General features: G+C 45.9%; 2 protein-coding genes across 2 annotated transcripts; both read left to right on the forward strand.

The window, feature by feature from the left end:
* Positions 1-28,616: 28,616 nt before the first annotated feature.
* On the forward strand, positions 28,617-57,419 carry LOC127588121 (disks large homolog 4). Its single transcript, XM_052046696.1, has 22 exons — positions 28,617-28,770; positions 36,085-36,246; positions 41,326-41,382; positions 47,780-47,833; positions 48,526-48,576; positions 48,884-49,008; positions 49,601-49,770; positions 49,911-50,047; positions 50,502-50,646; positions 51,304-51,439; positions 51,512-51,668; positions 51,753-51,855; positions 51,936-52,050; positions 53,683-53,859; positions 53,970-54,012; positions 54,094-54,124; positions 54,463-54,510; positions 54,599-54,700; positions 54,790-54,962; positions 55,413-55,525; positions 55,616-55,707; positions 56,435-57,419. The coding sequence occupies exons 1-22, from the start codon at positions 28,666-28,668 to the stop codon at positions 56,539-56,541; spliced, it is 2,403 nt and encodes an 800-aa protein (XP_051902656.1). The 5' UTR covers positions 28,617-28,665; the 3' UTR covers positions 56,542-57,419.
* Positions 57,420-64,455: 7,036 nt separating this feature from the next.
* Positions 64,456-95,627, forward strand: ephb4a (eph receptor B4a). The gene is made up of 17 exons (XM_052046694.1): positions 64,456-65,269; positions 80,794-80,864; positions 82,255-82,536; positions 83,226-83,616; positions 84,726-84,878; positions 87,292-87,627; positions 87,701-87,825; positions 88,950-89,115; positions 89,608-89,707; positions 90,746-90,810; positions 90,950-91,063; positions 91,408-91,655; positions 91,749-91,964; positions 92,075-92,224; positions 92,686-92,879; positions 93,294-93,452; positions 93,560-95,627. Exons 1-17 carry the CDS (start codon positions 65,191-65,193, stop codon positions 93,666-93,668), a joined length of 2,958 nt encoding a protein of 985 aa, XP_051902654.1. The 5' UTR covers positions 64,456-65,190; the 3' UTR covers positions 93,669-95,627.
* The last annotated feature ends 11,156 nt before the right edge of the window (positions 95,628-106,783 follow it).

Below are 106,783 nucleotides of genomic sequence, written 5' to 3' on the forward strand. Positions count from 1 at the left end.
TAACTTCATGGACGGGGACACACACACACACACACACACACACACACACACACACACACACACACACCCACAGAGTATCTGTGGTAACACTTGAGCCGAACAGTTTTTAGTAGTGTGTAGGTCAAGCCTATTCTCACATCTCTAAACAGAGCCAACGAAGGACAGCGGCAAGACTTTTCTTCTTCGGCGTTTGTGCATGCATGCATCCAAAGGACCTTTGGCATCTGTGTGGAAAGATAAAAAAGGCTTTTCACTCGCCAGCAATTTGGCTGTAATATATATATTTTTTAAAAATTAAGGGAAATGATTGAATTCCCATCAACTCTGAAATGTGCTGTGTGTCACAGTGTTATTGTGCGATCCAGGCCACGGATTGTATCCCTTCTGATTTAAAACATTAATATGTGCACGGCCGCGGGCTTTTAATTTTACAGGGTCGTCGAGGCAGCTCATTACGAGCCGGATGCCAAACCTGCACTGCTCAAACTTGTTTGTTACCAATGAGATTAGTTGTGATTCAATTAGCGGTGGAATTAGAAATTTTATTTTAGAGTCTAACCTCTACTGTGTCATTTATTTCATTTTTGGAATCCAACGTGTGGAAATTGAATAGACGCACAAAGAAAGATGCGCGCCTTTCCCCAGAGGAATGCAACAAGCGGTTTTATCCAAACATTTTGCCAAGGTCCAAGTCTATTGCATTAGAATATAATGCATATTAAATGCCATAACACACACACACACACACACACACACAAAAGCTCTTCTACTTCAATAGTCGCACGTGGGAAAAGTGATGCGCACTCTTCTGATCTGGTACAATAACGTCTTTTGCGCCTGTGGTGTCTGCAGGGTGGGCCGTACTGTAACATTGACACAAAATGTTTCCTTTTGACCGAAAGGTCAGACAAACCACATGCAAGCAAGCCAACAAGAAGCAAGAACGGAAAGTATGCTCCAAAGTCAGCTGTTTCGCACTCATGTGAAAAGACTCACCTCCCAGACACTAGGGAAAAAAAAAAATGTTCATCATGTGCTATCGAAAAGCAAAAATACTTTTTTTCCCCTTACTTTCAGGCTAAATGAAGAAACAATATTGGACACTTGTCACTGTGAAGAAAGGTAAAATATGACTCTACGAGCGCAGTTTTTAGTGGCTTTAAATTGTTTTGAAGTAGCGATTGTGCTCAAAGGTTTCACAGTAATCAACTGATTAGCCCTGCACCACTTCTATATGTCTAACTTTCACCTTGAGATGTGACATATTTTCCAAATGGATGACTCTGGAATTCGTGTCACAGGAAAAAGGCAGAATCCGAAAATTGCAGGATTCCTCAGAATTCAATGAGTCATCCTTCTTTGGCGGCTGCACGCCAATTGCCAAATTTGGTGGGTGTGTCGGAAGCCGAGATTGGAGAATCGCTGCAGCTTGAAATTTTACGAGGAACTTCCTGTCGCGGACACTCTCGCACTTGTGCTTGAATTTCATTTTGACATGTTTTTTCTTCTTTGCTGATCTAATCCAAAAAGAGAAATTTTGTGCAACGGCCTGGAAACCGGTTAGTTGCAATGCTGACCAGAAACAATGTCCTCTATTTCAATCTGGTTATAGGCAATTTACATTCCTACAAAACATTTTTTTTCAGGGTCTGTAAAAATAACATTTTAATGGCCTGTGATGTCAGGAAATGTCCAACGTTCCATCTGCTTGATCGCCATGCAGCTTCTGATCCCACTGACCAGCATATCCTGCTGAGAAAATGTATCTGCATTTTTGGAGACCCCCCCACCCCCACACTCAGCTGGTTCATCGCCAATTTAGTTAATAGATGTTTTCGTTGTAGTTGCTTGGCCCCCATAAATTACTGTATGTCCACCTTTGCTGCTGTGGTGTTCCTCAGGGGTCAGTCTTTGAGCCCATCCTTTTTTTTTTTCCGGTTGTATTTATTTATTTAGTTTATTAAAACAATTTTGTTCAATATCATGAAAACTGAAGTATTGATAGTAACAGTAGAAATTAACAGCCTGGCTCCTCAAGCTTTATCGGGTCACTTTCGAAAAGTGTCCACCCAAGCTTTAGAAAATTTGATCAGGCCGGGCTTTTTGAAAAACATATTAAAACTGTAACCGACGGTGCTTTTTCTTCCTCAAAAATTTATGTTCTGAACTGGAAATGTGTGCCTTTTTCTGAATTCTTGACTCTTTCCCAAGAAAACATCATTAGGGCATCTCCATTTAGCTGAAAATGGCGTTCTGTCGTCCTTGCAATGCGGGCTCCTTGTCAATTTCAGGATTTAGGACCAAATATTAACAGTCACTTACCGGGTCCTCAATGGTCAGGCTCCTCCCTACTTGGTTAATACGCTGCAATTACTTTGTCAGGCAAGGTCACGGCGGTCTTTTGACCGCTTTTTACTTGATGTCCCGTGTACATGATTAAAATCTAAAGGTGATACAGCCTTGCAGTCTCTTCACCTCTAATTGGGAAATTCACTTCCATTTGAACTAATACATACTTCTTTTTGGGGACATTAACACACACACACACACTCGCACACACACTTGTTTAGGCAGGCATTATTGACAGGATTGTTGTTTCCCCCCGCCCCCTTTGTATTCATCATAAAATGTCATACTTTTGTATTTTATTGATGTGAAGCTCTTTGTGAGTCTTCTCTGACAAAGGGCGTACAAATAAAATATTCTTATTTACCTATTTAACTGAACAACTAAAAAAAAAAAGAAAAAATAAATCACCAGAGTGGCTTTGAAGTTGCATTCATCTTAGTTTCTCGGCTGTCATCGCTGCTGATTGACAGCCGTAGTTAACATTGAGGGTGTGTGTGACATTCTGGAACAAAATTCTGCTACAGTCTATGCGTCGTCTGTTACAACCACGAAAAAAAAAAAAAAGCAACCCTTAATGTGAGGAGGACAACAACATGTATTATTTGTATTTTTGTTGTTGAGATACGTTCAAGTTAAAACAAGAAGTAAAGCAAAGCCGGCAACATTTTGCAAAAGGCCTCTCATCTTCTGAACACACCCCACAGAAGACAAGTGCACAAAATAACACGACTTTGCTCTCCTTGCTCTCTTCTTTTTTTGGGGGGGTGGCTGGTATTTTGGTTTTAATTTGTCAATTACTGGGCCCAAAATAACTTGGGTGGCAGTGCACAGTGACAACATTGGTAGTACATGTTCCACTGAATCTAACAAGAAGTGATCACAGACGTGGTAGATGTGACAGAGTAAAAGGCCTCCTCACATTACTGCCAAATGTTTTTTTTTTCTTTTTTTGGGGGGGGAGCAGGGGCACCGCTTTGTTGTTGCTTCTCCCAAAATGATGAAACCATATTTTATTTTGTGCTATGTTTCATGTGCTTGTTTTTCTTCAACATTTGTGGATTTTAGACAATGATCAAACCAAGCAAAAAGTCAATATTGTTTTATCCCCCCCTTTTTTTTAATGTTGTGCTCAGACATGAGGACGCCACTGTCAACATTTTTGACAGTTTCTGTACCGCTAGTGATCGATGTCAAAATCCTGCATGTGTTCTGGCTTTGTCTATTTTCTTTTTATTTATTTATTTTTTAATTTTGGGAAGGACATTTTCCACCCCATCCAAGAGAACCAATGAGAAACTCAACCAAATATCGTCTTTGTTTCCCGACTTGGAATTCTTCCCCCAGGCTCACTCATATTAAATATAATATATTAAAAAAAAAAAGTGCAATCACCTCGCCACCCCATTAGCAAAGAGAATGATACTCATTAATGGAAATTACCTATTGTTCACTTCTCTCACACACTATTTAGATTAGAGACCTCTTCTTTCCACTTAAAAAAAAAAAAAAACACTTTCACACATTGTCGCACATTGGGGAAATTATGGAAAACTTAATTTTCCTTGATAATTTGAGTGGATAAAATGACCCTTTGTCCAAAACGTTTTTGTCCATAATCTTTCTCCTTGTCTTTACCTTGGGTATCAATATTAAGACAGTTTAAAAAAAAAAATTCTCTTTATTATTATTGGGGCGTGGGGGGGGGAGGGGTCATCTAATTGTGCTATCAAATATGGGCAATTGCACATCATGTAGGCTTACCTTCATCTTGAAATAAAAATGAACCGGACAGAGCCTATAACCGCCCAAATATAATGAAAACTCCAAATGTTGTGCTCGAACACCATTTTCAGACTCTGACGATCGTTATTGCTACACGTCAGTGCGGCTCAGGCAAGGTCCAGGGCTGCAATAATCTTAAAAATGATCAAAGATGACAAGTGCGACCCCCCCCACCCCCACTCCCCCCTCAAAAAAAAAAAAAAAAACATGTTCAGTCTAGTTGAAATGAGCTGGCACAGTGCTGTCTTTTGTGTCCAAGTAGTATAAATGATTAATGGGCTTCTTCTACTTCGAGTTCTTTTCAGTGCCCGAGCTTCCCTGTCTGTGTCAGCCGTCTAGCTGAGATAAGAATAATGTGGGCTCCTGTATACCTCATGATTCATACTTCATTTCATTTCGCTTTGACGCAAAATGATGTTTTGGAAAATTTGAGCAGATGAAAATGTTTTATGTTGACCCCGCAACAAACCGGCTTAATTCTTATAGACCTGACACACCGCGACCTCAAGATTCAGACGTCAAAAGACACCGGGAGAGTTCTTCCTTGCATCAATATATTGTCAAACTAATGAAAGGCTGGATTCATTTCCTGTATCCTTCGCCAATTAGAAGCCTGGGTGACACGAGAGCGGTAACAGGTTGGCGTGCTGAGGAGAGGGCTAAACGCTCGTCGGCCCGAATGATTGGTTTGCATCGCGATTGAGGGTTGCCCTCAACAGGTGAACAAGTTACGCAGCTGGTCTACGTGGGCGAATGAGGATACACAAAAACTGAGTTGCCATCGTAAATGACTAAGATGAACGACGCGCTGAAAGACTCATGAAACCATTTGATAGGCTGAACGACCATTAAGGAATTTTTTGGGGGAAAAAAGGCATTTTGTAACTAATGCATTTAATGCATTATTTTTTTCTCTTTTTTAACAAGTGCCCATGCTGTGATTTGCATGAACATGTTTTACCTGAATAATGCTGAGTAAACAAGACTAAATGATGTTTTACACTTAGAAAGGTTTTTAACCTCTTTTGGTGCTGGTGCGTTATCTGGCCCTTTGTTTATTTTGTGGGGATAAAAAAAAATGGAGAAATTCAATTGCAAGCTTTTAATTTATTTTTATTTTTTTTAATCAGTCAGAGACAAATTACATTCTGGCCCTATCTTGAATGCTGCAACCTTGTGGAAGTATCATTTTAATTTTGTGTGTGTGTGTGAGTTTAATTTGAAGGCAAAGGTGCCACAGCAGTTTTGCTTCTTGAAGGCCACGGGGAAATTGAATGTTTTTGTTTTATGTTTGTTTTTTTTTTGGGGGGGGGGGGGGTTATAAAGCTTTACATTTTTATTTTTATTTTTTACAGTGGGTTCAAACAAAACAATCTGATATATAAATAATATAATAAGGGGCGGCCCGGTAGTCCAGTGTAACCACTACGTCGGCTTCACAGTGCAGAGGTACCGGGTTCGATTCCAGCTCCGGCCTCCCTGTGTGGAGTTACATGTTCTCCCCGGGCCTGCGTGGGTTTTCTCCGGGTGCTCCGGTTTCCTCCCACATTCCAAAAACATGCGTGGCAGGCTGATTGGACGCTCTAAAATTGTCCCCAGGTGGGAGTGTGAGTGCGAATGGTTGTTCGTTTCTGTGTGCCCTGCGATTGGCTGGCAACCGATTCAGGGTGTCCACCGCCTACTGCCCGAAGACAGCTGGGATAGGCTACAGCACCCCCCGCGACCCTAGTGAGGATCAAGCGACTCGGAAGATGAATGAATGAATGAATGAATAATATAATAAATAATAATATTATAATAATAGAATATAATATATAATAATAAAACTCTCAAACAAATCTGATATATTTGGCTCACTTTGCCTGCCTTGGTATTCCTGCAACATGTGCATACAGAATGGCTTTTTTGTGTGTGTTCATTTTCTTTTGTGAATAAAGTACAAAAAAAATCAATAATCGCCAAGGTTAACTGAATGAGCGCAGAGGTAACGCGTTGACATGCAGAATGACCAGAGAAATAGCTTCACCAAGGTCAATGACTGGATAATGTGAACTGGCCTGTACATTTTTTTCTGTTATTCACACTGCTGGGCACACATTGACCCTTTAAAAAGCAGGAAAATGACTGATAGGATTTTAGGCATAGTTTGAGCTGCTTTTCATTCTTGTAAATGCACTCATGGTGCACAAAGACTGAATTAATTCAATACGGGTGCAGGGAGAAAAAATGACGTGTTTATTGGAAATGGGAAGGACCAAAAAAAAAAAAAACACTTGTGGCTTTGCTTATACTGAGTGAAGGATGGACTTACCAAAATAATGGTTTCTATCTCCATCCTTGAGTGCAGGAGAAACCTTTTTCCAAACAAAGTGAAGCAATTCCACCCAACTGCTGCATCGTCCATAAAGTATTCACAATGAGCTGCTCAATTCAATGTTTGCAATTTGATATTTTTTTTATAAAATGAATGATTTATTAGCTCGATAGGCCCTCCCTCCCTCAAAGGAAACGAAAAAGTACTCCACTGTGAGGCTTGGCACATCCTGTTTGGAATATGTTACATACTAGTATTATTTGTCCTTCACTTTGTATGCTGCTTTTTTTCAGTTGGCTTCTGCATAAGCTGCAGCCTATCCCAGATGCATGGGTGCGATCCAAACGCTATGCACATAAACCACTGCGGTTAGATTGAATAGCCCCGCAAACAAAGTGCCTTTCCACGGCATTTTAATTTTATTTAACAGTAATTTTAAAAAAATAAGCTGCGTCATTTTCACCCAAACAAAGTATCTTGTCTCATATGTGCTGATATCATTTGAATGTGGCCTCAAGCGACAACCGTGCTTTCAGGTCACACCCAAAATGCAGAGTTGGATATTTTCATATAGCACAAACATGGCCCGCAGCCTCTTTATACTGGCATGATTATAATGTACAGGTTGAACAAGTCAAATGTCAAGTCTGTCTTGCTCGGCGCGCCTCTTCTTTCCCTTTCACGGGTGGATTTTAATTTGTTGAACACAAATTGCAACAATCCAGACAAAGACGAGTTGCATTCATAAACAAGCACGACCAAACACGTAAGACCATGTTACAAGTTTGGTGCATGTCCTCCAACCGCTATGCACAGGCCCATGTGCTGGGCTTAGGAATGCAATGAACCCAGTGACCCTCATACTTTGCCAGGAACAACTGTAGGACAAATCTAAACCGGGAGGTGGCGTTTAACTCCGCCTCATCTTTCCAGAATGCCAAAAACAACTCGGATTTCATCTTTATGGCGCAAATAAATAAATAATAAATAAAAATAAAAAAACAGGACAAGTGTTCACCAGAAGATGGCGTTCAACTCCATATAAATGTCCCATAACTTCAACCACAACTCAGTCAGATATCATTTTAATGGCGCTCCTCCCACCCAAAAACACACAAAAAATACAGGGAACGCCATTAACGGACGACATAATTATAAGGGAATGACATAATTATAAGCCACAATTGCGTGTTGACAAAAATTGCAATTCCACTTCCTTTCTTGTTGGCACTCAGTGTCAAATCGCTGTCGTGCCGTCACGACTCAGTCAGGCAGAAAAAAAAACGGCGCTCGTGGTCCCTCCCATTGACTTGTCACTAATGCGCCAAGTTTGCAGTGCTGTACAGTATTTTCTTTGTTACCATGGCACTTAGTAACTGACATCCTCCTCGCAGGGTTTGAAATTGATTTTTCCAACTTCCCACAATTGCGATGTACACATTAATTGTTGGACTCAACATAAGCAAACACTGAAGATGTTGAAAGTGACTTTATGTACTTCAAGGTTAGTTATTTAGGACAACACGGGAGGAGATGGGGAGCAACATTGAGCTAGTCTGCACCACATTTCAAAAGCGGGCCTCAGCGCCGACTCGAAATTGTCAATATGCCCAGCCAATTAATCACAAAATGGCCAGATGATTGTGTGTGCTCGGAATAATCAGCAATGGGAGATTAAGTGGATGCACGTGAGACTAAATATGCAGTGAGTGACCTAAAAAAAAATAAACCTAAGTAGCTGAAACAGCTCTCACTTTTCTGGGAGGCTTATTTCAGAGATGTTGAATGAATTAGTCTGTTCGAATTGTTGTCCATTAATCCGCCCCCCCCCCCCCCCAAGAGGTCACTGATGTTGGATCGGAGGTACAATGCCCTCCTACTACAGTAAATTGTATAGTACATCATGGGAAATTTGAGGAAAAGGGGAGGCTGCCCTCTAGTGGTCACCTGCCGGATTTTTTTAAAATTTATTTTTTACATCTTAACATCAGGCACAGGACTTTTTTTTGGGGGGGGGGGGTATTATTTTGTTTCCATTATATAGTTACACGTGAGATGCCAAATATTAGAAACACCTCGCGGTTTGATCTGGTGCACTTGGACATCACAATAAATGACACCCACAATAATCTGTAGAATTTGAATTGATATAAAAAAAAAAGAAAAATTCACACAATACAATATAAGATCAATATGACTGAATAAAAATAAACACTTAAAAATTGTTCAGGTGTCATAAGAAAACCAAAAATTGATCTCAATTCATGATAGATTCGCGAGGGGGGTTGGGGGGGGTTATCAGCATTAGGGCAGCAACTGATGATCCATATTTATCTCACACAGTGTCATAGCTGAGCATTTGTTATCATTGCAAATCATCCCCCCACCCACCCCCGCGCATATGTCATTATATTGCTCAGTTGCACCATGGTGTGGCCTTTTATTTTGTATAATAATGAAAGTAAAATAAAATCAAGTTTCCATTCAAGGCAAGAACATGAGCAAGCAGTCAGGTGACAGACGAAAAGAAAGCCTGCATCAGCTGAATAGAACATGTCTTTTGGGACACATTTCAAAACTAGAATCCAGCCTCAGGAAGACGCACCTGATGCACGCAACACATGGCAACACCTGAACTATACAACTCGTGACGTCCATGCAGCAAATCTGCGGGCAAACTTAAGCCTCCTCCACCACCTCCTCAAATCAAGGCCCCAAACAACACCAAAAAAGTCACTCCGCCATGCTGTGCGTAGAAACCCGTGGGTGTCTTTCGTCCTTGATGACTCAGAATCGCTTCTGGCTTTTTTTTCTTTTTTTTTTTTAAATGTCATTGAAAAGCAGATTTTATTCATTTTTTATTTTTTTTGCTTGCGAGAAAAATCCAAAAGGCTCCAAGGCACAATAATCGTTTGGAACAAAGTGTGTCAAATGAGTTGTTAAATGAGTCCAACTGCCGTCAGACATGACATCATCGCGCACAACACACTCCTGGCACAGTCCCGAAGCCTTGCAAAAAAATAAATAAATAAAATAAAACGATAATCAAACGGGGCGGCCCGGTAGTCCAGTGGTTAGCACGTCGGCTTCACAGTGCAGAGGTACCGGGTTCGATTGCAGCTCCGGCCTCCCTGTGTGGAGTTTGCATGTTCTCCCCGGGCCTGCGTGGGTTTTCTCCGGGTGCTCCGGTTTCCTCCCACATTCCAAAGATATGCATGGCAGGCTGATTGAACACTCTAAATTGTCCCTAGGTGTGAGCGTGGATGGTTGTTCGTCTATGTGTGCCCTGCGATTGGCTGGCGACCGATTCAGGGTGTCCCCCGCCTACTGCCCGGAGACGGCTGGGATGGGCTCCAGCACCCCCCGCGACCCTAGTGAGGATCAAGCGGTACGGAAGATGAATGATAATCAAACGTCCGATACTGTAAACCCACGATGAGCGAGCCCTGCGAGCGGCTGACAAATGACTGACATCTCTTAAGTACCGCCTTCTACTAACTCGGTGTTGTTTTTCATCAGGCGCTGTGTTTTTTATTTATTGTTTTTTTTTTGTACATTCAATTTGAGGCACAAGAAGGGGCTAGAGATCATATTTATTATGAACTACTGTCTTGTCATAATGACTTGTACACTTGTATGGGACTGACGTGTATTAAAGTGTGATTCTGAAAGGGCCCAATGTAAACAGGTTGCCAGTTTGAAAGTCGTTTCTATTTCCATTATTTCCTGTGGGGGATAAAAAAAAGTGGTTGCAATGAATAAATCAGAGGCTGAGCATCATCTCGGAACGGATAGAGGTCGAGCATTAAGATCCAACCGTTGAGGTAAGGCTCCATTGTCCTTTACTAAATATACAACCTGCCCACCTTTCATTGAGCAGCCCCATGACGTGCACGTCCTGCTCAGGTTTAGCCCATTTAGTTGACCAGCGCCCGTCCTTGGCCTACTTTTGAACGAGAAGCGCCCCGTGGAGCCAAAAAGACGATCATCATTCAGCACAGCAGTACCGGAGGATGGAGACCGCGCGTTTGTGGGTGAGTCCCTTCTTTTTAACGTCCGAATCTACCCACAGTCAAATATGATCTGATTATCCTCTTATTTTACTGTCGTGTGTGTATATTTGTGGATGTTACCTGTACTTTTTCTTCATGCCTTGTCCATATTAACTCGCATTCTGCATGCATACACGTCTGAGAGATTCCCACACATTTAAATGTTCCTGACTCTATTTTGAAAAAAAAAACAACACACATATCACACCTCTTTTCACTTTCAACTATGGCAGACTGGTTTATATTTAGCTTCATTTGCGTGTGGGATATATTTCACCAGGAAGTGTCAAAGAGAGTGAGGTGTAATGGAGGAAAAAATAAATGAAACATCGCGGACTTGATCTTTTGTGAGGTTTGACTCTTAGTCACTTACTACTTTAAGTTAATTTCCTCGAACCGTCACGTTGCCATGAGATAGCTAATGATGTGTCGACTATATATTTCTTTTAAAATTGATTTTTTTGGGGGGGGGGCGGGGGTACAATTGAATACATCCATCCATCCCTTTGTTCTAATCCGCTTATCCTCACAAGGGTCACTGGGGATGCTGGAGCCTATCCCAGCTTTCTTTGGGCAGTAGGCGGGGGGTGGGGGGGGGGGGACACCCTGAACCGGTTGACAGCCAATCGCACAGAAGAGACGAACACGCATCCACACTCACACCGAGGGACAATTTCGAGTGTTCCATCAACCTGCCACGCATGTTTTTGGAATGTGGGAGTACCCGAAGAAAACCCACGCAGGCACGGGGTCAACAAGCCCACGTGCTCTATATTTGTGGTTCATTTTTTATTTGGGTGCTATCCACAGTCATGATGGTCCCCTGAGGGAAACGCTAACTACAAGGGAAACCATAATTACAGTGCGGCCCGCAATGAAAATGAGTTTGACACCCCTCATTTGGTGGCTTTAATTAAACTAACACGCGTGTTTTTTGCGCCCATATTTTCCGAATCGCGTGTCCTGGAGGGTGCTTGTCATTAGTGGTGTCATAAAAATTTTTTTAAAAAGCAATTTGACGGTCAAATCTTTGGCAAGGGCTTGGAATGCGAAATATTTTCAGTTCATCTGCAGCTCCAACGAGGTGCGCAAATGCATGACATGCTTATCTGATGAATTAATTAGTTCAATGATTAATTAGAATTAATCAATGATTAATTCTAATATTTAATTAATCATTGAAAGAACGCCACTTGCAGATTTCCGAGATTGTGGCCCATTTATTGCCCTTTTTTAAAAAATTGAGCGGAACCTCAGTCTTCTCAGAAAGAGTGTAAATAAAAATCCATAAACGGAGGTGTCGGATGGCATTAAACGTTAGAGGGACTAATTAAACATTATGTTGCCGTAAAATCTCACTGTAATGACCTCGGTGGCAATCGCTCATGCCATTCTGACCGCGTTAAGGCGCGACAAAAAACATTTTGGTTTGAATCGCTCAAGCACCAAGTCGAAAAGGCGCCGCCGACGTGTCACGCGCCGGGTTTGAACTTTGAGGGAGGACGTCGTCGGATGCCTTCGCGCTCTTGGCATTCGTGGACGTTTCTTGATGCGTGAGCGTATTTCTAACAGCGGCCATCTGTAGAATGTGGCCATCTGCAGTTGGAGGAATCGCTCACTCTTATGGTTTTTTTTTTTCAATACAATGCCCCGTGCGACGCTTCACCCCCCCCCCCCCCCCCCCCGGAATAAAATGCGCGCTCGTCACCCAGAATCGCTTGATTGTTGTAGCACTGCGGGGGGGGGGGGGGGGGGGGCGTGTGGTGGATTTGTGCTTAATTATAGAAGCGATGATGCAAACGACAGTGAAGCAAATATTCCCCTTTCGCATGGCCACGAGTGGTACGGTCCAACTTCTTAAAGGCACAGTGCACAAACAGCCGAGTGCACGTCCGCGTACAGCTTGAGCAGTCTTTCCGATTTTTTTATTTTAAAGTACTTATTCAAACATGTATTTCTGCTTCTTCGAGTATTTCCAATGCGGCGGCAATGGCATCTTAAATGACACCCTGCATATTCAGACTTTCTCACTCAACGCAAAAAAAAAAAAAAATGGAGCACCTGCTACTGTCTCGATGACAACACCAAGCCTCCCGATTGCCATGGCAACAATTGCACCATCGCTCAGGCAACAGCTGCCGAGTGTTGAAACAAGCGGAAGAAAAACAAAAGCCTTGAAAAAGCCATTTCGCTCTCTCTCACTCTCTCTCTCGTGTGTCCATTTTTCAGTCTGGTTCTCGAGGTCGCTCTGCTTCATGTTTGCTTTTCTTCGCCGATGCATATGTAATTCACACTCTCCTCCTCAACACATTTTCTCGCGGTCTAATTCCTTCTGTCTTCAAACACACACACACACGCTATATATATATAATATATATATATATGACACATGCGCACGCGCGCACACACACCCTCGCCAGCTTTCCCTCATCAGCTGTCCCCTCCCTGGCTTCTTCCTCCTCCATCCTGCTCCGTTGTCTTATTCCGCTTCACTTTCCCCTCTTCCTTTTACCACAACGTGGCTCCCCGTCTCATTTTTGTAATCCCCCCCCCATCACCATCATCACTCCAGCTTCCCCCCCCCCATTTTCACACTGACGCCCCCCCACCCCCGACCCCCACGCACCTCCTTATCTCTCAACGAGCGCGGATGTGCCCTCACCTTGCCGCCTCTCTCCTCCACTTTCTCTCTCATACAAAATTCCGAGACCACCCTCTCTCTCCCCTCCGTCTTCCTCCGCTCACTCTCTCCGTTTCCCTGTGGCCCTCCCCCTCCCTTTCCACGCTCCCCCCCTCCTCCCTCCATCCTCTCTTTCCCTCGCTGGTTCCGTTAGTCAAAGAAGAGATCCACAGAAGGAGAGAAAAGGGGGGGAACGGCAGGACGAGAGGCGAGAGTGCAGGAGTGGCTGGGGAGCGGGGTGTGGGGGTCTCAGCCCTCTGTCGCGGGGGGGTTGGGGGGGTTGAAACACACCCCGATATTTCGTACTAAATACCATGGACTGCCTCTGCATTGTGACTACAAAGGTAAGCTTCTTCGTGGTATTCCGGCCCAGTGTGTGTATGCATGTGTGTGAAAGCCACAGCTGTATTTGTATTGTACACACAAGAGAGCCAAGTGTTCATTTGTCCACGGTCCCTCAATGAAACAACACGCTTCCTTTTTTGTCTTCTTCTTTTTTTTTTTTTTATAAATATAAAAGGGAGCGCTGCGTTACATTTCTCTCACTCTGGATGACCCTCACTCACGTCTCCCACGCTCTGTGTCATGCTTTGTGAGCTGCCAATTTGCGCCGATATAGTAAAAGTGTTGGTGGAAAGGGGGACGGTGGGGGGTTTGGGGGGGGGGCATGCTTTGTGCCACACTGGAACTGCAGCAAGTCTACGAGAGTCCACACATTGGAGGCTACTCTGCCCTGCATGCTAATATCAAGCTTCCCGCTGCTTCATTTCTTACCTGGCCGCCACACATCTTCTGTTATGTCACACACACACACACACACACACACACACACATACACACACACGCGCACGATCGTTGTCTTGTCATCATGAGAGGCAGACCCCAAAATATCCTGACGTGACAAAAAAGGAAGCAGGTGTATGTGTGTGTGTGTGTGTGTGTGTGTGTGTGTGTGTGTGTGTGTGTGTGTGTGTGTGTCAGTGCGAGTTGGCTCCAAGTGAGAGGTGGACATACAAGGGGGCACCTGGATGCACTTTGTAACCGGAAGTGACGACACATACGCACGCGCGACTGAAGCTTTCGGATGGATTACATAAATTTGTGCTTAAATTCATTTGACTCACAGTTTCCCTGGCAACGGGGATTGTTGCTCACCTAAACATAGATAAGTAGGTGCAGTCACGCAGCGAGGCTTGTATTTGACAAAGTGGAACTCTTATGTAAAAGGATATTATCCACGTTTTTTTCCGCTAATTGTGCGGAATGGAAAGCATACAAGCTAAGGTAACGACAGATCAAAAAAAAAAATGTGGCTTGATCTCCGCAAAGCGTGAACTGGCTCGGTGAGTGACTCACTGGTAAGCAAAACACCTTATTAAGCGAAAGAACCACAGTTGGTAAGCGAAGATATTTCTCCAGACGTGCGATCAAAGTGAGAAAAGACTTAGTGTAAAGCTGGCAAGAGAAGGCCCTCACACTCTGCGAGAGATCGTGAGACAGATGGTCACTTTAGAAAAGGGGAAAGTTTGCAAATGAAAAGCTCTGCTGTGCACCGAGCGATTCAGGTCGCTTCACAGGCAGGATGGCGGCCAGTTTGCGACTGGTCCGTTGGAAATGGGCGCAAAATAGCCAAGCCCGACATCCACCACTTCACCATTTTTTGGGCCATACCACTCACAATTGTCACTTCCAAGAAGAAAAAGTAAGAGTGAAAGGGCGACAAAACAGAAAACCGCATAAAAAAAAAAACTGAAATACATTGCTCGTCAACAACTCTAATGAACCCTGCTGGGCATATTTATGATACACGACACGGATATGGAACCAGAGAAGTCAAATCAAGTTCTAGTAACTGGGTCAAGTGAAACCTGTGAACAACTGGTTAGCATGTCGGCGTCTCAATGCAAAAGTGGGGGGTTCAATTCCGGCTGCGGTTTGCACGTTTTCTCCGTGCCTGCGTGGGTTTTCTCTGGGTATTCCGGGTTCCTCCCACATTCCAAAAACATGCACGGCACATTCATGGGATACTCTAAATTGTCACAATTCAAAAGTGCAGGGTTCAATTCCGGCTGGGGTTTGCATGTTCTCTCCGTGCCTGCGTGGGTTTTCTCTGGGTATTCCGGGTTCCTCCCACATTCCAAAAACATGCACGGCACATTCATGGGATACTCTAAATTGTCACAATTCATAAGTGCGGGGTTCAATTCCGGCTGGGGTTTGCATGTTCTCTCCGTGCCTGCGTGGGTTTTCTCTGGGTATTCCGGTTTCCTCCCACATTCCAAAAACATGCACGGCACATTCATGGGATACTCTAAATTGTCACAATTCAAAAGTGCGGGGTTCAATTCCAGCCGGGGTTTGCATGTTCTCTCCGTGCCTGCGTGGATTTTCTCTGGGTATTCCGGGTTCCTCCCACATTCCAAAAAACATGCACGGCACATTCATGGGATACTCTAAATTGTCATAATTCAAAAGTTGGGGGTTCAATTCCGGCTGGGGTTTGCATGTTCTCTCCGTGCCTGCGTGGGTTTTCTCTGGGTATTCCGGTTTGCTCCCACATTCCAAAAACATGCAGGGCACATTCATGGGATACTCTAAATTGTCGCTGGGTGCGATTGTGAGCGCGAGTGGTTGTTTGTCTATCTGTGCCCTGCGATTGGCTGGCAACCAGTTCAGGGTGTGCTCCGCCCGCTGCCCGATGACGGCTGGGATAGGCTCCTCTTGCCTTTGAGCCTTCGAAACTCAAAAGTTACTTTGATATGCTGTGAGAAAACTTGGACATGGACAGAACCCCACCCCCTGCAAAATCCCACGTCTGTTTGGTGGAAACACAGCTACTCAATCGGAGATCCGGTAACCCGTGACAAATCGGTGCCAGAAAAACCCAAAGATCCCTTCAAATGCGGGTTGTTTAAACTTTAATGGGCCCCGGGTGCATTGCAGGTGAGCCGTGCCATCGTGAACCAGACGACGGGTGAGCTGCATCATAACACCCACGTGTTTGCCAACACATCATGCGCACAAGGTCTGCATGCCGGTTTCTGCCATGCGGGGGCAACATCGGAGCCACTCGAGGGCCCGGCGGCTTCTGAAAACGCTTCTGGCGACGGCTTTTTAATCGGAGAACGGTGGCATGAGGGGTACGGCGTTGATGTCATTTTTATCTGTCGGCGTGCGTGCGTATTTCCAAGAAGTGTCTTGTCACTCTGAAATTTACGAATTTTTGAAAAGAAACCGATGGCGGAATGCAGTCAGTTTGCTTTTTGCCGGGTGAATAATGAAGAGCGGTCACTGCTTTTATTCGGGATCAATCATGTACACCCTCGAAAAGACACGCAAGATGATCATGAATATAAATGACTTTTTATTTTGATTTTTTTTAAATACGGTTGCCGATATTAAAAATGCCGATGCAACTTGAGTCCGACCTGGTTTCATGGGGGGTGGGGTGGGGGCTCACCTTCAATTTGAACCCATTACTCATTTTTTTCCTTTTCACTCCCCGAGTGCCGCATTGGACTTTTAAAAGAGCTTATGTAATTGTTTTTTTTTTTTTTTCCTGCCGCTTCCTACACGAGAATCTTAAGCGAAAATAAATAATGAATTGGAAATCAATGCATCGCACGGCCTCGTCATTACGTAACCGCTTCCCCCAGCTGGCATATTAGAACGTATCGGTGGGAGGAGACGCCACCGGATTTTTTTTTCTTCTTTGGTTTTGGAGCCCCGACAATACCTTTTTTGAGTCTCCCTCATCGCGAGGCGCTCGGTCAGAAAATCGGGCCAATGTTTTTGCGAAAGATGTCAGGGAAAAGATGCTATGACGGTGTCGGATGGCAACGCAGGCACCAAAAGTGTTTCACTGAGCGCAGCGGGCACGTCACCGCGTTTCCGCCACTTTAAATGAGCACACTTTCATTTGCGCCACTGTCCTGCTTGTCAACCCGTAAGTCTACCTCACCAGTTCGCGCTTGCAACTATCTTGCCTTCTTCATCGCCACCCCCCCATCTTTTTCATTTGCACTCCGGACTCCCCCTCTGGCCTACTTGAGAGCACTTTTGAGGCCTTTCTTGTTAGTGCCTCTTCATATCAATTATATATTTGATAGGATGTAGTCGATGTCAGCGGCTACATGCGCACAGGCTTGGCTTCGTGCCCGCTCAGGGCCTTCCGTCTCCTGCTGTACACGTGCGAGCTGGAGTTCATAAAACAGGCCGCAATGACGGCGTGTGACAAGCGCGTCTGGATTAGCGAGCGCGGAGAGAGCTAGCGTGACCTCCGCTCAAGGGCACGAGCAACCTTGCGTCCAAGGGATGGGGGGGCTTTGCATGCACGGCTCGGAAGGTCTTCTTTTTAATTCGAAATAGGAGGCCCGCCGCTTTTGTGGACGGATGCTGCTGCGTGTGACGGCAATTTTATTACGGTTAAACCTCCGAGGTTTTTTGTCACTGGTCGGACTTCAAAATAAGTTCCGAAAGTCATCTTCAGCGGCCGCCATCTCTCAACCATCGCGCCGCTCACCGATCTGTGCATACTCTTGATCCGCTCAGGTTTTTGCATGGCGTTACGCACGCCGACAGTTTGTAACGCCGAGACGTGAGCAATTTAGGTTTTGTTATTAGCAGGAGTTTTGAAAATGGCGCACAGTGACACCCAGCGGTAGGTTTGTAAAATGCAGGCAGCCACAGGACAACGTAGATCAGGGAAAGTGACACATTTATGCCGCCTTTGCCATTTCATGCATGCGGTATTTTGCTACAGGACAGACAACTTGCTGTTCAAATGATGGACCGTGTCAGCATATTAGAGACAGAAAAAAAAAGGACTCATTTCAAGGCATGGATAAAAACGGCAAGCGACTTCTTGACTCACCACATACTGTATGCATGATATGTGACCGGGCATAAAATAACAACAACAAAAAAAAAACAATTGGCTCATCTACGGAGAGCCCTGACGAACACAAACTCACAAAGAACGTGCAAGTGCACATATTTGGTGGGTTTTGTTTGTCTCTGGCTTTGCATCTCCAATGCTCCTCTTGTAGGTGATGTCAGTTGCCTAGCAACCACGCAATCATGGCCCGATTGTTGCCATAACAACGTGGCGAGGTATCATCATGGACAGAATAGAGATGATCGAAGGAAGGGAGGGGGCGGGGTCAGGCCTGCCATTAAAGGGTGTTGATAATACGAAGCCCACGGCGCGCAGGTAGGAGTCTGACCTCTGCGGAGGAGGCGGCGGCCGAGAAGGCTCGTGAAATGCGGAGACGAGAAAAATTCCCATTTTGGCCGCGAGGAAGCCGCATCCGCGGGTCACTGGCGGTTAAGACTCTCCTCAAAAGGAGAGCGGCGGCTTCCTTCCGGATGGAAATGTCACCGTGTGCTCCTCCGCTCGTCTTTCGTCACTGACGCAAAAGCAGAAGTGGCGCAGGTCACGGAGGGCTTTGGGGGGGGGGGGGGGGGGGCCTGAGCTGTGCAGGTGTCGTAACCCATCCATCACCCCTAATTGGCGTTGCATGAAGCCATCCAAGAGGCTATGATACATTTATTCTGTTTATTCTCCCCCTCAAAAAAAAAGGTCAGCCTTACAAAAAAAAAATTGATACATTTTGCGTATACACACACCCACACACACACTTTGTCAGTCAAGCTCCTTTATAGTAATCGCTAAATATCTGATCCCAGGACAAGTTTCCGTCATTTATAACTAGCAAACGTTCCCGTTGAAAGTATAAGACTGAAAGCATTTTCCAAATTGGATGGCAACGTCACCGCCGGGCTCACGGTTGCTTGGCGTAGCTTCTATTGGGACGGGGCAAAACTGCACAGTCAAGTACGTGATTGGTGAGTTTAACCCCGTCGCTCTTTGCGGAAGAAAACGGTGTTACATTTTTTTTAAACCAGTGTGAAAACTGTTTAAAAGAGCGCATTTACTCTATAGTGGTATTGTCACCGTTTTAGTATTCAAATCAATTGTCAGGAGAACAACGGCTTGTCATTGAGCTGGTCCAGGGTCGTAAAAAAATTAGTCCTACGGGTCACAACTTTTTTTTTTTTTAACCAACTGATATTCATTCATTAATTCATTCATCTTCCGAGCCGCTTGATCCTCACTAGGGTCACGGGGGGTGCTGGAGCCTATCCCAGCTGTCTTCGGGCAGTAGGCGGGGGACACCCTGAATCGGTTGCCAGCCAATCACAGGGCACACAGAGACGAACAACCATTCGCACTCACACTCACACCTAGGGACAATTTAGAGTGTCCAATCAGCCTGCCATGCATGTTTTTGGAATGTGGGAGGAAACCGGAGCACCCGGAGAAAACCCACGCAGGCCCGGGGAGAACATGCAAACTCCACACAGGGAGGCCGGAGCTGGAATCGAACCCGGTACCTCTGCACTGTGAAGCCAACGTGCTAACCACTGGACTACCAGGCCGCCCACCAACCGATATAGTTTGATACATTTTTATAGGCCCCATCACTCCATAATTATTATAAAATAAACCATTTCGAATGTACTTTTGGTCTTCAGTGCAACGGGACCTAAACGCCGATGTTGACCTTCACCTCACCTCATAAAACAAAGCAAAAATGATTCGCCAATTTTGAAAAAAAAAAGGAGCCTTGTGAGCTCACAGATCAATCGGCCAAAGTGATCCGCCTTTCGCGGAGTCCAATCTTTTATTGGCAGTGACACTCGGGTGAGGCTGAGGGGCCCCTTTTACACGAGACAGTTTGGAATTAAATATGGCCGAAAACTCCGCTTATGGGCATCGGTTAACATTCCAATGGCGGCTTGGGACTTGGAAACATCTGAAAGGGGGGTGGGGGGGTGTGGTCTCAAAGTGGATGTTGATGAAAATGGCTCCTTTTGCACTTTTTGCACTTTCACGCCATCACCAATTGTGTTGATGTGCACTTTTACCTTCTCCATAACGGCCACTCGGACGACACGTATCAAGATGCCGATTACGCGGCGCCATTTGCCGTGTTATATACGTTATACTTTCATTATTTTTGCTCTCTGTAAAGTCCGCCGCCCGTTTTAAGAAAATGAACAAAAATAAATAAATAAATAAATAAATAACATGTACCGTTATCGGCGAGCGTGTGAAGAAAGTCCTAGCCTAGCGTGGACGCGCACAGAGAAGATAAAATGAAATCATAGATGGGCTTTAGTGTGTGTGTGTGTGTGTGTGTGTGTCTCCATGTCTGATTGGTTCCCCTCCCTCACCGTGCGGCAGTGACAAACGTTATAATATGAGTCACGGCTGGAGCAGGCGGCCATTCCTGTATATTCACACCCATATGTCCAACACCAACAACTCGGGCTTCCAGGAAAACTCTCTCTTACCGTCTACTACGACACCCCCCCACCCCCTTCCCTCTCTCCCCCTTCCTTCTGGTCTCCCCCCCCCCCTTAGCCTTTCCCAGTTTCTGTAGCTGTCTCCCCATCCATCTCCTCGTCCTCCTCCCCTCCTCCTCCGCTGCGGGTGTCTGGGAGGCTGTTTTTCGTCTGTCTCTCGCTCATGAAGGGCCGCACTAAGCTGCCTTCTCTCTGCCCATGTGTGGTAGGTAAATTCACCTCCGCGTTTGTGTCGTCCTCTGCCTCCATCTCACTGCTGACGTCCTTCTTCCGTTTTGCATGTTAGCTCAATGCCAGCTCGTCGCTCTGGCGGGCTGAGATTGAGGGAGGTGTAGGGAGGTGGGGGTGTTGTTGTGGGTGGGCGGGGGTTCCTCCGTTTGTGCACATTGCGTTCGAATGCCATTCCAGAGTCATCGATGAATCAGGGGGGGGGGGGGGGGAGTACACGTATGAGAGGCGAGCCATCGACGTGTGTTGCCGGGCTATGTTTATATTCATGCGCTGGGGTAATGTTCGGTACGAGCGTGGCCCGACAACGTGTGGGTGGGCATGAGCCAGCGAGCACGCCGAGACATGCGGAGGGAGTACAACTCCAGCAGACTTGTTGATCGAAGCGTTCGGCATTTCATCAACGCAGATATTTTGTGCGGTTCCTGTATGGGATCGTGACGAGGACACGCGCGCATGATTGGTTGAGGCGGTGATGACAAAATGGGGCAATATGGGGTGAGGGTTGAGGGTGCCTTATAATTTGATGGTTTGGCTGGGTTATAGGTGAGCTGCCTCATTAAAAAAAAAAAAAAATATATATATATATATATATATATGGCGGCCCGGTAGTCGAGTGGTTAGCACGTCGGCTTCACAGTGCAGAGGTACCGGGTTCGATTCCAGCTCCGGCCTCCCTGTGTGGAGTTTGCATGATCTCCCCGGGTCTGCGTGGGTTTTCTCCGGGTGCTCCGGTTTCCTCCCACATTCCAAAAACATGCGTGGCAGGCTGATTGAACACTCTAAATTGTCCCTAGGTGTGAGTGTGAGCGTGAATGGTTGTTCGTCTCTGTGTGCCCTGCGATTGGCTGGCAACCGATTCAGGGTGTCCTCCGCCTACTGCCCGGAGACAGCTGGGATAGGCTCCAGCACCCCCCGCGACCCTAGTGAGGATCAAGCGGTTCGGAAGATGAATGAATGAATGAATATATATATACACGCCCACCCTTCCCTGATTGGCCGACTTCTTTCCCGCATGCCTGGCCACAGTCACTTCCGCCTTTTCTCTATATAAACAGTGTGTCGGCTGTCAGTCATATTTTGGAACTCAGCGCATACAAAGGACGCTCCGCACCATAAGGCGTCCTGTCCATTTTGGAGAAAATTTAAGCCTTTTAATGGCGCCTTATAGTCGTGAAAATACGGTAGATGCCTATAAGCGGGGCATTAATTCAATCCTGGTTTCTTGAGCCATATTCTATTAAATATTGCTGTTATCTGTTTATTTTGTTGCTTCACATGATTGAATTTTGTTCGTTTACCACAAAAATATTTTTTTCATACACAAAATTGAATTATTTATTTTAGACACCGCTCTTCTTTTTTTAGGGTCAAAAGTATTGCATGTCAATTAAGATATTGATTTAACCCTTGATCCACTTAAAGACAGAAATGTAAATTTTTGTATAGAATTCCATACAAGCAAGCGTGATCTCGTGAAGTGAACTTATTACATGAACGTAAACAAAGGCTTTCAAAACTAGTTCTCTCCCAATTTGTTGCGCACGGCACATGGACTATGCGGAGGTGAGCAGACATTGATACGGTTTCACAAAATTCATAATGGCCCGCTGAGGGAAATCGTAACTATAATGTGGCCAAGTACAAAAAATGAGTTTGACACGCCTGACGTAAATCGCCGTGCAACATTTTGCCAGAAATACGTGGCCATGGATGACTGGTAACACGCTGTGCTTGCTTGCTTGCTGCCAAGCTCAAGCTAGCATATCAGTGGGGGGCGGGGGGGCTGGGTTTCTTTGTTGCATTTCATCAGTGATGCCCACTCCCCCTAAATAAATAACAAGTAAGAAAACAACTTTCCACGGACTGCTTAAATTAGAATGAAAAAATAAAAACATTTCTAATGAAAGATGCAGCAAGGTGCAGGCTCACCACATCATTCTTCACTCAGACATTCTTCCAACCAAACGTTACTAATCGTTTCCTTTTTTTTTTCCCCTCCACCCCCGCCGTCCCTATAACTTCTCCTGTAAGTTTTTACTTATGTGGCAAATTTGTAAGGCCGCCGCGCACTGGCGCTTTTAAGCCACCCCGCTTGATCATTTGCGTCCTCGTGGAAAAGTTAAAGCCAGAGGGAGTAGGTGGGTGTGGGCTGTTGTTATGTCATGATTAGCAATGTGCTGCCCACAAAAGGGGGCATGAGCAGTCACGGTCATGCTAGCAAACTTACACAATAGCACAATGCCAATATCATATCCGAATGTGTATCCGGAGCTGTCGTGATGGATGACGTGAATATGCCGTCACGGCGTCCACACAGAATGTAGCGACGTGACGTCCCGGTAGCAACGGAGGAACTTCCAAAGTCGAATACAGTCCGTGACACCTTATATAGCAGTAAAGATGGCCCAAATCTTTACTGGTATAGTATGCAGAACAAAACAAGGGAATTTGTCTCCAGTAGGATGTAAATATCAGCTCGTTGTGCTGCAGCTGCACCTTTGAACGCATTCGAAGCGTAAATAAGCATCTCCCTTGTCTATTTATTGTATTTAATTGATGTTGTTTGGTTGTTCAATTTTATTTTCGCAAATACGAACGGGGACTAACCTGGGTCAATCGTATTTCGTGCCAAATCAGGGGGGGGGGGTGTATTGTCATGACTTATATCATGGCTCTAAAAAATAAAAATAAAAAGTTGGCCATGACAATGTAGTTGCGGAGAATTCTGGAAGAAAATTTTCAGGAGTGCGTTAGGGAGTAGCCCCCCCCAAAAAAACTAATAATGCCTTTGAGTCTCGGAGGATGACTACGAAATGCGAAAACTCTGATTCAAAATGGACATCTTTTCTTCAACCATTCCTGGAAATTTTCTTTCACACCTCAAACTTCCTTGCCACCAATTACTAGTTTGCTCTTTTCCCGGGGCTTTGGCTCCATCTTGTGGCAACTGACGGCATTACAAATTGCTGAAGATAATGTAAGTTCCGCGGGCACTAATAGGTTAACTCACAAATGGTGAAGAGGAAATAGAAGGGAATCAATTTAGCTTCTTTTGGAACTCATTCGGTTGTGCGTGACCCGAGAAGGTCAAGTATATCGTGCGGGGGGTGCGGGAGGTGATTTAAAAACCTCGACACGAGTCAGAACGAAGGCCGCGTTAACGCACAGAGCGACTGACAAGACGCTCGTCAGCCGATGGCTGTTCAACAACGGGCAGCGATGGCAACGGGACGAAGCGTGAACTGACAGTCTGGAGCCATCTTTCATCCCCCCCCACCCCCCACCAACTATTTTCCCTCATCATTTAAAACCTTCAAGACAGGAAGCAGCCGCCACAGGACGGTTCTCGTACATGGACAGCGCGCGGGTGTCTACTTTAGCCAAGGAAGGAGGGGCAACGGAGGCTGGCGCGGCGCTAGAGAAAGTCAGGTGACGGCTTTGTCAAACGAGAGTGGCAGTTGCACTTCGGGGAAGATCGTGGATTAGCCCCCCCCCCCCCCCACCCCTTTCGTGATTACAGTCCGAGCATTAGTTAAAGTTGATGCTCAGATTTAAACATCTCATCCCCCGCGGCAACTCAAAAATGGAGAAGTTGACGAAACGGCGATGAAGCGCGGTTGCAGTTTGCAAGCGGGGCGGCTTTTAAAAGTATTTTGGGAATATAGCATGCTCGCCGTATCTCATGCATAATGCAGTTCTCCGGGTCATCACGATTGGCGATGACTCCATTCTGGCATGTCAAATTTACACAGCTGGGTGGTTTCCGCATGCAAGACACACAAGCGGGAATATGCGATGCGGGCTCGCGTCGTATGCTTGCTGTGTGTGAGAGCGTGCGGCCGAGTGAGCTTTGAGGGCTCTCGCTGCTTACGTGGAGGCTGGGCCAAAGCAACGGCATGCAAGATGGCCGTTTGTTTTGTTTTTTGTTTTTTTTCCTTCCCTCATTTAACTGCAACGTTTGTGGTGGTTGACTGAAGAGTTGGTGGTCATTTTTGGATAGTTTTGTTGGATATTGAAGTCCAAGTATACAGGGGCAAAGTTGCTTGTTGCTCTTCGGACATGTTGATAATACAATTTCTATTCATCTTAAGCACAGTTATGTTGATAAACTGATGGCGGATTTCATGGGAGCTCTTACTTATCGGTGTTGGGTCGTTTATTCTCCGTTGTGGGATCAACATCTTGACCCAACGTGTTGGGTGAACTTCTCAACCCATGTGCTGGGTTGGCTCGGTCGCGTTTGGACCCGGCGCTGGGTTCGCTATTTCACCCAATTTGGGTTACTTTTGCCCCAGCAGGTTTAAGAGTGTCAAGTCAAGTCAAGAGTATTTCTCGAGCACTTTCAAACAGCCATCGCTGCATACAAAGTGCTGTACATGGAGCGATTTAACATACACAATAAACAGTACGACGAATTGGTAATAAAGGCGGTAGAAAGCACCAAGCAGTAAAATCAAGAACAAAAGGTTTAAGAGTGTAGCCGAGTTGTATCCGTCACCTTTGCATTTGAACTCATTGGACTCTGAGGGTCTAACTGCACATACCGAATTCTAAAACAGAACGACAAATTGACCCTGGGGCGGCCCGGTAGTCCAGTGGTTAGCACGTTGGTTTCACAGTGCGGACGTACCGGGTTCGATTCCAGCTCCGGCCTCCCTGTGTGGAGTTTGCATGTTCTCCCCAGGCCTGCGTGGGTTTTCTCCGGGTGCTCCGGTTTCCTCCCACATTCCAAAAACATGCGTGGCAGGCTGATTGAACACTCTAAATTGTCCCCAGGTGTGAGTGTGAGTGCGAATGGTTGTTCGTTTCTGTGTGCCCTGCGATTGGCTGGCAACCGATTCAGGGTGTCCCCCCGCCTACTGCCCGGAGACAGCTGGGATAGGCTCCAGCACCCCCCGTGACCCTAGTGAGGATCAAGCGGCTCGGAAGATGAATGAATGAATGAAATTGACCCTGACCAAGTATTGTTTTGCGACGTCGACCCGAAACCCGAACGTCAGGTGTCAAAACCAAGCAAAAGTCAAGTACGCTACACCCGGATCAAAAAAGTAGCCTGCGTGCATGAGTGAGCTGATATTCGGGTGAATCGTGCCGGCCTAACTGCTTGCCGCATATCTCATTGGTGTCACGCGGAGCTTTTGAGGGGGGGGGTTCCATTCAGTGCGCAACCAGTTTTGACGTAAGCAGTCATTCCATAAATACGGTGATCTGAACACCGTTGGCAAGCGGACCGTTTGTTAGACGTCCGCCGCCCCCGTTCGTGCACACGTTGTCATGGAAACACTCCAGCTCTTTTGAGGCTTCTCTCTCACTCTCTTTCACACAATGCAGTATTACGACGCAAAAAAACCTACACGGCGGAATACCACGGCTCAACTGTGACCGTCATGCCTTACATGACGATGAGATGGAGTGGGTCGACTTCACTTAACGGAGCACTCTATACAGACACAACTATGTCTAAACCTGTCAGGAATGTGCCTTTATGGAAACAACGTAAGACGACAGACGACATGATGCAAACATTCATTCATTCATTCATCTTCCGCTTGATCCTCACTAGGGTCGCGGGTGGTGCTGGAGCCCATCCCAGCTGTCTTCGGGCAGTAGGCGGGGGACACCCTGAATCGGTTGCCAGCCAATCGCAGGGCACACAGAGACGAACAACCATCCACGCTCACATTCACACCTAGGGACAATTTAGATTGTTCAATCAGCCTGCCACGCATGTTTTTTGGAATGTGGGAGGAAACCGGAGCACCCGGAGTAAACCCACGCAGGCCCGGGGAGAACATGCAAACTCCAGACAGGGAGGCCGGAGCTGGAATCGAACCCGGTACCTCTGCACTGTGACGCCAACGTGCTAACCACTGGACTACCGGGTGATGCAAACATTTTAGTGTAATACAGAGCGCTATGGGTACTCCGGTTTCCATGTATATCCCCAAAACATGCATGCTAATTCAATGCCAGCCATTTTCAGCTCCTTCTTTAATATAGGAGAAGCACCAGGGATTGAATTCCTGAATTCTTGAAAAAAAAAAAAACATCCTTGCCATCGAATGAGTTCAATTCATTGAAGACTAAATTGTCCGTAGGTGCGAACGTGAATGGTTGTTTGTCGCTAGGTGCCTTCCGGGTGTGCGCTGCCTTTCACCCAAACGCTCCATAGTTTGAAAACGTCAGTACACGCAATCTCTTGTTCAATGACGAGAGTTTTTGATTGACGGGGATATGAAAATAGTGTCGATCTCACATAAAGGGGACCAGCGGGAAATAAGCGGCATCGCCGGTGTGAGATTGAGACGAAAAATGGCCCATCGCTGGCATATTACTCGTCAGGGCCAACTCGCTGTGAACACTTCAAGCCGGAGCATTAGAATGCATTAAGTGCCGCAATCAAGGACGTCTGTGTCTCGTCTTGAACAAAGCAATATCCATGGAAACCAGTTGAAAAAGTCATGGCGGGGGCGTGCTTATGTCATCTGAGAAAAGCGCGGAATGACAATGAGCAAATACGTCACACAGACACGGCCCCACGTTCATTCAGCTTTCACTTACACGCTTGAGAATTCCAGCGCCGGTTTAAACTGTATATGTGCAAAGAGAGTTTGCTAGTTAGTTCAAGAAAGATCACTAAAGCACATTTGAGAAGAACTCTTTTGGGCCTTGACCTGCATTGCTACCATTCTTAGAATCACACGCTTCCCGGGATATCCCTCTATTGGATTTTTCTGTGTGTGTGTGTGTGTGTTTTTTTTTAAACCACTGACGTCACCTGGGAGCATGGAGCCCAGCGCCGCAGTCGGTCCTGAGATGAATGCACAATATTTAAATGTAACCGAGCCGGTTCTCTCACTCCACCCTGTGGGCTTTTCATGTCAACACAGTCCTGCACAAGAGACTCACTGTACTCTAACGCAAATGGAATTCCTATATGGATGGATTGGGGGGTTTGATTTTTTTTTTTTTTGGGTGGGAAATATCTAAAACAACCAAAATTACAGAGCGGCATCCATGAGAGCAAAAGGAATTATTCGATTTGGGCTCTGTTGAGTCTCTGCAATACATTTGCAGGCCTTTCAATAACATCACAGCCTTGCATTGACCTGAGGCGTCACTGCAGTGAGGGCAAACATGAAAGTAGCTTAATGCATCATCACGGTGTGTGTGTGCGTGTGTGTGTGTTCCGGACACTTTTGGACTCATTTATTAAAGGCGAGGTGGAAGCCACCTTGAGCGAGCACGCTAATGAATGGCAGCGGGGTTCACCTCAATCACTAAAGTAGACACGCCACACGAAGGCACTTTTTGTCTTTCAGCACCACGGAGAGCTCCGAGTCTGCTGGCTTTTCTGAGCCGACAGGGGGCGCAATCGTGCCATTCCAGACGGCCACTGAAACATACCGTCCAACTTAAAGCGGCGTCATTTAAAGAAAAATAAATCAATGACAGAAATAACTAACACCAGCTTGCTGCGCGTGTTATTTGCCGTTAACCGGCTCTCGATATCCTTTTCGTTTGATTCGAGTTGCGCGTAAGCTTTCAGTACATTATTAGAAAGCGCGAGCGAGACAGCGGAAGAGGGAGAAGGGGGAGAGAGGGGGAGGGGTGCATATCATTTAATGCACCCCCCCCCCCCCCCCGTCAAACCACAGTCGGTATAGTATAGAACGCCTTAAAGGTGAGCATCATGCAAAAAAGTTGCTTTCAAAGGCGATTAGTCATTCGAAGCCGGGTTTGTTTCCATTTCCGACGGTGATTAGCCAGAAGGGAGCATCCCACTCTCCAACCCACTTCCGCGGCTCTCCGGCGATCGCGTCGCGGCGACGGTGGCGGTTGGCGAGCGGATAGAGTAGCGGTGGTGGATGTGAGGCTTCGGACTGATGTCTCTGCCTAATATCAGGAATCTAAAGTGTCTCTCGCCCGTCATGTGCCAGTGTAAGGTCATCTGCAGCAACCGGACCCTGTCGCTCATGTTCGGGTGTAAGGTAAGCCGAGCCCCGGAGGGGGGTGCATGCGGTGCCGGACGCTGGTTGCACCAACGCCCGTCGCCAGGTCGTTTTTTTTTTTTCGTACAATGCGGCCGTTTAGGGAACGCGATCGGCATCTCTCATTTTCTGGATCTGTTGCGAGCGAATTTAAACGGCCGACCGGGATTGCGTCTTGCACGTAGCAGTTGCGGCTTCACGAGTTTCCTGCCGATGAATGAAATCACTCTCTCCACAGTAGGCCAAGCGGAGCTATATTCATGCTGACTGCTCCACGTTTAGGTTTGCAGAACTGCACGGCATGATTTTTGACCTTGGGGGGGGGGGGGGGGGGGCACTTTGTCGAGCCCGGAGCCCATTCAATATCCTTCCTCACCAGGGAGAGCCAATGAGAAGAGTGGACCCAAAAAAAAAGGGTGTGTTGAATTTACTCGGTTTGATTTCGTCACGTGGTTGCACAAAATTCAAATTGGCCGGATCCGGATATCTTTTGAAGTAGATTGTATAGTCGACTTTTAAAAAAAAATCATTTTATTTTGTCTCACCACTTGGCGAAGCAAAATTGAGTACATTCAGAAAAAAAAAAAAAATCAATGAAGTCGTATGCCTCCTTTGAATCACATGACCGGATGTGATTCCTCCAATTTTGGGAGAAATCCATTCAAGCAGTTGAGCTCCATATACAATATAACATTTGAACCTGACTCCGCAAATATTGCATGGCGAATTTTCTATCTATTTAATTCAATACAAAAAGGTTTGCATTTTTTTGTACACTAAAACGACCGTGCGTTTTATGAGTAAGTCCTGAGAGAATTTGCTTTTCACGGATCCCAACATATGCACTGGTGTATCTAGTAATTGAACCCTGCACATTCACCGCATACGTTCTAATTACATTTTCAGCCTCTTAAAATGGAATATGAACCTTTGGCAAAGGCGTGCCTGAGTGTGCAGCTCAATATATGGAATTACTATTTACCGCGCGGCTAATCGACATTTTAAGCAGAGAGTGCCCCCCGCACCCCACCACCCCTCCTTGCTTCTTAACCTCCCCTGCGAGATGCCACGCCTCCCTTCTGGCAACCATTAACCTCCCGCAAGCTGAAGTCGCGCGACATCAAAATTTCAACCAAACATTTGATTTGTTGCATGAGCAACATGGCAATTAACGCCTCCGGCAGCAATTAAATTACGGTCGCCTTGAGCAGTGTCGAGATTGTATACAGCCATGGACGAGAAAAAAAAATGTATAGATCAAGATCGATTTTGGGGGTTCCCAGAATGCATTGCACGGTGCAATACATTTCATTCATGAAGTTCTAAGGAGATATCTCCATGTCATGTGTGTGTTTGTGTTACCAGGAGTTGAACGTGTGTCATATGTGTGTCATAACACATCTACGATTGATTTATGTTGTACCCCTTTTTGGAATAAGTGCCGCCAAAGGAAACCGATTCACCCCGAACCGACATTGTGAGTGACATCACGCATGACCGCGCGGTTCAGATTCCGAGAAAACGTTAGTGGAATTGCGACTCGCCTGACGTCAGCGGCGTTCGTATTTTCGATGTTCCACTTTACTCGTTGCGCATCCAGCAGCCCGAGTTGCCTTTCTTACAGATCGCATCCGGCCTGTTGTGGTCCCCTGGCGGCTTGTTATCTTATTTAACCGGGTCTTTTGGGACCTGGCGTATCTACAATATTTGCACGGCTAACCGCGTAGCGTTCACATATTTTCTCTTCTTCGATATGTTCGGTATGGCTCTGCGCTCGACAACCCTGAGAAGGATCATCTTCTCCAAGGTGAGCAAAAGCTGCTTACATAACTGTTGTTGGATGGAGCCACTCCGTCATATTTTATGCAGGATCTTAACTCATTCGGTACCAGCCGATTCTGGACCAAGTCTGAAAAGACGTTTAAAAACGTCTTTGGGAGTGAATGGGTGAATTAATTAAAAGGGTCCTTTCATGTGTCTGGAAGCATTCAGGAGTGTTTGGCTGCTTTTGGATGCCATACTGGGTAGCGTGAAGACGGCGATTGAATGCGTTTCACGATTTTAGGGCTCAGATGGCTGCGCCGTCATCTCGAGTTCCGGATCGATGATGGCCTCGCGCGCAGGATCGATTCAGGGTCGAGCGTTACTGGAAAACGGGCGAGGCGGCGTGACCTGCCGTCAGACCAACGATGAGACGAGCAAGAGTCATGAGGAATTAAAACGTCACGCGCTGGTTGTAACGCGCATATGAATCACCGGAATCACATGGGTACTTTCTCGCTTCGCATGGATCCGAGCTATCTCGGCCTTGCTCGCTCCTGAAGTAGAGGAGTTCTGTCTTGCTTCAACTGCGACAGCCCGAGGAATGAGAGGCAGCGCGTATTTACTGATGCGGTTCAAGTCGGAGCTGCGCGGGGGTCACCTCCACCTCCTTAACTTGTTCTTTCCACTTCATCTGCTATCAAACACCACAGCTGTTCCGTGCAGCTCGGAGGAGCAAGCAACTTACGGGGGGTTGGTAAGAGCCCCTGGGAAGAAATGGCGCTTTATTTTTAAAAATAGAAACCGTGGAAAGTTGTAACCCGCAATCAGGAGCTCCCGTTTTGAAAAAAGGGAACAATGTCTCGCATTGGCCGTGGAAAGGAGAATGAAATGATGTTCTTCTTGGGCAGGAACCGTCAGATGTCACCATGACAACGCATTGAGTTGCCCTGCCACAACTCTAGTTCCTTAAAGAGCTAAACTCTTTTTTCGCAACAAGTGACCGTACGCAGAAAAAAAAATTAATCATCTGAAGAATTTGTGATTTATACCCGCTAGCTGGTTAAAATGTCCTAATTTGAACTTCGTCCATGACATCGAGACAGGGCCGACACATCCCCCCCCCCCCCCCCCCGACTATAAAAATGTGTTATCCAACTCTTTCCAAAAAAAAAAACCTTTTGACAGAAACTCCAACGCACCACCACTAAAACCAATTATGCATCCCTTAGCTCGCCGCTTCCATCCGCGCGCACTCATTGGGCATTTGACTGCGCAGAGCGATTATCTATCGAAGCCGCGTTCTCACCGACGCTTGAAGTCAACTTCTGACTTCCCTCGAGTTTGCGCGTCGGGCAGCCAATAAGGGACGCGCATCTTATTAAAGTGCGGCGCGCTGACGGCGAATAATCGGCTGGCTGCATCCAAGGGCTCGTTCTTATCATGCAACCGGAGGCCGATGGACTTGCACGGAAGTGCGTGCTCGTTCCCAGTGTAGCCATTAACCCGCCAAAAAGGGGGGTGGGGGGCGGGGGTCCCATTCTCTCAGGGTTGAGTATGCAACATTGATGACATCAGTAAATTGCCTATTCAGCATCACGCCGGAACGCGCTAAATGTTGAACAATAAAGTGGCCAACATATTTGAATCGGCTATTCCACAGCTGTCAAAGTCAAGGCTCGGGGGCCAGATCTGGCCCGCTACATCATTTTATGTGGCCCGCGAAAGCAATTCAATCATGACAGTTTCCATGATGCTTACTGAAGTCTGAACCAAAATGTCAAATTGCGGTATATAATGTGATAAATACAATGTTTGAACAATCCATTATCATACCATTTTCTCTGTCTCCTTTCTTCTTTCTACATACATTCTTGCTGCTGGAGGCTGTAAATTTCCCCAGTGTGGGACGAATAAAGGATATCTTATCTTATACCTGTCAACTTGTCGGCGCGCCAACCTGTATAAACTACCCAAAAAAAAAATCATTATAAATAGCAAAAAATCCTTATAACATACCAAAGCATTTTATATGTCAAAATAACGGCACAGAAAAAAACCCACAAAATTTTCAATGATATTTATTGTGAATCTCCACAATACAATGCCTGGTTAATAATAATAATAATAATAATAATAATACATTTTATTTATAAGCGCCTTTCAAAACACCCAAGGACACTTTACAATAACAAAAAACATGTCTAATCATCATTCTACTTAGTAGCATTACTGTATTCCGGAAATGAAAGCTTTCGAGTAGACGAGCACCGTTCTGGGCAAAAGCAAACGGAACTACCGTTAGGGGGGGGTCGGGGGGGGGGACAAAAAACACCACAAAATCCGTATGAACGATGGCTAAACCGAGTTGACGGGTATGCATTATTCTTGACTTCTTATGTCAAAACTAGTGATCCATCTATTTGTTGTTCATTGTGAATATAATATGTGGAGGTGCTTAAACATTTTTATAGTTTTACAGAAGTCATAACGGCCCTCCGAGGGAAACCGTAACTAACAATGTGGCCCGCGACAAAAATGAGTTTCATAAATATAATATCGCCATCAAAAATAATCATCCTGATTATGTACCGGATTGGCATTTCTGTCTCTGGTACTTTTTTATTGATTTTTTTTAAACAATACAATTGTGCTCTATTTATCCGGTAGGTGTACCTTCCAGGTAACGTAACCTCATCTTTACCTGCCTTGCTTTCTGCCGGCCCTCCATTTCCTATTTCGGAGATAAGGATGCCAATGTTGGTAAATGTCATATCCGATTTTCAAATATGACGACGCATCTGCGGGCGCATGCCGTCAATGTCGCAGACGAGAAAAAATAAATAATAACAACAACAACAAGCCGCAGAGTCTCATTAATGCAAGAAAACAAATTACGCGGAATTTACTAGGGCGAGGAACAGGAACAGGAACAGAGAAAATGCCAAACAGGGAGGAGGTAGAAGAAAAGTTGTTTTCTTGATGTATTTTTTATGCTTCTCTTTCTCGCTCTCCGCTTCCCCCGTTGTAAAGCAGACCCTCAGCATCCGAGTAGGCTGCACTGGGAATACATATTTTTAGGCTTACGTTGTATCACAGAGAGTATATTTCGCAGGTCATGTGGAAGTTTGAGTTGCAGAATCCAAATAGCGTTCTTCTTCCTGCACGAGAGTAAATAGAACTAAAGACGTATCGTATCGTCGTATCGTCTAAACTCTTTCATCTCGAGAGAGAATTTGGCACTTTGCCTCGTAAAATTCATTTTATCCGCAAGTGGTTTCGGTCGACTTTTTCCGTACGCATTCGCGCATCTTCTTGAATTCGGCTGGTCGTCTCTGCGAACAGATGACGGTTGAGTGTCATCTCTCCCCCTTGCCTTTTGTGTTTGTAGCCGACTTCACCATAAAGGTCATTCATCACCATCTGTTGGCTTACTCAAGCGAGAACGCGTGATGCCGATTGCGGAAACTCCCCCGAACCGTAGCGGTGGGGGAGGAAAAAAAAAACTAAAATGTACTAATACCTGCGCTCAGCATTGCTTTTTTTGATGTCGCCGTTGTTCACACGGTGGCGTTTCATTCATTTTTTTAATATATATATTTTTTTGCTCTCAAGCTCTATTATCTCACCGCGCCGTACGCGTCATGCTAATAGAGCCGTCGCCGCACGGAAATTGAACACCCGCCATCAAACGGCCGTCTTGGCGGCAGCCGTTTCAATTCACAACGGCTATTTTGAGAAGCATCGGTGCGGATTTGATCCAAAGTCACGCATCCGGGGGCGAATGACTCGCCTGAGCAGGGGGGGGCAAGGTTGACAATCCTTCCTTTCAACCTGACGCGCCGTTCATCTAAAAGTTCAAGCTCGCTCCTTGAAATTATAAATTGGGAGATGATGGAAGAGAGCATATTTGACATTTGCTCTACATGATGTAGAGCAAATTTTTGGGGGGGTTAATTTGGGGCTTTAGTAGAGATATTTTTTCGGGGCAAACTGTAATTGACAAACCGTTTCTGCATAGGAAGTCCATATATGGTCATTAAATCTGATTCGACCTTTTTGACCGCTCATATTGGTCCACGCTCGATTCACGGGAGTGAGTGAGTGAGTGAGTGAGTGAGTGAGTGAGTGAGTGAGTGAGTGAGTGAGTGAGTGTCTGGCATATTATGACATCACAAGTTTTGCATTCGCAATCCAGTTTGCCGTCGAGAGACTTTGCCGATTGAACTTTCGAAATGGCGCTGCGGTCAGAATTTAGCGCAGTGTTTTACAAGCGCTTGACATGTTATGCCTTTGCCAATGGAGCGCTGGCTCCGATACACACCTCAAGCCCCGGTCCAAGATACACTATATGAAGAACGTCAGCTGCCACCCCCCCCCCCCCCCCGCAACGAGTGGGACAGAAGGAAACAGGAAACAGGGGGGTAGGGGGGGGGCACTTCAGGCGATTGTGTGTCGTGGCTATACACGTGTAATTAAAATGCTTTGTTTACATTTTGACTCAAACTAATCAATGTAGCGATGTTGGGCAGGCTTGTTCTCAATTAGGAGACACGGGGAAAGGAGATTTTTTTTTTTTAAATACAAAAACAGTATTTGTAGTAAATGAGAAGAAGAAAAAAATAAATCAGCGCCAACAACAAATTATTTTCTTCCCGGTTGCTGTGCTGTTGTTTTCTGCTTCACTTTGTCAATTGTCATTTACAACCACCCCAGACCAGCCCCCCCCCTCCCTTCTTTTTCCCTCCGTCTCTTACTTGCTGTCTCAGTGAAATGCGATCCAAGCCCCGCTTGCTTGCTTGCTTGCTGGCACCCCCCCCCCACCCCCCCACCCCGACTGTGGCACTGCAATCTCGGTTCTGCTCTGGTTGCTAGGCAGCCGGTCTGAGACGGGACTCGGCCATGTAGCCCTCTCTACATCTGCCACCTGCCCCCCCCCCTCCCAAAAAAAGAAGAGAGACCAAGTAGGCTCAGCATCAGACAATATTCGGATGACGCCCGCCAATTATTATTATTCTTTTTTTTTTTGTAACGGGCACTCGTTTGCAGATCGTGTGCAGAAGGTGAGGCGCTTGCGGCAACGCAAAGGACAAGTATGGCCGCTCTCCACTGTGACACTGTCCAGCTTTGGACAACGCACGTGATGAAAAATTTTCTGTCATCACACCTCCAACAAAACCCGCTGGGCCGCCTGCCCATGTGTGGGCTAACGGCGGGGAGTGGTGGGGGTGGGGGGGGGGGGGGGGGGGGGCTAAGGTTACGGCGAACACGCGTGATCTCCACCGAAGTGCCGTATGAGTCATGGCGCCGCCTGACTCACGCAACCATGAGGTTGCGAAGGACGCCGCCACCGCCGCCTTGCCGGATCGAAATCACTTTGTTTGGTACTCGGCGACATCGCGTTGTTTCTCGAAATCTCTGCGAGTGCTGACGCGCTCAAAAAGATTGTGATCTTCGTCTTTTGTTACGATACGTTAAGGCCGATTCAGTCGGTCCCGTCAGGTGTTGTCAATTTTTTTAACGCAGCATCACTTCCTGTCCTCGTTTCCGCAGAAGTACAGGTACCAGGATGAGGAGACGCCCCCCTTGGAGCACAGCCCGGCACATCTGGCTCCGGGGAAAAGTGCCGAAATGCTGCACATGAGCGACAAGAACCTCGCCGCCATGGAGGCCATCCACGGCTACACGCCGCACACGCATATCTCTCCCGTTAAGGTGAGGACAACTCGCCCCGGCCGATGGCTGTTGTTGATCAATATGGAACGCCGTGAGGGCCCCAAAATGCAATTTGCCGGTCGGAAAGAAGCACTTGAGGCGACTTGATATGGCATCTTAGGCGCTTATAAATAAAATGTAATTATTATTATTATTATTATATTCGTCAAAGGTGGAAGGCCTGGAAGGCCGTCACAACAAAGGCTTTCATCGCCGCTTGTTTGGAGCCTCCGAAAAGGTTGCCGATTGATGACTAAGAACCGAAAATAAAAGGACTTGCGCAGAAGTTTACCTGATCAAATTTCAAAACGCAGCAGGGATAAGGTTGATCTGGCCTGGGGGGGGGGGTCAAATCACGTATTTATTTTATTTTTTTATTCATTCATCTTCCGAGCCGCTTGATCCTCACTAGGGTCGCGGGTGGTGCTGGAGCCTATCCCAGCTGTCTCCGGGCAGTAGGCAGGGGACACCCTGAATCGGTTGCCAGCCAATCGCAGGGCACACAAAAAAGAACAACCATTCGCACTCACACTCACACCTGGGGACAATTTTAGAGCGTCCAATCAGCCTGCCACGCATGTTTTTGGAATGTGGGAGGAAACCTGAGCACCCGGAGAAAACCCACTCAAGCCCGGGAGAACATGCAAACTCCACACAGGGAGGCCGGAGCTGGAATCGAACCCGGTACCTCTGCACTGTGAAGCCGGCTAAATAATTCTAGAATTTTACATCGCACAGACGACAGGCACAATTTGGATACGAGTCCCTTCGGCTCCCTCCACAGGCACCAAACTGTAGTGCGATATTAAGTCGACACACCGACACGTCTTTGCAACGCAAACGCGGCGAGACGCCAGAGCAAAGTCGCATCAAAGATACATGACGGCCGTCACTTTGGAACAGCACGGCGGGGATACAGCATGTGCAAACGGTAGATGCCCACTTAACTCATTCACTCCCAAAGACGTTTTAAAACGTCTTTTCAGACTCTATCTAGAATCGGCTGCTACTGAATTAATAACGATCCGCTTCATAAGCCCGTTCGTGTTGGAACACCTTGAGCGGCTTTGATGTGTTAGTTACTCGGTGTACAGGAAGTGAGTCACGTGGGCCTGCCCTATCGCAAAGGAGCACAAGTGTCCATGATTGTTTTGTTTTGTTTTTTAACGAGGAGCGAGAAGACTGAGAAACTGAGCTCTGCCCCGGCAAATTTAAATCAGGTCGCACTCAGGTTGAGCTGCGGTGCTCGTGGAGCTTTGTCCCGCGGCGTGCTGGAGGGGGGGGGGTATTTGAGGGAAAAACTGCCAAAGCGGGCAGCGAGGTGAATCAACGGGCATCGGGAAGTGAGCGAACGCGAGAATCACGGAGCGGCTCATTAGTGGACACGGGGCATCGGGCTACCGTCTCTTTTTAATGTTATTTTAATGAGCGGCGCATCTGCGTGCTCGCATAGATTAGCGGCAGGCAGTAAAAAAAAAAAATAACAGAAACAGTTCACCCTGTAAAAAACGTTGTTTTAACCCGTACTACCGTGTGATCAGGTCATTATTTGGGGGACTACTTTTTAATTTTACTCAAGTTATATCATTCAACATTAGCAGGACTCTTTTTTTTGGGTGGGGGGGTATTCTATACACCTTTGCTACAACTACACTAAGCTCACACGGCACTGTGGCAAAAAATAAAAAAAATAGAAGAAAGGAATCAAACCAAAAGATCTTTCTACCCGATTTCACTCGCTTTAAAAAGGTGGGAAATAGAATGTCCCATGTTTCTTAGAGGCTTGATTAATTCCCTTAATCTTAGGGGAGGTTGTCATCCAGCGCCAAGCTGTGGATTCAGTAATTATTCAGAGACGAGCGGTGCACCATTTATAGTGGAAACGTGGGGAGGGAAGGGGGGTGGGGGTGGTGCAGAGGCGTGCTTCTCTCTCTAAAATCTACCATTACCAGATAATCAAAGTCTATTTAATTTAATTTTTTTTCACTCTGTGGTGTGTGCCACAGAGTATTTCGAATCCATTACATGAGTCATTCATTCCTCTCAAAGGGGGCGGGTGGTACCCGAAAAATGGATTTCTTCTCTCTGTGCATGTGCTGGGTCCGCTTAGGAAAACAGCAGCATTGTTTTTTCACGCTAGATGTGAGCGAGAGAAAACTTTGCGGTTCCTTCTCCAACACCGTGGTAGCGGTGCCGCAGCGGATGTGGAAAGAGGATGCATGACAAAAAGAGTCAACTGAAGTAGAACAAAAGTTCCGTTCATAATTGAGGTATTTGCGCGCTTGTCAGCAGGAAGCAAAAACTGCATGGCGAAGAGCCAAAGGGGGGAAAAAAACAAAATTTGAGGGACCAGCAAAAAAAAAAAAGTTGATTTTGGCGTTTTAATGGAAACTATAAATAAATAATATCGTAGTCTGCTAAACCCGACATGTCTCCTGCCCTCTCAGCTTTGACGATAAAATTCAGATGAAGACGACTTTGTTTGATGATGAGGAGACATGCAACGCATCCAACAAAATCATCCATCCGCAGGCTATCGGCAATTCATTCGCTCCGTTATCGCAATGGGACAGTCAAACAGGCCAAAACATTTTTTTCCCCGCGCAACATGCGTCCTCCGATGCTTAAATCAATGCTCCATTAAAAGTGTCTTCGCTGCAGCGTAATAATGAGGCATTTTACGGCGCAAAACAATGCGCTGACGCAAAAGTGATTAACTATAGGCTGTGGATGCATATTATGCGCGGCATGCTGCTGACCGGTTATCTCAGTAGCCGTAACGGCTGATTTTGGCTAATAGAGCGTCGATTGTTTGTGTGCGAGCTTTTCTCCTTTTAAAGATAGAATGAATCTCAAAAACAATGATCATTGATCCTGTGATCTGGTAACATGATAAGCTGTCCACTGGAGTAACTGCTAAAAGGGTTTAAAAAAAAAAAACATTCATGTGGCAACTGAGACTTTTCCTTCCACACAGGCATTTGTTTGCATGTTGCGTGCACTTTTTTTAATCGCTGCGTTGTGGTGAGATGTTTGTGACCAGTTTTCCCTCCCCTGCATGCGGCCTATCCCCTTGTATTGTAGTTTCTCAAAAGCAATGCGCGGCAATGATGGCAAACGGTGCATATCTGTGACTAAGGGATGACTTCCTGTTAAAATTCATGAGATCATAGGTCGCCAAAACACAACCAAAAAAAAAAAAAAAACAATAAATATGAAAATTGCAATCCAGTTCGAACCCTACAAATTGAACACCTTGTTAACATGTGTAGTAAAACATCGTAGATGCCATTAAAATTCAATAAATCAGCTTTGTGGAGTCTGTCCAGACTATTAGGCTTTCATATTGAAAAGTGGAGTGGAGTTTAATTACCGGTAGGTGTTGATGACACCTCGGAAACGGTAAGGGCAAAGACATAAATACGCAAGGTCTGGGAAAAATGGTGTCCCTCACATTTGGCAGAAGAAGAGAAGTCATAGTGAGAAGCCAAATGAGAAAATAGAAGGCAAGGGGGAAAAGGAGGCTTCGGGCTCTGGGGGTTAAAGTAAATGCTTCATCTTTCTGCTATTTTAACAACTAGGGGTTGTTAAATGTTGTTTGTTTGAATTTTGAAACAAATTCCCACATAGAAAATGGAAGCTAGTAGTTTTTCAGGCTCGTTTTAAGCCACATTTTAACATCCATGTAATACATGACTGGGAAAACAAGTTAATCTGCGACTATTTACACGTAAAACCAATACAAACACTCAACTCAAGTCTTGACTTGAATGTCAAAGGCCTAATGCAAATGTTACTCACTTCGCAGATGTCCCTCAGGTGCGATGTGGTCTTGCACGACATCTTGGCGGTCCCGATGATGGATTGCTTACTGTATGTGTTGGCTAGAAAGCCCATAGGGAAAAAAAAAAGAGTAAATCATTTGCACAGAGTTGATCCTTGTGCAGATCCAGTGCAACAGTCGACAGAGTTCAAATTACAGTAAGTGTAGTGCAGAAACCAGCTTTTAAAGTTAGATGCACACTGATTAAATAAACCTACGACGTATCTTTGCCAAGTTGCCAACTTTGAAAGTGGATTTGTGGCTTGAATTCCTGTTGGGAAGTAGTAAACTTGATAGACTGGCTTGCCCCTCACATTGCAGAAGGGCACTGCGTACATTTGTTTAATGTGCTGTATAGTTTTTTTTTCCATACACGAACCAAAAAGGAAAGCATTTCTTACCTAACATCGCGTTTCGTCGTGTTTTAATGACAAAATCACTGAAGCCATTCGAACCAAAATTCAAACACGCAAACGAGGGGTGACGTCATCCGGTGGCTGTTTTCATTGGCCAATGCTAAATGATGGCTGCGATACACTAAATGGACTACAACTCCCAAGTAACATTTCGCGCTTCTCTCTCCGTCGAACCGGACTACAGTACAATACTGAATTAAATACATTTAAAATCAATCTCAAATGCTCAAATAATTGCCAAACGCGCTAACGGGACACATTCGCTGTAATTATAGTTAGTTTTGGAAACGTGAAATGTTCTTAAAACACTTTTTTTAAATGTCGTGTTTTCCATTTTAGTTAAGGTGATTTCTTCAACTTCCGCTAATTAAAATAACCTTGCAGTTCCAGAGCCCTGTTTTACTGAAAATGTTGGTCGAATTTGTACAATTAGTACACTAACTATAAAGGTTCCGTTTTTCAGCCTACCAATAACTATTTCGTGGCAATCAGTTCAAGGGCTTGATTGAAACACAGCGTGTTATGAAAATGAACGTGCAGAGTTGGGAATGCGCTTAGATTGAAGTGGGCGTGGTCCTAATTCACCAGGGAGCAATATACAGTAATATGTCAGGGATTTTAATTATAGCCTTCATCAATATTTATAGTAGCTGATCTCGGTTCTTCTATCAGCTCTGGTGACCTGCTTTCTAACATTTTCTGCCGAGAGCTCACTGCGACATGAAGCTGTCAGCAATCCGCTCTGATAAATTAAAACATAAAATAAGACTTTGTTCTACCCTCCCTTGAGCCCACCCGCACGTCCAGCACAATTACCCTCTCCCTTTTGTTGTTTTGCAGCCTGTATTGATGTCGACAGGACACACTCCAATGTACACTTCTGCTGTTTCCACACTGGTAAGAGTACTAACCTGCGCCTGTAGGGAAAGCCCGAACGTTGTCATCATCTGTCATCACTGTCCAGACTTGCATGTGTGCTCGTTTCCTGTCATTTGCCTCAATCTGGTTTTGGCCCGGGTCTTTTACAGATTAATTATGATTATAGATTATAGTTGTGTGATGTTCCGGTGTCCTAACTCAGTGTCTCGGTGTGAATATCTTTTCTGCAGTGGAAATAAATGTGTGTGACACAGAATGTGGATTACACGATTGTTCCAATAACGCGCACGCGTACTATGCTGCCTTCAAATTTTCGCCTTGTACTTTAGCACATGCAGAGACATCCTAAAACATGTGGATGGGCACGTCAGTGGTAAGAGCAACGACGGAATAAATCCCCGCGGTGTCAACCTTTCAAACGTCCGTGGCCCACCGTTGAAAGCGAAAACATCAATAATCCTGATTGCAGATCACTCATTGACCTATAGGTGTCAGTGTTTGACCGTGCAACGTGGCGTTCCTGACCTCGAACAGATCATTATTACTATTTCTGAATAAACCTGTCCTAATCAGTCAGGTGGCGTTGATCTCATGCCCCGCGAATTCTCAAGTTACTTTTTGAAAACCTAAAAGTCAGCTGCCGGGAGCCCGCGACACACAACAGCGAGCACGACAACGTATCAAACGATTATTTTGAATCTCCCACAGGCTTGTCCTTCTATTTTTCTCACAATGGTTTGGCGGAGAAGGCGCTGCCTCTGTGATGCATTGCAGTATGCGCGTGGGCACCATCGCAGCCGGTGTAGTACTCGCGTGGTCGTGTTCGTGTGTAGGCGGTGTCGTCAGTCTGTCGCTTTTCTTGCATTAATGGCGCAGGGCTCGGCACCAGCACTCCAGGCCTCACTGATTTACAGGTAGGAGGCTCTCAGCGAACATGGCAATACTTGGGCAAAGTAGGTAAGAGGAGAATTCTGGGTGATACACAGATTCCGGCAAACATCTGCTTTCGCTTCGGTAACAATAAGTGCACATTATGGGACTGCATGAACCAATCAGGAGCCAATGCGGATATGGGCGCCGCCATTTTCCATTTCTGCTGACTGTCAATCACAAATGCGGCGCTGTCGCTATTAAGTTCGTGATTGGATGAGCGCGTCGGGTGCGTCCGATGCACAGGTTGGATTTTGGGGGGGGCAAATTTATAGTTGACCGTAAACATTCATTGTTTCAATTAGCAAAGCATCGACAATAAATATCACACAGTGCAGAAAATATTTTGCCATTCCAAAAAACAACAAAAAAATCGGACTCTTTTTTTTTGTTGCCATTAACAGAATAAGTTAATGGCAAGTCCCCCCCCCCCCGAAAATAACAGGGAGAGTCCCCAAAATAGGTTAATTTGCAAATTTCCAAAGTACTAATACCTTTCTGACAGCGCCAGTCAAAACATTTTCAAACAATGTGTACACAGATATTGTATCTGATTAGATTGTAAAGGTAAACCTAAAGCTGAGAGGGGGTTGGGGGTGGGGGGCATTGAGTGTGTGTTTGAGATCACAAATAAAGACGACAGTACACACATCATGCCAAGAGTCCCACACCTACAGAGCTGGAGAGAACCAGCAGGCAGCTCTTCTTATCATTCCACTTTGTCTTTTCTCATCTAAAAAGGATGCAAATCACTGTCGCGCGCAAAAAAAAAAAACAACTCTTGTTTTTCACACAAATCATCCTCAAAGACTGTCACCCCCTCGTTGATGTGTCTGACATCCATCCGAAATTGCAGGCTTCTATAGCATTCCCCCAAGAGATCTCGATGATACCATCCCCTCTCTGCTCTGCACTTTTGTCATCCTGTATCTGCTTGTCTATCTTCATTTTCCTCGCCCTCCTTACTTTTCTTTAATAAATGTTTGAAGATGTCCCTACAGCTTCAGTGTAATTACCGTGCGCCAGCAGTCCAGGTCCGCTGGGAAGGGAAGGGCATAACTATGCATGAAAGAGGAGGGGGTTGGAGGGGGGGGATGAGAGCTGCGCACACTCTGTATGAATGACAGACGACAGCAAGAGAGAGCCCGCACTTAGAAAGGTGACATAATTGGAAAGGTAAGGTGGAGGCGTTTTCGCTAACAAAATGAGAACGTCAAGTTGACGGCTTGTCCTTCCGCATGTCCTTACATCAGTCTGATCAATGGGTACCGTACGTCTCCTGCGCGGATGCATGGGCAACCGGCGGCTATGCGGCCCGCGACCACGCTGAGTGGCGAAATAAAATAAAATAAAATTCGCGTGGAGTTTCAGCGATTATCGCTGACTCGCAATCTATCCGTCTTCTAAACCTGCTTGTGATGTGGGGCCAGTATGAGTTGCTCGTCCTTCAAAGTTCCACCGCAGCATAATTCCCCTCTCGCATCACCAGCGCGGCCATTATATTGAAAGACAGCCGAGTAATTGCCAACAAAATTCCCCGCTCGTTCCTCTTTGCCTCGGCGCCACGGGAGGGGAGGAGTAAAGTACAGTATAGCAGCAGAAAACATGAACTGCATTTTTCAACTGAGCGCAGACCGGCAGCCGAGCGACGTCGCTATCCCTGCCCGCTGATATGGATGATGGAGGACGTCAGGGATTAGTCCTGGGTTTTTTTTGTTTTTTTTTTGGAATGGGTTACTTCTTAAGACAGGACGACAAGGACTCGGATAATAGCCGTGAGTCATATCGGGGATGAGGAATTTGCAAAGCTCAAGCTGTTGTTTTCAGGGTTGCAGATGAGGTCTATACAGTTCTGAGACAGCAGGGAGGACGAGGACACTAATTGGGTCATGCACGTTCTGCCCAAAGCCCAGTACAATCGACCAGATTGGTTCGTCTATGCCGTGAACAAGCAGGTGTTAAGTGGGAATACCGCGGATGATTCCGTTTCATCAAAGTGACGTGGAAGCTACGTGGACTTTTGGAACCAATGTTTTGAAATCGTTTTGCATGAACGCAGTGTTTTGGGCAGCAGGCGCTTCTTGCGTGCAACCGGAACTCTTCACGACACACATTACTGAGTGCGCGTGTCTTTTTTGGAGAATGTGTGAAGGGTTTACGCTCTAACTAAAGCATCATTTACACCAGGGGTGTCCAAACTTTTTGCCAAGGGGGCCAGATTTTATGTGGTAAAATGTCGGGGGGCCGACCTTGGCTGACATTCTTTACATTGAACAACAATATTGTTCAACAAATTTTAGTAAGCCAGTCTGTTTCACATTTCCATTTTTATTTTAATTTCAACAATCTGAAGAATTTCTTTTGGTTCATTTGAAACAGGAATTTGAAATATGACATATCAGTCAATATAAACACGGAGTGATGTCTTGTTAACTCGTGAGTGATGCCCCCTAGTGTCTAAATGCTATTACCCATTTAGTGAATGCTATTACTCATTTAGCCACTAGAGGGAAGCAGTACTCTATGAAACATCACTCACCAGTCTACGAGACCTCAGTCAATGCAACACGTGTTCCATTGCGCCCAATCTGCGGGCCAGACGGCACTGATTTTATGACGGGGGCCGAGGGCCGGATGAAAGTCTACCGCGGGCCGGATTTGGCCCGCGGGCCGGACTTTGGACATGCCTGATTTAGACCATTTAGAGGTAAAAATGTTTATCAGCACGGGGCGTGCGAAAAACATGGGCTGCCGGCTCCTCAACAATGTACGGAACCCCAAGAAACGACCGCATCATACATGGGTAGGTTTGCGTTTCCTCTTGCGGTCGTTATTATTTGTCCATTGATGGTAGTGAGAGTCGTGGATTGGATTGTACATTTTTCAGACTCATCAATATGTACTCATATACAGTATCGTACTTTAAAAAAAAAAAAAAAAGCCCCATATTTCTTCGTATCGTGGTTGAGGGCATTCACACAGTTGACCCAGTAACAGAAGGTGCCAGATGTCTATAGGAGTGCAAAATTTTATTTTTGGATTTTCAGTGTAACCTCAAATAATATTGTACATTGATAAATATCACCTAATTAATATATATATATATATATACATATACTGTACGTGTTGATTTAATTACCTCATTTTCGAACTGATTCTTGTTTGGAATTCCAACCTGGCAAACAAAGCAAACACAAATATATCAACAACATATTCGACAAACTGTACAATGATATCATAATATATGAAAATAATATATTACAATATAACTTATTTTTTGGAACAGGCCCTCGGGGCTCCTCAGGTGGTCCTTGGTGGCTTACTTGGCGCGCGCGTGTCGCACGTTGGCGACCCCCAGTGTTAAATCAGATTTACTGCACGTTTGTGACTCAACTTCTATTCATGTGAAACATTCGGCCTCTGTGTTCGTCATATTCCCGCAAACGTGGAGGTGGCGGGCCATCTGCGTGCACGTTAATGCACAATGCCACCTTTTCTAACAACCCCACGCGCAGGACTTAATAGTGAGCCAACAAACGGGAAATCTGCTTCATCCGACATCTAAATTAACTTCTGCGCCGCCATGACCTCAACCGGCACTAAAATCATCACCCTTCGCTTTATCATATTGCCGACATTAATAAAACGGCTCACCAAATACACTAAGCTTCTCATTACGCCGTCGTAAAGCAAGACTCACTCTACGGAACGATCATCTAACTTGTTCTGGCTCGAAAGGAAAAACATTGTTTCTTACGTACATTTGATGCTTCCCACGATGCTTGTATTGCTTAATTGTTGCAGTAATTTATTGGCCATTTCAAAGGAAAACATTAAACTTGTCGACTGTTTAATGGGCCTTCCAACTGCGGGGCGTGGAACCTCTCTGATGCATCATTTGCATTTTACAAATTGAGGCGGGGACGTTCAACACCCGTTAGGTGATTGATTGATGTTAAATATTTATATATTTTAGGCTCGCAAAAAAAAAAATCTAACAGGTTATTTAAATATCCTGCTTCACTCTGATGAGGATAATCAGACAAAGCAAGCAAATACAGATGCCAATCGGAAAATTCCCAACGTTCCGTACGGTGAAAATTTGTGCAGGACAGCTGGCTCTACATTATCTTTCCTCATTATTTCTGTCTGGGGAATAGATGAGGATGAATGTGACGTCATGTTCAACGGCACGGCCCGCTGGCAACGGCTACACGTTGATGCATTGCACAGGCACGGTTTTAATGGTAGAGTGAGCATTATGAGGAGGCGGCAGGAGACTTGTATTTATCGTTTCCAGGCTGCTAGATTGGAACCGTTATCATGAACGCGAGGGTAACGGCAACCCTCACGGTAACGATTTCCGATTGTGTTTCATCGGCTTTTTACGGCTCTTCCCCTGACGTGTAAATGCTGCAAATACGCGGTGGTGAAAAATCACCTTAATTAGAACTCGCGCTCGGCCCCAGCGAGCTCATTGTACAAATAGTTAAAGCTCTTTCACGTGAACATTTTTCAGCATCACGATCGTCAATCAATGGCAGATATGGTGCTGGGAACGCGCAACGCCTTCACAAAATCCAAATGAATGTCTATGAGAACGTCCGAAGGGGGCCTGCTACGAAATTACGCGTGAGTCGGGTCAGAATTCAATTTGTCATAGTCCGTGACTGCAGTACGGTATCACGCCACACGGTGGCGCCTCGTTCACTTACTTTAGTGTGTGAGTTGACTCAAGTTCCATCGTACTTTTTTCTTTTCTTTTTCTTTTTTGGTCATGGAATCGGCTCTTAAATCGCTCATGGTGAATTATTTCATTTATAACATTTAAACGAGTTTTTGCTCCTTCGACTGTCCAACAACATTATGTCCATAGTCGGCCGGTTATCTCGTCAGCTCACACCACCACGTTACAAGCTCAACTTACAGCACTTGTATAAAAACAGGACCGTGTCGTTATTTCCTGAAACAATTCCAATATGTCTTGAAGTGCAGGATGATGCGTCACAATCTTGTGCACAACCGTGTCCGATCAATGGTGCTATACGGTGAGTGCTTTCTATCCTTAACATATCAAAGTGTGAAATAAGGAAGGTGATTAAAAGCAATTGGTCCACACATTCAGTCTGTTTAGCGTACTTACAGCATTGATAACACATGCGGGACAGTCCTTTAAAACAGCCATGCCAAAATAAGGCAACGGCTTCCAGTTGAGGTAATAGTGGCGAGCATAAATTATTCATCTGACCCTCATGAAAACATAATAGCAACCGGCATGAGCTCTTGACTCGTTATCCCGTATCCTTGAACGTAACAACCACGGCAAAGTGGGGAAAGCCGTACGCCCAGAGCCAAAATGGCCATTTGTCATTTCTGCGACGGGAAGGTTTCACGGTTATTCTGACGAGAGCTGCCATGTCTTTGACTCTTTGACATGATTCTATTATATAATGCACATGTCTTCTCTCGTTCTCTCTCGCTCCAGGGAAATAGTCCTCCTGTGGTGGTGAACACGGACACGCTCGATGGATCGCCATATGTAAGGACCGACGTCTAGTCTCGAACGCGACTTGACAAAATGACGTTGAGAGGAATTCCTTTGCGTGGGTCTTAACCGACGCTCCCCATGTTGATGATTAATTCGGTAGAATGATAACAGTGCTGGATGGCTTTGTTTCCTCATATCATTGATTGATTGATTGTATATTTTGTGCCCTGCGACTGACGTGGGCCAGCGGCCACATGTTTTTAGCGGGTGGTTGGATTTAATGAAAAGCAATTTGAGGATCAACAAAATGGGGCATCAACTATTTTTTGTTACAGTTCGAATGCTGGTTAAAAAAAAAAAAAGTTGTTTCTAGGTCAGACAACAGTTCCTTCAATTTTGTTTTTCCACAGGGGACGCCCTGAATTGCCAAGGTACTACTGATGACTTTTTTATGCTCTTCAGCCAGAAGGCAAATTAGAGCAAAAGAACAATGTGGCTATTCATCAATCGGGTACCTTACTGGCATAATCATAATAATGCTTCCAAAAAAAAAACGGGCGGGGGGGGGGGGGGGGGTTAGGGTTAAATATAGCAAATAGAAGTGCGTCCATGTCCTTGACGACCGAAATCGTAACTGTTTTTCTTTTTTCTTTTTTTTTTTTTAATTAAGATGACTAATTTTAGAAATGATTTTGGATCTTATTCTCTTTCGACAGTCAACTAACTCATTTCTATTCTGGCAGGTGAATGGCACCGAAGGGGAAATCGAATATGAGGAAATCACACTGGAGAGAGTAAGTGCCAACAACAAATTCATCATCTCGCCCGGCCGGATCTTGACTCTGCATGATTACTTTGATCGTTTTGCACAATTCGTTTGGAATCTAAAAAACTGAAGCCTTTGTCGTGTCCTTATCAGTAGTTAAAAGTCACAAAGTGCAAAACAAAATACAAGATTAAAATAGACGGAACTAAAAGCAGTTAGTACTGGATAGTCAATAGATCAATTAAATTGATTTTCATTGATGGACAATGCACATAATGAAGAATTATTTACCGTGTTGGTTTTTTTTTTCTCCTTACTTGTAATTGCTGCCGTAGGGGAACTCAGGCCTGGGATTCAGCATAGCAGGGGGAACCGACAATCCTCACGTGGGTGACGACCCGAGCATCTTCATCACAAAAATCATACCTGGAGGAGCAGCGGCTCAGGACGGACGCCTAAGGTAACACACTTGGGGGGCTTTACAAAATAAAACACAAATTACAGGGGCGTGAATACATCCAGGGACAGATGAGTTAGCCGGCTTAGCGTTGAGCTTTCAAATTGCAATAAATTCAAATCGTTAAATTAAAAAAAAAAGACTCAGTTTCCATCGATTTGCCACAACTGGAGTTCCAAAGCACTTTTCTCAGTCAAAGACGAAAACGTTCCGTTTCCTGGAATGCAGCGTTTAACAACCCTCGAGAGCCATGCCCGAAACTTTCTGCGGCGCTCACTCAGCACAGAATCTTACAAAATTGAGCCCGCTATAATTGAAATGGCCATGAAATCAATTTCAAGCACATTGCAAATGGAAGTAGTGATAAGCCAAGTATTTAGTCTCTTTGGAAAAGTACTGTGAACATTCTAAAATAGAGAATGAATTAAAAACATGACGGGCCTGGTGCAGATAGGAAGACCCACGATAACGCTCATCATTCCCAAAAGTTTTTGGGCTGCTATTTATTTTTCGACATGATGTTTTTTGAAAGATGGATGAATACCTGTTTGGACCGCCGCAATGTTTTTGCTCCCTTCTCGCTTCCCTTCGGTAGTGTGAACGACTGCATCCTCTTTGTGAATGACGTTGACGTAAGAGAGGTGACACACAGCCAAGCTGTGGAGGCTCTGAAGGAAGCAGGTGCTATCGTCCGCCTCTACGTTCTCCGTCGGAAACCTGCGGCGGAGAAGATCACTGAGCTCAAACTTATCAAAGGGCCAAAAGGTACGTCAAAAGTGCGGATCCGAGATCAATTTTCCTGGCTCGAAGGATGACGTCATCACGGCTAAAATGTACTACTCTGGCTTGAGAACATTTTTCGAGGTATTGAGCCGTTCCTCTTTGGTTGGATGTGGACTTTTAAGGGCTAGGTTTCAGTATTGCCGGAGGAGTTGGAAACCAGCACATACCAGGAGATAACAGCATCTATGTCACCAAAATCATCGAAGGTGGAGCAGCACACAAAGATGGACGCCTGCAGATCGGGGATAAGATCTTGGCGGTCAGTCACTCTTTTATGATATTGCCACCCGCCACGATTCCACAATAGCAAAATAGCATTTTCAACTGCTCCTGTCAGTCACGGGCCCTTGATTCACCTTCACCCCCCCCCCACGCCCCTTAAGCCCCCCCGCCCCCCTGTCTCCCATTTAACCGAGCACGACATAGCCACACACATAGTGTATATTCATAACTATCAATAAATGAGTGGGATGTAATGTCAGAGCGTTACTGCCACCTGCTGGACACTAGACACAATAGCAGCTGACTTCTATGATGTTGTTTTAGCAATGAAAAATGAACTTGGTCTTGTTCCCTCTGCTTTCCGGGTGGATCTGACGATGCCAAAGTGTTGCCTTGATTATTTTGTGCTCAGAGGCCTCGTCTCGTTCACGCGATCCCTCGCGGCGTGATTGAATGCCTTCGCCTGTTTCTTTATGATCAACCGTTAATAGGTCAATAACGTCTGTCTGGAAGACGTCATGCATGAAGATGCGGTGGGGGCACTGAAGAACACAGCCGAGGTGGTGTACCTCAGGGTGGCCAAGCCCAACAACCTGTTTCTGAGCAACTCCTATAACCCTCCCGATCTCACCAACAGTAAGTCGACCTCAGAAAGGAATGCGGGGAATGCAAAGAAGACGGGATGGGAGGTCAGCGTGGTTGACATAAGGCAGCTAAAAACTGTTTGCCATCATGTCCAAGCTTTTGGTGAAAGCGCGTCCAATATTCTACACCCACGGAAAGAAGCAAATTTAGAAGAACAGTTAAAAATAGAGGCGCAAGGACATAGCATCTTTCTGAAATGACTGCAGATGAATGTGGGCGCCGTGCGAGAATTCAAAGATGGGGTCGAAAGGCTATCGGGCTTTGTATTAGGGATGCACCAATGCCCCCCCCCCACCCCTTCCCTCGCACCCCACCGCCAGAGCATGAGTAAAAATACTTGGGTGGCCAAAGTTTCATGCAAGCCGAAGCCGAACACTTTTGTTGCGACTGACATTTTAACATCGGACCACATGGTTTTTTTGGGGGGGGGGGGGCAGTCTCGCCAAACATTTCACTTCAATGTCGCCTGCAACACTTGAGGATCTTAGCTCGAGCATAAAACTGGCAGGACAACTGAAGTGATGTGTCACACCATCGCTTACTTCTCCTTCTTCTCTACTGTTTATTTTTTTTAACGGCTATTCTAGTTAAGGCGAAGTCGGTTATCGATGCCCGATGAACTATCACTTTCTAATTTCTATTTCCTAGCATATTCCCACATGGATACCGAACTCAGCCACCCCAACTACCTTGGCTCGGATTACCCGCAAGCCCTCACTCCCACCTCACCGAGTCGCTTTTCGCCTGTTCTACACGGCCTGATGGGCGACGACGACATCCCCAGGTGAGAAAATGTCACTTGAGCCCCATTGACAGGTTTGGAGCATTCCCCTCGGGTTTTCCTCTCCTTTTCCAGAGAACCTCGCCGGGTTCTCATTCACCGAGGCTCCACGGGTCTCGGATTCAATATCGTTGGGGGAGAAGACGGAGAGGGGATTTTTATCTCTTTCATCCTGGCAGGAGGGCCGGCCGACCTCAGCGGAGAGCTTCACAAGGGCGATCAGATCCTCAGTGTAAAGACGCGCTCGGCGGCTCGCCGACAATTAATTTTTGAGCGCGTGGCCGCTTAACGTTCCATCCGTGTTGACGTTTGTCAGGTGAACGGCGTGGACCTGCGAATGGCCACGCACGAGCAGGCGGCGGCGGCTCTGAAGAACGCCGGCCAGACGGTGACCATCATCGCTCAGTATAGACCGGACGGTAAAGCCCGGAAACCGCAGCACGTCAACAAGGTTTCTTTCAAGAATCTAAAATAGGATATTCGCGCTCCCCACAATCAGAGTACAGTCGTTTTGAGGCCAAGATCCACGACTTGAGGGAGCAGTTGATGAACAGCAGCATGGGCTCCGGGACCACCACGCTACGAAGCAATCCGAAGAGGGGCTTCTACATCAGGTACGTGTGTGAATATCTTCCGTTTTGAGACTAAATCCAGACTAAACGGAGATCTACAAAAGTGTGTGGGCATTCTAACCATATACTGATTCGGATCATTTGATTGCCTTTGGGAAGAACCGTTTTATCAGTGGAGTGCGGGTCATTATCATCAGCCTTAAAAACCCCACAGGATGGGATTGTGATTAACTCATTCACTCCCAAAGACGTTTTTAAACGTCTTTTCAGACTTGGTCTAGAATTGGCTGGTACTGAATGCGTTAAGGGCTGTAATGTGCTAGGGAAAAAAAAAACACAGCGGTCAGGGCAAGTGACTCATAATTGCGGCGCCGAGTTTGCATGTTCTCCCCGTGCCTGCGTGGGTTTTCTCCGGGTGCTAGGGGAAAAAAACAGCAGTCAGGACATGATTGTCTTGAAAAAAAAAAAATTAAAAAGGGTGTTGCTTCAGTGAAAAATGTCAATTTCGACTTGTAAGTGACTCATAATTGCGGCGCGGAGTTTGCATGTTCTCCCCGTGCAGGCGTGGGTTTTCTCCGGGTACTAGGGGAAAAAAACAGCGGTTTGTCTTGAAAAAAAAATTAAAAGGGTGTTGCTTCAGTGAAAATTTTCATTTTCGACTTCTAAGTGACTCATAATTGCGGCGCGGAGTTTGCATGTTCTCCCCGTGCCTGCCTGGGTTTTCTCCGGGTACTAGGGGAAAAAAAACAGCGGTCAGGGCGTGATTGTCTTGGGAAAAAAAATTAAAAGGGTGTTGCTTCAGTGAAAATTTTCATTTTCGACTTCTAAGTGACTCATAATTGCGGCGCGCAGTTTGCATGTTCTCCCCGTGCCTGCGTGGGTTTTCTCTGGGTGCTAGGGGGAAAAAAAACAGCGGTCAGGGCATGATTGTCTTGGAAAAAAAAATGAAAAGGGTGTTGCTTCAGTGAAAAATGTCAATTTCGACTTCTAAGTGACTCATAATTGCGGCGCAGAGTTTGCATGTTCTCCCCGTGCCTGCGTGGGTTTTCTCCGGGTGCTAGGGAAAAAAAACAGCGGTCAGGACATGATTGTCTTGAAAAAAAAATGAAAAGGGTGTTGCTTCAGTGAAAAATTTCAATTTCGACTTCTAAGTGACTCATAATTGCGGCGCCGAGTTTGCATGTTGTCCCGTGCCTGCGTGGGTTTTCTCCAGGTGCTAGGGGAAAAAAAACAGCGGTCAGGGCATGATTGTCTTGAAAAAAAAAAATTAAAATGGTGTTGCTTCAGTGAAAAATTTCAATTTCGACTTCTAAGTGACTCATAATTGCGGCGCGGAGTTTGCATGTTCACCCTGTGCCTGCGTGGGTTTTCTCCGGGTGCTCAGGTTTCCTCCCACATTCCGAAAACATGCGTGGCGGATTAATGCAACGCCTTAAATTGTCCCGAGGTGTTATTCCGAGCGCGAATGGTCGTTCGTCTTATGTATGCCCTTCGATCGGCCTGCGTGTCCCCCCCGCCGGGCAGTAAGCTCCAGCACGCCCGTCACCCTCGTGAGGATAAGCAGATGAGAAAATGGATGGAAGTGACTCATAAAAGGTTTAATAGTGTCCGGTAATGCAATTGCGACGGCCAATGTCGCGATGTGGAATCGATACGACGATTGTATTTTCCAAGGGCTCTGTTTGACTACGACAAGACGGCGGACTGCGGCTTCCTCAGCCAGGCGCTCGGCTTCAGGTTTGGGGACGTTCTCCACGTGTTGGACTGTGGGGACGAGGAATGGTGGCAGGCGCGCAAGGTCAGCCCCCAGAATGAGGCTGAGGAGGTTGGCTTCATTCCCAGCAAACACAGGTCAGACACACACGCCGTCCGTCACAATGCACAGCCCCGCCCCCCCCCACCCCCTGCCCCCTCCTCAATTCCTGCCTTTCATTTTGCTTTTCTTATGCTTCCGTGACCAGGGTGGAAAGAAAAGAGTGGTCACGCGTCAACACCAAAGAGAGGGTAGGTTCACAAAGCTCAGTGTTCCAGACTATCCCGCTTGGATTGTTTTTCATTTTAGCGTGTCAATCTTTATCCTCGTAGGATCACGGTCGGGACACGATGGGAACGCAAGGTAATTAGCAAGCTTCCTCGTCGCTACATTTGCAACACGAGAGCGGGATTTGGCACGTCATATATTGCCGAGACACAAAACGCTGTACTGCTCGCTAATATCATCGCTCTGAAGCAAGCTCTGTTCACGTACCATTTAATTCTCGGAAGAAAACCTGCGCGATCCTAATCGCCTCCTCCGTCTTTCCCGTGCTGGTTCATCATAAAGAAATCCGATTCTTTTCTCCTCCGTCACACACCTCGACACTCAACAAGCTCACAAATGCCAACACAAAGCTGAATGTGGTCCGACCGAGGCCAAAAGAAATCTGGCTGATTGCTTCCCTGATCTATCACCAGGGAGAGATAAAACATCGCACAGTTATGAGACCGTCACCCAAGTGGAAGGTAAGGCGGTCAAATCCGTCGACTTTTTCAATCGTTGTCATTTCCTACGCGTGCTAAATGTCCACGCTCTCTCTTCTCACTTCATTAGTTCACTACGCGAGGCCCATCATCATCCTGGGACCTGTGAAGGACAGAATAAACGATGACCTATTGTCCGAGTTCCCTGACAAGTTTGGCTCGTGTGTCCCGCGTAAGTAATGGCGCTGTCAATCAAATGGCCGACACGCGGCTGCAACGCCACTCGCGGCCTTTTTTTTTTCGTTTTTGTCGTATGAACAGACACGACGCGTCCCAAACGGGAGTACGAAGTGGATGGGCGGGACTACCACTTTGTGTCGTCAAGGGAACAGATGGAGAAAGACATCCAGAGCCATCGCTTCATCGAAGCGGGCCAGTATAACAGTCATCTGTACGGCACCAGTGTCCAGAGTGTCCGCGAGGTGGCTGAACAGGTGCGTACAAAAAAAAATAAAAAAAAAAAATAGCAAGAATATCGACCAGGATACCGAAACTTCATTTTCATACACTCCTACAAAATCTTGACGTTTGGTCATCCGGTAAATGTGAAAAACGTGCTTTTAATTGCCCGAGAAATATAATGTCTAGAGCGCAGGTGTTAAACCCAAGGCCCCGGGGCCAGATCTGGCCCGCCAGGTCATTTCACGTGGCCCGCGAAAGCAAATCAAACTTGTCAACTTCCATGATGCTAGCTGAAATCGCTATCACAACGTAAAATTCTTACACGTAATAAAGGGAAACAGTAACAGAAATGTGGCTCGAGACATAAATGAGTTTGACCCCCCCTGGTCTCGAGCAATGGTTGATATTTTTAGCTTTAGAAAAAAATCACATGCAGTTGAAAACGGTGTTGAAGTTACAACGCGGCTCGTTTGCGCACGCAGCAAGGGAAACACTGCATCCTGGACGTGTCGGCCAACGCTGTCCGACGACTACAAGCCGCTCAGCTTCATCCTATTGCCATCTTCGTCCGGCCTAAGTCGCTGGAGAATGTTCTGTACGTACACTTCAACTTGGCTCAAAATCAATTCATGCGTGTTGAAATGAAATACTGCAACAGATCCTTTTTTTTTTCTTGTGCGGACAGAGAGATTAACACTCGCCTGACCGAGGAGCAGGCCAGGAAAGGAATGGACCGAGCCCTCAAACTAGAACAAGATTTCCTCGAGTGTTTCTCCGGTAAGAGCAGAATACTGCGGAAGACTAAAATACACAACTTATATTGACTGCCAACAGGAACAGGTGGTTGCACGCTTGAATCCTAGCTGACGAGAACATATAGAGCGCTAACAGTTTTGCTGGCTAATTATATAGGAGGCACATGTAGCATGGAGTGGTAACTTTGCGTTTTTCACAATATTTTTTTTTTTTAATGTGGCAAAATAACACCTTTCAAAATAAAAAAAGGAAGGTGCAAAGTTGTACGCCTGCACGTGACTTTCATGCTAACCAGTGAATTTGGGTTCTGGCAACACCAGATGGTGAACGTCAGCTCAAGCATCTGCATTTGCACCCCGCTGCACTTTTAGTCGCAAAATTGCTCCATTTAATGCAAGAGAGACTTTCGATACAGATTTGTGTACATAGTTCCAGTTCATTGCACACGCCTATTTGATCACTCCAGATGGCGGTAATTTGTTGGGGTTGTTGTTGTTGTTGTTTTTTTTTAACTCTACCAACCAATGTTAAGCCGTGCACCTTTTGCAAGAATGCGCGGCACATTTACATTTTCGGCGCTTGACTTTTGAGAGGCCTCGGTATGTTTTGACATTTCGGAGACATTTTCGGGGCAAATACCAGCAGTCGGAGGAATATAAATGAGGTTGCACACCTACCAGAATTCAATCGCGTGCGGTTTCAGGTCTTGAACATCTTTTGGTTTCCCTTCTCTTTCCTTGTCCTGCAGCTGTCGTCGAAGGAGATAGCTTTGAAGAGGTCTATCACAAAGTAAAGACAGTGATCGAGGAGCAATCAGGGCCTTATATTTGGATTCCCACCCGGGAGAGGCTGTGATGCCCTCCCTGCCCCGCATATCATCGACCGTTTCACGCCACCCTTCACCGCCGAGCCGGCCGCGCCTCCTGGGCCGTCCTCCAGCGAGGCTTCACTGAAGAAGACAGATAACAAAAAACAGGAAGTGATGACGTGAGAAAAAAAAACAGACGGACACACAGTGATGTGTAATTAGACTGAAACAGACGTAATTAGTATTCCACTTCCATGAGGCTGACGCCACGTTCACACCTGGCACTAAAAAGCCATTTCACACCCCCAAACCGGGGACACAAGATATCTGGGAGACAGTTGGTGTCAGAATGAATGTGTGGCGATGACGAGGAACACACCTCAGCTTTTGTTCCTCGGCATTTAGCAGAGCGAAAATGTCCTCACATCCAAAGGAGTCGAATCAATGGGATGAGTTCCGGCATATCCCGGATGCATTTTGGTGTCAAGTGTGAACTGTTGCATATCTCATCTGTGGCGAAAACAGTCTGGAGGTAAACAAGACATCAGGTTTGAGCAGAGATGTAAAAAAAAAAAAAGGTAGTACAGGGTGACATGGGTGGACCCCAAGGTACTTTGAAGCCTCCAACTGACATGAAGGTGCCCTAAAAGACTTTGGTTACCCTATTTTCTTGTTTCCCGTCCGCTGACTATCTGTCCACCAGTCAACTCTGCCTTGTTTCAGGACAGAAAATGAGTAGTGGGGTGCTGCTGAGACCCCCATGGCCAAAAAACGTCTTCTATGGGCTATAATCAGTGTTTGTTTTTTTTCTCGGTTCTGAAGTGAACTCGAAAAATCCAACCCCAGTGACCAAGACTGATCACTCGTCAAATATCAAAAGGCACTATTATTGAAAGGCTGTGGAAACTATTATAATGAGAGAAGGGGGTGGGGGGTGGCTGGAAAAAAATCCTTTAAAAAAGCAAGTTAAGGAGAGTGTGAGTGAGTTTTTGAAGCATGTCTCGCGATAAAAGAATAGAGATACGGTCACTTGTGAGCAGAGCAGAAAGTATTGACACACACGTTAGCCTCCTTCTGCGCACGCCACGCCCACGCACGTCCGCTAACACGAATTGTAACCTCAGCTGTAAGCTAGCAGAGCCCTCGGCAAGAGGCGTCGTCTGTTCTGACCTTCGTGTGGTCACAAACCTGGATGAATGTTATCACTCTCTGAGCACCAACAGCGGAGATTGAACGCAGCCATCACTCTTCCGAACCGAACCCCCTTTTCAGCCACAGACATCCACACTGTTTCCCAGTGGCTGTCCTAAAAGCCATGACGTCACGGCGTTTGCGTGTGGGAGGCACAGGTCTTCTTTTACTCTCTTTACGCTTCCGATTCTACTCTGCTTTCTCCCCTTTTGTGACCGTAAATATTAAAGCTAAGTCACAAATAAATGGTCTATATATATATATATACAAATATAAATATATACACATATATCTTTTTTATGACAATTTCTATCAGGACTATAGTCTGTACAAAAAAAAAACTATATATATCTCCAAACACGTTCCATTGGTTCCTTTGTTTGAATTTGGAGTTTGATTTGTGGAATTTAATCACTCAGCGAAAAGCTACACAGAAACGTTGAATGTGAAGGAGACCTCACGAGTACACGTGACGTGTGAGTCGTCAGTTGAAAACCAACGGACACGTGACGTCGATGCAATGCAGATGTGTGTGAGTGTGCGCAAGGGTACTTAAACTATGAAATGTAGATGATACTATTTGAGAAAATCTCTCCTTTGTAAACACCCACGATCGGTTGCGATGTGTAATGGGTGGTGTGCGTACGGGTGCAAGAGAGAGTGTAAGACGCGCACGCGGTGTAAGTGCAATACGGCGATGATGTTATGCAAAGAGGGTTAGACAGTATGTGTCCAGATTTTAAATTATTAATTGCACTGAAAGCATTTTACTCCACAGGTAAAAAAAAAAAAAGGCGAAAAAGCAAAAGGATTTTTCCAAGGTTTTATGAAGCATGTGTTTGTGTTGAGTTCTTTTTTCATTTTACTGAATTCTTAAGAGTGCAGGTAAAGTTTTGATTGCTCAGTCATATTTATTGTTGATTTTTTTTTCTTTTGTTCACTGACTTCCTTCAGATCCCGACGGGAGAGCCGAAGCTCGCTGATGACAAATATCAATTTATGTTTTGTTTATTTATTTGAAATTGTCTGTATATTTTTATATTATTTTCCACATACGAGAGAGGGTTTTTTTATTTGTTTGTTTTTTTGCGGTCTTGCTGTACATAAGACGCCGTCTGACTTTAGAGTTAGCCGTGGACACTGCAGAATTGATGCAATTGATGCAAACTACTGAATCCTACGGCCCAATTTAACACACACACACATTCACACACACACGCACATATATGAAGCAAGTATTCAGCCACATCCATGAATCGAATGTTTCAGTTTGTTCTTTTGAGGGTTACGTGTATTTCTTAATTTCTCAATATCTCTCTCAGCCATCCATATCATAGTGTGATATTCTTCATTAAAAGAAAGTATCTTAATTTTTACAGAAGAGACTGATGACAAACAGTCAACTGATGCAGAAAATTACATTTAACAAATGACAATATCAAGCAAATGAAAATGTTCCAGTTCAGTGAAGCGCTTGTTGTAAATTAGCTATGACATAATAAAATTGATTTAAAATGCTTTTGAGAATGGACTCCGAAGGCTTGTTTATTTGGATTTACGTTGGACATACAGTAAATGTGTTGCGCAATCTGGGTTGATGGTTTGCGGTGCCACCAGGGGAGGGCACTCCTTCTCCGTTTATAAACTCTCATGCTGCCTCCGAACTTCCTCATCTTTGCAACCATTTCTTCCCGACGAAAGCACACAGGGGAGGATCTTTGTGAATATGGCAAACAATAGTCTGTGCGTGTGCGCATGCAAATGAATGCAAAACATGAAAAGTGCCATTTCATGCCAAGCCTTAAGAAGAATATATTGGGCTTATTTTCTTCAAACAGGCACAGAAATAATGATGATAAGATTCTCCTAACCTATTTAGCCCTGTTATGCCGGGCGTACACAAAACCAAGACTTCCATAATTACTGTAAGCGACTCATTAGGCGCAGTCATTTTACAGCAGAGGATAAAGAATATACGCCGGTGTGTATCGTCATGTTGTCAAGCGACATGCGCCGTTTGTGTTGAACTATCTGTTGCTTGAAGCCCCAACATTGTTGATGTTATTCCATCTATGCCTTTTCCCATTCTGTGCTAGCATTAAGCTAACAGAGCTAAATGCTTTTGTGGTTGCTTTAAACGCAACGTATAATTCTTTGAGTCATTATAAGTCTTGACAGAAGCAGTTTAACCTGTCAGCAGCAAATTTCTTCTTTTTTTTTCCTGTTTTATATTCTCATCAGTAGGCCCACTCATATATTCCCAGTGTGATTAAACGACTCGGAAGCGTCATAAAAACAAAAAAGTCATAAAAACATTTATTTCGCCCCAAAAAATGTTCAGAAACTTAATCCTAACAACCGCTTTCAAAAATTCATTTTTTTTTTTTATTAGACCGATTCCCAGTTCCCATACGAACAAAAGGCCGCGACTGTTTTTAATATAATGTATGTCTTTCAAGATACCAGCGGTCGTGTGGTCATAGCCTCATGTGTTTTCTCTTTAATTTGGAAAATTTCAAGATGTTCCAAGTCAGAAATGCGCCACTAATTTTCTGCAAGCATCCTGTTATTGCTGCCAGCAGGCCAAATAAATCTCACAGAAGAAACTGAAGGAATGCTTTCAAATTGCATCATTAAATCAAGCCGGTGATTAGGGTACCATTTCAGTTCCTATGTAAGTGAGCGTAGAAGCTTGCAGAGCGAAATTAGCGTGATGATTTGCTTCACAATGCGGGATCAAGGTGAAATTCTTTTCATGTCATCCCTATTAAATTACCAGGATAAATTATTGCCTTTTTTTTGTTCAGAAAGAAGCTAATTTCCTCTCTGTAAGTCTGCGGTGCGTCATTGAAACGAAAAAAAAAAAATAGCAGCTGATATATAAGCAGCCTGATGTGGAGTGGAAACCCGAGCTGAAGAACTGGAAAAAGAAAAAAAAAAAGGATTTCCGAGGCGACTTAAAAGTGGTTGACTTCTGTCTGAAACCATTGAAGCAGTGCAGCCTTACACAAACGATCAAAGACGGTATCATCATCATCAGCGGAGCAAAAAGCAAAACACTTGTCATTTGGAGCTTTCGCAGTCTCCTTCCTCGAGTGCCGCAAAGCATTCAGTCCAAAAATGGCGCTTAATTAATGACATGTAGCATGAAGGTTTCCATTGCGCGACAGATTTGACGCGGGAGTTTTTAATACCGAGCAGATTTCAAAACCGGGTTGATTGCATGGTTAAATTTTAGATTTCGGAAAAAAATTCAGCTGCGAGTCATCAGTCTCCGCAACATGGCGGCTATCGGCGTCATTTGTTACCTCCATTGCAAACGTGACAGCTCCAGTCGCGAGTGGAGGCTCCAACAGCTGCCTTCGATTGTCATATTCTATTATTTATTTCAGCGTGCTGAGCGGCTCTTACTCATTCGCTCTTTGCGTCGTCGCCCCCAAACTATTTTTCGGAGCTATTTGGCCCGTCAAGTCCCAGCTGGCTACTTCGAACCGTGCGCTCATTTGTCACGTGTTGGTCAATCGGGTTCATGTCATGTGCAGCTTTATGTGTGTACCGTGGGGAGCTAACAGAGTTGAGTTATACTCATATTGAATTTTTGGGTGAGTGGAAGATGTACACACGCCTGCAGCCTGAAGCTACCACACTCGTATTAACAATCAGTTGAGTCTTTCGCCACCAAACATTTGCGAGGTGTGTTCTTCCCAATGAGGGTGACACTGAAAAGGGTTGAAAATGAGCGGTGACATCGGGTTTGGATTTTTTCATTGAATAATGGGTGGTGCTATGAAGCTTTTCATGCTGAGTTAAAAAAAAAAACAGCATTTCACAGCAGAAGTCAATATTCATCCATTCATTTTCTGATCTGCTGTATTATCACAAAAGTGTGCTGAAGCTTATCCCTGCTGTCTTTGAGCAGTAGGTGGGGGACACCCTGAACCGGTTGCCAGACGATCGCAAGGCACACAGAGATGAACGATCCACGCTCACACCTAGGGACAGTTTAGAGTGTTCCATCAGCCTGCCATGCATGTTTTTGGAATGTGGGAGGAAACCGGAGTACCCGGAGAAAACCCACACAGGAGCACATGCAAACTCCACATAGGAAGGCCAAAGCTGGAATCAAACCCGGTACCTCTGCACTGGGAGGTTGACACGCTTACCACTCGACCACCGAGCCGCCAAAGTCAATACCATTTAGACATTTTCATAGTGCCCATAGAAACCAGCTTTTTCCCCTTTTTAACACCCCCGCTCACCACCACCACATTTAACTCATCCTGTGAAAGTGACCAGCCCAGAATAGAAAGATAAAGGGAATGCATGAATAGTATCGGTGATTGTATCGGAGGTGGAGCGGCGAGTGCATGAAAGACAATTGCAGGAGGCCGAGAAAGATGCGTGAAGTTTAACGCTCAACAGATACTTTTAGCTAGCTAGCTCACTCTTTATCTATCTATCTATCTCGGCAGCGGTTGCATTTTGAGCTCCTCTTTCTATAATAGGATTGGACTTGTTGTAAAAGGCAGGAATTGTGTTAAGAATACTGCTTTGAGTGTGGCGTTAGCTGCGGCCCCTCTGGCCCCATATTAAAGTGGCTGGAATTAGCCAGCCGCCGCCCCCCCCCTAAATGCAGCAATCTAATCCTATTCATTTTTGACTGAGACAAAAGACATCTGTCCAGCAAGCTACCTGTCTTCTCTCTCAAGTAAAAGCCTCCCTGCATGCCGTCTTCCCACAAGCACCCGTATTGATTGGCTTCAGTGAAGTGGAAACACATTTAAACCGTTTTTTTTTTCTGATTTGGGGAGACAAAGTCTGCTCTTGACCTGCCTTCTTTCTTTTTTTTTTTTTTTTAGAAGAGGCTAACAGATCAGTGTTTAGATTCCTGCTTGATAGAACTTGAAGCGGAATGAAAAATATCTTCAAGTGGGATGATATGTTCTCCTAGCTGCAGAGTCCTTTCAAAGCACGGCGGGAGATAAGTCGGTGCTCCTTTTCTTGCGTTTGTTGCTTGCGGTGTCCCCATAAGGCCTGCTTGGCCCACATATGACAGCTTTAATCGACAGTAGCTTGAACTCTTTCACAGAAACGAGCTTGAGGTGATGGCAAGGCGACAGGGCCATTGAAATGTATTCGGTTTCTCTCTTATTCAACTTCTGCCAAAAACATACGCAAGCTGAACCCCGAAAACAAGAAAAACTGGTCCCGCCTTGCCAAGATTAAACCCTGCCTGGCCTTGTTAGACAGCTGAATTTTTAATGTCTTGTTTATATTTTGTCGTTTTGACTCCAAATTTGCATTTCTTGCACAATTATTAATGAAGCTGTCTTTCACAGCTCTTTTCCAAGAAGTTATTCAATCCATTCCCCCTTGAGAAAAGGACTCATTAATTAGATTTTTAAAAAGACTCTATGCTGCATCACTGATGTAATGAATGCGTAATGTTATGACTCTCATTAAAAAGAATGCTGTGTTCACTTGGCTTGTTAGAAAAACATTGCACAAGAGATGTCATTAGACGTACATGTATCAAAGCAACCGCCGAGTTAGTGCAAATGCATGAAAGCTCATTTTCAATGCTGACGGGGTTTAATTATGCAACTTCAATATTATCTCAACAGACTCTTTCCGCAGACTCTAGCTTGTGAATATTGCAGAAGCCGCAATGCCTATATTTGGCAGAACGGAAAGACGCTAAGTCCAGTATCTACATTTCACAGGCTTCAGCCATTTAAATCCCAGGTGAAAGGGTATCTGGCCTAAGGGATTGTCCTTGAAAGCTCATATTCTTCAGGCCTGAACATGTATTGTGGCCTAGAAAATCAGATCACTCTCCCCACCAACCCCACCGCCGGCAGAGCCAAGATGAGGGCCAAATTCAGGACAGAATCGGGCCAACTAAATCGGGATAGAGTGATAGTACCCGCGTCGACCACCAGGTTTCATCTGGCACAATTTTACAGCGTGCGCTGGGTTGCTTGTCCCATTCTCAAGAGAAATTACAAACGGAAAAGAGGCTAATTTTACTTCAAAATAAAAGGATGGTGTCAAACTAAAGTGTCAAAGTGTTTCAATCAAAGCGCAGTTCTCTGTGTGAGAATAAACAAACGACTCAATGAGGTAGACACACCCATGACAGAATGTATAGAGCCGTTTAGGAGTATCACCTCGGTATGATAAATTCCCACTATTGTCAGATTTACGCCCAGTTCCACTGGAAAGTGTGAAAAGTAAAAGTGTGAAATACCGACAGGATAGTTGTCTCGGGTGACTTGCATAGACATTTTCATCATTTTAGGTTGTCTGTGTTCTTCTTTCATGTCTTAAACGTAAATAATATTTACAATAAGCGGGCACACACCTTTTCTTGCAGTTCTTATTTGATATCATTTCTGTGGAATTTTGTTGCAGCGTCGAGAAGAAGTTACATGAATGACTTGAAACTACAAGTAGACATGCATAGCCATTACGGTCTTCTTAATTTGAAATATGATTGGTAAAAGCAACGGTCCCATTGAAACGTCAGAAAATGTTCTTGCTCATTTATGATTACGATGTTCTCAATAATGCCGTGAATTATGAAATAGGTTGAAAGTACAGTAATTCCACTTTTGGCACCATGTTTTAGATGGAATGCAGTTCGTTCACGAAAATAACGTGGGTGGTGGGCTTTTATTTTGACGGTACTGGTCGGAAGTAGTCCGCGATATCACACGCGCCAAGCAGGTCCGCTGACCGTGAGGCTGGAGTGGGCGGAGCTTGCTGGTGCTGCTTGCCGCTGGACTCTGAACGCTGCGGGGAGGATGAGCGGCAGTCTGTTGTGGGTGCGCAGCTTCCCAGCAGACGGCTGCTGCCCGAACAACTTTCATCCACTGCATCGTCTCGGTTTAAAGTCTTTTTAAACGCGGTCGAAAATTTTCGTCCATTTTCGCCAGGTAAGACCTGTCGTTACCCTATTTTTTGTCCATTGCCACATATTTCCCCGGTCAGCCAACGACTGCGCTGCATTTGCGTCACAACGACAGAGCACGTTGCCTCCTTTTTTCTTGTGCTGCGATTGACAAAAATGAGCATGAAAGGACTCGTAAAAATGTGAAGTGGTTTTGTCGGGGATTTGGACTGTTTGGGTGGTTCCCTCTGAAAACCGGAGACTTTGGGCGAAGTCTCGTGCTACACTAAGAGCTTATTAAACAACAAGTTGTCACCGTGACAGATAACTTGTGATTTCACCATCTGGACTTTCTCAAGTTGGACTTGATGTGACGCACCCCCAAAGGTTTTTTTTTTTTGGGGGGGGGGGTTCTTTTTCATCATCACACATATGGCGCATTATCCTTTTTAAAAGCGCACTCCAGCTCCAGTATTTTGCCTCTTGGTAGTCCACTTTAAATGCAGACTGGTCTGCGGTCAACGAGAACACAGCCGAGACGCCGGTGCCATCCGATTGTTCATTCAAGGCTCAAGAGAGGACACAAGTGCATTGTGCGCCATTTGCCATCACAATGGAGCTGACATACAGGATCATTGGCCTGCTGGGATGCGTCTTCCTGGACTGGGCTCCTCGGACTTGTGCCGAGGAAGGTGAGTCCCAAGTACTTTGTTTTATTGTGGTGGGAGGGGAATTCCAGTTTGGAATCGTCCTTAAGAAAGGGCATGGAGACCAAACCGCAAGGAATTCTCAAATGAGGCTACAGCAAACATCACTTTAAGTGACATTTCATGCCAGTAGCCATAGCTACAGCGGAACAGTCATGCCTCGAATCCCCGAAAGGAGTGTGTGTGTGTGTCAATGTTTGTATTGTTTATTTAGTCATGGATCTCATATAATAGGTACTCGCAGTTTGAGATTTCATTCAGTTGTGTAATACCTAATTTAAATTGTGGTAATAATACACAACATACATGGTGTCATGGGCAAAACTTGTGCGTTGTTTATTCTGGGCACGATCCAGATGAAATTATTCAGTGCGTTGGGCAGCAACGCCAATTGGACACGTTCGGACAATTATCGTACTTTGGCTGTGTACTAAAGCTTTTATTGCATTCCCTTAGATTGGAATCAAAACGAAATTACAGGCTATGAAAACCGTAGTTGAGGAAACAAATGTTTACGCCCTTGTGGGTGGTCCAAGTGTATGAAGAAGAATCTTAAAGGTCCATTTTGTCTTGGTAAGGATCCTCAACCGTCATTCTTGAGTTGCTTTGACCCATGTTGTATTTTGTCCTAAAGGCTTGTGCGTTTGGAGGATCAGTATACGAGCTTATTAGGTTTGTATTCTAAACAATAACCCCACGTGGGGCTTTTGATCCACCGTCAGGTTTTTCTGGTTGATGACATTTAACCATCGAGACAGTTACGCGTCTCCCTTTGATGTCCCGATGCTGTTCAAAGTTTGCCGAAGCGCTAATAGACGAGGTCACGTGGTGTCGCAGCAAATCTTTGGCGAACTTCCACCAAACCATTCCGGCGCTGCTCATCACTTTTTGAAACTCGTGCCAAGTTTCAATCAATGCCGCTTGTCAACAGGAACACGCGGAACATGCTTGACTTCACTTATTCTGTGGGAGGAACTCCTATCTGTCGGCTGGCTCTGGTTGGGCCTTACTTAGAAGGTGGGGGGGCCTGGGGGGGGTGTCTTGAGGGTGTCTATCTGACTATAGAACCACAACGATAGAATCTCAGATGTGCTTTTTGTTGTGTGCAGTCACGCATTAAAATGTGGCAATCGACATGATAAAAGTCTCGATGATCAGGGAAGTTGCGCTGTTATTGATGCTTTCCAGATGTACAAATCGATGTTAATATCAAGCAGATTTTATTGTATTTTTTTTTAATGTGGCTTTTTAGAGACGATAATTGTTTTGTGGTCACACCATTTCCTGTGTTGTGGATAAAGGTCTGGATCTCTTTTGACAGCAGTGGAATGTTGGAAGTTCAATGATCCTTTACTTGTTTATAAAAGTAAAATAAATAAATAAAGAGTTCCCATGGGGGGGGGGGGGGGTTGGATTTAACTAATCTGCTCAAGTCATTTCAGGCACCACCTAATCTTTTTAGTAAGAGTGCAAGTGATGGTAACACACAAATAACAAGTCAACACACAGTACAATTACAATACAAGTTACAGTACAATTCTCTGAAACTGTAAAAACTAATAATCTAATTATCTAATCTGTCAACATTTCATCCCTATTGATGTCGACTTGGCAAACCTTTTGCCGCGCGGTGTGCAACTTTCCGATGTCGCTATGAAAAAACGTGTTCCGGTCATCTGAGTAACCCCCCTTTGTGTTGGTTTTGCCCCAAAATAAAAGCAATACTCATTTTTGTGAACCCATTTAGAAGCTGTGACTGACATGTATAATATCATGTATGATGTTTAAAACTCATTCGCTCCCAAAGACATATTTATATATTCAACCCGAGGTACTGATATGAAAAAAATTTTAAGATGTTTTCCTCCCCCAGACTTGGAGTAAAAAAAAAAAAAAGTCTGAAAATAGCTGTGACTGAATGAATTACTTTTTAAGTTCAAAATCTTTTGACCTTGAAGGCCTTCGAATTTGGAGGTTCCTCTCCATTGTCATCGACCTAAGATGGAGAGGAGATTTTTTTTCTGCAATGAAGTGAGAGCAGATGATGCTCAAAGCTGCCAAGCGTCTCCCTTTTTTTTCTTTTTTTTTTTTAATTTCAGAGAGGTCATAAATGACTTTCTAGATCGTTCCGGGGGCCTTGTCGTTCTGTCCCCCGTTATGATTAAAACCCAGACCTCTTGATCTGATAATTACTTTGGCTGGAAAATTATAACAAACTTTGCGGGTTGGGGTTTCAAGTGGGAAAGTGGTTTCCAATTTTTTTTTTATTTAAAAATAAACAAAAAGGCTTTTTTGCCCCCCTCCTGTGTAGGAATTACTCCTCTTACACAAAAGTACAAACCCCGGCCCGCAAATTGACAAAGACAGAAGCTTTCAGTTCTTATAAAACGACACTCTGTGCCCGGAGATTAAATTATATGAGCGTAAACTTCTGTGGCAGCGTCAAAAAACCACTTAGAAGATGGTGGCTTTCGTTCATTACCACATTTGGAAGAAAAGAAAAAAAAACGCACCACACTACTGTAAACAGAGCATTATTTAGAGGCGAATGCCATACCCTGTGATGTGGCGGCGCTCAAATCGACTGCCGCCGCTTTCTCCTTCACTAACGGTGCTCGATTTTCACCAAATGGGACTGTTTGCAGTTGTCATGGTAAACGCAAATCTGCTCCATTCGGGTGTTTGCGTACGACAGTAACGCTGTGCGATTCGGTAATTGTCCGCTGGTGGAGGCGTTGAGAAAAAAATTGTTGAATGTTTCATACTGTCACGCCCCCCGCGGACTCGCCTTGAAGCCGCTGGATGGTATGTCTCAGCAGCTGAAACTTCAAGTCAAGTTTGGTTTTGCCAGAGAGTGAAGTCGCCAGTCGAGTTTGTTTAAGCAGGAGTGGGGAGGGAGGGGGTGGGGGGGCAGCCTCATTGTGGCGGGCGAAAAACGTTGACAGCGCTCTTTCAGCTGGTATCTAGTCACGGGGGGGACACGGGAGGCTCCACCCTGGCTGTTGCAAATTTTACTGTGGCAAAGTGTTAAACAACAGCTTCGATACACTTGGCGATATTTTATTTTTTTTTTCTCTGTAGGGTAACAGAAGAGGTCTCGATTGCCGTAGAGCGTATTTGCTATGAATTACTATGTTATTACTATGTTATTACTATGTTATTAGATATTCATAGTAGCCGGCTTGTTGGGTGGAGGCCTGGTGGCAAAATATGTGTTTATATAAATCAGCATGTTTACCTTTGCGGGGAGGGGGGTGGGGGTGGGGGGGTTCACCTCCTCCGGGCATGACAAGCAAAAAGAATAGCGCAATGTTGCTAAGCTGAAACGCTCATCGTCTTCAAAACCATGAATCGCGTAAATGCAGTTGTTTTTTTTTGAGGGGGGGGGTAATCCACAAGTCCTCACACGAGCCACAATCCTTTCCTTTAACACACATGTTGGATTTTTTTTCTTTTGCCGCTCTTTTTGCACATCCTCTTGTCTCCTTGATGCCCGACTGCAGCGATGCTATTTATTCCGCTCGCTCACTCTCTCCGGCTGCCGCAGAAATGTGGATCTTTTCCACAGAAATCCTTTTAAACGGAACCGATTTTTATAAGAAAGGGATTTGCATTTAAAGCAAGTTGCCCCCCCCCACCCTCCCTCCACCTCCTCCGCCTCATTTGCTCCCTCTCTCCAAAAGCCGCTCGCCCATCATCCTCGGCACCTCAATCCCGTGATTAGCTTCCTCGAGAGTTAAACAGGCATCCAAGTGCCACAAGTGCCCTCGTCGCGGGGGATGCGTAGTCCCTCGTGCAAATGCAGGTGGATGATAGTCGAGAGGATGCCGCCCCCCCCCCCTCCTCCCTCCAACCCATACATCCACATCAGGCATCCACTTCTGGAGAGCCCGTCTGTCCTCCACCCCTCCTCTGCTCCTTGAGAGTGGGACACAATGAGGACGGGCTGCAGCAGAGTGTGAATGAGGCCACTGCCTATCAGCCTGTAAGCACCATAGAAGGGCACTTTTTGGTTGGCATTGGGGCGGGGTGGGGGGCTCTTTAACGCCAGATGAGAAAGAAAGCCGAGTCTGAGTCGATCTGCATAATGAGCAATTTGCATTTTATGACGATACACACCTAGGGCCACATTTGTGATCATAATGAAGTGATTAAAGGGCCTTTTAATTAGCGGCAAAAACCGCTGATTACCTCTTGTTTGTCATTCTTGTTGTTCTATCATCACCACGACTTGCGCTTCAACTGGAAAGCCACTTTTGTTGCCATTGTTTTTTTTTTTTTCCTCCTCCTTCAAGAATCGGGGCGTAAGACGACAGCTGACAGAGAGCCGTGGTATCTGCAAGCTGGATGTACAATAACGCCGAGCAGCAAACTCAGGAGGCCATGATATTTCCCTCCCTGACCTAGATCATATTTCGCATGCGCATGTATTATAATTTTTTTTTTTTTCTCTTTCATTCAAAATGCAACTCGGAGACCCCATGCAATGTTTGCACGCACCCTCAGCATATATGCACAGCGGCTCAGCGTGTCTCAGAGGGGCCGGCTCGCAGGCACTGCGCTGTGTGGGTTCTGCTTTATACGGCGTAACAGAGACATTCCTGTGAGCGGTTTGCCCTCCTACAGCTGCACGCAGTTAAGAGCTTAAGCGGGGAGTCGCGTTTTTCAACCCGAGTCGGCGAGTTCACTTTACGATGCATTGCGAGCGCCATTTTTGGCAGCTGGCTGACTCCTCTTTTTTAAGGAGTGCTGCGCCTAACGGCTTTCCTTCGCATTTTGTCTTGGCTCATTGTCATTTACGCTGCACTGTACCTTTACAGTCTAATGGGATTTGTAAGTGACACTTGCAGAGTTTTATGGCTGCGGTTGGCAGTGGAGTAAGGGGGGAGACTGAATTATTACCACGATAAGGCCCTGAGATTGGACAGAGTCGTGGTTTTGTGTTTCAAAAAAAAAAAAAAGATTCGGGAATGTAATTTGGTGCGCCAAAGAACAAAATCGATGCTCTTGGTACTCTGATGGCTTCACATCCTAAGATGAATCTTAACTTTAGCCACAAACTTGCACGCTGGCTGGAATAATGTACAGACTGATCAAAAGAGTCCAATTACTGCATTTCTATTGTCATTTTGCAGGACTAAAATCAGGACGAGTCGAACGAAAATACCTTTTTTTTTGGGTTCGTAGGGAGTCTTGTTCTAGTTCTTGGATGGTTTATTTCACCAGAGACAGGACTGCTTGGAGCGGCCCACCTCCACAGCAGATTAGTCACTGCGGTATTTTTTTCTCCACCCCAAATGCATTTTATATTTAGCTTGCGCAAAATCTTTGATTACAAAAAAAAAAAGTACATCAGCAAACATTTCTGGCACTTATTTAGAGAAGCAAAAAAGTTTTAAGGTGGATTTTTCAGTGGTGGGGGGGGTGAGTTGGGATGAAAAAAACTATTAACAATGCGACACTTTGTTGTAGAAGACTGACAAATGATCAACTCGGGTTATTAGAAGCATCTAAACCGGGGTGGCTGGGGGGGGGGGCTGTCAGTCTCCTGCTGGTTGAGGAGATCATCCCAGATTTTATCCCTGCATGGCTTCAAATTGTCCAAACCACAGGAGGTCACTGACCCCTGAACCCCGGGCCTCTTTGTGGACAGGGCACAAGGGGATGGATGCTCCTCCCCGAGAAAGAAAGCACATAAGCAATTCTTTCCCATGGTGCTTTTGTTAGGATGGCACACACAATCTGCTGCCCGTGTGCATTAATGAAGATGATTGCCGCTTCAAGAATGCTTTGTGGAGCGTAATTTGATGATTCGCAAAAGATCCCCAGGCCGATATCAGTGTCTAACTTTTAAATACGGCGGAAGCTCCGAGGTCCAACATGTAATTGTCCTGCGATTCAAAATGCCGCCATCCTAAAAGATTTATCCACAGGCTGACTCATATTTCTGAGTGCTAAACATCCATTGAAGTGTAAAAATATATGAGCCCCTGTAATATTAACATACTGACACAATAAAACACCTTTCAACGCGATTAAGTTCGATGACAAATGCGAAGTGGTGATAAGTTACGCCACAGATGCGATTCGTGCATGTAATTTTTCTACCACCAAAAAAATATATATAGAAACTTCATTGTTACCGTGTGTCCCACGCGTGAAAAGAAGTTAGCCACAAATGTAACATGTTCAATCAATAAAACCTTTGCTAACAAGTAACCCGTATGTGGCTAGCTATTTTCTGGCTAGCGATAGCAGCTAACAGTAGCCGCTAGCGATAGCCGCTAGCGATAGCAGCTAACAATAGCCGCTAACGCGCTTTTCGGCAATAACTTTTGTTGAGGTCTGAAGTTCTTGTTAGACTATACAGTAACATACCAAATAATATACCAAATCATATAACAGTTGTGACTTTCGTTTTCTTTCTTTTTTTTACAAATGTGCTTTCATATTCTGTGTCACACAACTGGATAAAAATCCTGTGACATCAAAGACTGTGAAACGATGCCATCAGAGACCAGCATGCTTTCCGTTCTATGAGCAGCTGGAATATTTTTTTTTTTTGGCTTATTAAATCGTACGGCATGATATTTCGGGGGCTATTTCATCAGTTCAGCTCCGGGCTTCCTGCTGTGTGACAGTTTACATTATGAATAAAAATGTTCTTGGCTGCGTTAATCAATACAAGTGACCTACATTTTTTGGGCCCGTTTTTTTTACATCCAGCAGCAAGGAGGATTGGAGATTTAGGGACGTGCAAATTCATTTGGAGTCCAATTTTCTTTTTCCTATTCTGTTTGGAATTTGTCAGAATAAGGGGAGGTACCGATAGTTGAGATTTTTGAGTGAAGTCTGAAGAAGAAAAATATGGAAGATTATTGGACATCTACAAACAAGTAGTAAATTTTATTATGACTCTAAAAGTCAAAAAGTCACACGATTTCCATTGTGGCTCATCTAAAAACACAGCGCAAACTTGTATGGAAAAAACAAAAAAGTTTCTCTTTCAAACTTTTTCTTTGGTAATTCATTCGTCCTTACCAAGGATTGCGTATCAGCGATCCACCGGGGAGCTGCAACAGTGCTTTCAAGAAGCTCTCGAGTTTTTCACGTGGCCGGTTTATTTTTGAAGAGCACTTGAGAGAGTGCTGCCCATAATTGGAAGACGAGGGGAGGTGAACTCACTTAATGGCGGATCAATATTCCAGAGATGCTGAAATGGGCCGCCCATCGAGGCGATTGCATCAATCAGAGGAGGCAGAGTGCATCACATGATGGGCTCCGACGTGTCGATGAAGTCAAAGTATTCTAAATGACGACGGGCATGTACACCAGGCGGAGTCAAATTTAAGCGTCGATTTTGTCCTCGTCTCATTCTTGTAATTAAACAAGAAAGCGCACAGAGGCTCCAAACGGTCGCAGAGTCGTTGACGTTAATTTTTCATTGCGCGCGATGGTCTCCTTGGGAATATTTTGGGGTCCAGAGAGCTGAGCGCGAACGTTGTTTATACAAAGGGAGAGATTGTTTGAGTCCAAGACGCACAACCGCTGTACAGCATTTGACACCCCGGGTCAGAACTCATTACTTGTGGGCGGTGATGTAAATGGCGCAGAACCAAGTTGATGTCTCATATCCTTTTTACCTCGTGGTAACCTCCCCCTTCCACGCCGGGGGTCACAACTTTTCTACCACCCTGACGGACGGAGCCATTTTGAACATGGGCGACTTTGAAGAATGTCATGTTTTGTTTGCTCCCGAATGACTATTCATTCAGGTGGAATTGCAGGCAGCGTTTGTTTTGTGCTCAAACGCCCCCCCCCACCCATGCACCCCCCCCCCCAAATCTTTTATTAAATGCTTTCTGTTGTTATCACACCACTCAGAACGATTTCATTTCGCACACGGCAAACAAAGACTGTTGCTTTGGCGGTTAGGTTAGAGGGGGAAAAAAAAACAGGGTATGGGGGGGGGCAGAAATGGAAGCAATTTCTGGCTTGTACTGCGAAAAAAAAGGAATACTCAACCTTTTGCCACTTAAAAAGCTGACCCGCGCAAAGTCTGACATGGCTCTAATTTGGGAAAGACTCACCTCTGACTAAGAAGAAAGGATCAATTGGGTGGTTTCTGCTGCAAGACCGCACCGGTGTGCATATTGTGGACCCTGAAGGTCACCTACCAGTCCCGAAACACTTTGGGGGCTCAACATGGACGGACGGAACCAGCGGTACATACAAGAATTCTGCAAGGTAGCGTTTGATGCTAATTGCTGCAGACCGGACCGTTGCGACAACAAGACGCCAGCCGGTTGTTGCCATCCTGGATTTTTGTGTACATGCCGAAAATTTGGAAGGTTCGATTTTCTTTCACATGCAGATTCGTCCGAACAACATTCCGAGCGCTTTATAAGTCACCCAGGAAAAAAAAGGGCCTATCCTGGCTTGAACGGGCCATTTAAAGGGGCGCTAATAAATTGATAGCGTTATGGTTTCTGTCCAAAAGCTAAAAACTGGTCGCCTACATAAACAGAGGCGTCTGATTTCGTTTTGTTTGGTTTCCCGGTGGTTTCGCTCAAATGTAAAATAGGACGCTAGAAATTGTTTGGGTTGCGAAAAAGAAAGGCTTGTCAACTCCTCGGTTTGCGATAGCATTGAAGCGGAAAGCCAGACATGGACAATTAGGGGGATTTTCCTGTCAATGTTCTTGCCACCTGGTGAGTTCCTGCGCTGCGAAACCGCCTATTAAAGTAATATGTTTGTCCACTCTGATGAATGTGTGGCTCTCGGCCAAAAAAATCCACAGGCTCCGTTTCCATGAAGTGGACTTGAATCTCCCCCGTCAACCTGATTGACAGCAGTGTGGATCCTTGTCTATGGTTTCTGTCCGGTTTTCGAGAAGACTCCCAAACTAGGTCACACATCCTGTCCTGGGACAGAAAGCAGCCTCTCTCGCTCTTATTGATATGCATCCCGACAGACAAGAAAAAGAAAAAAGGTGGTGGTGGTGGGGGGGGGGCTGGGGGAGGGAGGAGGCGTCAAACATTAACACCTTTCTTTCATCTCAATCTCGCAAAGCCATTTCATGAGCTCGCACGTACTCCAAACTCGCTGAGCGCATCCACGCGGGGCCCATAGGAGGCTTTTGTTATTCGCAGTTGAGCAGTTCAACAGTGTCTGGCTCGCTTAATGTGAATGGTTTGCACGTCGGTGAGCCCCCCCCCCCTCCTCATCCCCCTCCCCCCTCCTTCCAGCAGACCCCGGACACAGGAAGGGGACAGGAATTACAGGAAACTGAGGTTTAATCCGACTAGACACAACGCTGCCATAAGACATACAAACACGGCCCCCCCTCGCGCGCACTCAAGGTTGTATTGAAATAGTTCAACCGACAAACCGAGTGAAAAATGGCCGATATTTTGGGCTCGCCGCTAACAATAATGTTTGTTATATATATCCCCACTACCGACGGCATTCCCATCATACGAGCACGATAATCCTCCGCAATTATTGAAATTCTCATCTGACAAAAGCGCCCCCGTAATTAATCCCAGACGTTCATACTCCAAAATAATGTACCAAAAAGAAAATGAGAGCCATTAATTTACTTTGTTGTTATGCTAGCAGGCAGGAGGAATGAATCAAAATGGCTTTGGGGTTCAGAGAACTCAACTGGCTTTTTTGGGGGGGGGGGGAAAGATGCATATTTGCTTTCCTAACAAGGCTTCGAAAAATACGAGAGGTTGTCTGTTTGTCATGGGAGTAAATGAGGCGGAAACAGTCAACCTGGTTCTGTCCAAAGATAATAAAGCTCCAATTAAACCGACTGCCCAGATATTGTATTATTTTGGAAGAAGAAAAAAAAAAAATACAAAGCAGGCCAGCTGTCTTTTAGCTCGCCGTCTTTATGCTAAGCTAATTGTTCAGCACCGTTGCAAATCGATCTCTTAATCTAATTGCGGGCCAATAAATCTCTTCCGAAGGCTTCATTTGTAATTTTCAAACGTGCGCCTAATTTCTCCAGTCAGACCGTTGACAAAAATCGAAAACATATGCAACAGCAGTCCAGTTGGCCATTCATTCAATCGCTTTAAAAAAAAAAAAACTTAATTCATTGCTTTGGGCATTGCAAAATGAAGGCCTTTTTGGGGGAAAAAAATACAATTAATTTTTTTTAACCCCCCCTCCGCACTCATATGAAAGCATTTTTCTTGTAACTCTATAACTTTATTGTTGTAGCAGCCTGTTTTCTTCTCAGCGTGGCCCGAATGCTAAAGAAACAGAAGTAAGGAATGTGACATGAGCTCTAGGTGGCGCTAGATCTGAAAGGGCTTGTTTTTTTTTTTGAGGGGCGGGGACTTCACATGCTGGCTGACCTTTTCTCCATCTTGCTCATATTGAGTTACTTGTAAACCTTCAGCTTTCTTCTCAGATTTCACCGTCATTTTGGTCTTATTCAAAGCCCCCCCCCCTTTTTTTTTTGTCTTGTAGCATGCAAAGAAAGGCGCACGAAGCAGGTCGTTTATTTTAATTCCCTTTCAGTTTATTGACTAGTATTTTTTCTAACGATACGTCTTCAAAATGCACATTAGGATCAAGTGACGCCCGGCGCGTGCAATTACTCATGAAAGCAATTACTTTCTGCCTCACAGCACACCGAAAACGACGACGTATGGGAGCCAATTTTTGAAAGAGCAAACAAGATATGCACAAAGTGCCTCTGTTAAGCTGCATACATTTTTCGGGAGCATTAATTGCATCTTTTCCCCTCCTTATCTTCCTTTTTGTTGTAAAATGTATTTATTTGGCGTCATGGCCACTGATTTTTGTGAGGATGAACAAGATTTTTTTTTTTTTGCTTGAATGAAACGAGGTGCCGCGAAAGTAAAACGGCGAAGGAGAAACTAACAGAAAAAAAAATGATGAAAGCCCCGTGGAATGATGTCAAAGCATCAGCTGAAAAATGTCCCGAAATTTAATATTACTTCATTAATGTCAAGCCTGAAGACAAATTGAGAGTGCAGTATTGGTTTTACCCTCCCCCTTTTGTTAAAAAAAATAAAAAGAAAGAAATACAGGGTCAGGTTTTACATTTCAAAAGGGGATCCATGCAACACCCTCCATTGTTGTCAAAAACTTAAAACCTTTTCGCTCCTTATTTGTTGCACCGAAAGGGTTGGATGAGTTTGGATGACGTCACCCGCCTCACATTTTCCTCACTTTGAAGCCAATCTGGTTTCTTTCTTTGTCAACAGATCATGTACGCGGCCATTCTTGTTGACCACTCAAGCTTAGTGTCCGCCGCTGTAATTTGACTCCAATTGTCCCGCAATTACTGTACACGTGTTTGTTTTTGCGGTTAAATCTGCACAGATGACGAGCCTTTATTGTTTCCAGTGTTTTCTGGTATTGTGAAATAGAGGGGGCAGGGGGGGGCAATTTTCCGGCGGGTGGGTGGCCAACCCTACTGCTGCTGCTGCTGCTGAAAGAATGTCGGGTGGGATGTGGGGAGGGGGTCGGGGGGGGGGGGGCTTCCTCTAATGAGACTTAATTCCGAGTCGACTTCAGTGAAAGGCATGGCCATGCATGCGCATAATAGAAACACTCACCATCTCATCGAAAACACGCGCGCTCTCGCATCCTGTCTCATAAACTTTAATGATAGAGCTGTGATAAACACTGATTACTATGCTTGGGTTGGGGAAGGGGGGAGTGGTTGTTTGGTGCTGCTTTTTTTTTTCCTCTCTTTTTTTTTTTTTTTTAAGTCTATCTAATCAACATATGAACGTGCGGCAGGTGCGCACTTGAAAGAAAATAGCGGCCGGTCGGATGTGATGAATCGAGCCACGGTTCGATTCCAAACGTTGTCATTGATAAATTTATGGCAGTGGCGCACAGCCTCGCAGGATATATAAAAAAAAAAAGGACCAAGTAATGATGGGATTTTTTTTCTTTTCTTTTTCATGATCTGTGATTATATCGACCGGTTGTACACTTGCCAGGCCTGTAGTTGCAAGTCGGTTGGTCACGGAAAAAAAAACCCAAAACATCGTTTGTTGAGCCATCCCCGTTGCATTGTCAAACAGCAAGCCATTTTCAACACTTAAGTTTGATGAAAAATTTGGAATTAAAAGGAAAAAAAATCCAACAAACAAACAAATGAATAATAACAGACCCATGCATGGGATGACTGACCATTAAATATCGATTTAAAAAACAAAACAAAATAATTACATTGACCAAAATTGGACATAGGAGGTTTTAGCCCGACAATGACAAAATGTCAATGCGAGACTAACTGTTGGACAGACGCAGTAAAAAAAAAAAAAAAAAAGAAGTAAAAGAAGTAGTAAGAAATACTACTCCTATAGCGCTGTGGTATTATTATACAACATGTCCTCTTGGAGTCCTAAGAGCTGAATGTTTGCATTTTCTGGCTCCAAAATTGCAGACATCATGTAAACCAACAACCTAAACAACACTGTTTAGTTCCCCCCCCCCCCCCTTTTTATCGGTTTGTAGTTAAAACATCTTCACGTAAACATCCGGGCTTCTCTGCTTTTGAAGTGAAAATCGATGTCAAACATGTTGTTATTTTCACAAGGAGTGAAAATGTTGATAAAAATCAAGCGCGGCGCTCCAGAAGAGCGCAGACTCGGCACAAGACAAACAATCCTAATTTGGGTTGCCTCCAAACCGTGCGCCTTCATTGATACCCGACCCAGCTTTCCTGGATGTGCTTATTTTTTATAATTTAGGTTTCTTGCATCATCTACCGGGAAATGCACACTGAAAATAACTCCCCAATCAATAAGACTGTAATCATGAATCGAACTAGTAATCAGTTTTTGGTTTTACCCAAAATAACAAGCCAAATTTCGATTTTAACGGATGTCGAGTTTTGGTGCGAATGCAAATAAGCATAAAGCTTGAAATTATGTAATAATTCGTTTTATTTACTTAAAAAAATGAGAATTCTACCTTCCATAACCGCAATGTTTTGTGGCCGTTATTGACATCGCATAATTATATGAACGAAACATCCTTTGGGCAAGGTAAAAATGGAAAAAAATAAAAATATGATCAGTGTTTTTGTGCGATGCGCATTTGGATGCCGTGTTGGAGAAGAGGCACCCAGAAAATAACACTGAGGTGGAATGCGGTAAGAGAGATTTAAGCAATTTGGTTTTGTGACAGCGAGAGTCGGGTCGGGATTGCAATGCGTTCTGCATTTGTCTTGTGTGTCCGCGCGCGCGTGTGTGTGTGTGTGTGTGTGTGCGTGTGTGTGTTGCCTGAGAAATGTATTGAATTAGCTGGAGGCAAGATGTGAGCTGCTGTGGGCGTGAGCAGCAAAACAAGGACACCGGGAGTCACCTGACACCTGATATTATTTATTCTGTGTTCGAATGTTATCTTAGGAAGGAAAAGCAGCTGTACGGAGGAGGATGTCCAATAACGTGCATTTTTATTTGGTGTGTTTTCATAAAAGGGGGTGCGCCTCTCCGTGTTGCTCTTCGGGGGTGTGTTAAGTGTCTCACTTTATGCGGGATCACAGAGATGAAGAAGTGTAGGCGCTGCAGTTCTTAGTGTAATTAAATCAAATACAGCCGGTGGTGTTGAAGATCGGGGGGGTGGCGAGGGGGGGGGGGGGGGGTTGGAGGGGGGTGCTCGTGACTGGCTCACAGCTGCTTGTCGTCTTTCAACTGATGGGAGGAATTTTTAGACCGCGCACGCAGCCACCGAGATTTCCAACTCATATTGCCTTTCATAGTTTGGACAAGTTGGAATATGAACACAGGTTGTAGCTGTGGGGGAAAGATTTCATCACCGACATGACCAGAGATCGGAGTTGAGAAATGTACCGTGGCGCTTAACTCATTCACTCCCAAAGACGTATTTAAACGTCTTTTCAGATTCGGTCCAGAATCGGCTGGTACTGAATGAGTTAAGCGGCGTATTCCTAATTTGGGTTTTTTTATTATGCGTTAAATATGTCCGAAGATGCCGTGTGGGTCACAAATATATTTGTGGATGTTGAATATCATTCCGAAGCGAATCTAGAACTGGCGGCGCCAAGCAAGCAACCGTCACTCTCCGACGGTGCCAATCAAAGCTGAGCATTATTATCTTAGTACAGGCGGATTTCTTTCGATAAGGACTTGCGCTGGATCCGATCGGATTGTACGCGCGTGCCTAATGATGTGTCTCAATCGGTAAATCGCAGACAGCCGCCCGCCGTGTAACGTGAGCACGCGTCGGACAATCAAGCAACATGTCGGGGCGAGTCCGGGGGAGAAAGGAGCGACGCCACTGTTTGAAAACGTCTCCACTGGTTTTATATTTAAGCCAGACAAGGAGCGAACGCGGCGACGCGTACGACAACAATGGTGTCATAAATCCCGGCAACGACAATAGCGGGAGGAAAAGGGGGGGGGGTCTCCGCCAAAGGTGATGCCTCAGCTCGCCGTTTGATCCCCCCGGCTTGTTCATTTTGACCATCAAACAAGAATCGCCTTTCCCGTGTGCCATAAATTGTTTTGTCACTTTCAAGCTGTTTTTTTTTTCTCCTCTTCTGAATCGACCTCATTGCCAGAAAAGCCATTGAACTCGTTTTCTCGACAATACAAGTCAATTGCAATGAGGAAAGATACGCGGCGGACGGCAATGGATTATGGCGCTTCTGACTGATTCGACCGAGCAATTTAGTAACCGCGATGATAAATAAATACAGCCTGAAAACTCCCATTTCCTCCGACATCCATTTTCATGCACTTGAAGGCGGCACGTGAGAGACTTTGTATTAAATCCTGTTTATAGCTCCAAAACCAAACTGCCGGGCCCTGGAGATGAGATTTCGGGGAGGGAATGTAGTGGCCTCTAAAATCTCATCCGAGAAGAACTGCAAAGCCAGCTGAGAGACGGGGGGTGTGGAAAGTGGGAGGGGGGGGGTGTCCTCTTGTAAAAAGAAGTCATTTTAAACCAAATGCTTCACATGCGGTTCAGGTTTTACTGAGATGTTGAATGGCTGCACAACCTTATGGGTTGCTTGTCAGCTTGCAGCCTGGAAAGATAACCGGGGCGGGGGCGGGGACTAGGGGGTGGGGGGTGTTCCAATCAATTGCAAGTGCAGATCGGGACCCAAAGGGTTGAAGTCGTGATATACAATCCGAACATCCATGCGTGTTTCTGAGTGTAAGTGCGATCGTTAAGCCGCTGTCGTGGGAGAAGGAAAACAAATATAAGGAAGAATTGGATTTTATGGGGGGGGGGGGGCGGTGGCCATCTTCCCGTCTCTAATCGACTGGCGAGACTCCTTCGCACTCAATTAATGTCGCATCTTAACAATGCGCGAAGACTTTTGCGTGACACAAGGCATCATATATTCGGGGGTATTTCTCCACCCTCTTACGGGATCCGCCGAGTCAGAAATCCGAAATCGCGCAAGTGCAACTCATGTACCGGCCGATTTGTTTTTTGCTTTGCGCGTCTAATATGTTTGAAATTGTCTTTGGCAGAAGTGCTGATGAATACCAAGGTAGAGACGTCGGATCTGAGATGGACCATCTTCTCACGGGCCAAGCCGGAGGTATGTCAGCACGGCGCCGCCCTCTTATCTGTATTTGCGATCCCAGACCTCACGGCATTGGGAGAGAGATTTCGGGTTGGGGGGTGGGGGGGGTGAGCATCTCGTTGTTGTCGTGGCTCCGAACGAGCTCCTTATATGGCAGGTAATCTCGGAAGGGGAGCGAACGTGCGATTGGAGAGCAGATTGGAAGCAGATGCTTTGATGCGTCTCATCGACCGTGGCGTGGAATCCGCTGGCAGACCACAATTTGGCATTCCAGCAACCCCAAAAACAGGCAGATTTGTAATTTGATCAACCAAAAGAGTGGTTGCTGGGTTATTTTTGCCGGCGGCTACCATATTTTCTCCTCTATTCGTGTCTCGGATGGGAAAACGTTGTAAGGACGTCAATAAACGGGTGGGGGTGGGCGGCGGGGTCCCACACGGCTCTTTGATAAGTCATGTAAACGTTCCCATCTGTGATCAACAGTCAGGCGTATTAAACAGACAAGGTATATGCCGATCAAATATTTTGCCGGCCTCTCTTCGATCGGATTAACTCGACCATCCCTTGAGACAAACCCAACATTTCAATTTTCGTTTAAACGTTGGCACGATTTGACCGAATTGGAGTCGAGCTCGCCGTCCGTCACTCCCCGCCGAATGCCGGCGTCGACGCGAGCGGCGTTTGTTGATGAAAAATAGGAGCTGCCGCGCTCCACATCGTTTCATTTCGGCTTAACGGGGGAAAAAAATCTCTCCAAAAGGCGATGAACCCGCGTCGGTGTTGGGCTGCTGGCTCTCAGCCTTAGTCAACGCATCGTCTTTTGGGCGGGGGTGTGTAAACATTTACATATTTACATGAGTGACATTCTCCAGCACATCTGCTGGATTCGGCCTTGATTATGTTCACGTCGAGGGTGTTTCCTGCCCTTCGACACGTTTTACGATCGGCAAGGCCGCTTTGCCGTGCAATCGGATATTCGGTCACAAGTGTGTTCCATAACTTCTGCGTTGCTGTGTTTGAAAGAAAGACAGTCGAGGTTGCTGCAATGTGCTCTGCTTGACAAGTGGAAGTTCAAAAAAAAAAAAAAAAAAAATTCCCCACAAGCTGCACCGCACCTCGGTGTGCGGAATGATTTTAAAAAAAAAGAAAAAAGCCAGAATTCGAGTCGTGACGGAGCCCGAATTGAAGTCTCATAGGCGGACTCGCGCCATAACCGATAAAGAAGAGAAAAAAGACTTTTTAATGCGCTGGCCTTCGAAAAGACTCGCGTTTTTTTTTTTTACTGGACAATTACAAACAGCCGGGCTAATGGAAACGTTCTACCGTTTGTCTTTCGGGCTCGGATTCCCTTTCGAGTGCCGTTCAACAAAAAAAACCCACAAAAAAAACTTGTCTGTGCTCTCAGTGGGAGGAAGTGAGCGGTTTGGACGAGGAGAACAACAGCGTGAGGACCTATCAGATCTGTCAAACCGACAGCTCTTTCAGCCACTGGCTGCGCAGCGGCTTCATCCCGCGACGGGGAGCCTCGCAGGTTTACGTGGAGCTGCGCTTCACCATGATGGAGTGCTCCTCCGGGAACAGCCACCACCGCAGCTGCAAGGAGACCTTTAACCTTTACTACTACCAGGCCGACTCCGACGAGGCCACGGACACGTATCCGCCGTGGATGGAGAATCCGTACACAAAGGTATGCGCCTGCGCTCGGAATGCAGGTGCGGAACAGTGTCTCGGGGGGGAGGGGGGGCTACTAGGACTTCTATTTTTTGTACTTTCACACAATTCACAATCATTTTGGGCCTTGTAATCGATGCAGTGACGCCGTTTTTTCCCCCCCCTAAGCATCTATGAAGTATTCCGTTTTTTTTATGGTGTTCTCGAACGCACCGTGGGACGTTGCGAAACACACGCCGATTCAAATTTACAGTCACTACAATTTTTTTTTTTTTAAGCATTGTAATCGATGCAGTGACGCCGTTCCCCCCCCCCCCCACGCATCTATGAAGTATTCCGTTTTTTTATGGTGTTCTCGAACGCACCGTGGGACGTTGCGAAACACACGCCGGTTCAAATTTACAGTCACTACAATTTTTTTATTTTTTTTTGTAAGTTATGAAATGATCGTGATAAATTGCCGCAACGCACCGGGGCATGTTTCACGTCTGTGCGTATGAGGTTTTATCAGCAGTGGGAAACAACGTTTGCCAGGAAGGTAGTAAATCAACGAGAACCCCGAAATAGCACGCTCGGAAAAGTTTCAATAATGTGAAGCATATGTGAGGTGCCGTTCAGGATTTCTAATGTGTGGAAAGCTTGTCGATCCGGCGCGCCGGAATCCCGCCGGGGCGAGACTTAGAACGTCTTTCTTCCCGTCCCAAGGTGGATACAGTGGCAGCGGACTTTCTCCTCAGGAAGGGCGGCGAGCGGAAATCCAACATGAAGACCATACGACTCGGCCCTTTATCCAAGAGAGGCTTCTACTTGGCCTTTCAGGCTCAGGGCTCCTGCATGGCCTTGCTCTCCGTCAGAGTTTTCTTCAAAAAGTGCCCCCCCCTCGTCAGCGCTCTTTCCTCTTTCCCCGAGACGGTCCCACGCACTCTGGTTCAGGAGGCGCATGGTGTGTGCGTGGAGCACGCCGCGCAACAGGGCCCCCGAGCCCGCTCCCCCAAGCTTTTCTGTGGCGAAGACGGCCAGTGGGTGGGCCAGCCGACCACCTCCTGCGCCTGCGTGCCCGGATACGAGGCCGCCGAGGGACACACCAGATGCACAGGTAGGACTGAGATGAGGTTAGCTGGCGCGCGCGCCGCGAGTCAGCGCCTCCGCGCCTGGCGACGCCTACAAAAAAGGAGAAAACAATGGCGAGCCGCGGGCGGGGTGCGCTTGCGAGGGTAGACGCATTTGCAGAGGACGTGGGAGAGCGCCGCATATAATGAGGAGGGGAAGCGGCGACAGAGAGAGGACGGGGTGAGAGGTCAGGCCGAGCGGCACTTATCTCCGAGGGGAAGAGCGGGGTCAAAGGCTGACTGCTGGGACGACGTTTGGTTGAGTGCGATAGAAGGATGGTGGAGTGGTGGTGGGGGGGTGAGCGCTTTGTGAAGACTGTATCACTTTGAGCACATTCAATCAAAGGCTCGGAAGGAGAAAAAAAAAAACAAGCGCAGGAGCATTAAGGGAAATTGCCTCCATAAGAAGATTGAACAGTTGATTGGCTTCGCAGGCTGATAGTTTATAAAAACGAAAACGTTGTTAGTCGGCGCTAATTCCATTCGCTAACATATCAACAGTACGTACGTTTCCCGGCCCGAACGGCGAAATGTACAACGCATGCACACTTGTGTCACGTCGATTCACTTTGACGGATGCGCTTGATTCATTTGGGCGGCGCCATTGAAACAAAGCGCCTGCTGACCAGCGCGTCCACTCGTTTATGTCCGCATAGGTGTCATTTCCTCTCAAGACAACCCTGATTTGTAGCTTCTTGCTGAACTCAAGTTCATCTTTGAAACAAACAATGGCTACGCAGGAGCTTCCTGTCGCCAAGTGATCTCGAGTCACATTTTACAGCTGAAGACGCCTTGACTCGAAATTGCTCCACTCACAGATGATTTCTCAGTTGTTTTTTTTTAAAGGAACAGGAAATCTGCTGTTGTTTTTTTTTCCTTCCTTATCTCTCTAAGGACTATCATGTTTTGGTTCAACCCCCCCTCCCCATATAAAAGACTCGTCTATCTGATTTATGACTTAGCTCTCATTACATTCTTCCCTCATCCCATCTGCGGCCATCTGGCACCTGAGCGGAGTTAACGTGCGTGTAGGAGCCACAGGTCATGTGCAATGCAAGAGGCTCATAATGCTTTTCCTTCATTTGTCCTCCCGCAGCTTGTCCCGTGGGTCACTTCAAGTCCAGCGCGGAGGGACAGTGCACAGTCTGTCCGGGAGCGAGCCACGCCTCCATCAGAGGGGAGTCCGTATGCGTGTGTCGGCCCGGATACTTCCGAGCACAATCCGACACCCCCGACGCTCCGTGCACGAGTGAGTAATCGCCCAAAAATGGCTTCCGAATTCATCCGTGCTGGCAAATACGAAGGCGCAAAGCTTCACGCTCGCCACGGCTCTTGCCGGCTTCTGATTCGGCCACCTCTGGTGCTAACCCCCCCCCCCATTTTCCCTTTAAATCTGCTTTGATTCTTTTGTGCCACAGCTGGCCATTGAGATGTATGTCATTAGTGACAGATTGGAGGGGCGGAGGGGTTGGTGGGTGGGGGGGCTTCCACTCAAAAAGGGGAAGTAGCCATTGACGGTCTTAAGTGACACCTCAGCGCCGATTCCGGGATTCAAGATCACGTGTGAAAGGAATTGACTTGGACAGCTCGATGCACTTACCCCCCCCCCCCCCCTCCACCCCGAATTAGCAATCAAGAGGATGTGAAACATTTCACACTTGCCACAGTTGGGATTTCACTTCATTTCACAACGCACGTATTTGTTCCTGCTCACTTTCATCGCAATGCCTTCGTCTTTGCATTTGTGGATGAGCTGGAGCCCCCCCAGCAGCCATTGACAGCCGTGCGCTTAGCGCCTATGGGCAATTCCGTTTTGGGTTCAACTTGGATTTGAGAAGAAATATCACGATCTTAGCAAATCAGTCGGCTTTTACTTTGGATTCAACCTTCCCAAGAGTTGCTTTTTCCACTCGGGATGAAATCTTATACCAGACGTACGCCGGCGCGACAATGCTAATAAAATGTCATCTGATTGTTAAGTCGGAAAACGAATGCCCTCTACACTACCTTCCCCCAGGTGATGAGTGCCGAATTCATACGTCAGCCGCGGTCTGTGATGTTGCCCCACTTTGGGCTTCCAGTGAGAAAAGTATTTGCGCGCAAGACAGCTGGAGGCTCCGTGACAAAGCTGCGTCTCCTTGGCAGCGGCAGAAGCTCCCCCCGCCCCGTTTTCTGCTCGGCCCGAGGCAACAGTTATCTTCTCACCATTTTCACACAGCGCTCATTATCGGCCACGTTTCGCCGCGGCGTAATTGCACCAGTGAAATTCTGCCACACATACGCTGCTCCCCCGTTGTGACGCAAAGGCTCCGGAAATTCTGCTTCCTGGCGACACGTAAAGACGGAATCTTATGTCTGTGCCTATGTGAAAAACAAATAAGACCGTTGTAAGGTCACGGGAATGTGAAACGGCGTAAAAAAAAACACAACTGCAGGGTTGTAATTGGATTTGATGGGAAAAATTTGCTATGCCTTGATTGCATCAGGTTTAAAAAAAAAAAGCCGCAAATGAAATGATGATGACATTTTCACTATGTAATAAGGATGACACAATATTAGTGGAGGTGTTAAACTGGCATGCCTATCACCGTCATTCTGTCCTACCTTAACAGATGTACACTTTGCAGTTTTTTTTTCACCAGTTCTTTGTTTTTTATTATTTATAGCGTTCACGATGAAAATGAGAACTAAAAATATGAGTAAACGCATTTCTTATGGTGGCTTTGGGAGTGCTGTTGTTATTCCATGGATAGCTACAAGAACCCCCCCCACCCCACCACCACCACCACCACCCTCAACCCACCTCCATGATCCATCTTTGGAACAGCCGAGGCCTCATTGCTCTTGATAATTAAAAAAAAATTAGTTTCTAATCTTTGAAATGTTTACATTTTAACGCTTTCATGCCCCCTGTAACCTGATAACACGATAAGCTGTCCCCTGTAGTAGCCGCTGTCCCTGAAAAGGTTCATGTTAATGTCAAGGTTTGTTGATTTGGCTTGTTCAGTTTACGTTTGTCTCCCTTTGGTATTACGAAATATAATTTGGTTGGTTTGTAGCATAATAATGTGTTCGAAAGCAGCACTAGCTTAATGTGAAAGTTGTAGCGTGCTAAAGGAGCATGAAAAGGAATCTTCACAGTGTCTCAAAAGTCCCACCTTGCTAAATAACCCCGATTGTAATGTTCCAGTAGATGGTTGATGGTTTGAAACTTTGTTCAGTTTACGTTTGTCTCCCTTTGCTATTACGAAATATAATTTGGTTGGTTTGTAGCATAATAATGTGTTCGAAAGCAGCATTAGCTTAATGTGAAAGTTGTAGCGTGCTAAAGGAGCATGAAAAGGAATCTTCAAAGTGTCTCAAAAGTCCCACCTTGCTAAATAACCCCGATTGTAATGTTCCAGTAGATGGTTGATGGTTTGAAACTTTGCCCGCACTTTGTTCAGTTTACGTTTGTCTCCCTTTGCTATTACGAAATATAATTTGGTTGGTTTGTAGCATAATAATGTGTTTGAAAGCAGCATTAGCTTAATGTGAAAGTTGTAGCGTGCTAAAGGGGCATGAAAAGGAATCTTCAAAGTGTCTCAAAAGTCCCACCTTGCTAAATAACCCCGATTGCAATGTTCCAGTCGATGGTTGATGGTTTGAAACTTTGCCCGCAGGGCCTCCCTCAGCGCCGCGCAGCATCGCCTCCCAGATTAACGGCACGTCGCTACGATTGGAGTGGAACGAGCCTCTGGACAACGGCGGCAGAGCCGACCTGAGCTACAGCGTCAGGTGCCTCATGTGCAGAACGCCCAGGGGCTCGTGCGTGTCCTGCGGCGACAGCGTCAGCTACCGGCCGGCTCAGCACGGCCTGACCAGTCGGCGGGTGGAGGTGTGGGGCCTGCTGCCTCACACCACGTACACCTTCGCCATCCAGGCTCTGAACGGGGTGTCCCAGCTCAGCGGCAAGGACCCCTCCAGCGAGGGCGTCAACATCACCACAAGCTATGACGGTAAGAAATTGCGAGAAAGGTTGACGGGGGGTAACGCGGACGGTTTTTAATCCGCTCGGGGTCTCCCGCGCAGTACCGTCGCTGGTGTCTGTCATTCGCAAGAGTGACTCCACGGAGAGCAGCTTAACCCTTCACTGGTCCGTCCCTGTGCAGCCCCACTACACCATTCTGCAGTATCAACTACGCTACTGTGAGAAGGTACGAGCGTCCGTTAGCACGCACAAGCTAACAAGCTACGGTTTTTGTCTTTTTGCTTGCCGGCCGCAAGATTAGCCTCGTGTCCGACACACAAAACGGCGTCAAAAATTCTGCTTCTGGTGGGTTTTGGTCCACGCGAGTAGATTTATGATTTACTGGCTTATGTTGACGTCACACTTGTTTGGAATAATTTTGTGACGTTGTCATACTGATCATGGAAGACTAGCTTATTGTACTAAAATATTTATCAAGAATAAATATTCATTCATTCATCTTCCTAACCGCTTGATCCTCACTAGGGTCGCGGGGGGTGCTGGAGCCTATCCCAGCTGTCTCCGGGCAGTAGGCGGGGGACACCCTGAATCGGTTGCCAGCCAATTGCAGGGCACACAGACACGAACAACCATCCACGCTCACACTCACACCTAGGGACAATTTAGAGTGTTCAATCAGCCTGCCATGCATATTTTTGGAATGCGGGAGGAAACCGGAGCACCCGGAGAAAACCCACGCAGGCCCGGGGAGAACATGCAAACTCCACACAGGGAGGCCGGAGCTGGAATCGAACCCGGTACCTCTGCACTGTGAAGCCGACGTGCTAACCACTGGACTACCGGGCCGCAAGAATAAATATAACATTGTTTATTGTAATATAGCATTTCTTTTCTTGCGTTTATTTGAAACAAATAATCGCATATGTATTTTTATTATATATTTAAAATATACAGTATATTATATTATTTTTTATGTTATTATTATTTATTAACATATTATATATATTTATCAATATATATTGCAAATTTCCCCAGTGTGGGACAAATAAAGGTTATCTTATGTATTTATTTGTATTTTTCAAAATCGTTCAGCCCTCGGATTTTTCACGAGCAATCTTAATTGTTGTTGTCATCGCCAGATAATGATCTCATTTGTTTCCGTAACCGATTTCAACAAGTCCCGATTGGTTTTGGCCGAAAACCCGCCAGAGTTACGAGCGGCGTTACAAGCACAAACGCTACATTGTAGCTGTCCGGCGCTCTTGTTTGACGCGTCTGTCGTCTCCTCACTCGTTGCCGTTTCACTCGCACCTCCATCCCTGCCAAACGCTGTTTTCATTCCATCTGTAGGAGCGGCGCAGCGAGGATCCGTGCCACTTCGCCGAGAGTAACAGAAACCAGGCCGTGCTGACGGACCTTCGCAGAGCCACTCAGTACGAGGTGCAGGTCCGGGCGCGCACCATGGCCGGCTACGGAAGCTTCAGTCCCGCGGCGGTCTTCCGCACCCTGCCCGACGGTAATACAAAAACAAACGGGGGAATATCGCGAAACCACAAAAGCGCTCGTGTGGGACGTAGAAAAGACCGCCCGCTGTTCACCTCCTGCAGACATTATTCGTCGTGAAAACTGAACCGAATCTTGCAATGCTGACTAAAGTACCAAACATTCCCAAGTCTACACCAAGATTTGACGGAAACGCTAAATGCGATGAAACCATAACCTCTTCGAGGGAGGTTAAAACCAAAGACTTTTTTTTTTTCCTCACTTGGTTCAGCAATCTTCCTAACGCGCGCCTTCGTAATCTCTTGAAATGAAATTAATGTCGTCCTTGTACCGGGTTATCGTCTTTGCGCTGACAATCTTATCCAAGTTCTTTTTTTTTTTTTTTCCTGCTTTCCTTCATTTCCTCCTCTTATATTTTTGTTGGCCATTGATTTCAATCTCCTCCTTTGACTTCTCTGGCTGTTTTAATTTTATTTATTTTTTTTGCTCTTTTCTACTCTGCCAGGAATCGACTCTTCCACCCAGTTCTTGGTGCCGGGCATCCTTATCGCCATCGGGATGCTGCTGCTCGTCACTTTCATCTTTGTGGCCGCTTACTGCATACGGTGAGAGAGTCAGGGCGGGGGAGGAGACAACACGCGGCAAGAATAACAGGAAATGGAAAAATGGTGGAGGGGAATGTGGCGTTTGACCGTCTCGCGCCTCTTTGTTCTGTTGTTGACGCAAAAAAAAAAAAATCAGTTGTCGCCGCGCACTCTGCTTTGCTCCCTTTTGTGTCGTCGAGTGGCGCGCTCGTTTCGCTTGCGCAGCTAAAAACTTATTCCTGTTCTTCGGGGCCGCCTCGGTCGAGGGCTTCATTGTTTGAGCGAGCCGCGTGCCATGCCGTCTTAAGTAGAGAAAGTGTGTGTGTGTGTGTGTGTGTATACGTTGATGTGGGTGAGAGAGGGCGCAATGATGGTGGAGGTAGCGGGCAAGGGGAGACAGGATGCAGGCGTCCCAACCCTGTTTCCACAGGACAGGAGAACAATAGCAGTGACCTTGTGACACACACACACACACACACACACACACACACACACACATGCTCACAAACGGGTGGTGGAGGCCCAGATCTGCTTCTAAGGGTGGTGCATGATTGCTATTTTAGGCGTATGAGGTGGATAAGGGACTAGAAATGGTGGACGACAGACTTCCAGCAGCTACACGGCCGATCGAGTTTTACAGGATCGTTAATTAATAACGTGTGGAATGAATGAGATTTTTGTTATTTAGAAAAAAAAAATATGATCATCGCCACCAGATATTTTTCACGAAAAAGTTGTTGGAAAAAAAAAATCCTTGTCATTTAATTGCGGCTTTCTACAGCAAACGATTCTTTTGAACTCGAAATAATCTCGTCATCCTACAGTGTTTTTTTATTTTTCCTGCGCATTTTCCAATTAAAAAAAAAAAATCAGCCGTTGTGTGATTTTGTTATTGTTTTTCCATCTTCTACATCTGATCATTTGCATTCATTTGATTCGCCTCGCGTTCATCCAATGGAGCGTGACAGCCTTTGTCAGGAAAAAAAAAAACAACAACAACAAAGCTAAACGCGCATCCCTTATCTCCTCTAATCGTATTTTGTCCCCGTCTACCTGCAGCAGACACAGCCGCATGAAGGACCCAGAAATGAGCGACAAAAACAGCCAGTACTTTGTAGGCCAAGGTAACGCGCTCGCCCCAACGCGCTCACATCATGAAAAAAAATCCTCCCTTTAATCTTGACGCCGCTCGTCAGCGCTCAGACTTCTCTAACCTTTGTTTTCTCTTCCTTTCCCACGACTTTGTTTGCGTTACTCCCGTAGGGGTCAAGGTTTATATCGACCCCTTCACCTACGAGGACCCCAATGAGGCAGTGCGCGAATTTGCCAAGGAAATCGATGTTTCCTTTGTCAAGATTGAGGAGGTCATCGGAGCCGGTAAGCCGCCGGTCGCATTCGCTCATCCATCGGACGGAAGCTTGGTTTCGGCCAATGTTTTGTTTCGCTACGGATGATCTTCTTTTGAAAATGCCGTTATGTGAAGTTTATCTAATTTACTAAGCGAAATGGATTCGGTGACATTTAAAAGCAATTTCTGTTCCGTCTTCTTTATCGGGCCGAATTCAATACCGGCACAAAGCTATTAACTGATAAATGTGTTCGCCGTGTTAACGGCTCCCGTTCAAAGCAAAGGCCAGGCCTCGCTGCGAGCGAGCTTCTGCGCTAACTCCTCCCCCTCCAAATGATGTCAAGTGGCTAAATGCGTGATTGCGTCGCCACAGGAGAGTTTGGCGAGGTGTGCCGAGGCCGGCTGAGGGTGCCCGGGAAAAAAGAAAACTACGTCGCCATAAAGACGCTCAAAGGCGGCTACACCGAGAAGCAACGGCGCGACTTCCTGTCCGAGGCGTCCATCATGGGCCAGTTTCAGCACCCCAACATTATTCACCTGGAGGGCATCATCACGGCCAGCTGCCCGGTCATGATCCTCACAGAGTTTATGGAGAACGGCGCTCTGGATTCTTTTCTGCGGGTCGGTTCGGTGGCAAAATTGCAACCCGTCGCGCGTCGTCATGGCGTTCTCGGACTGAAATTTTTTTTCCCCACCCCCGTTTCCCCCGCCTAGCTTAACGACAGCCAGTTCACGCCCATCCAGCTGGTGGGGATGCTCCGCGGCATCGCCTCGGGCATGAAATACCTTGCGGAGATGAGCTACGTCCACCGAGACCTGGCGGCCCGCAACATCCTGATCAACAGCAACCTGGTGTGCAAGGTGTCCGATTTTGGTTTGTCGCGCTTCCTGCAGGAGAACTCCTCTGACCCAACCTACACCAGTTCTTTGGTAAGCCCGCTAGCCTCAAGCCCAGTCACAAAGCTCGCGAGAAGACTCATTCTGCTGTATAAAAGGCGAATATGTGGGCGTCTCACTTCCCCCCCCCCACACTTGCGCAGGGAGGGAAGATCCCAATCCGCTGGACAGCGCCGGAGGCGATCGCCTTCAGAAAGTTCACATCAGCCTCGGATGTGTGGAGCTACGGTATCGTCATGTGGGAGGTCATGTCTTTTGGAGAGAGGCCCTACTGGGACATGAGCAACCAAGATGTAGGTTGACCACAAAATCCGCGTCGGAATATCATCGAAAAACCAGATGCGGTCGCTTACCGAGCACATCGTTAGCTACACCGGCACAATCAAAGGAGCTGTATCGAAATGCGCCACATTAACGCACACGGTTAGATGAATACCTTCCGGTTGGTTTTTACTCGACAGCTGGCATTCATATTCTCAAAACAGATTTTTTTTTTTTGAATTATCGGAATCAGATCGGGAATCGTAACCGCTTGAACGTCCACTATTCTTAGTTCGCTGTTCACAAACGGTCCCTATTTGTTGAAAACTCACCTATTCGCGGGCTCTATGTGTATTTCCTGTAATGCGCCAAGATCTTTATCGAGGAAGTGGTAAGTTGAACCCGGGTTGTTAGCGGAGAGTCTCCACCATGTGTGTTTGGGCTTTGCCTCTGATGAGCGGCTAATCCAACACTCAACTACCCTTTGGTCCAGGTAATCAACGCGATAGAGCAGGACTATCGGCTGCCCCCGCCGCCCGACTGCCCCACCCACCTCCACCAGCTGATGCTGGACTGCTGGCAGAAGGATCGCTCGGCGCGGCCTCGCTTCACTGAACTCGTCAGCGCTTTGGACAAACTGATCCGGAACCCTGCGTCGCTGAAAATAGTCGCCCAGGAGGGAGCCGGGTGAGTGGACGGACGCACGTCGGTCAGAGTAGCAGCGGCGACGACGACGACGAGCGCGCGCGTGTCCTTTTCGTACCGATTCCGCTGTGGCGTCCGTCGCGCGACGGCCATCCGTCCGCCCCCCCGCTGTTCATCTTACGTAGCGCCCGCCCAAGTCCCGCTGTGACCCGTCGGCAGCTTGCTGTGCGCGTTTCCCTCCGCCGTCCCCCCATCTCGCATACAGTAGAGGAACACCCCACCCCCTGACAAATCCAATTGTTTGCCCCCGTCAATCACGTGGTTCGCATGACATGTCGGCATGTCGGCGGGAATGCGGCCGCAGCGCTAAGTATGTAAGCTTCTCGGGGTTGTTTTTGTTTTGCTGTTGTTGCGTGTCTGACTTCCTTTCTTTCTTCTCCCGCTTCCTCCCCCCAGGCCTTCCTACCCCCTGCTCGGCCAGCGGTCGCCGATGGCCCTCTCGTCCTGCGCCTCGGTGGGCGAATGGCTGAGGGCCATTAAGATGGAACGCTACGAGGACAGCTTCTTGCAAGCCGGACTCGCGACTGTGGAGCAGCTGGGCCAGATCACGACACAGTCAGTCCCGACTTTGTTTCTGTCACGGCATCAGTCGGCTTCTTAACGGGGTTTTTTTGAACTGACGCTGAATTTGCAATTTCTCCCCCCCCCCCCCCGCCCGCTAGAGACTTGCTACACATGGGCGTGACTTTGGCCGGCCATCAGCGGAAGATCCTCTCCAGCATCCAGACCATGAACTTCCAGAACAAGAGCGCGGCACCCGTGACCTTCTAGCTTGCCCAGACACGGATGTCACAAAGTCAGCCTGGGGCGCTCTGGATCCTCTCTCGTGACTTACTTTGGGCCCGAAGCGACATGTTGGACAAATGTATTACGAATCACCCGGGGGGGGGGGGGGGATCTATGAGGTTTGCCTGGATTTTAATCATCACAGACGACGACACGTGCGGGAGGACTGCTCGCGAAGTGGGCCCTGCTTATGTATCGAAGAAGGACACCCCCCCCCACCCCACAGCACCACCACCACCCCCATTTCAAGTGCCATGCGGAGAAAGAACACAGTGATGAAAAGCAGCTGCTTGTCAAATGCGGCAAAGAAGCTAAAGGCCAATGAAAAGGTCTCACACTAATTCACACAAGAACCGCTCCACACACGTCTGCTGCCCTCTGGATCGCAGCTTTCATATCACCAACCGAACACTTGAACAGTGTTGGGGTTTTCGACCCCCCCACTCCCCAAGCCCACATTCACTCATTTGATTTCATCGCAAACTCTCTTTTACTCAGGTGTGGCGTGTAAAGCGGGCTTTGCCGTGCTCGCTTGTCATCATAACTCCTCTCATCCTCCTCCGTCTGGCTTCTAGCGCGGAGGAGAAAAACGAAAGACGGCACTTGTCGCAACTGAGGCAATTCCAATGTCCTTTGCGACACTGTTTTTTTTTTTTTTTCTTCTCAAGTAGCGGAACATTTTCCGCAGCATGCTAATATGGAAACTTGAACATGGACCAAACATGACCAGAAAGCTCTCTGGCCTCAAATGTCAGTGCTTATGTCACATACATTATCTTCCAGTGCCATTTTATTTTTTTTTATTTTTTTTTGGTGCGTGTGAGAAAGTGATTTTTTTTTTTGTGCGTGTGAGAAAAAGTGACCTTTTTTTTTTTGGAGCATTAGAATATTTTGCTACATTTAAATGTACAGCAACTGTATTTTTTTATGACATTATTTTCCCTTTCAACGTCATACATTGTTTCTCTTTTAGCCTCGAGCCGTACAAAAAGTCTTCTTAAGCAACTCGGATTACAAATAATGCCCCCAGTGTGCCGAACGCCCCGGTTTCAGAATGGAATGCTGATAACTGCGCAGAGCTGCCGTTTGATTAGCGCCACCGGCCCTCTCCTCATCTTACTGACTACAGGCGCTTGCTCAAGAACAGACTGTAATTCATTTTTTTTTTCCCCAACTCCCAAAATTTTGCATCTTTTGAAATGGTAAAGTCTTTCTGGCATTTATGGCAAATTAGTTTGCATAACGCCCCCCCCAGGAGGCTGACAGCTCTCCATCCACGCAACGGCCATGACGGATATGAAAAGGCGCGCGCCTTCTTTCTAAATGCTTCATTCTCTGGGCCATAAGACACAAAAAAATTTTTGTTTCCGATTTTTATTCGCACCACTGAAGATAAGAGATGTAATACACAATGCAGCCCCCCCGCCCACCTCTTTTTTTCCCCCCTCGCCGTACCTGATGGAGCAGATTGTAGCGCACAGGAGCTTAAACGCGGCTTTTCTATCATCTGGGATCATTTTCGGTGGGGCTTTAAGAAGATTGAGGCACAATTAACCCGAGGTGATTAACAAGAAGCCGGCGAAATGAGGTGCAGGAAACGTGCGGCCATTTTCCGGCCGCGCTTTTATAATCAATAGAGAGTGGACTCGAGACTGCAATCAGTGTAGATCAAATTGGCGCTTAGTGCGCCGTCTTTTCTAACGCTCATCTAAAACCACGACAAGCCTTCTCATCCGAAGCACCGGGGATGTGACGCAAGTATGACGGATGGTCCTTCTGAAGGATCGTGGGAAATGGGGTCTTCATATTGAAGATCTCCGTCAACTCCGCTTTGAAATAATAGAGTACAAAAAAAAAAAAAACAACGAAAGGTTATGTTTGATTACTGTGCTGTGTGTAGGCTACTTTGTATTCAGCATTCACAAATAAAGATGCTCATAACTATTCATTGTCGAAGACCTTTTATTTGTCGGTAGGTACGAGAAGGAATCCAAGCAACTTAAAAATCAGCTACCCTGTTTTTTGGGGGGTTTTGATATTTAGTTGTTAGGATTGGCCATTCATTCATTCATTCATTCATTCATTCATTCATTCATTCATCTTCCGAGCCGCTTGATCCTCACTAGGGTCGCGGGTGGTGCTGGAGCCTATCCCAGCTGTCTTCGGGCAGTAGGCGGGGGACACCCTGAATCGGTTGCCAGCCAATCACAGGGCACACAGAGACAAACAACCATCCACGCTCACACTCACACCTAGGGACAATTTTTAGAGTGTTCAATCAGCCTGCCATGCATGTTTTTGGAATGTGGGAGGAAACCGGAGCACCCGGAGAAAAACCACGCAGGCCCGGGGAGAACATGCAAACTCCACACAGGGAGGCCGGAGCTGGAATCGAACCCGGTACCTCTGCACTGTGAAGCCGATGTGCTAACCACTGGACTACCGGGCCGCCTTTAGGATTGGCCAATGAACAGGATTTAATCATCTATCCATCCATTTTCAGATGCACTTTATCCTCACAAGGGTCATGGCTGCGATCAAACCCACGACCTTTGCCCTGCGAGGTCGATGCGCTAACCACCGGACCGCCGTATGATTAAAATTTGTGGACTAACAAAAGACTTTCAGGCCACGTCACCGAGTCTGTAAAGTGGTTCACTTTTTTTTTTTTGCTTCAGTGCTACCTGCGCACCAATGTTACGGGTCGGGGTCAAGAGTTCATGTTCTGTCTTTCAGTCAGGAGCCCGTTTGTATCCAAACAATGTCTAAATATGACTGAAAACGTGTTGCGAAAGGTTTGACGTTGCCAACACTTTGAATGCGGAACGGAGTGTATCCTTCTTCCTTTTATGTTTCATAATTTGAACAACGTGCTTGGAAAGATTGCGTTGGCCCTTTTCAACGTCCCCCCCCCACGAGTACAGTACTCTTGAGATGACGTCCCAAAGTCCCCATGCGGCCTTCAAGTGAACGTCCACGTCATTAGCCCGTCTTGGGTCTCATCTGTCTTCAAGTCTAAACGGTACAATAAAGCAGATGCACCTTTTGACCAAAGACATTTCCAGATAGGTTTCAACCTCCCCGTTTTTGAAAGTTCTTTTCATTGCTAACAGATGTGAAGTTGCGGCTCCTTGTCTTTCTTGTTCATATCAAAAAGAGCTAAAGGGCTTTTGGGGGTGCGGAGGGGGGTCTCTCATCTCTCCCGCCACCCCACTTTTATTAACAAGAGTGCAATATTGAGGTTGACTCCCGGCTTGTGTTTCTCCAGAGAGCGTTTGCCCCAAAGGCTGGGAGCTTGTCCTCTCCTCTGTTTCCCTTTCTGGTCCTCAGCCCTTTTTTAATCAGGAGGAGATGTTCTTTTTCTTCCCTTCCGCCTCGGGCTCAGACGGGCTCACAGCGAAGACGACGAGGCTTAAACTCCGGCGCTCCGCTCCGTACCGTAACCGGGAGAACCTGCCGGGACTTTTTTCAAAAGTCTGCCTGATTCATGCGCTTTGATGATCTGCTTCCTGACTCGTTGCTCGACTTGCGACGCTCTCACGCGGCCCCCGGAAGCATCCCGGAGGTGGCGGTAAATAAAAGCCATATATTTTGTTGTTGTTGTTTTTTTTTTTGTTGTTGAATCAAAAGACAGCCCTCGCATTCATCTCTGGTTTCTACTTCTGTCAGTGCTGGGAGTGACCCTTGACCTCGCCGTATAGGGCAAATCCAGCTGCAGCTTTGTCCCGCCGTCTGAATGGCTATTCATTAGCGAGCGGGCCGACCAGCTTTTTGCATTCGGCGGATTGTGTCATTCCACTCGCATTCCTGTGTGCATTCAAGTGTGGGGCTGCGTGTGTGTGTGTGTGTGTGTGTGTGTGTGTATATCAGTGGGACAGGTACATGTGTGTGTATTTGAAAGGAAAAGAAGGAGTGGGGGGGGGGAGCAGCATGTGATCCTGTATGGCGGTGGGGGGTGGGGGGGGTATACTACCATTACTGTTCCAAATGCATATCACATACTACCCGCGTGTAAAGTAATCACTGGAAATAAGCGCAGCAATTTGTGTGTGGCTGTTCAAACGGTAAGAAGCTCATTTTGGTTTCTCATCCTTCTTTATGTGCGGTGTGGACTTGAAAGTATGTGTGGGGAACGCCTCGGGAAGAGGCTTGAAGCAGCATGTGACCACGGAGGGAGAGAAAGTAGGTTTCACTCATAATACATGTTGCGTATTACATCTTGCATGTGTGTGTGTGTGTGTGTGTGTGTGTGAAAAAAAAAAAACACCCCATAAAATATGATGAGAGGCAAGCAATGGTTGCCAGTCATTCTCCGAGCAGAAATAGATGGAGAAACATTCACTCACGTTCACACCATTGCGCAATTTAGTCTCCAACATGCATGATTTGCTACATTGCGTGCCATCGAGATTGAAAATCTGGATGCTTTATTTTTTATTTTATTTTTTTGAAAGACGATAACGGTTGAAAATAGTTCAGATACATTTGAGTAAGCCGATTCTGGTTTAAAACACCGATTGCTTTAATGCGTCAGAGCAGAAAGACGTAACTGTGTATTGCTAATTATTCATAATGAGTATATGAATTCTCATTCGCAATAGCTCGTAGCTGTATATTCATGATCCTTACAGTTAAGTCGAATGGTATAGTACGCAACAAGGCTCTCGCATCATGCACCTTCACTTTTTGATTTTGACAGTTTAATTGTCATCCAAGTGGGAAAAAGATCATGACGGCTCGGAGTGAAAAGTCAAAACGGCGCAGCGGTTAGAGCTCTTGACATTTTGTATGAGTTGGATCTCACATTGGGCCGTCCGACTCTGGGGAGGCGCCACTGTATTTATGTGATACGCCCTTTAAAATCAGACTTGACTGGACTAATTTGGCTTCTCCTTCTCCTTTTTCATCCTTGGAAGCAGAAAGGAGGACATTTTCGATTTTCAAAACTAAATCAAATGCAAACTTGAGCTGCCAGATCTCCTCTGAGCCAGATTTCCTTTGGCAGGCCCCAAAAGTCTTGATGTTTGTCGGTCAAGCAGCCAAAGCAGATGACGCTTTACCTTAGATCACCGGTGTCAAACTCAAGGTCACCGGGCCACATCTGGCCCCGGCACATCATTTTATGTGGCCTGTTGGAAGCTTGCCGCAAAATTTCCTTGACTTCTACCTGAGAACTAAATCATAACTAAATACGGAGGCAATTACGTAATATGATGCTGTGCTCATTACGGCTCCCACATATGAAGAAAAGTAACCTTGTCCGTCGGAAACACAGTGCAGAGCAGCTTCTGGCTTGCAGACATCACTACCCATATGAAAAATAAATTAAAATTATATATATATATATATATATATATATTGCGCCTTACTGTTACTTCCAGCATTTACACCAGCCCCCCCGTCGGCGACTGTAATTACGATGTGACCCGCGAGGAAAACAAGTTTGAGACTCCCGACGAAGCGCTTGCACAACAACCGACCCTCAAGTAATCTTTGGGGTTGCCATGTCACTCCCTGCTGCTCGCCGTCCCGTCTGTTGACTTAGTTTGGAGGCAGGCGGCGGCAGGCCCACCTGCTCAAATAGAGCGGGCTCAGACTGCTCATTACGTCCTCAGGCTGCGAGGAAGTCAACGTGGAATTAAGTTTGGACTTTCCACCGCCCGGCTCATCTGCAGACGACAGACCCCCCCCCCCACCCCCTGCTGTCTCCTCAACGTTATGATTGTTTCACTTCATTTCTCAGGGAGATTACTTCCGAGCTGTCGCTCCGAGAATGCATTTGTGCAAATTGTATTGTTTGATTTCCAAATTAAAAAATGTGCGTACACAGCCTGTTGCTCCTTCCTTGTGTTCTTTTGCTACAATTGTCCGTGAATTCAGACTACAGAAATAAGATTAACCTATAGGCAAGACAAAATCTTCCATTTCTATCATGAGAGGAAGTATATAGAGCAAGCCCACGCAAGTGCCGGGAGAACATAAAACTTCACACAGGAAGGCCAACCCAACTTAGAAATGCCATCTATCTATCCTTTTTTTTTTTTGAGGGGGGCGGAGTGTTTGGTTTAATAAAAGGAAAATAAACCAACTGCAAATGGATCGATTATGTTTTTTTTTTTTTTTACTGCACATTATTTGTAATGCAGCCTTTTCTTCATACTCATCTACATGGGGAATAATCATGCCGTTATGTTTACTAAGGTTCTCCATTTTTCTTTTTTTTTTTCTTAATTTTCTTAATTTAATTTTCTTAACCAAAGACCAGCGAAAAAAATTCAATAAAAAAAAAATCTCAGCGCAGATTTTTGTGGGAAAAAAATTGTACTTAATGTTGGCTTCTTGTTCAATAGTTTTGTGCTGTCCTTGAATGGCAATTTTCTTGCAAGAGAGCCTTTTGCAACGGAAAAAAACAATTCCGTTTGTGCGAAGGAAGGCTTTTGTTTGCTCAAAAGCAATTCATGGCACATGTCGAGCAAACACAATATTTTGGTTGGAATATTTAAAGGTTAAATGGGTCCCCCCCGCACCCCCCGCCCCCCCGCATGGCAGTGCTCCAAAATGGCTATAATTCAGCCAACTTCAAAGCGCAGATCATATTTTCACTGGAGGTGTCGCTGGGGTGAAGAATGTGAACATGAACACTAACACCTTCACAACAAGCGTCTGGGCCTCCCCGGATCCCCCGTGGCGCCTTTTTTTGTTGAGCGCCAAGATAGCTTCTCGTGAGGAAATGAAAGAAGTGTGAACCCCCCCCCGATCGTTCTCAGTGTGAATCGTCAGGCCGGAATCGGAAACTCGATCTGCGTGCCAGGCGGAGGAGAGCGGGGGCGGCGATCGAATTCCTCCGTCCATGTGAGGTCGTCTTTGTGCGTGAAATCGCGTGACCGTGTCCAGCAGCATGTTCGACATGTTCCTGATCGCCGTGATGGATTTCCATCTTGAACTCTGCCGTCCAAAAGTGGGATTGCCGGCTTTACGCTCTTGACCTTTCGCGGAAGCCTCGCCTGCACGTGCGAGGTCACCCGAACTCACCCTCTCACCTCGCCATCCCTCAAAGATAAATCTTCGCTAAAAGCTGCAACCCCAAGCACGTTCACACTGATCATCATCATCATCATCCTCCTCCTCAGTCAGTTTGCACAACCCCCATCAGAGTGCACCTAAAATGGCTCTTAAAGGCCCTCTTTTAATCCTCGATGACCACAAAGACAAGCAAAAGTTGCCACACGAGACGTTTCTTTCCCATCAAGTCTGCCTTTAGGCTGAATAATAAATATGGCGCCCCCCACTTAGACCCCCGATGCCCCCGTACTGTGTCAGCCCGTTTTGGATGAATGACGGCCTATCATAACTGTTGAATTATACTCTAAAAACATGGCCACTCACGTCTATTCCTGACCGTGTGCGTTTGCCGCATATTGTGTCAATCTGCGGGGCACTCGGGGGCGAGACCAAATGTGTGTGTGTGTGTGTGTGTGTGTGTGTGTGTGTGTGTCCCATTTAAAGTCCAGAGCACATGGTTGTAATTTGAGCAACATCTGGATGCAATATGAGACAAAGGGGGACAGGGGGCAGCACTGCATGTTTGCAGAAAGTGAAACTGTAATCTGGAAAAAGTGATCAAATTGTAGGTGGTTAAAGTGAGCCGATAGGAAAATTAAACCGGCTGCAATAATCTGATAACAACCGCACAGAAGTAGCCATTGAGGGAAGCGTATTCATTAATGACGGCAATTCGATTATGTTCAGGCGTCTGATTACAAGGCATTTTTGCTAGTTAGGGTTGAAATTGGCAAAGATTATACAAAGCAGCAATCTGATTACATTAGGCGCAATAACATGGAAAAAAATTGGGTGACTAAGATACCAAAATTTATGATAAGTAATCGCAATACAGCCTTCAGAGTATGTTTGAATTTGAATTGCAGTGATATAGTGTAATCATATTGAGGTAATGTGATTATTATAATGCCATTTATTCCGTTTGCAGTATTCCCTATTGCATCAGGGCTAAAACATGGAATCCCAACCAGGGTCGATTCGTGTCACGTGATGATGCATCTTTGTTCGTCTACCTATGCCAGCAAAACACAAGATGGCGGAAGGTCGACCAGAGCATCCACATTTTGAGACATTTTTATTTTTAATGTCAAATACGTGCCTTGGCTCAATAAGGGCAGGTGAACACTGTTCTAATAGATCACATGAAACAAGATCATTGTACTGTAATTGTAAATACCGCATCCGTCTTGGACACATATCATCTTCATCTCAGTTTTGACTTTGTGTCACAATTAAGGGTAATACATTGACATATACTGTATATATATCAACTTAATGGAGAAAATATTGTCCAGAAAATCTGCCTCCACATTTTACATTTCAGGACTGCCCACTGACCAGCATGTTAGTGAGCTCAGCAACGCCACACTGCTTCCCTCTAGCGGTCAAATTATGACATGACACAGGATCTGGATCCAGATGATTTTAATGTCTACCGCCTGACGATACGGTATAAAATTTAACACACCCATTTCTTTTCAGAGTGTATATATTTAAATTAGCCATTCACAAACGTGACCATGTTTATATATACGGTGTCCGTATTTGTGGCTTGAACTGAGGTGCAAAATGTTGGCAACCATTTTGAGCAGCGTTGGCTGGGGAATCATTTTACTATTTTCTATTTCAGTTTTTATAATGGGCCTTTGAGCGCCATACAAAATTTATGAAAAAAAATATGACTCAGTATATCATGAGCTTTTGTGGGTCTAATGTTTTGGGGGTTATAGCATTCAACGGTCCCTCTGAGGCGCTATCAAGTGCCAAATGAAGCAGAGCAAATGCTCTTGTGGGCCGTAGGTTCCCCACCCGTGCTTTGAATTATTAAAGCGTGTTGGATTTCCTCTAAAAACGTACGTCAACATAAATGTTTTGAAATTAGTCATCATAAATTTATTTTTAAAAATGTGATACAGGTAATAGCAGGCAGTGTGAACTGGAGGAAGGTAAAAACTGCATTTATCATCCATTTCTATAGGTTGATGACTATATGCACAATGTTACAAAATATTCTACTGTACAGTGGGTGCAAGGTGAAAGAAAAAATACCTTTGGAGTGCTTTTTTTTTATTTATACAGACTGTGTGTCTTTTTGTTCCAAGTTATGCAACAGATGACTAAAAACCAAAGATTCCAAGAAAGCGCTCCATGCATTGTTACACAATACCAAACATCTACTGTATATTTGAGCAATGCAGCATTCACTTCATCCGTGCAGCATACAAATCCCAGCACATTTAAGCACGGAGGGAGATCAAGAATACCCCCCCTGCCCTCTCGCCCACGCACCCAACCAACCCCTCATCTGCTTGTACGGCTGCAGTCAAACCTCAAGAGCGCTTATAGCGGCTTAATCCCAGATGATCTGCGCTTTCAAAAGACACTGCAGCAAAGAGACAGACGCAGATGTGGCTCAGGCGCAAGTAGATGAGTGAGTGACAGGTAAACGCATGGCAGAGGGGTCCCGTGTCAGGAAAGCAGTGGCATCGGGGGCCTTGAGTGGCGATTTAACCAACTTAATCCACCTCTTAATACCACTACTATCATATCACTATCTTGGTATTAGAGATCCCATCAAGGCGATACAAAAAAAATAAAACTAAAAAAATGACGTGAACAACTTTTGCTCTCACCACGCGAATCAGATGCCAGAAAATTGCTGACATCAATGAAAGCCACCAAATCGAAGCAGTTAAAGAAAAACGGCCCCGTTTCAGAATATCGTAATCGCGCGTATAAATTACATCACCAGCCTGGAGTGATTCTGAAGACCCTGAACCTCGATCAGACCTCTGGTGAAGTACTTGGTATTGACGAATTTTGGCGGACACGCATCTCAGCTCATTAACTGTCCCACTTGCACAAAATTGTCTCCTAGGGTGAAGGTCAAAGCGTTGAGCTGCATCAGCCGGGCCTCTTCCAGATTACGCGACGGTTGCAAGAGCAGAGTTACTTCATCTGCCTGGTAATCTCAACAAATGTAAGCCGGCGGGGGTTTGAGCACAAATCCCCCCCTGGTGTCCGTCCGTCCTTTGGGAGATCAAGAGAGAAAGATGTGCAGTGCTTTTGTTCCTATCCGTTTTTGTTGTTTTTGTGTTTTTTGAAATTCAAAGAGCCACCTCACATCAGCGCGAGCGAGGCGTTGTTTGCGACTGACAGGTGCGCTCTTTGTTTTATTTTAGTCGTCGCCGCCGCAAAAGGAGCAATCCGGCACTTTTTGATGTTTTGCGTGGCCCGCGAGCGCTCCTTTGCAGACATTTCGACGCCCGACGTCCTCCAATCTTGGCCAATCTCCATCAAAGGACGGCACCGCCTTGTTGTTTTGTTTCAAACTCACAAGCTGCTTTTTTGTGCCGAAAGTCGCCGACACAAATGAGCTAAAGGCTGATTTGTTCCAGCATTTTCACTCGGGATAACGATGTTTGCGAGCCGCGGGGGCACCGGAGGAGGCAAGGGAGGGAAGTACTCGGTGGAGGACCTCTACGGCATCAGCAAGAAACCCAAAGCTTCCTCCTCCTCGGGGAGTATCGCGACCAAGGCCGGCGGAGCCCGGAGCAGCAAGACCAGCCCGGACCAGAAGACCGAGTCCGAGGCCCTGACGTCTCAGATCCTGGCGGCGGCGCACAGGCTGGTGGAGCGTCGGCGACTGGAGCTCTACCTCAGAGAATGCGGCCTGTCGCTGGCCGACTGCGAGGCTGAGCGCTCGGCCATGTCGTACAGGTGAGAAGAACGGATAATCAGGTTTTTGGGCTAAAACCTTTTCTTTTTCTTTTTTTCTCGATTAAAACGTGAGCAAAATTTATTCCCCAAAAAGATGATTCCACAGCACCTCAATGCTATTTGGATGGCATACTTTCGTCTTGTTTTTGAGTTATTTATTCATCACTTCTCTTTGTCTTCTTGACAACACAAACGAGGGACGATAGTGACTTTCTATTTTATGCATTTTTTTTTTTGGAAGGACACCCTCATTCATTTTACAATATTTATTCAACAATATTTTGAAGCCACATTTTATGTGATTTTGTTTTTGGTAAAAAAAAAAAATTTTTTTAAATCCCACAACAAATTCAACCACCAAAAAGAGTTCATGTTGACTTGCATGGCTGAGTATCTACGCAGATATAAAGAAAAAAAATGCATTGGGCCAGTAAGTTAAAACTGACTCGGGCAATGACGCTACATCACTAGCTGTTGGTTTGCAGAAGTGTAAACAGTTTAAACATCCATACGTCAAATGTGATCTTTGAAAGCTACCGCAACAGCAAACATTTGAAAACGCCTCGCGGTCTGATGCAGTGCAGTTATTTTCACTACTTGCGTGTATACCTAATGAAACGGATCAGCTTTCAACACACTAAATGAATCTTTTAACATACATGTTGGTTTGAAATACTGGGGGAAAAAAAATCAATGTACGATGATCAATTAGATAACGCCAGTCTTAGTATTCGTGCTCGAGTTTAGATGACTAATGCACGGATGCCGCATGATTCAGTGGTGACGGAACGGAAGGTTGGAGACATCCGACTCGCAGCACTGACCCAGAAAGATCCGTCAAGCGTTTGATGATATTTCAAAGCTGAATAGAAGTGTCTTGACGTTTTTTGAGGATGGAGCTTGCCGCCCCCACCCCATCCCCACACCCCGGAGATGGTCTCCAGCTTGACAGGGTCAGCATCACCACGGGAGGGGGTGGGGCTTGATATTTGGGTTTCGGCATAGCGGTGGTGGGGGGAATCAGTGACACATGGTTTGACAGGCGCTTGTTTGCCTCACTGGCTCGCTTGCATCTCGCTTTGAAGTGCTCAGTGAAACTATTCTGGGATCTTTTTTTTTTTTGTACGTATGACTATAGAAAACATTTGCATTTCATTTATATTTAACTTGCACCACGCCCCTTTATGCAAGACCGTGCTCTTAGAATCGTTATTTGAGTCCATTTTCCCTTTGCTAATGTTGAAAGTGAGCATAATGTTACACTGGCGAACAAAAACACTGACTTTCTTTTTTTTGGGGGGGGGGGGGGATAAAACCGGGATAAAACTGATGCATTGTTATTTTGAACACCTTGGTCTACCACGCAACTGTATTTCAATATGGGTCATTCTGGTGGAATTTGGAGAGTCAATTTTTTTTTTTTTGGGGGGGGGGGTACTTGGTATCAAAAGTTTATGGACCACCACCCCAGATTTCTAGCTTACTTTGCACATCTGGAATGTGTCGTTTGTCACTCATCCCCCATTACGAGCTCCCTGGTCAACTTAACATCTGCCTGTGGATCAAAAATTCGGCTTGATAAAAAGATGGCAAGAATCACTGACTCGAGGAACCGTATTCGATCGTTTAAGAGAGTGTTCAAAATGTCCCCTGCATGTCTGACGTTTTCCAATCCATTCGGCAGCAAAGTTTTTTTTTTTATCAATCAGATAAAACGACCGCTAGGTGGCAGCATTATCTCGGCACGTCCCCGCTGCACAGATGTGCACTTGTGTCATTGTGCTGTGAACCATATGCGAAAGAATCGACATAGCGGACAACATCGATACGGTTGCGTAAAAGAAATACAGTAGTTATAGCTGTATTTCGTTTGACTATCGTTTTGGATAGGTACGACGAAACTTTCCTCCTTTTCAATGTTAATGAGTTTCACGAGGGACAAATGACCTCAGGGTTCAATTTAATGTGGACTGCAGGGAGGATTATGACAATTTTTTTTAAGCTTCCTGCATTTTCACGTAATATTTTTTCTTTTGTTAGAATAAAATGCACTCGTTTTCATCCTTGTGGAAAGTTACCAGCTTAAAAAAAGTTCCACTCTGCTGCCATGCAATCTGCTCTGGTTCTGCAGAAGGTTCCAAAGCGAGCGACCGTTTGACATTTTAAGCAAACTGGCATCAAATGATGAATGTGTGCAAATGTTATTTGTAGCCGGGTTTGCTTTTTTTTTTCTTCTTGCTGTGACGTGACTCATCAGTTTTAATGTGATGTGTGTTGTGATGATGTGGCATAATGGGAGTCGAATGGGCATCTGGCTC

Source organism: Hippocampus zosterae, chromosome 16 (assembly GCF_025434085.1).
Source record: "Hippocampus zosterae strain Florida chromosome 16, ASM2543408v3, whole genome shotgun sequence".
Lineage (NCBI taxonomy): Eukaryota > Metazoa > Chordata > Actinopteri > Syngnathiformes > Syngnathidae > Hippocampus > Hippocampus zosterae.

Excerpts from the sequence above, each read along its gene's own strand:
- LOC127588121 (XM_052046696.1), top strand. The coding sequence starts at position 28,666 with ATGTCTCTGCCTAATATCAGGAATCTAAAGTGTCTCTCGCCCGTCATG. Across the intron at positions 52,051-53,682 it reads AAGAGGGGCTTCTACATCAG|GGCTCTGTTTGACTACGACA; the intron begins GTACGTGTGTGA and ends GTATTTTCCAAG. Across the intron at positions 53,860-53,969 it reads TTCATTCCCAGCAAACACAG|GGTGGAAAGAAAAGAGTGGT; the intron begins GTCAGACACACA and ends TTCCGTGACCAG.
- ephb4a (XM_052046694.1), top strand. The coding sequence starts at position 65,191 with ATGGAGCTGACATACAGGATCATTGGCCTGCTGGGATGCGTCTTCCTG. Across the intron at positions 82,537-83,225 it reads TGGAGAATCCGTACACAAAG|GTGGATACAGTGGCAGCGGA; the intron begins GTATGCGCCTGC and ends TCCCGTCCCAAG. Across the intron at positions 91,965-92,074 it reads CAACCTACACCAGTTCTTTG|GGAGGGAAGATCCCAATCCG; the intron begins GTAAGCCCGCTA and ends ACACTTGCGCAG.